Consider the following 144,179-nt stretch of genomic DNA (forward strand, 5'->3'; position numbering starts at 1 on the left):
ATATGCATACTTACACCACTCATGCAGATATTACACAAACACACACTGAGTGCACAGAGCTGGGGTCTCTGTGTGTGTGTGACATATTACATTCATGCACACACGTGTAGACCGAAACCTACATAGATATGGAGTGACAGGATGTCTCTCAGTGTCATCTTTCATTCATCCTGTCATCCTCGCCTCTTTTCAATCCATCTCTCCCTCCTCTTTCTCTATTTCTGTCTGCCCTGTCCTCCCTTGTCACTCTATTTCCTTTGGGCTCAGAGGGTGGGGAGGCCTGAGGCGACTGAAGCTGTTGTGTGGTAAGCGGGCACTTCTGCCGGCTGAGCCTGGCAAACGTGGCTCGGCCATGACGGGACGCGCTGCAGCTCGAGCACGACGGAGGGCTGCTTTCCGTGCCTGCTGAATGTCGCTCGTAGCCGTTCATGAGCATCAGGGGTAAAAATATAACTTGTGAGGTTGGTGTCACATAGACCGGGAGCAGAAATGAGAGCAGACATGAAATGAGGGTACTAAGGGCCAGACCGGATAAATAAATCAGCACCAATGAGAAAAGCAGCATGCCTCACTGGCTGACATGTGGGAGTGGAGACAAAAAAGGGTAAAGGAAAATCAATATCTCCAGTAAAACTTTATTTCATATTGATGACTGTTTACAACTGTTTCCTGCTTTTTTAAAATAAAACTTCTTTCACTGGGAGGATGCTGCAGGTCTGATTCAAAGCTCAGCTGGGAAGGCTTATCTAGGTCAGGGCTGATTTCTGCTCTGGCTTCACCTCTCTGAGCCTGGACAACTTCTGACCCTCGCTGTTGACGTCCGGGCTGGGTTTGACCTCACGTCCTCCTGCGCCTCTGCCACCTCAGTAGACAGATAAGGGTTAGACAGCTCTATTATCAAACCACCAGCTTATATCCATATGGCTGTCGCTATCTCCTCGCTGCCCTCCATACGGTGCTCCAACCAGACCTGAATTTACACTTCAAAGCGCTGAAATGTACTCTATGGCCCCCGCCCAGCTTCAAACAAACATCAGACACAGCAGAGTGCGATTATGATGCCGAGCCAAGGTGCCCATAAACAGTAAATCTGGGAGCCGGGCTTCTGTGGATAGAGGGGGGAATGTGCGTTTGGAAACTTAACTGTGAGCTTGTCCTCTGAGAGGAGCACAGCTGCTGGGTCAGCACATCCTTTAATAGTTACGGATGGTTCAGGACATTCCAATACAAGTCCCCGAGTCCGCACACATCACACACCTGAAGGGGAGTTTTCCACAGCACTTCAGGGTATCAACTTGCTCCACAAGAATGTTTCCAAATCCCAACACGAGCCGCAACATCCCAGATTGTTCTCAAAACACGAACCTGTATTTGAAAGCGCAATATGGTCGCTGTCGGGTGGAAACCTCGCATCGCCCCAGATGCCAGCTTTTTTGGGACCTTTCTCTTTTGAAGCTGCCGCGCCATTTTGTTCACTTTACCCCACAGAGTTCTGAGAGGGTTTCACCAGCACCGAGGGCTGTGGAGTTTTCGCAGCACAAATATAAAAATGTAATCACTCCACTGATGTTCAAAACTGGAGTTACAAGGTTTTCACACGACGACACTGATATCCTCCTTTATAAAGCATTCATGAGAAGCTCTGTGTTAAGCAGCGCTCCAGCTTTACTATTCCCATTAATCGGTACTTTACAATTACATGGGCTGTGAGCGTGTCCCATTTTACTATTTCAATGACTGTGTGGATTTTTCTCAGTTTTCTTCAGAGCAGCGGCTCACAGGCCCGCTGACCCACAGCTGAGTGACACAGAGGAGATAGTCATCTGGGATGAGACACCACTCATCACTCTCACGTCACAGCCCACACACACTGACAGGCCCCCTCCGACTCCACATAGCTCAGAGCTCGCAAGACGACCAAAACGGACATCTTGTGACCAGCGACACGGTTACCAAGGCAACAAGGAAATAAGCCATGTGCTAATGTCCTGGCTCAAATTAAAAGACACCTTTGCAGGATATAAAGCACACACGCGTGTAAACTACAGCACAGTGGCAGCGGCTGAGAGGTTTGTGTTAACCTCCACTGCACTCAGCTGCAAATTGTTTAAGAAAGCCCCACCTCAATCAATAAATCCCTCAGTCAGTCAGTGTCGGAGGGTGTGTGGTTCTTACACTTGTGCGTGCTTGTGTGTGTGGTGAGGTTTGATAAGTGGCTACAGGGCAGGGTTTTTCACAGTGATGACACAGAAAAAAATGTCTCATCTCATCCTCCAGCAGAAACAACATTGCAGTGACAAAAAATTCTCAGAGCGACCCGGGCATCTAAAAACTGGTGCCATCAAATCGGCCTTAGACCAGCGTGATGGTGATGAAACCAGCCCCTGACTGCCAAACATCCCACAGCAGAGGCACAGCAAACAGTGAGACAGGGCTGCTGCTGCTGGGTGGGGGGTGGGGGGGCCTCAGTGACACAGTGGCACACAAAACACTGCTGCACTTAACAGAATCACAGCAGCCATCATGTGAGGAGACAGGCTGCAACGTTTGGCTCCGCTCTCACAGTCGCTCTTGATGGCCGTGTGAAAACTAATAGCAATAACGATGCATATAAATTACAGCGGTTTGATGCTTGTGGCCTCTGCAACAGGGAGAAAATTAGCACTGGTGCCTTAGCACATGCATCATTGACACCATGTGTATCAATAATGCATTGAGCTCTGCTGTCGCTTCACTGCTATTTTTAAAAAGGGGGGGTGACAGAAAAGAAATTAAGCAGTGTGGAGCTCACACAGGGCTTGTAGCGCTAAGGTTAACATGTGTGCGACACCGCCCTCAGGGACCGGCGCAAGAGTGGTCACAATGATCAGCAGACTAAACCTGGATCCAGTGGTGCCACCATGAATGTTTCATGGAGGTGGCCACATGGGGCCACTGAAAATGCTGGGGTGGCACACCAAAACCAACACCTACAACTGCATTTCAGGAATTTATTAATGCTGTTTAAGTATATAGGCTCGTGAAAAACCAATGTCAATATTAGTACCACCAACATTTTGAGTTCCACAACAATCCTGATTTGATGTTTTATGTATCTATACACCCCATTCTCACAATTCATCAAATACCGCCACTTTGTAAGTGATCTGAGCTTTCTATACTGACACACAAAGGCACCTTTTGCGGTGATATAATGCGCACCAGGCGGCCGCAGTTGTTGACGCAGTAGCTACCAATTGAAGTCTAGCACTATGTCAGTGGTAGGGCTGTACCCAGATATTCGAATATTCGTTTCTATGGGTAGGTATTTGTTATGAAAATTTGGTATTCGATATTCGTTTTTTAATTTACTTTTTTTTTTTTTTTTTTTTTTTACATATTTTTTTGGTGCTTAATGTAGTCTTTTTGTTGTTGGTAAATGTAGGTTATCAATAAAAATCAAAACTTTTAAATTGCATTGTTAAAAATGTGAAAATATAGTATCGCCTACCAACTGAGCTTGTGCGCACAGCATGCTTGAGCGCATCCGTCTGAGGCTGTGGATCAATGCCAAGTTTTACTACTTTATCACTATTCCCTTTAACTTGTAGCTATTTTTTCGTTATCTTTTGAATTTAATATGAATTATGGAACCGTTTTTGTCAACGTTTGTTTCCCCCGTTTTGTACAATAAATTATTGTTTAAAGTTTCAACAAGTTTCTTTTGGAGTGCGTGACACAAGTGTGTTTTGAAAACGACCGCGGACTGTTACCTGCTCTACGCATCAGTACCTTCGGATGCCGTGACAGTAATAGCCAATAATGTCAAAATATCATTTACAGACCGATTTAACAGACGATCACTGCTGCCCAACTCTCAGGTCCATTTGCGGGTCCCGCGGGTTACGGTCGACCCGCGCATCACTACTCAGCTCAGTCTATAAGGCTGTACACAACAGTAAGGCTATAGACATTATATTCTATTCAGGCCGGCAGAACCAGCAGCGCATCGGCTCTACAGTGCACGGCACTGCTGATTAACCATTTTATTGCAGCACAGAGTGTCTGCCAGCAACCAATTACTTGCAGAGGCTTCCTACAACTTGTTTCAACTGTTCCGATTTAATCAGAAGACAAATTAAACAGGATGACTAGCCAATGTGAAAATCAAAAGAAAGCATAGAATAATGTAGTGAAGGAGACTGTTGTGCCATCACATTTTTTTGTGGTTTGAGAGCAAAAATCCGGTCGCTGCTGTGCAAAACTCCGCAATACAATTAGGTCCGAAACATTATATTCGCTAGGGGGGTCAGTGGGGTGGTCAGCATTTTTATTAAGGAGGGCCATGGCCTCCCCTTGGAGGCGCCACTGCCTGTATTGCTCTCACATATGTGCTAAAACAAACCATCACGCACCATAAGAGAGCAGCAGCAAATCATTTCATGTGCATCGTTATGATTATGACTAAAAGTCACATCACTGTCAAGGCGATTAACCATAAATACAGCCACTGAAAATGCACATTAAAAATCACTTAAGCTTCACCAACAGGTGTTATTCTCATATCGAGCTGAGCCAGGGCAAAACAATAAAAAACAAATGGCACAATTCAGAATGGGAACGCTAACCTTGATTAGCCAGCTGAGGGTGTGCGGTAATAGGAAGCCGCCACTAGACTTGACCCCTGACCCTCAATTTAGTGTGGCAGATTGACAAAGAGTTAAAGGAGGCTGGGGATGTTCTCTTGAAAGGAGAGGTTGAACAGACCTTTCATCAGTCAGGTTTATCCCAGTATGCAGAGAGAGAGGGAGAGAGAGAGAGAGAGAAAGGAGGGGGGAGCTGCTTAAGTGAGGGAGAAAAAATCCTGTTTTTACTTTAAGTGTCAGTGAGAGGATCATAAAAGTAGCCTGAAGCAGAGGGAGACAGACAGAGCTGGTTTAAACTGGGGATTTAAAATGGAGGTCTGACCGCCCCTCCTCCACCTTCCCCTCCTTACACAACCTAGCTAGCGTAAGCCCACCTGAACATGCACGCACAAGTGCACACACACACACACACACACACACACACACACTGAGCAGCATTGCATCAACAATGGTGTAACATCTTTTGCCATAAACAGCGTACGCTTCAAATGTCCTGATTTCTTTGCCTTACACAACACAGTACAACAGGCATTTCGTAATCCAGAGCTGCACACGCAAACACACACACACACACACACACACACACACACACACACACACACATTCTGGTGTTTTTCACCTATTCCCTGAATGGGTGAACGAGCGGGTCCCTTCCTGCACAGTAAACACAGCATTTCCATTAGAGTGTTGGGAGTGTGTTCAGTGCTCTGTGACTCAGACACTGCAGCAGTGTGACTGTGTGTCTCCGGCTCAACCGCTGCTCTCTCCACCACCGAGCCTCAATAACATGGCCTCTGGTTTGTGCCACTTCGCAGGAGCTATAGGGGCTACACAATGCTTTCCAAAGTGATGAGCTACTACAGGCGATAGGCAGGGCACACAGTATCTGAGGAATTAGGGGCAAATAGCTTTTGTAACAGTCCTTGCTTTCAGCCACTGATGTACACAAAACTGACACACACACACACACACACACACACACACCGCACTCATACCCACCAGCATGCCCACATGATAATTTCTTCGTTATTTGCACACACAGAGGCAGATGAATATGTAAATAACTTGTGAGGGGAATATGGATCCCTTGTGCTGGGGAAGAAATATGTTAATGACAAATGCAGGGTTTGAGTGTTAATCACAAGTGTAGGGTGCATAAATGCGTTTAGCAATGGTGTGGGGCCTATGCAAATTAAATGCATAGGGGATAGTTGTATGTAAATCGCATGATTCACTGACAGAAAGTCATTGGTGTGAGAAACATAGTTGCCAGTGTAAACAAATCAAAGACATTAACAGGGAAACAAGGAAAAAAAAATCTTTGAGATGGATGCACGTGCACAAATGGATGCAATTCTATACCGTCTGCTCCTGTCTGTTTAGCATTCGAAACCAAAATCAAGACACTGTGATAAGGGCTGTCGCAGCGGCAACAGTTGCCAGGGAAACCTGATGGCAGGATGCTGAGGGGTTGGAGGGGAGGAGGAGGGGGCGTTTTATGTGAGGACATGGGTACAATGCTCAGGTTGATTTGCTACCATTGAAGGAACACTGGTCGGCTCGTCAAGATATGGCACCTAAAAGGAACGTGACTGACAAGGGGCAACGGGGTGCCTTACGAGGCGCCGATGGTGACGCCGTTTGGCGCATTTGTCCGAGTGTGTAGTCATGGCAACGAGGTGTTGACATAGCGCAATCGCACTCGGAGCACTGTGATGGCGATGACATTCAGGAAAGCACAGAGCGAGTGTGAGTGAGCTTGTAAACCAGAGCAGGGCCTTTCCTGTCCCCCTGTGCAGAAAAAAAAGGACCCAGTGCTGACCATTTCACATTCGCTATGTCTCATCTCAAGCAGAGCCAAAGGGATACAAACAGTGATACCACAATTAAAGTTGATTAGAACAAAAAGGAGGAAAAAAAAATAGCCACCAAATTTCACAGACTTCAACTGCCATTTTATGTGCCAGGTTTTTTTAATTTTCAAAGTGACCTCTGCTAACAGAACATCTCTCATAATTATAACCAGTGTAATTAGCTAATTATAATAACAATAACAATATTACAATAAAGATATCACTTGATTTAAAAAAACAGAAAATAATCAAACTAGATAAAAACCCAAAATGAAAAACACTTATCATAATAATTTTGTTTTTTTAAAAGAGATCTATAAGGTTCTATATTTTTTCATTTAATTGTCCTTTTTCTTTAGAAAAAAATTCTCCCACCACTGTATACTCTGTCTGTATGTCACCTTCTTCACTGAACGAGCTTCGCTTACCTTTAAAAACGCTTGGCAATGCCTGTCGTCCATTTAGCTCCCTGCTGCCATGAAATCCACTCACACACGATAACACTGAGATACAGTTGTGAAATAATCCCCTGCAAAGGAGCAGTCTTCATCAAAGGTTCATGTCCTGTCTTTAATGCGTGATAACATGAGGGTTCCTGACTGCTTGAGACATCAGAGCAGACGAGTCAGTGAGGGGCTGGACTGAGGAAGCCATTTTGAGGGCCAGGTTATTTCCTGCTGATGCATGTGGAGTTCACTTAGTGACACGCTGAGTCCGTCCCACTGCCGTTCATTAGCCGGAGTCCAACAGGATCAGTCACAAAACAACTTCAGTGTCATATACAAATGAAAAAAGAAGTACTTCTCAGCTAGGCACAAGTAGTAATAATAATAGTCATATGAATGATAATAATGATAACATAATAACAATAATGTGTCATATCATCATTGTTATACAATACTGCTGAAATGTTAAGCAAATCTAGATTTTGTCTTTAGGGAGCATGCTAAACTAGCATGTGCAACATTTTACAATAAAATATTGTAACATATTGTTGATCATTTAATGTGCTCATCATTAAATGATCACTATGACAAATAAAGCTAAAGCTTGTTATCATTATTACCATTATGATCATTATTATTAATGCTATAGCTACACTGTATACCAAATAATGAAGAGCCGTAGTCGTATTTCATATTTTTGCAGTAGAGCGTAAAGATCTCCCGTCTCCAATGACCCTGTTTATGTGAATGCGACAGGAGAGGGAAAACACTTTGTGTGGCTACAAAAAAGTCGAGACCAAAATAAATTCACTCAAACACTTTGCCAGGTTTTTGTTTTAGCTCCCTCTAAACGGATGCCACTCTCCTACACGTGTCCTTATGTAGCACAGTCGGAGCGGCCATCTTGTTCCAAGTTCGGAAAAGTTGTAAGGGAGGGCCACTACAACAGCTGTGTGTACTTCTTTTTTTTTTTTTAATATATTCTTCAGACGTTGTAGTTTTCAGTCAGAAGCTTGATAAAGATTCTTTATAATTTATTTCTTTGAATGAAAATATATTTACGGTATATATAATATGTACTTTCGGTCCTTTTTATATCTCTCATTGTCCTTTATGCCACGGGATTTTTCCTTTTCCCATGATAACCCACTCAGTTTCTCTCCTCCTTCAAAGAAGACAGTAGCCAGTACGGTGTGAAAGGGAAAAAAAAGTGAGATAGTGAGAGTGAAACTGCTCTGGAAAAAAACAAAAAAACAATTGTTGTTGTTCTGGCTCCCTGCAAAGTACTACTCTGATACGTGTGTCCTGGACAGAGTCGCTGCACTGCTCTAATTTTGCTTTCTCTGTTTTGTTTTAGTGCTTCCTGGAAACCTGGGACCGTACCGCTCACCCAAACCATTGTTTGTTATTCAGTGTCTCTGCCAAACACTAATCTGACAACATGTTCAATGGCCAATATTATGTCTCCCTCTGAATATATACACTGAATGTGTCTGGAAATATACGAAGCAATCTGGAGAAAAACCTAGAGAGGCTCATGTGTTTTATTCATAGCTATCCACTGTGATTGTGGACGCAAATGAAAAGAGTTGGCATGATCTTGGACTTTGGCAAAGACTATAGCAGGCTGCACAGGAAACTGAATGATTATGATGTTCGTGGTTTCCATCGTATATGTCTGTGTCTGATTTAGTTGAACAGAATGTGCGGATGCTATTGGTGGGACTAGTGCTGATCAGATATCGTACTCTGTCTCCTTCAGTCTTCCTCTCTGCTTCTCTCTGTCAACAGATTGACAACACAAAGCAGCGACTATGTGAAATATAATCTTTTCTGGAATCTGTCCGTGAGGACAGTAGGCTACAATCAGTCTCATATACTCGGTCTCACAGGCTCTTTTTTGTCTCTACCAGCATCTTGTCTTTCTTACCTCTTACTTCCACTCTCACTTTTACTCAAATTTGAGTCTCTTGCACATTTTCCTTGGAGCCGCTCTTAAAAAGCAGGGGCTCATTCTGGCTTTTCCCCATAAGGCCTTTCAGAGAACTATGGAGACCCATCTGGGGCAGGGGCACAGGGGAGGGCAGGGTGCCACCTGTGGGTGTTCCTCCACTGGTTGGAACCTGGGAACAGGATTTGGATGTGTTCTGAGACTGAGAGCAAGGCGAGGGGTTGTTGTTGTTGTTGAGGCCCACACCAGTGCCAGTGCCCATTCCCAGGCCCATCATGTTGTTGTTGAAGTGAGGGGTTTTGTAGTAATGGTTGAGGTGCTCTGATCGGGCCAGGTTTGGCAGGTTGACTATCTCTGGGTGGTGCAGCCTGAGGCTCTGGCCTCCTCCTATTCCACTGCTTCCGCTCTGCGTCACGGTGGAGCCTCCTGAGATGCCACTGCCCCGCCCACTGGCCCCAGCCCCCAGCTCATCCTCCACATTGATGATCTCAATGGCACGAGAAGGGCCATGGTGTTTGTGCAGCTGATGCTGCTTCCTCAACTTATAGAACACCACCAGCATCACCGCTGCCATGAAGGTAATGGCTACGAAGCAGCCAATGATGATCTTGGTGGTCTTCATCACATCATCCAGGCCCGAGAAGCCTGGCTCAGTGAATGGCACAGTGAAGGTGGGTCGGGTGGCCCGAGGAGAGGAGGGGGACCAGCCTGCTGACAGAGAGGAGGCTGTGGTAGAAACACCCTCTGGCCACAGGTGTCCCGAGGGCGTGGGGCCAGGGTGAACACGAATAAATGTCTCATTAATGGCTACCAACGCAGACTCTTCTTCTCCTGGGGTCTCCACTGTTTCCACTGTGACTGTTGTAAAATAGGTGTAGTTGACGCTGGCATCAGCAGCGGTGACATTGAGGACAGCAGTCGCCGTGGTATTGCCAGCAGCATTGGTGACCATGCAGGTGTACTGGCCCGTGTCACGCAGGGTGACATTCGTGAAGTTGAGTGTGCCATCATGCAGGACGGATATCCGCACTCTGTAAGAGCCATGGGTCATTAGTGTGCCATTAGGGGTGATCCAGTTGACAGATGTTGTGGAGGTGCTTGTGCGACACTTGAGCTCAGCGGCCATACCCTCAGTGACATTGAGGTCTGTAGGTGGCTCCACGATGACCGGCGCATAGCAGGTGAAGTGGCTCTGGTCAAGCTCTCCAATGTACTTGCCCTTCAGGAATGGGGGAGCATGGCAGCGAGCACAGCAGGTGGTGTTGCTGGGCACCGTCTCTTTTAGCCACCAACTAAGCCAAAGCACATCACAGTTGCAGATCCAGGGGTTGTGGTTAAGGTGTACCCTCTCCAGCTGGTGAAGGGGTGTGAAGAGGTCATGGGGCAATGAGTGCAGGGAGTTATGGGATAGGTTGAGTTCTTCCAGGTTTTTCAAGTCATCGAAGGCATTGCGCTCGATGACGGACACCTGTGAGTGCATTAGCCACAGCTTGCGGAGGGACACCAGGCCCTGGAAGGAGCCGGGTCGGATGATCTCCAGTCGGTTTCCGGACAGCTCCAGCTCCTCCAAACGAACAAGGGCTGTCAGTTTGGGAATGTCCTTCAGCCCGCACATGCCCAGGTTCAGGTAGCGTAGATTGATGAGGCCCACAAAGGCTGCGTCAGAGATGAAATCCAACTTCTTGAGCTCACCCAGGTCCAGGCGACGTAGCGAGGGTACACGGTGGAAGGCATAGCCCGGCAGAGTCTCAATGGGGTTGTTGCGCAGCCACAGCTCCCGCAGCTTGCTGAGGTACTCAAAGGCATGTGATGGCACCAGTGTGAGGCGGTTGTCGAAGAGCTCCAGTGTGTTGAGGTTGGGGAGGCCATTGAATGCTCCGACTTCGATCTGACGGATCTGATTCTTGGAGAGCTGGAGGATCTCAAGGTGCCTCAAGTGCTTGAAAGTGTCTGACTTGATGACCTAGAGAGGAACAGATAATGATGACGTTATTGTACAACATGTAGAATGATTCATGTAGATTTAAAAACAGATGTGTAGGTCATCTATGCACATTTGGCTCTGGTTCTAATTTCCTTTTGAATTACAAAAACAAAACACAATTAAAACCATCATACGTTATTACTGTGAAGGATTTTTTTTTTTATCATAAAGAATGTTTGATTCTGTGTCTCATAGGAGTGTTTCATTTGTGCATGGACATGTAGTTGATCTAAGAAGCATCAGTGCCCTTCACAATTGGCATGTTTTATGTTGAGAGGCTCATGCCATAGGCGGATTATGACATAATGAGCCCTTGGGCCCAGATGTGTATGAGCCCCTACTGAATTGAGGGGCCCATCTCAGCTCATTTAAAATCCTAAGGATAAACTGAGGGGGTAAAAACACTCACTTAAAATGTATCATGGAGGTTTCTTTCTTGTGACATCTTCAGCATTAACATTTAAACTATTCCTTGAGTTTTTCTTTTTAGGACTTTTGGGGAGCTGTTATTGACATGATGACTAAGCCATTTGACAAGAAATGCAAAGTTAATAACATCAACTTCACACAGAGGCTCTGGCTTAGGGGCCCCTCGAGCCCTTGGGTCCCTGGGCCTGAGCCAAGTAGGCCTGTTTGGTAACGCACCCATGGCTCCTGTCTGTCTGGATGATAAGATGTCAACTTTGTTGAGGCTCCCGAGTGACACTCACACTTTGACTCTTGTCTGGTGACATGATGATACAAGGATCTGAATGACGTGGGACAGATACTGTATGAGGCTGAAATGATTGCTCTGTATTTAAGTGTTTGATATGTCCCTTTCCATGCATGTGTGCTGAGTCACAGGCTTCACTGATATCAGATTTGTGTTGTATTAAACATATTTGAGTAGAAACAGCTGAGGCTCATTGAATTTATTTTACTATTTATCAGTTTCTTAAGGATCACATACAGTATAAGCTTTCCCAAAAGTACAATTTAATTGATCATTAATATTTAATTTATGATAGCCATATCATTAGATATAGAAATTTAACAGATATGAAGTTGTAATACTGACATATTATTTTTATATTATTAAATTTAGAGATGGTGTGGATGAGCAAAACATTATAAAATCATGTAAAGAAAAAAAAAAGGTAGTCAATTAATGATTCACAGGCACAAACATGGCTAAACGCATGTTTAAATAAGCAAACCATGCAAATATAAATAATTCATTTCTCTGCTCATAGTGGTAACAGCTGAACTTTCCACTCCAGTGACTAATGCTGCTATCTGCAGGGGAAGGTGGGCTTTTCAGACAGACTCCCACTGACTGCTGACAGCAACACCAGCCACTTTTACTTGTGTGTCTCCCAGTCGATGTTCTGGCTCTGGGGGGGGGGGGGGGGGGGGGGGCACCCTGGCCTCCATATTGGAGCTTCCATGTTATTGATAAAACAATATATTTTGGGTGATGGACAGTAAAACCCAAAACCCTAACCCTAACCTGCTAACAAGCACAGTTGTCTTTTTTTGTTTTGAAGATTCCCTAAGCTCAGATTTAGTTTCACTGCCAAACTAAAGGACAAAAAATACTCAGGGCCTAATTCACAAAGAATGAACTGCAGCCACTGATAGCACCTTGAATTGCACTTCACTTGCACCCGTAGTGTGCTCCGTCCTCTTCACAAAGGATATTGCGCTAATGATATACCAGCGCAAACACGCCCACAAAGTTTGGCAGCTGAGTGCAGTTTGGCCCTGATTTGCCCCTGATTGAAATTAGCCACATGGCAAAGTATAAATACTGGCTTTGCGCCAAGAACACCGTGGCAGAACAATGGTTTGTTTCCCTCGTTTGGTAAAATAAATTATTGAAAGTTGCTTTTAAAGTGCGTGACAGAAGTGCGTTTTTAGAACGACCGCAGACTGTCACCTGTTCAATGCATCACTATCTTCGGATGCCATTAAAGTAATAATGATTATAATAATAATGTCAAAATATTATTTACAGACTGATTTAACAGACGATCACTGCTGCCACGATCACTGGAAAGTCTGGGCGAGAGGCTTCCACAGAGGAGCGCCCAGTTTGCACCAGCTTTCTAAAGGCTCATTTGCATAGAAAGGGGCAATTTTTGTGCCAAATATATGCATATTACCTCATTTAAATACGTGCAAATAACACTGGAACACCGAGACGCAATCTGCTTGGAAGTGCAGTTAATGGAGCATTTCACCCTCTGCGTGTGCTTTGTGAATTAGACGGTATCTGTTTGCTCCATTTTTACGGGTTTAGCGGCTGCAAAAGCCACGCAATCCTTTTGAGAATTCGGTCCTCAGTGGCAAAGGTAAGGCTCTCCAAACTCCACCCACAACCTGGTGTATAATCAGGTGCCACAGCAAGGCACACCATCTGTGGTACTGGTGGTGAAAAATGGTAGCCTGAGTGTCAGACTGAAGCTCCCAGAACCTTCAGTCTGACATCGCCTCCATTGAAGGCGATTTACAAGGGGAAGGGAATTTGATTTGTCCCTAACCAATCAGTAGAGATAAACGACTCACCCAGAATCTGACGTCATTAGTATCCATGCCTCGGGGGTGCCGAAAACAAGCGAGCATTGCCCGTTTAAAATGTCTCCGTCGTCGTGCACGCCCAGCTGCATCGCCGTTAAATCCAGTTTAGCAGCTTCCTTAATTTGGTCCTCCATTAACGCGAGTAGTGGCGAAATACCTCGATAGCATCGTTAATGTGGTCTGTAGGATCTGTAGCGGTCGCCATTGTTGCTATCCTCACCAGTTACCCACCGGCATACAGCTTGACATCAGCGTGGCGCTGATTGGCTAATCGCTAGACCCGCCCCCACCCCCGGCGTTCATTGGTCCGTCCAGCGTTTGGACGAGGTAAATCGCAAATTCATTGCAGTATGCCAGACCAGAGATGCAAGCCTACTCAGTTGAATGGGCGGGGTCTATGGTCTGGAACCAGGCTAGAAAAATGGCAAAAAACAAAGAAAAAATCGCACTTCATTTGTAGTTAAATGCTTATATTCAATAATCATGTGACAAAAAGGAGGCATTAAGCACTTTATCTCTAAGCACTTCACTAAACCTGGCGTAAACCCTGTCCTATTGCTAACCCTGACCTTATTTCAGTGCCTGCTCCAGGCACTAAAGTGCTTTTCACACTGTTGTTTCAGTGAGACTCAGGGGACCTTCTACTGACACATTATAATCCCTTGATAATTAGCTGATTATCAGAGTTGGACTATTCACATGAAGCGTCACCACAAATTGCCATGTAAGACAAAACTATGATAGTAAATGAACACATTTTCAAAACTGTCTTGGTGTATTTAACAAGACACTTTTCTTTAATCTGTTTTGCAAATGAACAACAAATAGAGATGTTTTTTTGCAAGAAGACATGATTCTGGAAATCATGGGCGCCATGGGCCCTGGACAGCACACACTAGCATCAGTGCGTCCCAACTGGAGCTTAGTTGGTGGGAAGTCAAAGACGCACAGCAAGTGAGCGCGACTAAAAGCCCCTTAAATCTCTGATTGTTTGAGATATGTGTGGCCAAAGCCCTGTGTGAGACACACGGAGACTCCTGGAGTCAGGCCACTGCTGCTTCTGTATGTAGAGCAGGAGTAGGGGGGGGACGATAGGCAAAGAAGGGGGGAGAGAGAAGGAGGGGAGGAGATATTAAGAGGGGGTGGGAGCTGTCAAGGCTTTACTCTCAGGGTACTCAGTGAAGGAAAAAATAAGCCAGAGAATCTAGGATGCCTTCAGGTGTTAAAACATTTTTAGATTTTTAATCATTTCAAGTGGGGCTGCAGGATACAACAAACCGAATCGGAATTTGTAGGCTAAAAACGAAATGCAACGAATATCGTTATTATTTCTTTAATATGTCTTCCATGTGAACAGCATCTCCGAAAAACCTCACATACTAAATCACGTGGCGTAATGTCCCCTTTATGCTCCGCTAACGTCACATAATGTTTAATAAGATGTTTTCTCAGAGGAATAGAGGACATCAGAGTGCTCCGTCCAGACGAACAGAGCAGTTTGGCGCGATGAGAGATGCACTGGACAATTTTAACAATGTATAGGAAACTCGTTGCTTTTCATTAGAGGAGATAAAATGGAGTGGAAATGACTTTAAAATCACAAAAGAACAAAGCACTGTCAGCAACATGAGGAGGGCTCCATTTACTTCAAATGCTGCTGCAAAGAGTAAAATCAACCCACTCTGTTTATAAATGTAGAGATTCATGTGCTTTGTATTGATGGTCTGTGGTTAAATGATCTTCCCTTGCAGCTGTAAAGCCACATAACGCTGTCTAGGGACTCTAGATAAATTGGTAATGCATACAAAAGGCAGCCCGGTGTCATGGAAATATGCCTTGCTTTCAATTCATAAAGTATTCCCTCAGTTCAGCAGAGGCTTAAGTGCCTTTTTCTACCATTATCACCGTTTACGTTTCTGTCTTTTCTCAGAAGTAAAGTTTCCAAGAGAAAACCTGTACCAACAAGTTAATCCTAACATCCACAACTGGCTGCAAAAGCGAATGTTCCCTCCGATAATAGGCAAAAGAAATGCATACGCAAGTGTTAAAGGCACATATACTGTATGTGTCTGTGCGGATTTAACTGTGTATTGTTTGTGCTCTTTGAATCTGCCACACAGGCTTCTCTCTTGATGATAATAAATGAGATCGCATTTAGATGTGTCATTAGGCTACGTGCTGAAAAGAAGCAGTGAAAACAAGGAACACTGAGGTGATCAAATGTGTGTTTTCTCTGTGTAATTTCAACCTGCTCTCATTCCCTAGTCATTAATTGTCGGCGCTTGGTGTCTGATACCAACACACAGGGCACCCTAAGGCATCTTTGTGAGATGCATCGAGCTTTCGGCTAACTCCAGTATAAATTCATCTGTGGCAATATTAGACACTTAGAGCAACTGATGTGGTATAAAGAGCGAAAAAGTCCGCATAGGAGGTCAGCGTTATTGAATGCATCAAACAAACACCGGGCTTCCACCCAAGATAGCACAGCTCATGTTCCTTGTGAAATCAAAGGTCAGTGCTGAGTTATTTTAACCATGTCACGTGACCACGTTATGCAGTTAACATACTCTAAGTTAAATAACTTAAAGAAGTATTTCACTGTTGGAAAGATGGCCCTCTCATAAAACAGGGCTGTCTATGCAGTAGAAAGATGCAAATACTTTTAAAATTTGTGCCACATGACTAAAGAAAACTGAGGAAAAGGGCTGTGGCATTCAGGTTTGCTCAAGAGGTAGAAAACCTACAATTACCAGAATGCTTTACACCGCATTGAACCCATAAACGCTTTTTCTGGTGGGTGACAAAAGGCTAGCTTGGCTGTTTTGACACAGGAAACAATATGGCTGTCAATGGATTTTGAATTACAGTTAAACTGTTAGCTAAAACATGTTGCTGAAAACATTTGAGGTGAGAAGTGGGCAACACAGTTACAGAATCTTAGTTCATAATTGATTTAAACTGTCTTACAGTTTGGTTTCAGTATTTCAGTAGCAGTATGGAGCCCACTTCCTGTTCACAAATTCTCGTATTACAGCCAAACAGTGCACTGAAATATGTTTCTGAAGACATTTAAGGCAAGAAATAGGCAATGCAGTAACAGAGTCATGGTTTCTATTTGATCAGCTGGAGCAACAGCAGAAATCAGCTGGTTGATGCGAAATGCGTCACCAAGCGATTTAAACTGAGAGATGAGCAGAGAGATCTGGCCGCTGGTAAGATGAAGGTAAGTTAACAATAGTTAATTTACACACAGGCCTACTACCCACATTGTTGTGATACAAAGCTGGTTTAAAATTGGCAGTTTCCCTTTAACAAACGTACTTATTTTAATCCAAACCATGATCTTTTCTTAAACTTAATCAAGCAGTTTTGGTTCCTAAACCCATCTGGAAGTTTATTTTAAAAAGACACTGTATGTAACACGCGTACACTGTAAGATTCCTGCAAACATGTAAAAAAAAAAATTGGAGACACTGTATGCATGTAACAGGCAGAAACTGACATCCAAAGCTGACACTGAAGCAGTGCGTCAGTTTTACATGTTGGGCCACTGACCAAGCTGTATTTGACAAGTTCTGAGTGAGAATCTGGTGGTCATTTACACCAGTGTTTCTCAACTGGGGGTACAAATACACCGTCAGGTCACTTTGGACTGCAGGGGGTACTGACAATTTTTCTTATATGTTAGTTAAAAAATATCAGCCATGTATATTTGCTTTTGAGAACTCATAGGAAGGTTTGTGGTATCGTAATATCTGTATGTCTCTTTGATAATTCTATACAGAACTTTTTGTCATGTGATATGTATTTTCATTATCATGTATGAAATGCGTGACATAAATCAACATTGACATGACATAATTTGACCGGATGAGCATCTCCCTTCAGCCAATATTTACCTGTATCGAGTTCTCCTGCAGGTTGAGGTATCGTGTGTTGACTGATATGCTTTCGGGCACCTCCTCCAGGTTTTGCCTGGTGCAGATGACTCGGCTGGCCTGGTTGGAGCAGGTGCAGAGGGAGGGGCAGGAGGAGGCGGCTCCCACCAACTCCGGCCCAGGGAGAAGGAGCCGCAATAGCAGCTGGGCCAATAGAAAGAGGAAGGGGGAAGGGCCGGGAAGGCAGGTCAGCGTGGCGATGCGCATGGCAACTGGGACATGACCCTGCTCTTTAATCCGAAGGTACAGGTGAGGTGACTCCACGCTGGTGGATCTGCGAGAAAAGGTTTATTGTCCCTTTGGTCCTCCAGTGGCAATTTGTTCTTTCTAATTCCGCATCCTCTGAGATGTTTTTTGTCCTCTGTCGATCTCTGTGTTTTTTCCTCTTGTTTTTTGAACATAGAAATATGCAGATAAACAGATGTTATTCCCTTTTTTTTCCCTCGTGTTGTCTGGGGATTTGAGGGAGGCTTTTTGTGAAGTGAGAAGAACCCAGGAGTTACTGTGAAGAAACAAAAGAGAGAGAGAGACAAAGAGAGAGAGCAGATATTAAAGGCAGAACACAGACTGCACTTCATGTTTTCACCAACAGTGAATGAATAGAACAAATAATAGGTAGACATCTACAGTATAGCTTATCATGGGAGGGATTGTCAAGAAATCTTTGAGAAGCATTAGAACTTCTGTGTCACTGCTCATATCAAATCCCACATAATCCCTGAGCAGACATTCTGTCAGAAATCAAATCCTCACACCCAGGGCAGGTGGAAGCCGATTTCTGTAATTAATGGTTCAAGGAGGCGGTGCGGAAATATGGAAACAATCAAAAGTAGGACAACATGGTATTTGTTTCTTTACAGCGCTGCATTTAGCATGTAAACATAAATTAATCAGAGAGGCATTAATTTTTGAAACACTGGTATAACTGTTGTAAACAAATGAGCACCATCACACACAATCATGCTGAAACAATGATGCAATTAATGGCTGCCTGAAATAGTAGTGGTAGAATTCTTTTCATTATCAAAAGTAATTGATTAATCATATAGTCAATAGAATGACTGCAGGACAAGTGATCTTTGCACCCATGTTCATCGAAGCGTTTTTTTCCCAGCTGAAAACGCCAGGCGCTTCCAAGGAAACTTCTTGCTTGGAGCACTTGAGAGCACTATGTAGACACAACATTTTTTCTGCTAAGAAGCTCTGGTTGCCTCTAGTTGCTATGTTGTGGAATATTCACAGAAGTAAAAATGTTGGTATTTGCTCTGGCCCTTACTCTGGATGAAGGAAGGGGCTGAAGCATGTAGTGCCATAGGATGGACCGGCTTGTCTATATGTGTTCATGAGATTATGTTGGCAAGGAAACATCTCAGCGAGTACCACTGTCTGGATCAAGAGCTGATGTTGAATGGAGCCGGGTTCAGGGAGTGCTTTCAGATAAGCAGGACACCATTTTAAGTGTTGCTCCAGAAAATTGGACCTTCTATATCAGGGGTGTCCAAACTTTTTTGAATGGGGGCCAGATAAAACAATGTGAAAATACCTGGGGGGCCAAGTGATTCTCGCATCAAATGGATTTTAAAAAAAATAAGAAACTAAAGTGAGACAAATGCAACCATTTTTATCTTTTGATGAAGTATTACTACGTGATGCCTGTCTACAAACTGCATGATAGTCCTATCATTGTGAGGTGAAGGGTAAAAATGCGAAGTGATCTTGCTCGATTAGCCATTATTGTGTAAAGGGGCACATATGGTATATTTTGAAAGTCAAGTTGAGGGCCGATTAAAATTGGTCTGCGGGCCACAATTGGCCCCTGGGCCAGACTTTGGACATGCCTGTTCTATATCAAGAAGTGACACAAATTACCGGGAGGCAGATACATGAGGGATTAAGTCATCTAAAAGTTCAAGTAACAAAAATTAGCTCAGATACAAATGCTAACTTCAATAACTAGCTACATACTTATGTAGTGTTGACAGTAAGCAGGAGCTGATTTTTGTTACCTGAGCCCCTTTCATGCATGCACTGCAAACCTGAAATTATCTTAACCCGGAGGAGCTGTATGTAAGGACGCATATGTCCGAATGGATTGGACATTTAAACAGACTTTGTCCTGCCAGCTCCCGAGTACAAGGTCTGTGTAAATGTCCTATTGAATACACGTGTGAACTAAGCAGGTAATTCTCTAGAGAATTCCCAGCGAGCGAGTGAACATGTTGACGACATTGCATGCAGACCATGCAAAACTGGACAAAAACAATCATTCAAGGGTCGTTCTAGGAGAGGGGTCATCTTCATGAAGGCGGCAATGAAAATGACAACGAAAGTGGAGAGACCGGAGATTTAGGAACCTCTGTCGGTGATAATGGAAGCTGAAATCATCAGGGAATGGCAAGAGACTCAGTTGCTTATGACCAAATTACGAACCAACTATGTGACCGCAGTGTATCTGCATCATGTGCTGCCTCCTGCACGCTTTACCGAGGTGCTACACTTTGTATTTCCAGTAGGTGAGAATGCTTCTAACACAATTTCCTGTTAAGTGTTACATGTATGAAAGGCAAACTTTGAACAATGTTCAGACCTGACTACACGGAAATTGCCCTGAGTTCATATGAGGAAACAGCTCTTGATTCAATAAAACCTCTAAAAAATAATGATGTTTGCCAGCAGAATTTACTTTAGTTGTAAAATAAATTTACATGGTATGAAAGAAGTACACAGCAAGGTCTCAGATTTGTGAAGCTTTGACTGTGTAACACTTGTACTTAAATTATTAAATCAAAATAGATGTAGAAGTTTTTATTGTTGAATAATAAGCTAATTGTTTCAGCACTAATTAGGTTTTAAAAAGATAAAAGAAGATGTATGTGATATACTTTGATCAACAGCATAATCGCCACATGCATTTATTATAAATAGGAAGATAAACAATCAAAGTCATGGTTGAGATAGAAGAAGGTATTTTCTGCATCAAACAAAAACTCTTGGGGATAGAAAACCACTAGTGAGGAAACCCATGGCTCCTATACGTGAGGGTTTTAATCACGTTTCCTTATTAACAAAGTGTTGAACGATGTTGGATTTTACGGGGAATCTACTGTTCTCCCAGTGCAAATGAATGGTTTCATGCAATGGTGGAAGGAGTGAAAGGAAAGAGAATGAAAAAGCTAGTGTGTGACAGGAAGCAACAGGGTTATGGGACATGTGGTCTTGATTTTGAGAACCATTAATAATACTCCTGGTGTGAGATAGAGGCTTCCAGTCGTCTCAGCAGTGGTCTCGTTTGTTCATGCTAATTATACCAAGGTATAACAATTAATACGACATTGATGAATTGACGTTTGAACATGCGATTCTAAGCACCTTTAAGTCAACTCATACTCATCAAAGCAAGCCCCAAACCTTGAAAACAGTAAGAGACTGAATCCAGTAAACACAGGCACTTTTTTTTCTTCTTTTTTTTTGCAGTAGCATAGACGCGGTGGTGGGACTAAAATGCTAATTCCACTCCTGTACGAGCACAGCATTGCATGCTCTAGGGGCTGGAGAATGGCAGCGAATGGTGCAGTCTACATTAACACTAATAGATGGCCAGCTCAAGTCAGGCTCCACCAGCCTGGAGAGGCAGAGAGCCTCTCTTCCCCTCTGCAGGTTATTTAGACCTGAATAACCTTAATAAGGGCATCCAGCAATCTAGATAGGGTTATTAATGATGATGGTTGTAATGATGGGACTTTGACACGCAAACTCATTTGACACGCTGAGCATCCTCACTTGGCACAGTAAGAAAGGAGACGGGGGGAAGAGGGAGAGACAGAGAATGAGAAGGGGAGAAGGATTATTAATCTGATAGATGACTGTATGGCTGCAGGCAGAGAAGGGAATTATCAACACTACAGTAATAGATGAATACTGAACAGCTGCAGAGAGCGGGCCGGAGAAAGAGAGAGGGAGAGGGAAAGAAAGAAATGGAGATGGAGACAGATGGAGGGAAGGTTGAGTGAAAGGGATGATGAGGGATAAAGACCCAGAGAGAGGTATAAATAGTGGGAAGAGCAGAGAAGAGATCAGTAGTAAAAGAAAGATATAAAAAAAGTGGAAGAGGGAAAATAGGGAGGGAGAGAAGAAGAGACACATTAATATTAATAATCTCTTGCTCAGTGAGAGAGAGAAAGAGAGAGAGAGAGAAAGAGGGGAGGATGGGAGGAGGGCTCAATAGAGAGATGAATATAAAACAGACAGAGACGGAGGGAGGGGAATGACAACACAGAGACGCATATAAAACAGAGAGCGACGGAGAGATGGAGGCAAAAGACAATACAGAGGGAGGAATATGAAACAGGTGGAGATGTAGAGGGAGAGAGGGAGAGGGAGGGAGGAGAGGTGAGGCTGGATGGGTGGGGGCGAGATTGATCAATAATGCGTATGCAGTGCTTCAATGACATTAAAACACACACAAGGACACTATGATAAATCATATCGGCAGCAGCATCTCTGATCAGACAGAACAGGACACCAGTGTAGTGGGACGGCAACCGCAACAACTGCAACACCAGGCAACGATGCAACAGTCAACACGGACAGCGGCTCGTGCTGCCCTGCAACTGCTCCTCATCTGTATCCCAACACACAGCGGTGGCAGCACCGACGGATAAAGAGGCACTCAAGTGTTATTTTTGGATCGACTCTCACCTTTTTATGTATTTTAATTTCCAGCCACCTTTTTTTCCGCTCTCGTTTTTTTTCCTTGCCAGCGAGAACTAAGTGCCAGAGCTATTTCAGGTAGACAGCATCTGAGCAGAGTCGAAAGGTGCAAAAAAAAAAAAAAAAAGCGAGCCGGTGGAGGCTGAGGTTAAGATGGTAGCTCAGATGTTGGGGTGAGGTGGTGAGTGAGAGTCCATGGAGGAGACTGAGACTAGTTGGAGCTGACAGCTGGTTAGAGGCTGGTTGATTGTATTCTGCCTCACTGCTGTCACTATCCACATGTTACAATCGTCTCTACCTGTAACTCTCCTTCCTTATCCGCTCTCTCTTCTTCCGTTCTCCATCTCCCTTGATATCTTCTCCCCTATCTCCCATCTCCTTCTATAAAAGTAGGAACAATCTCTTCCTCTCTCGACGAAGTCTTTTGCAAACTCATTCAGCCCCCCGCTCCTCCCCCTCCTCCCCTCCCAGCTGCCTTACACCTCCTTCCTCCCTACTACTACTTATTTCCTGGACCTCCATTCCCCCCCTTGTGAGGCGCACTGTAGTGTCCAGTGATGGGGGTAAATGCTGCACTGACCTCTCAGTTTGATGAAAGATTAACCTGCTACAATGATGCATATTAACCCTTAACCCCCCCCCCATTCTCCTTCCACCGCACACAAACACACTGCAGCTTCCTTTCCCCCTTTTGCTCTCTCTCTCTGCATTCAAATCTTAGCCAACAGAGTTACCATGGTTACCTATTCACCACAGTCTCCCACTCCGTCCAGCTGTATCCCACCAATTCCACATCCACCCCTCTCCTCCGCCTCCTCCTCCCTCATTAGCACCCTATACACGCTCATATACAAACGGCACAAACCAAACATGAGTGCGAATGACATCAACACTCCAAAAAACCATGAGGCTGCATTACAGCAGGCCGCATTACTGTTTTTAGCTCTGACAGTGATTATACTGTGATTTACAGTGAAGGTGAATACACTTTATTTTGTCCTGTGTGTCGCCACAAAATGACAAGCAACCACAAATCACCAGTGCAAAGTTCAGGGTCATCTCTCCAGTGAGTGATGATCCAGTGGCGAGATAAAAGGTAAGCAAACTGACATTGTAGTACGGAAATTAATATGTTTTTTATAGATTAAAGGACTATACCAGTGTGTTTGCGGCCCTGACAACCTATTTTCACAGTCAGCTTTTTACAACAAGTCCTTAAAATGAAACAACAAAATTCACTGTTTGTCCATGTCCCCTACAGCAACACATAGAAGCATTTTCTGCTCCTATAGGCAGGACAAGATCATCTGTCTGTGCCATCCAAAACTGTAACAAGTCACTGTTGATAAATAGGTTAGTTGTTTGATGTGACAAAGTTAAGGGTTAAAGGCGCTGAATAAGACAGGCAGAGCATTAATATAGCAGCAGACAAGCATTTGCTATGTAATGATACAGTGGAGTAATGGCGTCCTGAGCAGCAAATGAAGTCATGCTACCTCTGTGTGTGTTGTAATACCAGCTTCTCTGTTCTTTGTTGTGGTAAACAGTCCAGCTGCATGTCCATGTTAGTACATGTGAGTCCCTGTGTCTGTGCACCCACTGGCCGACTGCACTGCACTGCACTGCGCTCATATGGCTACGGTTGGTAGTACGAAAACATAACAACCACCCTCCAGGCCCCCCCAGGTTAACACCATTAGGTCTGTCAGCACTGTTGCAGTTGCTAGCACTGTTTGCACCATTGCATTGGTTGCACTGTTAACTGCCAGCAACCCAGCTCAGTCACATCCATGCTGAGAGCCATGTGCAGACAATCCTGCCTTAATCTCTGAATTATAGGTATGTTCTGAAACCCGTATACAGCCCCTTCAAGGTTATGTCAGGTGGCAGCACAAAACCACTTGGTTAGGTTTAGGGAATGATCCTGGTTTGGGTTAAAATAAATAATGTGGTACGTTTAAGGAAACATCATGGTTCAAGTAAAATGACAAGTTCATTATATCATTTAATAGATGTTTTAGCTTTAGGGCGACACGGTGGTGTAGAGGTTAGCACTGTCGCCTCACAGCAAGAGGGTTCCTGGTTTAATCTCTGTGCGGAGTTTGCATGTTCTCCCCATGTCAGTGTGGGTTTTCTCTGGGTACTCCAGCTTCCTCCTACAGTCCAAAGACATGCAGGTTAATTGGTGACTCTAAATTGCCCGTAGGTGTGAATGTGAGTGTGAGTAGTTGTCTGTCTCTTTGTGTCAGCCCTGTGATAGTCTGATGACTTGTCCAGGGTGTACCCCGCCTCTCGCCCAATGTCAGCTGGGATAGGCTCCAGCCCCCACGCAACCCTCAAGAGGATAAGTGGTCACGAAAATGGATGGATGTTTTGGCTTCACTGTGCAGAATAATTTACGGACAGGGTTTGACAGAAGAAACCTGCTTTAACATGTATTTGCTGAAATAAAAGGATTTTTTTTGGCCCACCTTTAATCTTAGTTTAAGAAGTATGCGTACAAACAACTAGTTTGAAAGCCAATTGTGGTCCAATATTTTCCATATTTATATGTAACCCACTGATGTGGAAATTCTGGTGTAACACTAAGTTACTTTTCAGTGACGGAGGCAACTTCTGTCCAGCAGGAGTTAAACTTTTAAAGGTAAATATATTTGCTTATTCATAGAGTCTAGACTTTGTCAATGAGGGAGTTGAATTGTGTAGATGTATAATTTAAGTAACAAAGTAATTGACTTTTTTGTGGAAAAGACATCACCAAGAGTTTTATTCTAAGCAGAGTGTTTTTATAATGTATGTCGTGCATGTCTGCTTGGGTCTTTGATTAAAAACGGGTGTGTTAATGGGCTTTAACTAGGCTAAAAAATGCACTTCACATTTTTGCAAACCATTTTCCAATGAACATCATGAAGTTCAAAATTTCAGATGACTTTTTTCCCCCACATCTCCAGGAAGCCATTAATTTTCATTAATTTCTATTCATGTTGAAAATCAAGCATTGCAAGACAACTTAATATGTGTACTACAGTTACATTATCAGTGGTATGTAATGTAATTCAGGCTCAGATTGTTTCAAATGCCTGCAGCACACTTCCTCACAACATTCATGTGAAACTGATGTTCAGTGTGATGGACAACATACAATGCAAGTTAATATTTTCCTATGGAAATAAATGGAAGCCACTGGATTCTTGAATTATTTAAACCCCAAAACAGCAACATGGCTTGCAGACTGATTAGATAGGATGTGAAGTCTGCTATGAAAGACTGGTATAGATGGCAGAGGTGCTTTTGGGGCTCCAGCCTTGAATGTTTTCTCAAATGCCTCAAATCTTTTAAGTTTTTCAAATATCTCTACCTTTGTTTCATTTTCCACCAGTCTCTCTGACTGGACTGGCAAATCAATGGAGTTAAAGTTCTATCACTGGGAAAATATTACCATCTATAGGTCCACTTTAACATTGTCATGAAGGGCTGTTTGTGAGTGTTTCATACAGTCGTGTAACCTTAGTGAGCAAGTTAGCTGTTAGCTAGCTAACTACCATAAAACTTAAATCAAAAGCCCAATCAAACACCCAGTCTCTTTTATTAGCCTGGTGTAGCTACACATTTTGACCAATAAAGGCCTGTCTCAATTAGACGCCTGCTCTGGTTGCCAAGCAGTTCATTTTAATAGAAGTTTTGGATGTATAACACCGGACTGTTGACTACCCACTTGAGCTAACATTATTTCCCAATTTAGATCGCGCATATAAATATAAATGTTTAAACTTTTGTCCATATGGAGAATGCACATTGTTAGCTCAGTTCATTTTATTTTACTGAAACCATGAGCACCAGAGAAGACTGTAAGTCATTCACATTTACCAGCATGACAAAAAAACAAGTGGTGACTCCCTTTCTTTGAAGCTGTCATAAAATCAGAATATGTGTCCATTCCTCGATTACTCTGTAAGTTATTATGTTCCTTTGATCCATAAGGGTCCACCAATCAAACGAATCAAAAGAGTTTTTCTAAAAAATTAATCCAAATTATGAAAGTTGTTTTAACAGGATAAAGTGGTGTTGTGTTAGTACACTGGGTTCCTTTATCCTCCGGTGCCGTGAAACAAGTGTCATTACATGACACAATTGATATGTTATTCGAGGCCTAGTTTTTATACAAGCAATATTCATACTGGTTCACTTTGTGTGTGTTTTGTGACTGGCCTAATATGGATTGCTGGCTAGCTCGCAAACACTAGCTGCAGTTAGCTCACTTGTTAACGTAATGGAGTAAATGTCGTCAGCCAAATATTTCATTTAGAGTAGGGCTGGGTAATTTATCAATATTATATTGATATTGTGATATGAGACTTGATGTTGTCTTATTTGTCTTTATTATATCATTATATCCACATCACTGAGGATTATTTAAGATAAGATAAGATACACCTTTATTGATCCCATAATTGAGAAATTCCAGAAAACATTTATCAAAAATCTCATTGTGTAAATATTTTGTGAAAGCACCAATAGGCAACCCTGCAATATCATCGCAATATTGACATCAAGGTATTTGGTCAAAAATATTCATAGTCATATTTAAACTTCCTCATATTGTCCAGCCTAAACGGCAATGCTTGTTGTGCAATTAGAGCAACCCAGCTTATTGTGGCATGTGTTTAAACGCAGCAGATTTGTCAATTAAACATTAATTCTGTACCCTCTACTCCAGCATAGTGTAACAAAATAGGTTTTCAGATTACTAATGCTGTTTACACCACATTCCTACCCTATCTATGTTATGTAACTTAAAATTAGCAACATCAGACAATTTTGCCTCATTTTAGGTGGCAGGTGTGAAAATTAGTCATCCTTAACATTTGTTATGGTTTCAGAGTGATGAAGACAGTTGAAGAAAAATTACATACAAAACAGGATGTAGGCTTTACAGGATGATTTTTCACTCCTTGGCAACTATCATGTTTTTCCCAGATGATGTACAGATATTTAGGCATTCCATTATCTCAACTGGCTTGAAAAATAGTGCGTATAGCTGCCGTAAATGGGAAAACATCTCCCAAGGGGGGCATGAATACAGAACCCCCTAGGTTTGGGCTGAGCCCCAAATGTTTACAACATCTGGTACCACCCTTGATAGATGGGATAAAACATACAAAGGGACTCTTAAAGTCCTTTAAATGTAATGACAGAGGAAAAATTAATTCTTGCATTTTCCCCCTTTAATCGTCGAACCAGAATGTTCCTAGTATTCCTCTTAAATTTTCCCTTGAGCTTCAAAGCGCAGCTTCAAAGTTGAATAAAACATTTTTTTCCCACACTGTTGGACAGCATTACATATACAGTATATTCTCTGTTCTTTAAAATATTAAAATTCAAGACCGTTTTTAAAACTGTATGACTCCATCAAATGAAAAATTCTAGATGCCCCGTGCATCACTTTACACATACGGGACTTCAGTGTAATTCAGTCTGACATATTTGATATCTCTGGGATCTTGACAGGAATTTAAAATCAAGTTTTGTACGTCTGTGCTTGGTTGCCCGGTATGCTTGACTTGCCAAAGGCTCCGTAGGGTTGAAGAGGTTAAAAGACCCCTATCTTCATGTTTTTGATCCTAGCTGGGATGATATATCCTGTTAAATTTATTTCATAAAGTTTTATGTCAGCCTCTAAAGGTTGGGTATATGAGTTTGGATAATTTTACCCTCCAGTACGTCTCTACCTGTGATCACAGCACCATAATAGAAAGAGTGGAGGGTTGGAAAAAAGAAGCAGAATAAGCAGCACAGGATTTGCTTCTTTTTTCCCACCATTCTGACCATGAATGAACTGTGCAGCAGATGGTTCGATGGAAACTTCTCCAACAGATACAAAGAGTAAGAGACGGTCACAGAGATAACCAGAGAGATGTGCTGACTGTCGAACAAGCGGCGAGTCGAACAGACAGGAGTACGGTCCTTCTCTCCAGTGTCCTGTCTGCACGTCAGCGTGGAGGCACATCAATAATGACTCGACACACACCAAGATGGCAGCTCATGCAGCCAATGCGAAAAAAAAAAAACAGAAGAGGAGAAAAGCTCATCATGTCGGTTGTGTGCGGTGGGAATAGAGCCATGACCTTTCCTGATCGCGGTGACATCTCGGCAATCAGGGTTGTGCCTGTGAGGCTTTAAGACAGTGGAAAATCTGCTCTCACACACCCCAATTTCTGAGACAAGGAAGTAATTTAAAATAATAACCAAGGACAGATTTTCTCCCAAACAGCAGATAGCAAATATACCTACTGTAGCACAGCTGCTGATACTTCTGTCATGTCAGGGATGGTATGTTTCGTGGCAGCTGCTGGTTTAGTCAATTTATCAGATCAATTAAATCAATTTACTTTTTATTAAAATTCAGCTAGCGGTGATCCATGTCTGATAGGATGGACAATATCAATATTGATCAGCAACACCATCTGAGTCACTTAAGCTGGGCTCAATTTGATGATCAGATTCCACAGAAAGCGGTTAGACTTTTGTTATTATCTTGTGTTTCGGCGCAGACTTTTAGTGCCCCATGTTCTCCTGTAACTGCGGTTTCAGAGACTTTAACACTCCGAGAAAAATAAAATTCCAAGGGAAATTGGCTCCTTCGATCTAAACAGCATCAATATCGGCCTTAACAGCCCACATAACAGATACCAATAAAAAACGATTCAGAAACAATCTTGCAGAATTTGCAGCACACAGGACGTCTGTAAATAGGAACAATGCTTGTGGTCTAATTGGTTACGACTGGCAGTGAGTTAGTGTAGTGGGGGTGATGAAGAGGGCAAGAGTAAGAACCCAGATCCACCTCCTGCCTTGTTCCCTCCAACCCTTCTGTTTCCCTCTTCAGTATGAATGCCAACAGCGACGAGTGGATGTCTCCTCACAAACTGACACAGTCTTGGCACCTTGAGGCATCGCTAGGGGGCGAAGTCTCAGGGGAAAAGTGTATTCCTTGTGTCGAACAGAGGATCATCCCCTCTCTCCTATCTTTGTGGAGATTCTTTTGAACTCCATTTTTAGGACTACAACACATTTTTTGGAGCTTATCCAAATGGTCAATTCACTGCGCCCCTAGCCAGTCCAGTTTTATGCACTATGTGAGTGACAGTAAGTGAGTAAAATCTGTATTGATTTTAAACAAATCAAGCAATTTATCAAATGTGATTAAAAAAATATACATATTTTCAGTGTGAATCTGCACCAACAGGAATGGAGGATTGTCTTCTCACTTTGTATAACCTCAAAAGCTTACTTTCCCTCAACATACAGTGGCCCAGTAAACTTTCAACAAACTGACTTTTTCATTATTTGGGAGCAGTGGAAACAAGCTGTAAACACAACATAGACTTATCACCATTTTAGTTGATTTATAAAACGAATCAGTCCTTGATTACGATTGGCTGTGCCGCGTTCAAAGCCACTGTAAAATACTCTATAAACACACAGCTGTGACCGCATTACAATATCAGTATAACTGCGCCAATTAGTCACCTAGTTGTTAAATGGGACGCAGAGCTAAAGAGGACAACTGCCAACTGAAGCCCCAATCATTTATCATCGGCCAGGACAAGAACAGTCAGCGTTTGCAACCCTGTCATTCAATGAATGCACAAATAAAAAAAAGAAAAGAAAAGAGAAAGAGCCACTACTATTTGTAGCCTATCCGGGCCTGTGTCCACATAGCGTTTTTTTCTCAGCACCAGCGTCTTTTTACAATTGTTCTCAATGAGGAGCAAGCGTATATGACCACCTGGAGAGAAAGCACCCAAAGTCTTTTCCAAGCGCTCTGCCTTTTTTTGTTCGGCTGCTCCGTTTTCAGGAAGGCGCCAGTGACGTTGCTGCGGCTTCTTTAGCTAGGCTTCTCACTACTGTCACAACAGAGGCAGAAAAGCGTATTCTTTGGGAACAGAACAGCGGGCAGACACTCGATGTTGCTGGTGATCATTGTGCTTTTATCAGTGTTTGCTTTGTATTAGTAGTAGTAGTAGTATATGGTCATAAATATCCCAAAGCAAATCTAGAAATCATGCAAAATGTGTTCCCTGAATTACTAATCTGAAAGTTGAGATGTCACTAGTATCACATGATAGGCTACACTTTGCCGTATGCAGCTAGTTAGTGGTGGGAATTTCTAAGGAGCAAGTAAAGGTAGCAAGCGCTAGCAGTTTGCTTATCCGCAAATGCGTGGGGGTAGCCACTGTGGTCCGCCATGCTAAAGGGAAAAATATCAAGACAACAAAAAGGCTTCCTGACAGACTGCCTTTGTCTTGCCTGCCGTAACCAGGCCAGATAACATTACCAGCATACCATCGATATAGCTGTGAGACAACCTTGTCCGAGGCTCAACCAATCCATTAACACATCCAGCTATCTGTCTACCTATTTTAAACTAGTTAAATAAAGTAATAGAAATCAGGTTAAGATTTACAGAAACATTTTGAAAATTTATTGGTAAAATGTATGGCAAACCTGTACATTGCTTGAAGTAAGACTGATGATTTGTTATCAATACATTTTTTGTAGCTGTGTATTTATTTTATGAAGCACTGCCAGGATTATGTAGTAACCATTTTTTAAAAGCAATAAGCCACTTGCAGTGGCGATTGCTCTAAGACTGCAAGGGAAGCTCAGCTTCCCCTAAAATGTCAAAAAATAAGTGGTCAAATATGTACTGTTGTGTTTACCTTTCATTGACTAAATATGCGCTAGAACGCGTTCAACTTTTGTTCAGAATCAGCTACTTATCACAGGTCACTGACGCGACTTTCTTCTCATTCATTCCCGAAGCGTCACAGTGCATTAAACAGTGGAAGCTCAGTGTCCAAAGACTTCAACGGGGAAGCATAGAGTGGGTTGTTCCACTGCAGCGAAACTAGACAGTCATTGGATAAATGCTCGGTTTTGTCCCGCCCATCGGACGCTCAGCGTCTCTGGGGGTCTATGGGGCAGTGGGCTGGCCTCGGCTGGCCTGGACGCTGGGCTTCTGCATGATGATTGGATGATCTGTCTGAGGCTGAATCCCTTTTTGATTGACAGCGAAATGAGCGAATCAGCGATCTTGAAATATAAACCACCACCGGAGCATTTTTCAAGTTTCATTCCGTTGTTCCGAGTTGATCTGGAGACTTTTCCAATCCTCTTAGTGACTTTTTCTTTGTTAAAAACGACTAGCGACAAATCTAGCATCTTTTTCTGGTGTTATTGGAGACTGTACTCGTGTTTGGAGACTCTGACTTCTGTCACTCTGTAGTTACTGTCCCCAACGAGCAGCGGGTGATGCTGTGAGCCCCTCAACCGTCCCAAAGCACTCACAGGCGGTCACACTAGCCTTGCGCAGCAGCCCCAGCTAGCGAGCGAGTTAGCAAGCTGCACATAATGGCAGACAATTTGAATATTGTCGACCGGATTTTGGCAAAGCCATTTGATAGTCTTCCTTACGAGGAGAAACTTAGAGTTAAACAGCAGGGCTGATCAACACCTCAGGTTGATTTGGTGCAAAGGATGGGGGAAAGTAACAGGTCTTTTCACCCATCTGAAAATCTTTGAGGTGTGTTTTGCTGTGGTTCTATGGCATGAGTGTGGTTGAAAAACAGTTTCAATTAAATGCTCCTTTTATAAGTTACTGCCTCGCTACAATATGACAACTTTTATGATGTAAACTTAAAGTGAGCTTCCCCTTTTTGAAAGACCAGCAGCCGTCACTGGCCACTTGAAGCTGTGGTTTACTGTGATTTTTGAACAGCTAAGGGATTTTAGGAACTCTTCTCTGTGTCATGCCTAACAACGACCCCTACGGTAGCTGTAGACCACATAAAGAACATAAACCACATCTGTAAACCATGGCTTCCTGCGGCTTTTTGCTTTAGTAACTTGTTGGCAACAGATGCTTTTTATACAGTAGATACGGAGGGACATTTTCATTCATTTGGAGTCATGTTTGTGGCCACCTGACAAAAGTCCAAGGTTTACTCTACTTGTAGCTCTATTTTTGGTCTCCACCAACTCCTGAGGGGAAAAAATAGCTGGCTCTTTAGCTGAAAATGCTCCACTATGTTCGTCAGCTAGTCACTTAGTGTGTCTTAAAGCGAGACATGTAGCTTTTGCTGAACTGAAATGCTTAGTGAATTTAACTGTAGTTTAAAGTTAGCAAACTGAAGAGCATTACAGTAATATTTACCTGGAGTTAGCTAACATTAGCAACCTTTAACTACTGGTCATACCAAAGCAAGTGTATTGAATTGGAGTGAGTGTTTTGAATTGATCAGTGGAGTGTTTTATTCCATATAAGTTACATTTTTAATTTGTAAATTGATGCTAAAGGCATACTTTCTGTCAAAATACAGTAGTAAATGCTGAAGTGTTAGCATGCAACATCAAACAGTCTTCCAGGGAGACGTGGACATTTTCAGATTTTTCATCATTTAAAAGTCATTTGACCAGCAGACAAATGTCCTCTAAATACCACATCAGCTCAATCATAATTTCTTAAAGTGATTCAGATTTCCAAAGAGGCTGGCCCCTCCAGTGAACTGCATTTGAACACAAAGCGCCAAACCAAATCAGTCTCATCTCACTGCTTCTTATTAGAAGGGAATATGACGGACCACAATACAATCAAGTAAGAGGCTGCAGTGAGGTCTTTCACTTTCCCAGACGTTAATTTCTCCAGGCCTTCCCAGGCCGAGGCGGAGCCGCTCTATCACAAGTGTGATCTCCATGCTGCACAGCTCATAAGAAGCAGACAAATTTAGGATATGATAAATCATCGCTAATATGATACCCTCAGTGTCTGCTAGTTAACATAAAACAACCACTAAATTTTCATTTGGCAGGCGCTCCTAGCTCAGCCTGCAGTATCTGGTTTGTCCCAACCAGGGGAAAAAAAGCAGCCCAGGCAGAATAACATACAGTACGCAGCAGCCAAACTAAATATAAACTCTGCCACCTAAGCTAAAAAATATTTAATAATTTAAATAATATAATGAAACATATTCCATTTGTTTCAGCATCCTTCTATAGTCATGTCAGATAGTAATCCTGCCATATGAGACAGTTTCACCATAATCAGCCCATTATAATCCCATCCAGACCTTCCACAGTCTGCCACCAACCAGCATTAATTTTTAGCCCAGTCTGCTCATCTAGCCTCATTTTTCCTTCACACTCAGCCCCGTCCTGGTCCCAGGGTAGTCTATCACACTTTAAGCTTACACTCTTCACAGGCACTTATAAACATTTAAAGCATTTGACTAACCGCCAGGCAAAATTGACTTTGGGATGAAAGACCAGGGGGCTTTTAAAAAATGAAAAGGGAAATTCTGCATCAGGACACAGAAGCCCTGATTTAATGGAAAACAAACAACAGAAAAAAAAAGAAGCAGTTTTATTCTGCAGAAGTAGCCGAGTCACGCAGAGGGTTTTCTCTTTTTAATGATCACAGAGGGGGATGGGGTGGGAATACGGGGCTATGACAGAAGGTGCTTGTGAGTACTTTTTAAATGGGGAGGCGTTGGTGGTGGCGGTGGTGGTGGAGGGATACGCCGCTGGGTGGTATTGTGCTGGATGGGAGAGAAGAAGCCCTGCACTCCCCCACTTCCTTCCCTCTGTCTCCGCTGCCGGCCTCCTCCGCTGTGTTTACCCTCCCACCCCATGGCACTGAAAGAAAGCTGGATGAGCACTGGCCTTGCTGGTGAATGAAGCCCTGACGTCACTTACCCACGCACACACACACACACACACACACACACTGTAAGCAGTGTGACTAATAGCGTACTAACGTTCTTTGTGTTGCATCAGTTATACCTGATTCATGTCTGGCTCTCAGGGGAAGGAGCCCCCCAGGTTATTGAAATATTCAGACGTTAGATGTTAGTACAGGTGAATCAATGATGCCAGTCGATAACTCCCCCCCCTCAACAGGGATTTAAGGACAGGGGTGTGCGATGCCAGCGTGCTACCAGATTCAAGTGAAAACACAACTATTGTACTTGGTATTGATTTTTTTCCTATTGCACACAGTGATTTCCCCACAAGCACAGCTTTACGTAGAAACATATCTGAGTCTGCCTACCCATTGACTCCATCTGTGTTTGATAGCTGATATCATTAAGTGGCTCGTACGTTGTCACGGGACAAACTGGGGAATGGCAGTGGGGGATTTGGTTTGAAGTGTGGTTTCTTATTATTACTGATGAAACAAGCCTACAGTACAAAGACCTGAAGCGCGCTGAAGGAAAGATAGGTATCTGCGAGGATGTAATGTTACACTGACAAACATGGCACCGCATTTATCTGCATCCTGAGATATGTTTTACTGTAAGACACAGAGTCCTGTGTACAGATATGCAATCTTATGAATCCGTCTAAAGTGTATGGAACACTTTAAAGTCACAATCAAATCATTTTTCACCTTGCTGGAGAATAATGCTGTATTTCAATTTAACCACTCAACAGGCTGCTGGCAGTATACAAGCCTGTTTCTTTATATAGGCTCTGAAAGCACAATCACTAATTTTCTAACAGGAGTGCAAACAAATAACAACAACAACAACAATAATAATAATAATAATATAAAGATAGACGCAAAAGGTTGAGAAAAAAAATACATGTTTAACTAAGATGCAGTCTATGTAAATTTGATTAAAGGAATACATCACCCACAAAATGACCATTTGTACATCAATTTGTCATGCTGTGTTAACATTGATTGGGGACCACATTTAACGATGGTAAAACTATATCAAACCATCCAAACTCTCACACAACTCGTCCAGTAACATCCAAGTCTCATTTATCCACTCATATGCTCAGTACACACACACGTGCATTTTTGCTAAAAACAATAACATTCAAAACTGAACTGAAAGTGAAACTTATGCTTTCTTCAAAGCCAGAGTCCAACACTGGGATTCTTTTTTAGTGAAACTACATGAACTGAGCATATGACTGGATAAATGTGATGTGTATTACACTGCCAGAGTTTGTAAATGGCTGTTTTTATATAGTTTTGCTGTTAAACATGGTCCCCAACCAATCAATAAAACATTATTTTCTGTGGAATCATGCAAGAAAAACAAAGATTTTTTTTCACATATTCAAGGTAAATCTGCATGACTAATTGATTTACCAATGGTTATTTTGTTGTTGACGTAATCCTATAATTTCAGTTTCAGTTTATTCACAAAACAGTTAGAATATAAGGACAATCATAAGACAAAATGGAGATATGTGGAATGAGACACCCTGATAAGCAATCTGAGGCTTGAGAATATGGGCCAAGACACTAAGCATGAGTATTTAGAATATATGTTCACTAACATGTCTAGATATGAAAAAGTACATGTATTATACAATAATATTTGCAACCTACTTTACACCTAAGACTATTCAGTGACCTTACCAACTAACTACCCTAACTACTAAATGGTCCCAAGACATTTATTCCAGACCTAGTCTACAACTAAATGTAGCTTTTACTATGTGTTTTGTCCTTCCGTATATTGGGTCACTGAAAATGGGCCTTTTGCAAAACTCCGTTGAGGTTGAAGATTTTCAGACATTCCGTTTTGAGTATTGATGTGTAGACTGAGTTTTGAGCTTGTGACGTCAGTGTGTGCACCATGATCTCCTTTGTGAGGCGTCACGAATGAGGCGTCAGAATGTGCAACTAAAGTCCCTGCTCCATAATCCAGCTCTCCTACGACGCAGACTTCCCCGCCAACGTCACTGGCTCTGGACGAGAACCAGTCAGTTAAATCGCTGCCCTGCTTGGCATGCACTTAACAGCACTTCAGTTGTCTTTTTGCGTTTTAATTTCAACAGAATTTTTTTTAAAACTGTGTGAACATGTGGGCCTGATTGTTAACAATAAATTAAATCAGAACCTGGATATTTGTCTGTTTGTTATGTGGATGAATTTGAAGCTATACAAATTGGCAAATGCTAAGGAAGACGTGATTGTGTTTTGATGCAGATCCTGAAATTCTTCCACATTTTTTACATTTTCGAACATTTAAGTTAATTACTTATGAACAAACCGACTTATCTTAACAAAGAAAAAATCACATATAGTATATTGCACAACTGTGTGTATTTTGCTACATACCTGGATCAAAGAGCAGATTGAAAATTTTTGGGCTAAAAAACATTTAATAGCTTTTTATCATTCACTTTCAATCACATACATTTATTAACATTCAGTTTTAGATGGAAATGTGTCAAATTATGGAAACAAGATGCTCTCAGAGTCCCATTTACTTGAAGTAACTTGCATTAAATTGCATTATAATGGATTACAAGAAGATTATATGCTCATCAATATTTCCTTAAAACAAAATCATCATTATCATGAGCTTCAGGAGACTACACTGATTTCTCACGTAATGCCACATAGTGTAGAGCACAGCAAGTTATTTTTCCTCTCGCTGGTTTCATTATATCATGTTCCTGTTGTCATAAATATAACATAGTAAATGCAGTTTTGATGTCTTATAATGCCTTGTTACCAGTTGAGCTAATCTGTCATTTTGTACTCCTCAGCTAAATATACAGAAGGTCAATTGAGCTTATGATTGTGTGATAAACTATTAATTAGACACAAACTCCTCCTCATTTCCTCCCTGTTTACTTATTAAGCTTCTTAATGTCATCTTATGACAGGACATCCAGCCTCGGATGCTGTTAAGACTCTCACGCATTTTATTATGTGCTACAACAAACTGCTCAGTTTGGTTATTGGAGCAATATTACAATACATGCTTATTTTTAGAAAACAGCACAACAGCCTGATGAGGTTTCTTAAACCGGAGCGTTCAGCGTTCCACATTTTAATCACCACTCATCCTTGTCAAATAGGATATACTGCAGCCCCCTCTGCACTGTATCTGTCTCCTACCTCGTCCTCCCACTCAAAATGTCCAAAGACGCGCCGTTGCTCTCATTAGGATGCAGGATGCAGAGAGAAGCCCTGATCTATTCAGAATTGCTCCTACAGGAGCGGGGACCTCCTCCCCTTCAGAGGGGGCCAAGAGCTGCAGATTAAAAGTCACTGTGTTCATCACCCTGCTAAAGCACTCCCATTAACAGACATTACATTACCTACCCCACATGTTCAAATCCCTAACTGGGGGTTTCATACCACTTGTCATTACATGCTGGGATAAAAGTCTTTTTAATGTTAACATCTTCACATTCACTACACCAGCTCTCAACTTCAAATAAAATCCACTTATTACTGTCCGTTCTGTGGCACTGCCTGGTCGGGACGCCGATTTTGTGAACAATTAATCCGTATTTAAGGTTGTTAAGTGTGTTGATACACTCAATTCTTGTGCGCTGAGGGGGAAGCCAAAGCCAGCAGCTAATCAAAATGTCTCTCAGCCATTTACAGAGCAGTGTAAACTGCACAATTTTTGGGTTGCTCTAAAACCTTTTCCCAGTGTTTCTGAGCTGAGCGTTTGTTGCTCCCAGCTGTTTTGGAGAGGAGGACTTGGTTCAGCATTTCTGTGTTTCATGCTGCCCTCGCTTTCCTTTTTTTTCCACTCAGGAGAAAGCACGAGTGTGTGTGGGTTCTTTCTTTCAGGAGGTCAAACTGTGGCGTGTCATCTCTGGCTCCATGTGATTGTTTGTGTGTGTGTTTGGTGACATTTTTGTGATAGGGTCAGCCTATGCTGCATTCAGTGTGTGTATCTCATGATAAAAAGTTATATGTGTGAGAGTACAAGCTACAGAGTTCTGTGTTTAAGTGCATGTACCACGTCTATGAGCAGTGGTGGGTTGCTTTAAAAATGTGCTTCTTTACAAACAGGAGCACAAACCAAGAAAATGACAACTTCCTCCTCCCAGAATACATTCAGGTTCAAAGATAAAGGTAAGAAAAAAATTATATCAGATTTGCTTACAAACATAAATTTGTCATCAGTTATCTTGAATTATCTTGTGAAATTCTCACTTCATTAGTGTAATCCATTGATTTTTCCACGTGTATCCCTTTGCTCTGCTGCTAACACAACAGGATGCATTTGTTGAGACAGAAAAACTATTTTGGATAAAACTGGAGATAGGTGTTTTTCCTTCACTGACACTCCTTGGATTATTGATGCTTTGAAGTGATTTTCTACAATCACTTATGATAATACTTAAGTTTATTAGTAGCATAACAATAGTTGGCTGTCAGGTTCACATTCTACTTTTAACTAAGTATATATTTGCTTCTCCTGGGTTGGATTTTCTGACGAACTGCTGCTGCTTGTGTGCTGTTTGGCAGCTAACTATCAAATCTCACATTTCGGAGCATCTCATTAGCACGTGAAAGCATCATCAAGTCAACGATAAGTGTTCCAAAGGACTTTGCACTTAAAACTGAATTGCCATAAAACAATAACGTGGCATTCATAAACATGAAAAAAAGATATATTCACTGTGATGAATTAGTTTTGGTACAACAGGGAAATCTTTTTACATCATACTGAAATCAAACTAATGCATAGAGAATGTTTTGCAGCCACACACACAGAATATGGGGCTGGGTAATTACAGCAATTACAAATACTCCTACACAGACATTGAAAAATACAAATATTTGACTAAAACACATTGTTTGTGCTGTGCTGAATTTAATATTCAGCGTCATTTTAGACAGAGAGTGTCTCTAGAGGAGCATTTAAAGATTCTGAACCTTAAGAGTCACATTCTGCCTTTTTGCTCATTTATTTGTGTTTAATGCACTGCTGAGGGGGATTTATAGTGTGCACTGTTTAGGTGGTGCAGTGCAACAGAGTGTGCACTCTTATTATTAAGTATAAATCTAACAGTTGGAGGCTGGTGTGCTGCACATCCACATACCAGGACACAGCTCGCTGATTCTCTAATTGGAGCGGGGAACTCGCTTAGTTTCGACAACGCTGTGCAACAGCAACACTTTGAGTTAACAGGTGCAGTTTTTTAAGTTTAACACAAAGTCTCACTTCCATCACAAACACATACTCAAACAAACCGCTCCATCTAAACACCGTAACAGTGCAAACACACCTGTTTGTAATCACGATATCATTACAAGTATTACTTTACTCCCCAAGGTCAAGGTCAAGGTCATCAGTATAGGACTGAGTTGTGGCTTCGCCTCATGCTCCACATTTAAGTTAAAGAGATGAAAGGAAAGGCGTGAAATGTTGAAAACAACAACAATAAGAATTTTTTTTTTTTAAAAACAACATAAACTATAAAATTCAAGGACAAGCAAGCAATTCTGTAAAATACGTATTAGAAAACACTATACTATATACTGAATACAAATATGGCAAGTGCCATAGCTGTATATTTCAAGGGGGGAGGGGCGCAGGGGACACATGTCCTTCAATATTTAGAACATGAGCAATTGTCTCCCCTGATAAAAACATGTGAGCAGCAGAGGATTTTTATTTTGACCCAATTAAAGACATTTACACCACACATTGATGCAAAAGAGCCACATATCAGTGCATAACAATTCACCAAAATGCATTAAATTAGCAGGATTGGCAGACACCAAACCTTCCGTTTCATATGTCTCCCCAACACTGAAACTACGCCCATGAGAAGTGCAAAGACTGTGAGAACACAATACAAATATGGCATGAAAGTCTTATGGTATTGTCATGTTGCTGTACATTGTGGCATGCTGCACTGATTGGATGAGATTAAAGATATGCAAAAGAAGAAAGAGTTGTGCAACATCAGCAGTGCTCTGCAGCAACAGATCTTACACTGCAACTGGGCTCTGTGTTTAATTAGGACTTCAGAGGTGAAAAAAGGGAGAATAAACATTCAGACAGTGTGGTGCAACATGTGGAGCAGAGGTGGATGTACGCTTTAATTAAATGTCCATCTGTCTGTGCATCTCCAGCTCCATGACTGTACACAGCACCTTACAGTTTTATGTAGAAATGGCTGTCTTTTTACAAACAAACAAACAAACAAGCGTGTGCATGCATGCGTGATAAGCAACACTCTCTTGGCCCCCATCCATTCAGGCCTCGCCCCAGCCTTCTCTATGAGTGACACACTGACTAATACACAGACAGATAAACACTCAGACTGACAAACACGATAAGGCTTTGCCCACGAAACACTGACACGGACTGACTGATGGACGTCTCCATGGAGACCAGTCACCAAGACTGACACAATGTCTCTCGCAGCCGAGCGCCGTGCCAGCTAAATCGGAGAGGTGAGGGAGAGAAACGAAAAAGAAAGGGAGAGAAAAGGAAGAGATAAAGAGTGGAAACGCACTGTGCAGCACCAGAATGATCACAAAGCAGCGCTGAAATATTCCAGCGTCTGCGTGGATGCAGTGCAGATGTGGTCTAACGGGCCACGTGATCGTCTTCCCTGCCCTTCGATCTGCTCCTCTCACACCTCAGTCTCACCCCATCACTCACACCTCTCCATCACTTTTTCCTCCTTTTCACTCCTCTCCCCTTCGCCTCATCCCCGCGTTCTCCTCCGCGTCTGCTCCTCTCTTCGCCTTCCCCTTTCCTTTCCTACACCTAAGGCTTGTTTATTTCCACACCTCACCTCCTCTGCTGATTTCTCCACCCTTCTCCTCTCTGCGGGTTCTTCTCTCCACCCCTCTCTCTCTCTCTCTCTCCCTCTCTCCCACGCTGTGCGAAATGGAAGCTCTCACAGAGACCTGAGGTTGCCATAGTAACCTGCCATAGTAACCACTCACCATCTTGCGTGTCTCCGTCACGTCGGCGGGGGCTCGGGGCGTCCGCGGCCCTGCTCTGCAGCTCCCAAAGCGGGGCGTCAGTTCAGTAAACCCTGCAGTGTGATGGAAAAGTCCCTGCATCCAATCTGCTTTTGCCTCACAAAACTTCCAAATGACAACGTTTCTGAGGGACGCAGTGACTGATAACTGACAAAACAACCGTTACCTGCAGGTCAGTTTGATGTATTATTAGACGCAGGTCACCACAGGCACACAGCACAGAGGAAAACTGGCTCTGATTGCTCCAAATAAGCCTCTCTCCATTTAAATAGAAGGATGTAATTAGGACTCACTTTGACTTCAGGTGTGGCAAATAGTACGCCATACCACACCAATTAACAGCCATTGTTTCAATAGTCCACACAGGGAAATCTGAGCCTGAAGGCCTCACCGCTGCACCACCCAACCCAAAGCTACCACAAGAGAAAAGTGCAAGAGGGGCAAAATATATAAATAAACTAGTACAACTGAGTCAACATTCTACATATACCGCGGAGAGTCCAGGGACTGGGAAAACAAACAGTGAAAGCATGTATGGGTTCACGTGATGGCACCGAGAGTAATCGTCCTAACCATGCGGCCGAATCTGTGATTTATCACAGCGATGGCGCGTAGCTTCGCTAACTACCTCCTCTGTGGCTCTTAGCGGCCTCCAGGGACGACTGCTGGCATGTCTCATCGCCCTCTTCTGGAGCCACCATCTCACCGTGACATCAGCGCCACACCCCCTCACCCCCCTCCTCCACTGCTGCCCCTAAAAATACGACAACCTCCAACCAGATCCAAAAAGGACGTTTGATTACATGTCATCTTGTGCGACAGTGCGCCCACGCTTCTCTCCAGGTGTCTCATCGTGATCTCTCAGAGCGCCGTGGAAACCAAACCTGTCTGTGTCAGGCTTGAATCACAAGGAGTGAAAAAAAACAACAACAAGAAGGCAAAAAAAAAAAAAACCTGTTAAGCATCACACTTTGGTCATCAGGGTTATAATTTCATGTTTACTGCTCTCATGCACTATCTGTTTCTTGCCATCTACATCATCAATATTTATACTGTCATCATCATCAGCATCAGTATGCCACTACAGCCTCCAGCCAGCGCAGCCAGTCAGTGAGGCAGACAGAGGAAAGGCCCCAGCCTGACTCTGCAATGCTGTATTGAGCTCTTATGCCATCACTGACCCGAAACAAACTCCCTCAAGACTCTGTGCCTAGATGCAGCCAAGCCGGCAGTGGCTGCAAAGCATGGTGATGGTCACTGAGGCCTGACCGCCTTCATTACCCAATCACATTTACTAATACTTAATCTAACCAGGAGACGATAATATCTCTTCTCTTTGCCAAACTCAATATCAGACACGCAGGGCTGACCGCTCTCTCTGGCCAGCTCATTTCAAACAGCATAAAGTCTCCTGACTGTTTCCGTCTCTCCAGTTTCAGCAATGCCTCGTGAGCAAGGAGCTACTTTCGACCATCTTCACAAACACACGATCGGATATTTGGTCGAGCACCGCCGGACAGCGCAATCACAAACTCATGAGGAGGGAAGGGAAAGGGATCGCCTCAGTCCATTTTTCAGGCATCCCTCTCCACTTTAGGTCATGATGAGAATATATTCCCCAGGGGAAATCTCACCATTTCTAATTATGTCAATTCAATGGATTATGGCATTCATTTTGTGTCATTAACCATTGCCTTTCTTCCAACTATTATTCAATAATTAATGCCCGGACAGTCATCATGATCCCCCAAGGGCCAACACCCAGGCCTGGACGGGAGACTCAATCAAACCAATCACGGCTAATTATATCCACCCCGCCATCATAGGCGGCTTAGCATTTCTGCTGGGTCAGTGCTCATGCACTCTCAGCCCCCTGGTTACTGAGATTCAAATTGTGCCATATCATGCGCAAAAACAGAATCTCAGATCTCCGTCCTGGGGTTCATGCCTGGCGCAAGCACGTGGGGTCTGGCAGGGGCATTTGTGATATGATCCCAGCGTCTCAGATGGGGGGGCTCGTCATCGTGCTGCATTATTAAGGGACAGCCGGAGGTTGTTCCCACAATTTTCAGCCTCTCATGGCTGATCAGCGACTCTCCCTTCACCCTTCAACCTGTGTACATCAGCAAGTCGTGCAGCCATCAATCAACAGCACCCTCGCCCTGTGAAGAGATCAGCGACCAGCTTGCCCTGATTAGAGCAGTTTTAGTGTCATCTATAATCTCCGTCTCTCTCTCTCTCTTGCGCTGCCATACACAGAAATGCGTGTATGTGCATAAACACATAAGCATGCACAAACAGACGCTCACACAGACACCAAATTTAGGGCAACAGTTACTCTCTTTGCATCCTAATGTAGCAGCAGAGACGTCCCTCGGAATTAATGCAGTCCTTTGTCCTTTTAGGTACAGTAAGGGGACGAGGAAAGGCAAACTACTTTAACCAGATTGAAAGCATCCTGGCTCCATTTGATGCACAAATCACTGACATTGGGCAATATTTTAGGGGGTAATCGTTTATATGCTGGACTCCGCTCGTGCCCTTTCCCACCTCGTGTGTTTGTTTTTGGGAGGATTTGCTTTGACTTTTTCACATCTCCTCTGGAAATAATCCGCAATGGCTCCACAATTCCAACAGCGCTGGAGCAGTGGGGGGGCTGAGCATTATCTCAAAGTCACACCTTCCCTCTAGGCCAGGTGTGCAGGTGTAATTTACCATGTCCCTGTTAACCTGCTTGCTTGTTTTCATCAAGCTCATCGGCCATGCATAAGTGGTGTGCCTCGGAAATTAAAGAGCAGCCTGGCCTGATTCCTCAAATGACTGGAATCGCTCAGCCGGGGCTTAATTTGCGACACAGGAAGGAGTCAGCACTCGATTTTGTGGGACACATGTGACTTATGTGTTCAAATTGACGGTTGACAGTTAAAATTAGTAAGATGGCCGGATGTTTTCTTTGCTGTTTTTGGAAGTGTTTAAATTGGTGGAAAAGTTCAAGATTCTTTGTGTCTTCCACAGTAGCTCAGCTGCTAAGGAATTAAAAGTGGATCTATTGTATACGTAACTGTTAAAAGGATGCTGGATGATTTCAGCTTTCTCACATTCAGACATATTAGAATTATAGACCACAACAAAGAGCTTGAAGCCACCAGTGGAACAGTCTGTTACAGGTGCACAATCCTTACAGGAGGAATAAACTGAATAAAACATTCCTCCAGCATCCCATTAACTAATCTCTGTTAACCTTTCCTTGTGAATCATGACATTGTTCAATTTTAATAATATGCATATTAGGTCAAGAGGTGTCATGACTTTGATCCTTCAGGACTTAAAAGGAAATATGACAGAAGTTGTGCAATACTTTCCCTCCACTTCCAGGCCTTTACTAATTCAGTACATCTGAATTTCTCTGCCACCAAATTCCCAAGAACAAGACTTGTAGGACTTCACATCCGTCTGTCCCTAAAACAACATCACAAATGCTGAATAGACCATTTTCTTGTTTTCCTTTGAGTGGCTGCATTCTCATAAATGGCTGCCTTTTAGCAGCCTGGCCCACTCTGAATTCGTTTTCGGCTTAGGTAAGGCTTCCGTCGGGGGAGTGGGAGGAGGGCAGCGACAAAGTTCAAGACGAACAAATTTCACTGACATTTCGTCCTCGCTTTTGCAGCAGTGAGACGTCTTGATATTTTGAAGCACTGCCCTGAGCTGGAGGACCTTGCCTTTAAATGTGATGTCATGTGACAAGCCTCTCATGAAGCCGGGGCCTTGCAGTGACTGGTGCTGTTGCACACAGTCCATGATCAGCTGGGCGAGAAGAGCTTTACTTCCTTGCTATTGGACATAAAGCCCACAATAGGAGCGGGATAAAATACAAGCGGCATAAAAACTTACCATCCTCTTAAAGTTTTACTCCTGTGGGCCTATTTTGGATCTAATGGAAAGAATATGCTGTGAAGCGAGGGCCCATAAATGGTATGTGTCATGGTCATTCAATTGACGGTTGAGCTTACGATGGTGTGGAGGTTTACAGGTACTGTAACAAGCATTAAATGTAATACCGGCGCATGAATAAAAATCACAGGACATAAAGTGCACCAGCAAAACAGTGGTGATTAATCATCCTGGGGGGGTAACAAAGAATTGAAAATGACACCAGCCGTGTGACAGTGATGTGTCGAATAAAAATGGCTTACAGCATCCTTCTTCCTTCCTCACATGCAAATCTGCTCTCAGTGTTGGAGGGGTCTCTGAGTGCATTACCCCCCTCATCCCTCCTTGTTAGGGCCCATACACACAGCTCAACACTCACCCCCACCCCTCTCTTGTCTAATCCTGCCCCAGTGCCCCACTTCACCTTCCAACACCCCATTAATAACTTATTCTCTCTATCATAAAACTCAGGAGATCATCCAGCTGGTCCACAGCACACACACTGCCAGCAATCTCCTCCCGCCAGTCCCAGCCCGTTCGGATTTCTCTGAAACACTGCACATTAGCATTCAAATCCTCTCATAACCGTATCATTGTGTTGCAGATAGAGGCAGTAGATCTTCATTCATCAGTCCTAATCTATCTGCTCCTTGTTCTCAGCCGGAGGGGCCCCAGGCTCTGACTCAGAGCTTAACCCACCGCGCATAAGCCGCAAGGTGCCTGCGCATTTTTTCCTCCGAATCTGGGGTCATCAGCGGGGGCCAGCGAGGGTAAATGAACCCAAACGCGCAAATTAACACCGCAAACGGGTCCGATTAGGGCGCTTTAATTGAGTATATTTGAGTGAAAGCCGCGTGTTAAACCGGATCAAATAGTAAGCCCTGTCAACAGCTTGTGCTCCGGTGGATGCTCCTCTTATCGCCAAGGTTAGATTAACTTGTATTGACATACAAAGATAAAAAAAAAAGGCTAAACAAAAGATGGGAATGTTAAAAAAGTTTGAATTGTGCATACATCAGAAATCATTCCCTCAGTTTTCTCTTTCTGTCTCTCTCTCTCACACACACACACACACACGTCTGCCTCGTCATACATGTAATTCCTGGATATCAGCCATGCAGTCAGTGAGGAGGCCCTGCACCGGATCACACACGAGGACACTTCACACATCACATCAGGTCAATGAATGCGGATTTCCATCCCAACGCATTTTACTAGTTTGTTGCGCGTGGAGCCAAATGCACAAAACTGTCCGGACGCGCGCGTGCACACACACGCCAGACACAAACAACAAGAATCAGAGCTCGTGAATCTGCATCTGAGAGGATGTCATCGATAGAAACAGTCAGTGATGACAGACTTACCTTGATGGGGTGTGTTTTTTTTAAGGATGTTGCGGTCAAGTCCTGAAACACATCATGCTCAACACGCGCTGGTCGGGTACTCCGAGAGCTCTCACCTTCCCTCAAATAACAGCGTATTCCACTGCAGAGCAGCCGCCGACGCTGTCTTCTTCTCCTCTCCTCTCCCTCCCCTCTCTCTCTCTCTCTCTCCCTCCTCTGTCTCCCTCACTGTTTCTCCCCTCTCTCTCTCTCTCTCTCTTTCTCTCTCTCAGATTGATTCACCCTTTCCAAGTGCTGCGCTGCCACCGCTGGTAATGAGAATTGTCTCAGAAATCTTCAGGTGGATGGAACCACTGGCCGACAGTGAGGGGACGTTACACTGCTGCTGCTGCTGCTGCTGCTGCTGTAGGGACACTGAATATGGAACTTTATTTATTCACTCAATATTTTTACATGCAAAAAAATATTACAATGATGCAGACACATCACCATGGACGTTTCACACATACCCAGACAGCAGCCCATGGCACAAGCCTTAATATCAACAGCCCCAAATAACGTGACACCCTAAACAAATGCATCTAATATAATCATTACCACAATCTTCACAACTGTTATTACTATAATTAGTCAGATGAGCCCACGCTTCCCCTATACAGTCACACAGAGTTGCATCTCAACTGCACATTTCCTTTCTTCAGTTATTTTTGTATTATGTTCCTCACTTACACTCACACACATGTGTCCATATGGTCATATAATCTCTATAATATGATGATGGTGGTGTTTACAGCTTGTTACAGGGAACATTTGCTGCTTGGCCCGTTCCCTTGGCAACGCTCAAGCACACACAGTGCTGAGCCCCACCTGTACAGCACTGCCTCATTGGACTGGGGTCCTGCCTGCCATTGCAGCTCCCCAACATATATAGGGTAGCATATACAGCACAGGTGTGGTGATTGACATGCTGGGACGGAGGGGGATAAGTCAAAGAAGTGAGGATCCAGATTTTTTCCTTAAAGACAAATTATGGGATTGATCTCAAGTGGGAGTTGAGCAGAGGTTCCCCATGGGATGAGAGAAGGAGGGGGTGCATCATTGACGGGGGAGCGAGGTGAGGTTTAAGGTCAGGTTAAGGTTACAGGTGTGATCAGGGTTGAGTTGTCAATCACCTCAGCAGGATATTAACATGAGGATGTAGAGTGGGTGGGTGGTGGAGTGTCCATCAGATAGCAGAGGGGAAGGGGGAGGGAGGGAAGGAGGGAGAAAGAAGTGTGTGTGTGTGTGTGTGTGTGTGTGTGTGTGTGAGTTGGGGGGTGGAGGGTTGGGGGGGGGGGGGGGTTGTTCAGACGGGTGATTAGTGCTGGATTGATAACGTTCTATATCTAGACTCAGAGGATCGCTCTTTCTCACATCCTTGCACCTCAACGCCAGCTCTCCATCACAGGCACGTGTTCTCACACACACTCCTCACACACGTGTCTTCTTTCCAGCTCTGCCATATCACACAAACACACACACTGAGAAGCATGATTTAGATGGGGAACAAGGTAATGACTGACCCCTACATATTCAGTCTGGATGCAGCAACAGGGTGGCCAACCTGTATCTCTCTTATTAAACATTGCACACTGTACACTCTGCATGGCCTTGCCCGCCCTTTTCCACTTTATGCACAATATGTTCTCGCTCACTTGACCCCCCCACAGCCCCCACGCTCTGCAGTGAGGGTCTAGCAGCGTCCACAGCCTGTCCCAGTCCTCTGTAATTCCAACAACAACGGCTCTCGCTCAGTGCTTTTGCATTGCGTCGCTCCTTCCTCTCTTTCTCTCCTCTCTCTCCTCTCCCCTCCCCTGCTGCCTTCCTGCCTCCCTCCCTCTCTCTCTCTATTAAATTTCCAGTCACACAACAGTGCAGTGGATATCCCTCCCTCTCTCTAACTCTCACACACTCTCCTCCGCCACATCCCCTCCCTCCTTCCCTCTCTTGCACATACATACCTCTGTAGTCTGTGGAGGTGTTGTCGTCGTCCTGGATCTCTCCCTATCGCTTGCTCTTGATATTGACTGTTCTCTCCCTCCTTTACTTTGAACCTCTCAATCTCGTTCACTCTTGATACAAGGCTGCTCTCTTTTCACCTCCAGTTGTCTCATCTCCCTCCCCCTGTCTCTCCCTTTTCTCCTCTCCCCCTCTTGCCTCATTATTTAAAAGAGCCCCCTCACATTTCCTCCTCTTCCTCCCCAACCCACTCTGTTTGTATCTCTGTACTGCAGTGTCTGCTCAGGCTATATGGTGAGGAGTATAACCTCCCCTCCCTCCCCTTCCTCACTGTGGTGGGTGTGCAGGGCTCGCTCCATCAGGCCAGCCTTTAACTGACTGATTGAGTGGACACCACAGGCCGATGAATGAATAAAGATGGGAGCCACTGTGAGGATTAATGCGCCTCATATGAAGACAGAAAGCTTGCCATCTAGTATTTCTGCCTCTGCCCTGTGGACGAGGCTGCTCTCTCCTCCTGCGCTCTGTCTTGTGTTGCTGTGCGTTATGCTGTGCTGGCATATTGGTTGAGAGACATGCAGGCGCTCTCTTTTGCCCTGGGTTATGTTCAGGTCCCGGGGCCTCAGTGGCAGTTGCTGCGCTAGGGTGAAACCTCTGCCATCTCCGTGCTGTGCTGGAATGGCATGGCGAGAGGAAGTGGGGCAGATACGCCGGTGGTGTTGAGAAGACGCCGCCTGCCTTTCTCCTCCTGCCGTTTCTGCATCTCCCCCCCTCCTTCCGCACACGCTATCTCAAGACTGAACTCTCCACAGCCTCCGAGGCCCTAACTGAGCCCTGATCCGTATCTGATGGTGAAACAGCACGCCACCGGCTGCAGAGATTCCAACCTGTGTGATACCAAATTGAACACTCGGGCTGTCGTGACTAGCAAGCAAGGGTTGAACGCTCTAACGCTTGTGCCTGTGTACACCCTGAAACACTGTGTTTTCACCCACAGAGAAAGAAGCTCTTTTAAACACAGAGTTAACCAAGCTTGTATCTCCACCACTAAAGCCAATACTCCTCCCTTATCACAAACAGCCCTATCTGGCAACCGCATCCATTAGGCCCCGATAGTACCATTGATCTTCCCACACCCAAGCCAAGTGGACCTCAACCACCAGCCCCTGAAGACAAATCCAATTTTAGGTGTTATATGCTCCTCCGACCCGCACCCTCCTCTTAATCTCTCCATGTGCAGGCTAAACTCATCTACCGCCACCACCATCACAACACATTCACTCTCTGTGTGGCGAGGCTTAATAATAAGACTGTCTCTCCTGCTCCTCCGTCGCTCGCTCCTGTCAACACCTCCTCCGGCAGGGCGTAAAACAAACTCTGCCCCCAGGCCTATAAACCCCATTATGCTGAGCAGCACTTCTGCCACCAGGCTGTATAATCTTCATCTCTAGCCCACAGCCTTCCCTAACTGGCCCTCGAACTGGTCCACTGCTTCCTTCCTCATAGTGACAACAGGCGGGGACAACAACCAAGATGCACCACGACCAACACGTAGCAAACCACCCTGGCCCAAACCGCTCTGCGGCAAGAGAGCAAAGAGCAGTCACAGCTCAGACTTTGGTCATATGTGAGGACGTGTTCAGGGAAGTAATGGGCAAGGTTAAGTGCACTTAAAGTATTTAATCACATTGTTAATGCAAATGTCATAAATCTATATGAGTCAAATACATTAAAGGAAATTTCCATACCCAGAAGCTTTGTATTGAGATGTTTAATGCATGACAGGAGTTATTTTGTCCTACCTGCTTATTTTACATCTTTTTCAGTTCGTGATTTCCATCCCTGTGTCCTGACTGCATATTGTATACTAATACTTTAAAGTATAGATTTTGTACAACTGATTTTGGCGATTAGAATACGTAGAAATCAGGGTCTTTTTTATGTATTGGAGCCAACAGTCTTCAATCAAACTTTGGTGCACTTTTTCAAAATTTCAATCAGAGCTTCAGTGTGTAGGATTTAGGGAGACATATTGGAAGAAATATAATATAGGCTAATATAAAATAATATAATATAATAAGTATGTTTTCTTTAGTGTATAATAACCTGAAAATACCAATTATGTTTTTGTTACCTTAGAGTGGGCCATTTTTTATCAAAATAGGAAGCAGGTCTTCATCTACGGAGATTCCCATGTTGCACTGCCATGTTTCTACAGTAGCCCAGAATGGACAAACTCAACACTGGTTCTAGATGGCGCCATTCATGTTTTTGCGTCAGCCACTGTAGTTAGCAGCCCCTACGCATCAACATCGTCTGAATAATACCGATTTTTTTAAATGTGAAAATGCTTTTTTCAGTGATTTTCCTGGTTTTAAATCACTGGGTCCGTTTGTTTTAGAGAGGAGGAGACCTCTGTGAGTAATTCTGCTCCCGATAAAACCCTCCATATAGTGATGTACACATCGACCCACAGCCCACTGGTCCTGTGAGCTGTGGGCGAGTTAGCCTACGGGTCCTACGGGGTCAGCAGGTTGGGTACGGGTGTTAGAAAATAGTGCAGGTTTCAAGCGGGCGGGTCATGGAGTCACAAAGCAGCGTTCTTAATAAGTTATTAATAGCCTAAGTTACAGAAACATTGTGTAATAATCCAACTTCCACATTTTCCTCCATTCATAAGCCTCACCGCTAGACGCCACAAAATCTCCCTAAATCTTACGCACTGAACCTTTGAATGTTTTTAATGGGATTTTTTTTCTTAAGCTATCACCAGTGCCTGCACCCCGTTGTTCACAGTATATTCCATTTATTAGTAGGTCATCATTTCCTGTGTGGGATAGTTCTATCAACACCACAAATCAACCAACTTTTGTATGCATGCCTGGATTGTTAAGAATACTTGAATTAGCCATTTGTCCGGTTTAAAATGTGGTTCAAATATTAAAACATTCAGAGCACCAGGCTTTGTTTCAGAAGAGCCTGCCTGAACTTGTTGCATTATGGAGTGCAGGTGTATGTGAAGTGACTATAGAAATGGATAGTTACAGCAGCAGAATGAGTGTTGCTGCATTGCATTTTGGTCTACAGAGATGAAAACATCAGGCTCTGGGGGTAAAATTGGTCACCATGGGGAAAACATTTGTCATAAATATTTCAACCTTACAGTGCAGATGCAGACAGAACGAGCTTTGGTGTAGAAGGCACACTGGTTTCAACTTCGTTTTATTGGCTATTTTTTCGTGCTACGCAAATAGAGTTCTAGAAATTAGATCAATTGCTACTAAGCAGAGTGCATTTATATGTCTTGAGTTTGTAACTTATTGACTTGACTACACGAATTTGCTCCTGATGATGGTGAAGTTTGCCTCGATTATAAGATAAAATAATTGCTGATTATGAGAAATGTATAGCCCTGGAACCAGACGAATCTGTGAGCTTGTATTATTTGCTCTGTTAGATTCATAATTCATATTTGTGATTTGGTCTGGTAATGTCAGGTTAAGAAATTGTTATAGTAGTATCCGAAACCTGTGAGATTTTTCTGAAACAAAACTTTGAATGTGCCCATTCCAAAGGTCATGCCATGGAAAGTAATACACTTTTGTGAGTCTTTTAACATTTGTGGCACAGTTAACATAGTAGGTTGTGAAATATCTTAAGTTGTTACTAAGTTACTTCAATTTGAAAATTATTATTTTGTAATTGTTTCACTTTGTGTCATTCGACCCTGAATTATGAAACTGTGGAGTTTTCTCTTACGTCTATCACAAAAAAACCCAAAAAGCAGAAAAGGTAGCACTTGCAGCTCAAGAGCTTTTTCACTCTTAACATTACAATGATGCTCTTCTTCTAGATCAGATTTTTAGCATTCATTTTGAAATAAAGGACTGATATTTGTGAGAGAATACTTCATGTTGGCAAAGCCCGCTACCCACAGAGAACATGCTATGGCTCCGTCTCTGGGTATATGAGGCCCAGATGGCTTTGATGGCTCATATCAACAGCCCTGCATCCCCATATTCCCACAGTACCCCCCACATGACACCCTGGGGGACACGATCTCCAAGACCACAAAGCACATGTGGACAGCTGCCTCCACAATGGAGGCTTTGAACATTGCGCAGTCAAGTTTCAATTTCTCAAGCTTCTCCTACAACAAAGGAAAAATCCCTCTGAAAACAATCAGTGAGGCCAGCCAGGCATTCCCAGTTCACCCTCACTACAAGTTTGGGTTTGCCAGGTCTGTCTATCAGACCTGATCAAACTCGGGATTACATACCCAACTGGTGTGGGAACTCCTCTGGATCCCTTAGGAGAAGGTGGAGGGCATGAGGTACATTGTTTCACATGTTCAGAGCCACTGTGACATAAATCCTGATGAGTGGAAGTTCTCATATTTTCAAGAACCTTATCTCAAAATCGTGATATTTTCATAGTTCATACATTATTGCCAGGCCATAATTTTAAGATTTAAAGTCACTGTTAAGAGGCAAGAGCCCTTAGAAATATCAATGTGATTGATTTCACAAGGAAAGATAACTAACTGCTGGTGGAGACATTATTTCATCCAGATGTAGTGTCTCCTCGCAGCCCTACGAGTGTCCAGGGCTGATCAGAGATGGCAGCAATGTCAAGATGTCACATAAAGGGATGGTTTACCGCACAATTACATTTTTGACTCTTACCTGTAGAGCTATTTATCAGTCTAGATTGTTTTGGTGTGTTGGATATATCGGCCGTAGAGATGTCTGCCTTGTCTCCGATATAATGGAACTAGATGGCACTCGGCTTGAGGTGCTCAAAGCGCCAAAAGAAACATTTGAAAAGTTCAACCGCAATGTCCCTCTCCAGAAATCATGACCTTATTACTCAAGATAATCCACAAACCTTGTTGTGAGCAGTTTTATGTAGGAACTATTTTCTTTCTACCAAAGTACACGTGCCAACTGAATCACTGCACAGAAGGAAGAGTGCATCTACTCATGGATGAGAGGCTCGTGCTTGTGACAGAAAGAGATGTAAACATTTATGTCGTCTTCTTTGGCTGAGCTGTAACTTTAGCTAGCTTAGTGGTGCTAGGTGAGCTAGCTGTCGATGCACGCTTCCTTCTGCATGGTAATATGGTTGGCAGGTGTAGTTCGGTGGACAGAAAATAGTTCCTACATGAAACTGCTCACAACAAGGTCTGTGGATTATCTTCAGTAACTAGGTTATGATACCTGGAAAGAGACATTGCTGTTGAGTTTTTCAAATGTGTTTTTTTTGGCGTATTGAACACCCATCCCAGAATGGCCATTCCAGGACTTGGCGTCACCCTGGTCCCCTCCACATGCACACAGCCAATGGTATTTTTCCATTGGATTTTGGATTATTGCAAACAATAAGCTCTGTCACAAGCCAAAGTTTATGATACATGTATTGTTCAGCAAGATAATCTTCACAAATTAAATCCACTTTTATGATTTTTGAAGTGTAAATGCAATCACCAGAAGTAAAAAGCTAACGTTAGACTATAAACAAACTACACCGCGGTCACATGACTTCAAGGTCGCCACAACAAGGCTGGAAAGCTGTGTATGAGGTAATGATGTTCTATAGTCTCATTCAGCCACTTGTTAGCAACCACCTTTTTTAAGGCATGTAACAGCTTCTAAATTCACAAGTGGGGTATTTACCGACGAATTTTATGTTGTGGAACAAAACATGAAAGTCTTCTAACCACAGACCTTGTTTCTGGCATCAAGTACAAAACCTATTCAGAACACCCATCGACTTTCAGGCAAGAGACCAGACGAGCTAAAATGTTAACTCATTTCTGGGTTTTTGGACTCATTCCTACAGCACTGTGTTCAAGAAAAGGCAGACATCTCTACGGCCATTGTCTCCAACACTCGGCAACTCTCAGCAAAACAATATTGATTCATAAAAAGCACTACAGGTAAGAGAAAAAATATGTGTTTTGAGTTTGGGAATCAACTGTCCCTTTAAGCCAAGAACTGAGTATTCTGCTGTTCATTTCTTCACTTGTCATGTTTCACTGGACTTTGTATTTCAATATATCAAGGATTTCTTTTAGTTTTGAGAAAGCTCATTGTTCTTTTCTCCAGGAAGGCCCTTAAAAACCTCATCGGATGATGGTTCTTTGATAGAACCACAAGCTACTTGTTTCTAAGGAGTGCAGTTACTGTATATGAACATACTGTACACACGATCAGTATCACCATGATGACATACTGACACCGTGAGCCAGTGGTCTCCTTAAAGAGTGTCTTATAAAACGCATTAAATTGATGAAGCTTATAGGAGGCTATGAAGGTTTAAAGGGAAACATAAAAATAATGCTATTCTTATAATGTGATACGTTAACTATTGATTTTTTTAAAAAAATGGGTGATGTTTGCTGAACGACCGTCATGATCGGAGGTCAGTTTAGTCATCATTTTATTTACCACTACAGTTCATCACACGGACCTGTGAACATTGCTGTTAATAAAAGAGATACTGAAAAACTTATGAGCTCAGACAGGCGCTAATAGCTCGATAGTGAGATAGAGGCAGATAGATGGAGATGGAGAGAGTGAGAGAGAGGGAGGAAGATAAAGTGAAGCTAAGCCGGGCTCCGAGGGCCGGCCAGTGATTAAGGGATGGGAGGGATGAACACCATCCACTGAGGGACTAGTGTCTATCTGTGTGAGTCCATGTGAAAGCGGGGCTGAGGAAAAGCTCAGAAACAAGAACCCACTGTCACGGTATCTTAGCAACCGTCTCTGTCTCCCAGGTGACAGGGACTGACATCACTTCCTGTTGGTGAGTGTGTATGTGTGTGTACACAGTGTCCAAGTGTGAAAAAAAAACAAATAAAAAATGCACAAACTGATGCGTGAACGTGTCATGACCGTACGTGTGAGGTTGAGCAAAGTTCATGTGTGTTTCTCTCCCCGTGCGCGGCCGGTGGCTGGATCTGCAGCTTCAGCACCCGTGTCACCATCAGGTACATGACAGGATAGTGTTTGCTGGTGTGCATGATTTAACTCGGATGTATCGTGTGTGTGCATGCGAGAGCACGTTTCGAAAGCAGACTGTTGGCATATATGTGGAGTTGCTGCCATGTGCGCATGCGGTCAGCCTGATTGTACGTTATGCCAAGGGAAACATGGCCAACTGATGCCATCTGGTAGGACTACTTGGCACAAGGGGACTCTCTATGGTTCCACGACATATTGGAGTAGTTAAAATTAACACTGTGACACTATTTGGCAGAAAAAGACACTGAACTATCTATTACTGTGTCTATTTCAGTCTCTCTCTCACCTTAAGGGTCCAAGCTGCATTCACATGGGGAGGCAGGACTGTGGAGACTCTGGCTGGCCACCACGAACACAACATGTGCAAAAACCTCTTCACAATGATGACGACTTCCTCAGTGGTCTATACTCCATAGTTTTATTTATTCTCATAAAAACAACTTTATCAATAATAATAAAAAAAGAAATCTAACAGAAAAAAGTTAAATCTTAATTAAAAAGGAAAAAAATAACACTATTTCAGATTTTCATGATAAAATTCTAAACAAAACATGAATAGAAAAGTAGAGTCTCCATAAGCATAACATAATTGACTGTTTCCACTGGTTTGGCTTCGTCCTGTGAGTAGCATGGAGGATTAGCATGCTGTCGGTTTGACCATTTACCTGAAAAACTAATGCTCGCATTGTCTGCCCCTAATTAACTTCAGCTGCTCAGTCCCATTAAGAAAGAAAAAAAAAAAAAAAACTATTCATGATTTGTTCCTTAATTATGTTGAACATTTGTAGCAATAAAGCAACCGAGCGGATGCATGTGTCCAAACTGCCAAATGGCTGCTGAGATTCAACTAAAGATCCTGTTTCTGACTCCGTGACGGTCAATCAGATAAGGTCCATAAGGATTTCATCCTCCATGACACTGGAGACTTGGGGCATCCCGGGCTGCGGTACAGCACCTCTCTGACCTCCAGACATCAGCATCTGACCTGCACACAGGGTTGGGTTGTTTGGGAGGGGATGGAGAGAGAGGAAGAGAGATTGAAATGAAGGATTCTCTTTACTTTTTCGGAATTTATACTTTCTATATAAAACACTTTATAGTACTTGTAGGTGTTCTCCTTAATTAAACATACAGTAAGTACAACAGACTCTGGAGTTTGAATGACAATTACAGTTTAAAGTCCCCACATCTGGATACATTATTTATATCACTACACACTGTTTTCCAAATCATACTGGACTTTTCTTCAAGCCTGTTTTTCCCTCCCATGCAGCCATCTGTTTCCATTCATTTTGTTAGGAAGGTCAGCTTAGAGGCACTCGAGATTTGATTGACATGGGTAAACATCAAGGTACTTTACTGTTGTGTACAGTGATTTGAAATGTTTACGTCGTGCATAAATCTACTGCCTCAAAGCTCAGACGTCAGGGACTTCTAAGTCAACACTGTGACTAGATGTATTCCTGTACAGTTTTATCAAAAAATCAAACCCGAACAACAAACGATGAGCAAATATGGACAGGGATAATGTGGAGTGGAAGTGGCTTTTCTTTTTTTTTGAAAAAAAAACAAAACAAAAAAAACTTAGGCTCCATTCGCACGTTTTGCTTAAAGGGGACCTATTATGCTCATTTTTAGGTTCATACTTGCATTTTGGGTTTCTCCTAGAACATGTTGACATGCTTTGATGGTCAAAAAAAAAAAAAAACACTTTATTTTCCTCATACTGTCTGTGCCAATAAATGCAAATGAACATGTGTCATAGTAAAAAGATCCCACTGGTGGTGTTGGGGCAGGGGTGATCACAAAGATGTGCTCTAAAAGCGAGGTGAAAAAGATTTATAATACAGTATTTTGAGGAAATGCACTGCCAATCATCTCCCAAAACACAAAGGGGAACCAATGACTGACATGGGGCCTGAGAAAACCAATCTGCGCTCTTGCTGGTTGTAACTCATCATCAGTGCACAGGACCATGCTTCACAACAAAAGGCCATCAAAGGGAAATTAATCTTTTAGCAGTGGAAATCTTTAAAGTTGGAGCTTCAAATCAATATATAAATGCACCAGAAGTTCTCCAAACTTTTTCAACTAAGGTGCACATAAATCGAAGATATTACGCTGGATTTTCCTGAAAACAATGTATAGATTCATACAGAAGTATTCCCTCTCTATCATCACTTATGACCCACTCTCCTGGAGAGACTCAGCCCTCTGCCTGTATTTCTTTTTATCGTCTCTGTTTGGGACATTTGTGGGTGCTTACCCCCCACAGCGCTCAGGTGAGGTAGGGGCTTAATAAAAAGGTAGCAACCAGGTACCAGACCGTGAGCAGCCCACAGCTCAGAGACAGTGCCAAAAAAAAAAAAAGAAAAAAAAAGAAGAAGAAGCAAATATAGTGAGGCGAAACTCTAAACGAGAGTGAGTCTGGGGCTGGCCGGCTTTTACATCCACTTAAGCTGGTGAGTGTGTTAACAAACAGTAATTGATGATTCTTCATAGTATACGTTTAAGTGAGTAAAATATAAATTTGGGCAGCATGTACAAGGGATGGAATATCTAACTCAAGCAAATCTTTGCAAGCTGATTTTTGTTAGATACAGATGGCTGCATGTGGTATTGAAAAAAAACCCACTGTTCTGTAAAAGTCTGTAGAAAGTAATGTATGCTGTCTGTAGTAATGTAAAGTCGTCATGAAGTGCAGTAAAGGGGATAAAAAGAGCTAAAATTGCTCTTTAAGGTCTTTATTTAACTTTGGACGTCTACTGCAGTTGTGTTGAACCAATAACAATTTGTCTCCTAGAACTTGGTCAGTTTCAAGCAACATGAGTTTCTTGAAGTGGTTTTGGATGTCAACCTTATTACCCTTCAGAGAGTACATTTTCAGACCTATATTCAAAAATTTCATATCAAGTTGAGTCACATGTTTCTGAACTCTCTCCACCTCTGTGCAGGATGCTTGCTGACCTGCCAAGGGCTGCCTCCACTGGCCCTGCATTTGAGCCCCCCCTCCTGGCGCCGGATGGACCAACTGCTGTCCTAAACCCTGGTGAGACATCATGCCTGGCATGTGAGACACCCCACCTTGCTGCAAGGACACAGAGACGGATAAGCCACGTTAACCTCTACAGAATCTCCAGAGGAGCAGTTACTGTATGAGACATTTACTACAGATTCACTCAGCCGTTTGTTGCACTCTTACGGGCTGCTGTTGGCTGAGGAGAAGACTGCGAAGCTGTGGATTGGCTCCTGGGTTTGACAGGCGGAGTATGGGACCTTGGGGCTGGGCTTGCCCGCTTTGTGCGACCTGGTTGGGTGGAGCGCCGCTGACCGGCGGCTGCTGGTTTGTTGGTCCGGTTGCTCTCATCGCCATCTGAGGGAAAGGTTAAGATGTCGTAAACTGCATTCATGTCATATCAGAAAACTCTTTTTTTGACTCATAATTTAAAAAAGAGAAAGAGAACATCCAGATGCCAGGATTAAAAATTCCTTTAGATTTCAGTGACTCATAATCATTTTTTTCCACACGTCACAAGGTCAAAAATTCTAGCAAGTGGTTGCATCCTGTCAGGGGAATTTTATAAGTGATTATTACAAGAAGACTTAAATATGTAGAAAATAATTGTTTATAGGTTTTATATGGAAGACAGGAGTGTTTACTGTTTACTAAGACTGGTAACTGAGGCTATTGTCTGCAATGTTTAGACGACATTATTGAGGCCAGTGGTGTGTACACAAGTACATTCACTCAAGTATTCTACTTAAGTACTGTACAAATTTGATGTACTTTTACCTCATTTGAGGTGAATGCCACTTTCTACTTATCCTCCACAAAAGTCACAGAGATATATTGTACTATTTACTCCGGTACAATTATTTATTAATTATTAGTTACTTCAAAAATCAAGGTTTCTTTTTCACAGAACCTATACTGTATATATACAGTTGCAGTTGAGACAATTAGTTGATTGATTAGAAAATTACCTGGCAACAATTTTGATAATAATTTTAGTTATTTTTCATACAAACATATTTCATGCTTCCAGCTTCTCAAATATGGGGACTTGCTGCTTTTCTTTTTAATAATTTTAATTATTTTTGATTTATTAAGATGAGACACCTAAGTGAAAACATGATTTTGAAATTTGGGGAGCTATTTTGCTTTCATGACATATCTTCTTTCAGACAAAGGAAAACATCCAAAACACACATTTAGGTTAATTTTAGTTCAGATTTCTATTCTGGAAATGTCTGCACAAAAAGTGCATATTTAGTTAAATAATGCATTATTTGCATGTTTAAACATAACATTTCAGAAAGGTTTCAGGGTGATATCTATTAATTAAAGTTTTTACCCTATTCACCTGTAGTGTCTTATTTTTTGTCTAAAATGTAGAAAATTTTACAATACCTTTAAAGGCAATTTTCTCAAAATGAGTTTTTCCTCATACTCTGAGCCAAAAATCTGAACTTCAGTAGCTCTTACATACACCAAACTTTTCAGTTTTATTCCTAACTATATATTTAGCTTTGTTTTTTTGTTTCTGTATCCATCACCTGATTTATAGAACATTTTATTCCTAAAAACATGGTGAAGATGGATTTTTCATGGCTGTTGACAATATTTTCAGATTTATGGAGTGATACAAAGAGTTATCTGCAATTCGTTCTCTAAAAATCTTTGACCCTTGTGTCAACAAAATGAAACAAGAATTTTGAACCTGGCTTCATGCAGGGTTCGGAATTGATGTTCTGTAAATGTAAGCAAATCAGTGAATATTTCATTAGATAATGCCTCAGTAGCATATCCAAACAAAATGATTTCAGAAAACCATAATAATAACAAAAATAATCATCTTCATGTTAGTAATCAGCTGGGAAAGTTTCATGGTAATATACTGTATATTGGTTAAAAATTTTAGCTAGTTCACCTGGAGTGTCTCCGCTTAATTTGATTACAATGTTTCTTCATTGAGTGCTTTATTTTTAGCACTTAAATATATGATCCTGGTTGTACTTCCATACTTTTACTTAAGTACCATTTTTATTCAGAGTTTGTAGTAATGTATAATTTGAAGGATCTGAATACTATCAAAACACCACTGAATGCAGCGTCGGAGGAAAAATAGGAAAGATGACAGTGATTCAGGGGTGGATGTAAACCATCATGTTAAGACAGTTCTATCTACTGTTGGTTTTGTGCTTGTCACCTCATGCACAATGCAAAGACTTCCTATTTAATAAAATATACAAACATACGCATGCATGTTATCAATGATATATGCGTTTTTCCCCTGTGGCATGCTACAAGAGGAACATTCATCAGGGGCTGGGAAAGTCAACACATGCTGAAAGGAAATTAACTGTGCACCAGCCTGATGCTGAGCAGTGGGGTGAGTGTGACAGTTTGTTTGTACCTGTATAACACTGGATTCCTAACAACATAAAACAACAGGATGTCCACAAAGACTGGAATTGAGTTTGATATCATCCAAAATAAGAAAAAAAGGCAGCTCACTCCTCAGTGATGGTTATTTGTGACACTATATATGAGCAACATAAACCCAAGGACAGATAAAGGACACTGTGTTGGAAAATGTGCATCGTACTGATAAATGGGTTGTGTGCTTATCCGTGTAGTTCAATAAAATGTGTCATTTGAACATAGGATTAAAGATAAAAACCTAGAACTGAATGATGATATAATATTTTACAGCCCCTAAAATTTCAATTAAATTCCTGAGGACACTCTGAACACATGTTGCTTGTGTGTTGAGAGGCTACCGCAGGTCTCACCATGTTGTTCTGCCTCTGCTGCTCCTCCATCATAGAGACCTGACTAACAGGGGGCATGCCCACCACCACAGACTGGACACAGGACAGATCAGAGAGAAGGAGGAAGGGGGGGAGAGTGTGGAAGTGTGAAAAAAAAGGAGGACAGTGGAGGAAAGGGTTACCAGCAAGGCATGCAGAAACCAGCGGGCCCCGGGGCAGTAAAGGTGTCAACAACAGGCAGTGTGAAAGGGGAAACTGGTGTGGAACCACAGGCACACATGCCAGCACAGAGTGGCTTCACTTACCTGCTGCTGGACGTTGCCGTGGGAGACGGGAATGGGGCCAGGGGGCCTGTTGAGGAAGTTCTGGTTGGGGGCGACCTGGCTTGGCTGCATGGGACCGGCACCGCCCAGCTGCTGCATGGAAACAGAGAAAAAGTGAAGTAGCAGAAAATATATTTTTCCCACAGTGTCATGCTCTTATCACCTTTATTTATTGACTCAGTGTGCAGGCTCCTCACTCTCACCTCTGCTTCACCTCGATACTCATTAACACCTTAAAGTTGCGCAGAACAAATACATTGTGTTTCCTGATTAGGTTGAGGACTGCAGGGGACTGTGGCAACTGCACCACAACAGTCAAAGTAGGGAAGATCGTCAATGTCACTGCGATCTGTTAGTGTTCACATCCATAATCAAGTTCTGTGTATGTAATTTGTATATTCATGTTAATACTGTATGTCTGTTTGAAAATTTTGATCGCAATGAGACTGTTAAAAAAGATTTAAATACATAAATACTCACAAGCCCATAAGTGCATTAAAAGCTTTACTGTTCACTGTAAATGCTCTTTCTCATATTGGCTCCAAAGAGATCCCTTCTTAAAGCAATTTCAATGTGAGTGATGGGGAGACAAAATCCTCAGTCCTCTATTTGTGCGAAAACATATTCTGGAATTCAGCTGAAGCAAAATATAAGACTTCAGTATAAGACTCCGAATTACACACATCAAATGAGTATTTTCCAAGGTTAAAGTTTTCTTCGTACCAAATTTGCTTTGAATTTTTGCACGAAATGAGGACTGTGGATTTTGTCCCGTCACTTAATGTTTCAATAGGTCAGTTTGAATATCAGCTACTATTGTTACCTTAAATTCGTGATGAAAACTCTGGATTTCTTGCATGCCTCCATGGTGAAGGAAGAAAAGCCAGACATTCTCCATGAATTGATGTATACGAACTAGTCATTGTAAAACTATATCAAAATGTGTGCTCAAAAAAATTTCCACTTTTTTAAGATGCCTCTTTGACTATGTAAGTCTATGGGTAAGTCTACTTTTTGGGCCCGATGGCATCACCTGACCAATGTAACTCCACTTTTTGGCCCCTACAAAAATTGGCTTCAAAGCCTGCCGCACTTCCTGGGGTCCAGGATGGAGCTCTGCTCGAGCAGAGTTCAAACACAAGCATGTGCCCAAACACGCTGCTCGTGAATGCAAGACTGTACTGCCGTGTTTTAAATGGTAATGTTTCAGCAAAATGCACGTGTTTGTGAAGTACTGAGCAAACGACTGGATAAACGAGACCTGGGTTAAACAGTATGAGTTGTGTGAGAGTTTGTAAATGGATATTTTGATATAGTTTTACTGTTGTTAAAGAGGACCCTGATTATTTCATTACACGAAGAATGTTCACATTTTTGGATTCTGCATTCAACATGGAGGCATGAGAGAAATACAAAGTTTTCTTCACAAATTCAATGAGTAATTAATATATAAATGGTAATTTTTCCAGGTGACATATTCCTTTAAGAGAGATTTAAAAAAAATGTAAAAGTCTAAGTCTAATATTTTGATATTTATGCATTGCCATAATCAATCCATAATCTGCATTTTCAGTCAACATATTTTCCGCGTGTAATGGGTGTTTACTGTCTTAAGAACCTTGAAAGTGTTGGGCTGAAACCCAATATTCACTTTGCACACGAGTGTGCAGATGGGAAGTAAAAACAAACATGGATACGATGATACACCAGTGGAGGTTTTACTTCAAGCACCACCTGGTGAGGTGTTTGCTGTTTTGGATTTCACAGTTAAAAACAAACTGAACGCTTGATGACTAAAGCTGATTGCAAAGTCTGGAGTGGGAAAAGTCATATGCAATATCCATCCGGAGTTAAACGTCGAGTAAAAAAAAGGGAGCAACCTGTTGCTGCTGCTTTACCTGCCAAAATTTTCTGCAAACACACCTGCAAACTAGGTTCTGATTATTCAGAAACATATCACTGAGAACTCTAAAGATACACTCAATGAGCCCATTTCACATTTTATTTGCCTGGTTCTGTACTTAAAGTGGTATTACTGTTGGCGCCGCTGTTGCAAAGACAACTGGATCACTTTCCATTTTCCTCAGAGCCTCGCAACTGCCACATTTTCCAATTACTTGGTCGTTCCACTATCCGCCATTTCTGCTACTGGTAATAGTAACTGCAAAGAACTTATTGATACACTTTGGTAACTGGTGATAGCTACCAATAGCTAATGGAGAAAACAGAAGCGCTACTTAATTCCCGTTTCAGTTGCGCAATGGCTGACACTTCATTTGTGCCTTACATGAAGCCTTAACTTTCCTGGGAGATTGTACCCACTGGTGGACAGACCTGCATAGTGAAAACGAGGCTTACAGGCCAGCTCCTACAGGATGTTGTGACATCGCAATCGCAACACTTCACACAAATTTAACCAATCCCAGTGAATTCTGCGCAATTCTCTTTAACCTTTCCACAAATTTGACCAATCATGGCAGTTTCCTATGAGTTTCTTAATTTTTCTAAGCAGTCTCCGGCACAATGTTACAAAACTCACCTTGTCTCCGGTTGTGGAGATTCAGACATGTGCGACACAAACGTCTCACATTCACCAACAAAAAGTACTGCTAAAGACCAGGCAAGGCTATGCCCCGATGTTCTGCACGAAGGCGAAGGTAAATTTGTTTTGCACCGCGTGAAACATTGTGGGGGAACACAATGAAAGGCATCTATTGACAAACACTTTTCTACAGCGTTGAAACACTTTAACAGACAAGACAAATCACCTCAACAGAGACTGTTGCATCCAGATATACTGCAAGTGCTGAAAGAATCAAGGTGAGTTAAGTGGTAACGTTGGTGTTGTATAGATCACAAATTCAAAACAGTGAGGTTTTACTCTCACTAGAACAAGTTGCCCTTGATATTTAATGAATTATGTGAAAAATAAAATGAAAAAATTGTTTTGCAATTTTCACTTGCTCCTGCAATTTCATTGAAAAAAATGCCTAAAAACATTGTACATGGACTGCAATGTTTTACAAAAGTTGTGGTGAAATCAGAATATTTAGACTGCAAAAATCCCAAAAAAGCCAGAAATCCTGGAGGGACTCCAGGGAACAGGTAGCCAAACTAAGTGCAGAAGGTGTCGCTATTTTATAGCCAGTGAATTGTGCAAAACAAAAAAAATGTCTATTTCCACTTTAAAAATCACAATATGAGACTCGAAAACTTTAAAAAAGGCAACATAATAAAGTGTCAGCGGCGCCCCTGAGTTAGCTGTGCTCTGCAGGTACTGTGGTGACTTATGTGTTTTTACTCTGAGGGAGAGACGAGGAGGAATGTGGTGCGTTTCAGCCCTTCTCTAAGCACAAATTATTAACAACAGAGAAAAAAATGCAATGGAAAAACACCCTCACCTATCCATCTTGCTGAATCTGAACAAATCACCCTGGGATTGCACTAATGCATGTTGTGTTTTCTGACCAACAGTAACAGTGCAACACACAGCTTTAGGTCTTATGAGGGAACTAACAAAACGGCTGCCTCTTCCTCTCTTCTTCTGTCTGTGATTTATCTCCTGTCTTTAACCCAGTAACCTGTAAAATCCCGGATCACGATTTAGGGCCCACATCGCTTTTTGGAGAGAAATATTCAATTTAGTCTCGCTGTACACAGAACAAACTGCAATCTGGTTCCTGAAGAATGCCACTCCAGGGCTCTGCTCAGAGAAACCTTAACTACTGGTCCAAATTGAAATTTTAATTACGTTAAGATTGCTGTAGCGCTTCCCTATTAGCAATGCAGCACTGAATATGTGATGATACACAAGAGCCAGGAAAAAAAAAAAATCTTCATTACAATTTCATGTCTTCTGCCTTCTCTAAATGGCCCGATGCTCCCACACACACGGCTTCAACTTACATATAGGGCTGACGTGCTTTTGCGAAGACATAAAATTAGCAGGGTGAGTAAACAAGCGTTATCACCGCTGATGAGAGCAGACTGCGAGGAGAAATGTAATCTAACTCATGTAAACCCGACAACAGGCTTCATTTTTAAATGGAGACTCGCTGGTTCTCTGTGACTGGATGCTGCATTGTTTCAGAGCGATGCAACATCCCTCTGCGCTGGATGCAATAAGCTGGAGTGGAGCCCTGTGATGGAAAAGACAGCTAATCCAGAGGACACATTTTAAATCACCCTGTCTCCAGGGATGAAGATGAGCAGAGAGGGAAAGTGAAATTTCCATGTCATGTGGACATGGCAGCAGCATTTGTAACCTGTAATGAACTCGGAGACAAGAAGTGCTCTACCTTTACTACAGAGGCTGGAGGGAGGGGCCTTGTCTCTGCATTTCCTTATCCTGTCCCTAAAGATTGGCACAAACCACTGCTACTCCATCACTTCTCCTACACGAGTCTCATGTAATGTTAATATCTGGGTAGCCTCAAGTAAAACATTTATATCTAGCTGTGCTGTGCTTTGTTTAAAGCCAAATCTACAACTTTTCACATATTCTGCTTTAATGAAGTTCTCTCACCTTGTTGGTACACAGTGAAATGTCACCAACTCACGAGGTAACATGAATTTATTTTGTGACAGCTGGGATCACATTACACAGCAGGAGTACTGTAAAATAGGACAGGGGCTGCAACTAACAATTATTTTCATTATGGATTAATCTGCTGATTATTTTTCCAATTAATGAAATTTGTAAAAAAAACTAAAAAAACGCCAATCACAATTTTCCAGAGCCCAAGGCGACATATTCAAATCACCTGTTTTTCTTTTTTAGACAAACAACCTAAAATTACCAAAGATATTTGGTTCACTATCACAGAAGACTAAAGAAACTACCAGATCTCATGTTTAAGAAGCTGTAACCAGCAAATCTGAGGTATTCTGGGGGCAATGACCTCAACAATTAATTGCCTACCAAATTTTTTTTTCTGATAAATTTGTATCTCTCTCGATTAATCAACTAATCATTTCAGCTCTAAATATGACAAACCCACCAACAGCATGGAAAGCAGAGCTGCAACAGCTTCATTTTTAGGGCCGAGCCAAATGCTTCAAAGCTATAATCACTGCCATGGTATTCAACATCCAAGTTAAGTATTTGAATACTTTCTTTGTGTTTTTTTTCCACCTGTAAACTGGTGGATAGAAACTGAAAGGAGGTGGCAAGCATCAGACACGAATAAGGCCAGTGTCTTCAGCGCAGTCATTGAAGCAATTAAATTGACTGTCTGACGAGGAAACGGAACAGGTGAGACAAATTGTGGATGGTTATCCGACGCTGGCAACTGTAGTGAAGCGCTTGCATTGCATTTAGCGAGCGCTCAAACTCGAGGTGTTCGAAGTTATGGTTTTCAGGTGGTTGATTATCAGGTATGAATATGATTGATTACCACTATCCCCCGGTCCCATCTCATCCAAGCTTGGATATTTGCGGGTGACTGCCACTGAAGTTTCAAAGCCCCAAAATGGTACTTGAGGCGACCCCGCTAATTTTTTAACAAAAAAGCATTTGCTGGTTTTGTGTTTTTTAAATGTCTTTGTCAAACACGATAATAAACTTAACAGCATTGAAATTTTTGGACTATTGGTCATATAAAAAAAGGACAGTATGAAGACGTCACCTTGGGCTCTGGGAAATTACACAAGCCATGTTTCACTGTTTTCTGACATCCAATCAAGGAAAAAATGGGCAGATTAGTCAATAATGAAAACAATAACAGTTGCAGGCTGGGTGCAAAATTAACTTTTTTGCCCACTGATGGCTAGTGAATATTCAAATTTTACGAGCCACTCAATAAATGAGCATTGTTTTTTGGTTGATGAGTGGAGCAAATCTACCTGCGTATTTGATCAGCATTTGGTGTTTCACCACATTCCACCATAAAGATGGGTGTGATAATTATACTAATTAGAAACAATGACAAATTTGAGCTTTAACATTTGTTTTAGGTTTGTAATTGCACACTTGCCATTTAATTGCACAGGTGTCACTAATAAAGTGGACACTGTATAAACACTACAAACACTGTGTACTGTATAATGACGAGCTTAAAAGCCATTAAGCCTTGAATACTTGTTAACACGGTGTATTTACCGTAAATAATAACCTAACACAACACACAATGTTAAGGAGGCAATTTTGTTGATGCTGCAACCAAATCAAACATAAAGAGCGCATATGTATTGCACCTATATTTCCCTCACTTAAGAAGAGATAATGAGGTGGGAGTGCAACAGTCAGCTAATGCTGCAGTAGGAATTTAGCTAATGCTAGCCCCATTAGCCTTTGCTAGAGTGAGAGACGTTAGCGGCTGCTGTGAAGATACTGGGTGCACTAAATGAAATGTCAATAACAATGCACCTTAATGCTGTAAACAATGCACCTCAATTCCCCGGTGCTCCTCTATAATGCCTGCTCATTATCACCTCCTTTTGGTATCCCCATTCCACACTGAAACCTTCCTCTCCTCCCCACCGGCCCCGCTCCCTCCTCCTATCACTGCTCACCGCTCTGTGCTGCTGGACCTGCTTGTGGTTGGTGATGACTTGCCGGATGCCGTTGACGAAGCCGCTCTGGTCGTTGGGGATGAGGCCCATGAATATTCTCTTCTTGGAGGAGTAGAGAAGCATCAGCACTCGCACTTCACACGGCGAAGTCGTGTGGGGGAAGTGGACGCAGCCGGCCTGCGGGGAGGGTCACAGGGCAGATTAAGACCTTGACATGAGACCCTGCTGTAGTTATGGAATGGGCTCGGGCTTAGGGAAAATAACCTACTCCTCAGCTCCTTTGCCCAACCAAACATCAGTTTTATAAATTGAATGCAAATGGTTATTAACTTAATTCATACTGTGCTTTCCCTGGGCTGTAAATCAAATTCAGGCAAAGAGGCAGAGCTCAGCTGGACTGAATACTATTAATGCCTGTGCTATTTCTCAATGGTATTACCTGATTAACAATACAACACACTGACAAAACCCTCATCATTATTCTCGCCTTCTGGAACTGACACAAAACTAAACAATTAAAGGTTTTTGTCTGAACTGATGGCAAAGCATGTTTAACATCATACTGTCTGGCTTGACTAAATGTATGGCCTGGAACCCCCTCTAGAGTCTTCACCACAACACTGCAACACAGCCTCATGTTCAGTCCAACTACTGGACGGAGGTGGGACCTGCACTCAGTTGCCACTCATGGAAAATGTATTTAGGCATACTGAATGATGGATAAGTTTGGGGACATGGAGGGAACACACATTTTAATCTCAGGAAATAGAGTGCTTGAAAACTCACAAAGCCATTGGCCATAATGCGGTACAGGCCTTTCAACGACTCCATGTCTTTGTTGGTGAAGAGAAACTGAACCATTCGAGAGTTTCTGAAGAGGTGACCTAAGGTTGTCTGCAGAAAGAGAAGGCGAAAGAGAACTTAGTTATGCATCATTCATAAACGAACAACACTTTCACAAACTAAAACAAAAGCTGAAGAGCGGTCTCACCAGTAGCTGCTGTGGAATCAGCTGCATGATGAGTTTCTGAGGCCACTGGTCTGTGTTTCTGTTTAGAGACACAACAGCTGCAGTAAACTGTGTGCACAAAACAACCCCATCTGTACTACAGATAAAGTACACAGTGTTTGACTGGCTACTCACAGATTTTCCCCTTGGTTAACGTGCACTTGACATGGCAGAGAACGTGTCAGTTTGGTGGTTGAATCCATAGAAGAGGCTTTAGGCTTCTGCGGGAAAAGGGAGAGGGTGAGGGGATACACAAAGAGAAGAGCAAAATTAGACAGTGAGTCTGAGGAACACCTCAAGGAGCACATGGCAAACTTCTTAAAATCCCACAATACCTGTAATCGATAAAATACTGACCCAATAATCAAACCGAAATAAAAAAAAAAGAACAACAAAGCTGTCAGAAACACCATACTTTCAATTCAACAAGGTAATCAAAGTTTTAAAACGCTATAAGCAGAGCAAGTACAAGGAGTACAGAAAATGAAACACATATCCTGATCATGCTGAAAGATATACTGTGCAGGATTTTCCTAAAAAAAAAGTATAGACATATATCCTACTAGCAGTGAGTGGTGTTGTATTTCTTCTCAGAGACTCTGCTCTCTGCCTGTATTTTATTCTTATTTTGCTGCGTTCAAGATGTTCCATGGCACAGCACTAGGGTGAGGTTGGAATTTTATACAAAGGAAGCAACCATGTGCCAGACCATAAGCAGCACACATCCAAAAGGGAAGCTACAAAACTTGCGGACATAGCGCGGAAAAACAGAAATATAGTGAGGAGAAACGGCAAGCGACAAAGCTGGGTCTGGCTTTCACTTTTGCTGCCGATACCGTTTATAGACAGTAGCAGACAATTCCTGCTTCATACATTTTTACTATAAAAAATTATGATGGTAAGAAAAAATATGTTTGCTTGTAGGGGTGTGCCATATCATCTTGCTCACAATAATACCGGTATAATTTTTAATGTTATGTGAAAAATTCATATTGTGATACTCGCGATATTGACGTACTGTTACCTACGGCAACAACAAGCATGACTGAAAGCAAAATTATACCGCCTGGGTGTTCTTACTGTTTTATGAACACCCACGGACTGTTTAGACTCTTTTAGCAAGTTACCGCTCAGAGGGAACTGATTCAGTGGCTTCTCCGGCAGCAGCGAAGCGTCTCTCCCTCTCCTCTCTCACCATGTGCTCACGGGAGTCAGTGTTGTCGAGTGATTTTGTCATAAACCTTTGATTATGACAAATATGCGAGCCGACAAACTGCCAACTTTATGCATTATAGTAGCACAAGTTACAGGACTGAGGACTTAGCACTGCGGTGCTCTTAATGTTTGTGGAAGGTGGACTATTGCATGCAATGTTTCTGTAGGCCTCAGTATGTATAACTTTCTCAGAAGGCTACTTTGTCACTTTTTGACCCATCTGCCAAAATTAGTGATATTTATTTAAAGTTACCAGTAAATTTAAAAATACACATCGATATTGATATAGATATTGATCAGCAGCACTGCCAAATCTTCAAGATAGGGGCGACAAACTTGGTTGCTTAAAGGGCTATCGCTCTGCCCATGTGGCAGTTCGATAAATCAGAACTGTACCTTTTTAGGCATACAATGAATGCCATTAATGCCACTAGAAACCTGCATCTTGGTTTAAACAGAGTGGTGGGGGGGCTTAAATCACGATGTCGGCCTCAGTGGTCGATGACTGGCATGGCACTGTCCCTCAGCCCAACCCTATTTGACATTATTCTGTTGATCTAAAGGTGGCAGTACGGGGCCCCTTTAAGTTTAGAGTGGACATGTGGCTTGAGGAAACAAATTACTGCAAGGTGAAAAAACAAATTAGTGCTTTTAACACACTTTTAGATAATTCACACCTCCGTATTTTTTACTTTGAAAGGGGACTGGATGATGTGTTCTAACTGTCTTAGAATCACAACTCTTACTGTCCCTGAGAAAGTCTACGCCAACGTGCTGGAAAGGAGACTCCAAATGTCCACCCTCAGATTCAGGAGTTATTGTGGTCAGTTATTATCTTTCATAGCTAATTATATCGACATGGGAATTATCTACTTTTACACTTTTTTTTTTTTTTTTTTTTAAATCTGGCAAAAGCTTAAACTGCAGACGCATTGCCCACTGCTCAGTTATGGTGGAGCATGGGTTGTTGCTGTGATACATTGAAAGCCATTACTCCTGTGGTGAGCTAAGGACGTCTACAAACTGTCTCTCTCTGGTGGTGCTGTGGGAACAAACGACTGCTGTGGACACCAAGGAAGACCCAGGACATGCTGGGGGTATTACACCTTCAAACTGGCTTTGAAGCAGCGGGAGGAAATTGCTGAGAAAAGCACACGTGAGCTGCCCTGCTCACCCTTTTGCCACCGTGACCCCAATCAGGACAAGCAATTAAAAAACAGACGGATGGATGGACTTTTAAAGAGCTGCAGATAACCTGTTCCTTAGTAAAATGTCAAGAATGAAAGAAAAAAAACGAACTGCTTTCCGAGTGCATCAATGCTGCAATCCCACAGAGAAAACCGCCAGCATGCTTCATCTTCAGGGCCTCAATGCAGGATCAATGATCAATCAATCACATATTAGTCAGGCCCACTGTAGTCCCTGTACTGTCCATTACAAATGTATTGTGCTGGGCTTTCTCTGCAGACAAATGGGTTATATATTTCCAGGGATCGCTAAGGCAGGAATGAAAGAAAGCCTGAGATGTGAAGAGCAACAAAACAATCCTTTTCAAAACCACATTTACCTTAAATTAGTGGCAAATTAAAAAAATAATGTTCTGAAAAGTTACCCCACATTTTAGGCAACAAAAGCTTTCAGGAATTAACAGATTGAAATCCAGCCAAAGCAGAACAAACCATATTGATAACACTGTACTCGGAGCAAGCTCCAGCCAAGTGTGCTGGCATCCCCTTGTGAGAGTTTTTTTTTTTTATCAACAACCATTTCTTCAAACGAGTTTTAGTGTCTGTGGTGTAATTCTCCTCAACATTACAGATTACTCCATAGGAGAATCACTTACAGAGCTGAAAACCTAACGAATGAGCTGGAGGAGGAAATAACAGATTAAGGGCAATATTTCATGTTCCTAATCTGTCCACTCAGGTTGTTTGTGGCTGTGCATGCTCACAGAAAAGATTTAGAGTTTCCCGAGCTTCCCACTCTTATTCCTGTCCATTTAACTGACTTAGATAATTTTGACAAACACAAGAGGGAGGATGAGACTATTGTCGATAGAGGCCATTGATCCGAGTCCGTCCACAAACACAAACACTTGAAGGCCTCATGAGTGTCGCATAAAAGCCATTAACATCCATTTTCCTGGCTCAGCATAGCAACTGCAAACTAAATCGATTTGACCTTGAGCTGAAGCAATAGTGGTAGGCAGTAAAATGATGTGCAATTAATCACACTGTACAACAATCAATGACAGGTGGTTATTAAGACTTACACAACTGATAGGTCCAAGACAGTGATGATGAGAGCAGAATGTGGCTCCCAACTCAAACTCTCACAGTTTACAGCTGAGCTCTCAGGCCGGCAAAGTTAACTAAAACAATAGTTTGACATCTGGGGAACTACGCTTCTTGCTAAAAGTTAGATGAGAGGATCAATAGCACACTCAAATCTGTCAAGTAAATATAAGGCTGGAGCCAGCAGCCGGTAAGATTAGCTTAGCACATAAAGTGTAATAAGGGGTAAACAGCTAGCCTGGCTCTGTCCGAAAGTAACAAAATCCACCCTGCAGCACCCTATAGCTCACTGATTAAAACATTATATCTTGTTCCTGAAGTCCTGTCGTCACAGTGACATTGCCAGGCAACCAGCAGAGACTCTGGGAAGTTGGGGCTCTCTAAAAACACAGGGTTTTATCCAGGGGTGGTTCCTTGTGTCCCACATCCAACAGAGCGTAGTGTGCCTAATGCGCATTCTCAACCGCTTGCATTGGGTCATCTCCTCACCTGTTGGATAAGCTGGCAAAACCGTCACCAAAACGTTGTTTGTTACCCTTATCTTTACTTCAACCCCAAGATTAAACCTCACGCCTAACTGTAACTTCAAACAGAGATGATTTTATTTTTTTTGGGATCATAAATTTACGTAGATACACTTAGAGTTTTGCTCCCTGTACTGCTGACACGGCTGCAACCGCAACTTACGTTAGACTTTCCTGCAGATGTTCAAATTATTTTTACCTGACTGCTAATAAAGTCTCAAATTGACCATCATCACAATGGTATGCTAGAAATTATGTATAACTAAATAGCCCTAAAATACACTGACATTTAGATTAAAAAAAATTGTGTCCAACAACAAATATCTTCTCCGATGGGGGGGGGGGGGTTCTGTATTCTGATATTAATGTAGTATCTTGCATCATTAACATTAGATGTCCTGCTGAGACAGGTTAATGAGGCAGACCATCAGTTTGCACATAGCCTATAGGTGTAAGACCAAAGATACAATATCATAGGTAGACATGAACAGTACATTCTGTAAGCCTTTATACTAGTTTGCCTAACTTTAAAAGTTTTAGAAATAATACTAGTTCATACTATGCCACTCTGTCCACCTTCTAATTTTCAAAACGTGCACACAGGTTACCATATAAAGTATTATCACGCACTCGCAGCACAGGCTGAGATGACACAGTCACGAAGCCAGGTGAAACCCCTTGTCTACCAACAAGCTCCCATTAAACCACAACTTGTTTTTACAACTTCCAGATTAAATAAAATATGCCTATTTAACCCTTTCAGATCATATACTCAGCCATATTGTGCACTTATTTAACAAATATGCCAAAAAAAGAAATAATAATTTAATGTAAAAATGCATTTGTGTTCTTATATAAAAAACTAAATTGTTTTCTTCCTGTAAAGCAAAATATGACATGAGCTTACGACCAGTTTTAACCAGTACTAGCAATAACATCCACCCATCAATCAACTTTCAGCCACACAAAGCTCAGATTAAGTTAGCAAACAAAAGCCTGGTAACATTATGTCAGCGTGTCTTTGTTGCCCAAAATATTGGGGTTACTAGCCCTCTCCAATTTATTCACTTTGAGGAAAGGTGTATCTGTGACAGCTCCTAGTTGTGCACAAGACATGTTACAGTGGACTGCTTCAGCAACTAACATTACACTGAGCATATGATGGGCTCTGTCTTTCTCTCCCTCTCTCTATATACTACTACCCCATCAAAGTACACTGTCGGGCGCTCGCTGCCCACTTTCCAACAATCCAATAAAATTCTTAACATTCAGTTGTCAATACCGTAAGTGATCCTAATTAAACTGTAGGGACACATTGCTTTACTTGACAGTTTTATTTTCAACCATTCAAACTCAGATTTTTTTTATTAGGTATTACCTCTTGCCATTCCAGTACACCGGTCCATGCTACAATCTTATTGGCCACACCTTGCTGCTGTCCAATTGGATTTGCAGCGCCTTGAGCTCCAGACACACCAGGCTGTCAAGAAAACAGAAGAGAAGGGGGTAAAGTAATATATAAATATTTCTTATATTCTTATAAAAATAAATAAACTTGTCAATTCAAAGTAAAAAACATAGTCCAATAGATGAGTCAGTAATATAAAGCATTTTATTCTGTAAGGCTGATTAAACTGGAACATTAAATATTAGATATGGCAAATTTAAGACAATTTAATCTATACCAACAAGTATGTTATACTACCAGAAAGATGAATTAATGAATGAATTAGAAAACAGAAAAAACACTGACTGTACCCACACTGATTTTCTAGGGAAAAGGGAACATCTTCTGATTTTGATCTGATAGTAGTACTTACATTTAAAATTCATTTTGATATTAGACTTCAGACAGTGTGTTAGTCTGCAATCTCAGCTCTAGGCTACCAGCAGCACGGCATCACAGACTAAAGTCTTGGCTCTCTGATATCTAACTTGAGCAGTGGTACTACATTTGAAAATATCAATATGATTTAAACATTGATAGTTGGGGTGTAACGGTACACAGAAGTCAGGGCTCAGTGCAAGTTCAACACAGACTGAAAAAGTGCAAAAGGATATGTTTTTTCATTTATTTTGAACAAACAGCGCAAGTTTCGAAGACAGACAAAATCATCTTGCCGGACTGAGGTAACATTTTGCACACTGGCAACTTTGGTAAACTATTTTCATTATAAAAATGTGGAACATTGCAAACACTTTTGTATTAAACTGTACCGTCATGTCTAATGTGGAGAAAATCTTTGTGTTAGGAGCCTTTGTTTTTAAGGAAGGCCACATGAGTACAGGGCCCAACCTGTTCCAGACCTTTAGTGAACTTGAGACCATGAGAGCAGATCCTGCCAACAACGCTAGGAATTTTTGTTGTAGAATAACAGTCTTGAGAAGGTCTTCTGTCCATCAACATTTTTTTAATTCAGCAAATGGTCTGCAGAGCACGATAACTGAACTTTTACATTAGCTTTTATATTTTTCTCCTGCCCTTGGGTTGAAGGGCTGTGCCCAGATAGACAACTGTCTCTATCAATGATCTTACTACTTCTGCGCACAGTGCATCTCCCTTTTTCATGCGGTGGCCTATCAATCAACTGTACTGTATTCTTTTTCACAATGGTGGGGAGGGCTGTGTTTTGTTAAAAGTACATCAATAGGATACAGTCATTAGTTATGTTCAACAGCCATAGCACAATAACAGGTAGAATCATTAGTCACATTTGACAGCTTAATGGCAGTTCTGCGCTTCATGTCAGTAGTGTATGACTGGATGCATGTGCTGTTAGGTTCTCATCAAAGGATACAAAGTTCACTAAAGGTCTGGGACAGGTTGGGGCCTGTCCTCACATGGCCTTCCTTATAAGACAAAAGCTCTTAACAAGAACAGTGATCACTTTACCAAAAGGCAACAGCCTGTAAAAGCATCTCTTATTGATTAATCAATCAATTAGTTAAGCTTGTGAATCTTAGCACACTCCTGTCAAGCCCTTTCATTTTAAACATTTATACTGCACATAGTATAATTTCATATTTTTATTCTAATTTTCTTTTCTATGCACCAAAACACCAAAGCAAATTCCTTGTATGGTAAAACCTACATGGATTCTGCTATGGAATTGGAAAACACAAAATAAAAAGAATAAAAAATAAAACTTGTGCATTAGGTGGAGTGTTTCAATTAATTCCACCGTTGCTACATGCCAGTGTAGATGCTGCTTGTGTCAATAATTGTTTTATCCCATTCTGCTTATGCGTCTCAATGCTGCGGGGGAGTTGGGCTCTGGTTTGTTTTTTCCTTGACCTGGTGATCAACACATCTGGGAGATGTCGTCCAATGTACATTAGCACTTCGGATGTGTTTCCATTCAATAACCCTACAACGGTGAAGCAACACCAACACACCGTCCTTGTCCTCTAAACGACTCTATCGCTGTTGCTGTCGTAGCTGATCAGACACCAGTTGGCAGCTCTTCCGACTCCTGCGTTTCATTTGATCTCACCATAATGTGACTCACATGCCAATCTGTTTGTGGGCTAAATGCGTACAGCTTCAAGTTTACAGGCGGAACTTGCACTTGTGAACATAAGTTCAGCATAAGGTGCATCAGTCTGCATACTGTGTATCCTGCATGCAGCTGCATGCACTGAACCCTTGACAATTCAGCACAAATTCACAAACCTTTACTGCCCTAAGTGATAGTATTTATTTGAAATATTACATTTCATCTCAAAATGTTGGTGGACATCCCTTTCAACCTGACTAAAGTTTGGTTGATGGGATAAATGGTGCAGTTACCTATAGTAGGGCTCAGTAAATAAATTATTGAAATTTCAGTATGGTGTTACTTGATGGACCTACAGGTAAATATTTAGAGCAAGACAAGCTGAATAAGTCCATTATATGTGATCTAATTTGAATTTACAGCAAAAGAGATGGTACACTTCTCCAGCAGCTTGTTTTCCACTACAGAATGTTAATGGCCCTGTAATCTGCGGCTTCGCCTAACCTGAATTTATATGAACCACTAAGGTTCTCGTGTTCTCACTGTGTTTAACAAACAAGGCAGCATAGCATGCATGTCGGATATTTTGAATCAGAACATTACTTACATTATATTAAAAAATTAATTCATTGCATTTTTAAAGGAACAATCAGAATAGTGTTATGAGAAGACTGGCACCACTCACATATGTTTCCATTAAACATGAAGCTACAGCCTGTTAGCTTAGCACAAAGGCTAGGAGCAGGGGGAAACAGCTATGCTGGCTCAGTCCAAAAGGTAACAAAATCAACCTAACAGCACCTATAAAGCTCACTGATCATCATGTAATATCTCAAGTGTCAACGGTTAAACTTTAAATTACAGGTCATTAAGCTCCTATGGTGAAAAACTTCCATAAAAAACAACAACAGATGATATGGGTATTATTGGTTTTATCTTGATTATCATCACTTACCATGTTGGGCTGCGCTGAAGCCACTGTGGCCTGATTCACGGTGGGTTGCTGTTGAGGTTGTGCCTGCTGCTGCTGATTGGGCACGGGCTGCCCTTGGGGTGGGACTGGCTGCTGCTGATTGGGAGCAACTTGTTGTTGTGGCATCATGGGCTGCGTTGCTGTGGTGACGGTTGTAAGGCTGGGCTGATTGATCTTCACCCCAGCGACTGATGGGATGGTTGGCTGACTGGTGAACGGAGGACCTTGATTGACCATTCCTGGGACTGGAGGAGGCAGAGGGAACACGACAAAAGTCAGAACACATACCATGTTTAAAAACATACAATGTAGATTACGTCCACTGCTAAAAAATATATTCTGTCCATTACTATTTTTTGGTCACTTTTCATTCATTCATGAGTCTAAAGATCCCGAAATTATAGGTCACTCTGGGTGAGAGCATCTTTAAAAATCCAAACATGTAAAAAAGAAAAAGAAAAAAGGATAGCAACATCATCTTTACTGTAAGCAAGACAGTAACAAATACAGTATGCAGACAGAGACACCACAACTAAAAGCTTGGCTAACATAAATTGTTCACAAAAGGCCCACAGAGTCCACTGGTAACTCACAGCGACTCTTCTGGTTGTTGGCTGCGTCCACGGCCATCTGTGCAGCCACCTGAGCAGCAGTCATGGGGGCCGGATTCTGTCAGCGAACAGATTAAAGGAAGACAATGCTGGGTAAAACGTTTTAGGGAAGGAACATAAACACCACTGTCTGAAACGGAGCCAAAAGCAGGCAGCAGGAATTAGTCTCCAGGCAGCCTTACGCTGTGTGGCTCCTTGCCCATTACCTGATAAGGGTGGGTTGTGTTAATGGGTGGAGGGGGCTGTGAAGCTCCACCAAGAGGCTGACTGACAGGCAGCGGCTGAGGAGGGATGACAGGTTTGAGCGGCCCAGGTCCTCCACCTGAGGAAACTGGAGACAGACAGTGGGATGAGCTTAGAGTTTGTACTCAGTTTTGAGATGTAAACTTCACACTGACTCACAGAAAGGTATAGGAGTCACCATTTGGAATAGCTCACACTGTCTTTATTTACAACTGCTGATGCTACCAGCAACTAAACAATGATTTCACATGATTAACCACATCATCTTACAGTGGAATTTTGAACTTTTGAAAATCTCCTTCAGCAGTTCATACATGTGAAATTAGCAACAGTATTAGTCAGGATGTAATTATAGAAAACAGGCCAAAATGAAATTTCATCAAAATCAGACTGGAGCTTGGAGGAAAGTCTGCTGCTGGTAGAGGAAGGACCTCCGAGAGAAAACGAAGACTAAAAGGGCAATTTAGCACCACACTGAAAAGCACAGACAAAAAAGATGCATGGAAGGAGAACAAACAACACTAACGCCAGCTTTACTCTTGTCAGTCGCAGCCCTGAGGAATGCAAAAAATAAAAAGTGGTGTAGCATCCTATCAACAGTGTGTCTGGAGAGAAGAAGCTTACAAGAATGCAGTTGCAGAAACTATAAACTACAATATTCTGCATGCTGCTGCAGATAACATATAGGTAATTATGAACAATGTTATACTGCACAGGCACTCCAAAACTCCTCTTCCTCTTTCAGAACGTGTTTGCTTGTCTCTGAAGGTAAGATTTATTGAAAGAGTACTTTCAAAACAAAAGTTACAAAATGCTTCACAATACATTTTTGAATTCCATGTATTGTAGCTATCTGGGATGAGAACTGGCTGCACCAAACAATCTTAAGGTAGACTATGCAGGACTGTCAGTTCCTGTACGTAAAGACGCTCATCAGCAAAGGTAAAAGGAAAAGCTGCCCCCAGATTCACGCTTGATGCCATTTCACCTCACTATATTTGCATTTTTTCGGAGCTGTGTCTCTTGGATGCCTGTCACTTATGGTTGGGCAAAGGAAGTCAAAGGAATAAAGTCAGTAACTTCCATTATTTAAGCTGCACTGGTTGACTGCTTTGGTCACTTGTGGGCAGACGAGTTCCACAACCAGCTGACAGACACACAGCATTCACAAAGTGCTAGGAGTGTGGCAATTTCAATTCTAAATCTAAAATTGATCAAAATAAGCTTTCGATTTTGATTACTAAAATCAGAAGCAGGATCGGCGATTCTGGTAACCTGCAGCTGCACTTTTCCAGACACCATGGTCACTGCCGGAGTCAGAGATAACAGAGAAACAACAGAACTGGAAAATCCTCCTGTTGCACTGACAGAAAAACTATAATTTACAGGCTAAGCTACACGTGGGTACCAAACACCACCTATGGTAACACAACCAATATGGCAGGACATAATCGCATCATAAACAACCGTAAAAAAAACAAATCTACTAGAATCTGGGGACTTTTTGCGGGTGAGAAAACTGTTGTTGTAAAGTAACCTTCTGCCATCTAGTGGCTCTGCTTTTTGTTTTTGTGTTACACAGTTTGTTCCCAATACACTGGTGAAATAAGTCTGTTTTTACATTTCAAATAAATAATTTAAATTTGACTATAGGGCCATAGTGTTGTACTTTTCAATGTAACAACAGTTATATCACATCTTTTCAAAGAAACATTTGAAAATGTAAATGACAGTTGTCAGGGTGTACATTCAATGATCTGTTGCGTTTTACACATTAAGACTTAATAATCAGCAATCACATCGCCTTCACTGCTGAAAAAACTGGAAAATCAAACTGAAAAGTCTCTTTATCTGCCAGATATTTGACTTTCTGCACCAGCTAGTTGCTGACTTTGTCTGATGCTGAGTGCTTGCTGGGTAGCATACAGTAAAAACAACTACAACAGGGGCATTCCCTAAAGATTAGTAAAGCTGGAACAATGCCTATGTGAGTGACAGTTATTTAAGTGCATAAGTTCTGGGTTGTGAAGCAGCTATCCACTGCCACCTGTAGGGTTACATGATAGTAATTATCCTTAATGCTGTAATGAAGGAATTAACTGCTTTATCTGTAAACCACAAACAAAATTGCTTATTCAAAGATACTGATTACAGCTGGAAGGCCAATAAAAAATACTTCAACTATACCCCCATACAGTCTGATGCAATTCTATTTTTTTTCAGAAGACATTTAAATGATCTGGACAGCGCAGGTCTGAGCGCAGTGGCCCCCACACAAACAAGGATTTAAATGATGTTTCTCACCAGGAAGCGAGATGCCTCTGACCAGGACCATGTGGAAGGGGTCCTGACTGTAGTCTGGATGGGGTTCAACCGCACCTCCTACTGGAGATGCTCGCTCAAACAAAGCCCTTAGGGCAGGAAGTTTCCGTGGGGCCACCACAGAGAAGTGAATTCCTCTCTAAGAAATATGAAAATTAAATACCTTTAATGAAATACATTTTGCATTTTAACCATCAAAAAAAAGTAAATAAAATACAAATATAATCCACCCACTCTTGACAATTGGGAAAAATCATATCCTAGCAAAAAATAAAAATAAAATTATAACTTATCAACATTGATATGATTTCTGAGGTGAAACATTCTTTTTTTAAGTATTTTTGAAATAATGAAATAAATGATTTATAAAATATTTCGATCTGCTTTTATATTTTAACTTCCAAACTTGCCCTGTGCCAGAAAACATCCTTATCCTAGACAAGAATTCACAATTCCAAACAATTGAAAAATGTAATAAAAGACTTCAAAATCTAAAACTAACAGTATGCACTGATAAAATCTGTGTAAAATGTACTTCTATATTTGTTTTGTTTTATTTTCTTTTTGTAAAAATTTGGGCCCTTTAAAGTTGTGTCCAAGATTTTTGTCAACTCCTTTAGATTTCTACAAAAACATAATTTAATTTGACATACAAGGGGTTAGCTACATCCTAAGGACATTACTTCCTGGTTTCCAAAAAGGCGGGGATGCTGCTCAAGTACCTGTGAGCTTTCTGTGTAATAATATTGCTATCAGGTGTGTTTCAACGATAACATGTCAAAATCACAGCCCTTTAAAATCAAAACCAAATGAGAATTATGGTATAAAAATTAATATTTTGATTAACATTAAGTGAACTCTTGGCAACTTTGAAAAATAAAATGGCTACTCACTATGACTGCAGTGAAATTAAAAAATATAAAACTTTTTTTAACTCCAGAAGACTTCATCTCCATCAGACTTGACCCCTGACATCCATTATGTATGCTTTTCAAAAACTAGAAGTACTAGAATTACCGCCCTACGGTTGTATGCACACCAGTCAAGTTTCTCTTACAATTTACATGCATGTCGGTGAAAACATGGATGCTTCACACCCATTGCCCCCCGACAAAACAGAAGATTGACCCGAATGTTTCCCCTTCTGTTCCTGAGATATGACGTTGAATAATGGCCAGAAAGTGTTTTATGCAGAATATTACGATGTCACAGTGAAGCTGACCTTTGACCTTTTGGATATAAAATGTCATCACTCCATTGTCTTATCCTATTAGACATTCGTGTGAAGTTTTGTCATAATAAGCATATGAATTCTTGAGTTATAGCCAAAAACATATTTTGTGAGGTCACACTGACCTTGACCTTTGACCCCACAAAATTCTAATAAGTTTATTCTCCAGTCCAAGTGGACATTTGTGTCAATATATATATATTCCCTTGAGGTGTTCTAGAGATATTGTGTTCACAAAAACGAGACAGACGAATGGTAATTATTGAATATTACTAAAAAACTATTACAGAGAGAGTCCTTTTGGATTTTCACTCTCAACAGTATGGAACCTCATGGACTTAATGAAACACTGGATGTAAGTTCATTCCTTTAGAGTTATGTGCAGATGTGATTTTGTTGTTCTTGAGGCTTAAAGTGATGATAATCATTGTTATAGTTGAGATATTGCTGTTCTTGTAAGTCTGATATTATCTTGTGACTGTAATGATGTTATTCTTAATATTCAGAAATGATCTTTTTTCATGCTGTTCTTAAAAAGCTGAGATCACCTTACCTCTGACATGATGTGCTGTCATTGTCTCTCTTGCAGTAGTGATGTTGACTTAACTTTGCATTACTATTTGAATGTATGTGACTTTGTAAAGTTTTTCCATATTTTATATGGTGTATTGGTATTTCTGCCATTGAAACAGTGTATATATGATATATATTTTTGTTGCTCAATTATATATGTAAATGCTTAGAGTGCTGTTTCCTATTTAAACCACCGCCTTCCTGTGCTCAGTATGAGCCTGATGAAGCTGTAAGCAAAACGCGTTTCTCTATTAAATTGTGTGCGGTACGTAGCCACAATTTATGTGGTTTTTTCTTTAGACGTATGGTCACATTGACCTTGAACTTTTGACCACCGAAATGTAATCAGTTCATCCTTGAGACTAAGTGAATATTTTTGCCAAATTTGAAAAAACATCCTGAAGCTGTTTTTGAGATATTGCATCCACAAGAATGAGATGGATGCATGTTGTGTTAAAAGAGGACAAATATTTACTGAAAATCTTGTTAGCAGCTTGTAAAAAAGCAATCGTGAGAAAGTGGTATAAGCCAGATCCACCAACACAAGACGACTGGTTGAAAATTATGAACGAAATATATGTTATGGAACAGTTGACTCATAAGATAAGGACTCAAGAAGATCAATGCTGAGAAAAATGAGAGAAATGGACTATCTACTCACCAACGACGGGATAAGGACTACCACACTGATAATATAGAAACAAACTGTAAAGACATGGCAATCCAACGTGTTCTTTTTGTAATGTTTGTGTTTATTTGTCTCCTCTTTTGGGAGATCTATGTTACGTTTTCAAAAATGCAATAAAGAAAAAGTATCAAAAAAAAGAATGAGATGGATGCAAGGTCACAGTGACCATGACCTTTGACCACCAAAGTCTAATCTATTCATCGTTGAGTCCAAGTAGCTGTGCTTAAATTTTAAGAAATTCTCTCTTTTCTCTCTATTTTTGAATCATCGCATTCACCACAATGAGATGGATGCAAGGTCATGGCCAGCTTGACCTTTGAACCTTTGAACCTTGACCACCAAAATCTAATCAGTTCATACTGAGTCCAAGTGAACGTTTGAACCAAATTTGAAAAAATTTCCTCAAGGCATTCTCATGATATCATGACCTTGGCTTTTGACCTATGACCACCAAAAACTAATCCGTTCATTGTTGGGTTCAAGTGGATAACTGAGCCAACTTTGAATAAATTCCCTAAAGGTGTTCTCGAGATATCGGGTTCACAAGGATGGGACGGATGGACGAACGGACATTCCAAAAAAATAAAGCCTCAAGCCATGGCTATCGCTGGTGTGGAGGCATAAAAAAAAACCTCAATCACTGAGAGGTTGACCCATTACAAGGTTTAACAGTCAAGACTGATCTTTTAAAATACATTTTCCCAGCATATTTGAAGAATACATTTTTTTTTCTCAAAATAAGATTTTGTCCCAGTTCTCAAGAGTGACTGAATGACACAATTAGGTTTGTCATCCCCAGCTGTATTTGCTGAAGACAAAATGCAAGTGATGACTCACGTCTCTGATGATTTTGACCAAGTTGTCTGCCGTGCAGCCGGTGTAGCTGACACTCTCCACGGCAGGGAGCAGGTATGGAGGAGAGTTACACAGCAGCACACACACCTTGTGGGTTTGACCTCTGGCAGAAAGAGAGAAAGCAAAAGGCAAGGATTTTCAACTTACTGGGATTTTTTAAGACTTGAATTTGATGTAAAAATTTGAAGGATTTCCGCACAGACTTTAAGACAGTCAGAGTTTATTAAGGCCGTCTCATTTTCATTTTAAGGCTGCATTTTAAAATGAAAATTATCTCTATACAGATTTTATTACTCTATATTGACCAAACAGGACAAACTTGGTGCAATAGGCTGAGTGTTAAAACATTACAAGAAGCATTATATTGTAGTAATGGAGGGATAACTGTAAGCCCTCCACTGGTGGGCAGTAACTGTACTTTAAAAATGTACAAACTGTTCCAAGGATTTAGAGAGCAGTGTGAAACAAAAAGACTGCCTTACATTTGCTCCCTCATCTTCTTAAAGTCATCAAAGAGCTGCAAGGCCACAGAGAGTCCCTCTGCAATTAGACTACAGCTTTCCGCTCCACCTCCCATGAACCTGTGCAGAGAAACGGGGTCATATTTAATATTTGCAAAATCGTAAAGTTACATTTGTCTCTGTTGCGATGAAATAAAGTAGTATGAAACCACAAGAATGTCAACGTCGTAATAATCAAGTAGACTGTTTTTCAAGTTACTGGATGCTGTCGATCCACGAGACAAACTCAAAGGCAGAGCTGGTTGGGGCGTGACACTGGACGTATGACTCGGGAGCACAGTCCACTGTGTTGAACACCACAAGACCGTACTGTGTCCCTCCATACTAGAAGGACAATAGAAACAAAGGAATATTTACATTCACAACATCAAAAAAATGCTTCTCTGTGCAATCATCTGAAATCATTGACAAAAAAAATAAATAAAAAACTTAGGGTAAACACTCACATCTCCACCAAAATCTGTTTCTGCTGGAGGCCCTCCATTGAAATATCTATTTTTAATGAAATAAAAAAATAAAACAGATGCATTTAGACATGGCAGCATGAATAATAAAGGAATAATAACAGGCAGTGTTTTAATACTCTTACTCTATAGCTGGCAGTATATAATTCTTTCTTAAAGATTCAAAGTAAGGTCCAAGATTTGCCGTCCCTTCGATGACAAACACCACATCAGCCACCTGGTTGTTCCCAGGCTTAGTGGACGGCTCCATGAGTGCCGAACCTGCCACCATATATTTGGACAAAAAGAGGGGACAGATTTTACATTTTTGAGCAATGAGCGACGAAAATTAATCATATGGGCATTTCCACTGCAGGAACTTTATCTGCATTTCAACTGGAAGAATTGGGACAACATTTATTTCCTGAATTTAACTCAAGTGCAAAATAACAACAAACAAGAGAGATGCACTGCTTTACAAGCATCCAAGCTTCCCAATATCCGTTACTACTGACTGCATTGAAAATCTGCAATTAAATAACTAGGGATCATTCATCTGTAACACAGAGAAAGAAACAACTGCTTTTGTCCCCTTCAGAGGTTGTTTTTTTTTTTTAACTTTCCTCTATACAAAGCATCACTCATGTCAATAAAGATTAATCTTAACAACTAGATCACCTCTGATAGATGCAGTCTTCATCCACACATTACACTGAGGGAAAACAGCGAAAATGAACCCCTTTAAAAGCTGTAGATGTATTAAAATAACATGTTTGTTGCTTTAAGTTCTGCTGAACCCAGGAGAGACAGAGAGGAGTCAGGCAGCTTAAGTTACTGAGCACTGGCTAACAAGATAATATTACCCAGCCTAACTTACGTTTCTGCTAAAACGACTCCTCCCTGGCTAATGCTACGAGCCCATCTCAGCGCCCTGCTGAGTCAGAAAACGAAAGTAAAAGCAGTCTGCTCGGCCAAAACAACCCGAACAGCACAGAGCATTTAATTCAATGTAAGCTAACGTTTGGCAGTTAAACGTCAGTCAGCATTTTGAGCTAAAATAGCCTCAACTAACCCGCTATCTGGCCCGAAAGTGATGTGGACTGACCTGGTGGTGTACAGCTGCCAGTCGAATCGCGGTATTTCTTAGCTAGACACAAATAAAACTTAAAATCTGGTTGCTTTATTTCTCATCGCACAGCATGCTAGCATTACTTCATTTGTTGTATTTTGACGGAAGTGACCAAACGGCCCGCCCAGAAAATGTGACGTAGCGAAAATCTTCTTCGTCTTTTATTTTTGTGCATACAAGACGCTGTGTGGCGGGGTGCTGCCACCCACAGTTCAAAACATTGAATGAAGCTTAAATCTTTTAACGTCGATTAGTAGCGTTATCCCATTGAGAACTAGTCTTCTTCACGAGCTCATGTTTGTAATGAGCAAGTCAGGTAAGTCAATTTGTACAGCAGCTTGTGTATTTCATATTTTTACTTCTATTTTTAGTTGTAAGCTGGGTACCTCTTCTTTTATTTATTCTTACTATTCAATGTCTCTGTTTATCTTTACTTAGGTACTGTTCGTTACTTATGAGGGGGGAGGGGTGGTGCAAAAAAGGGGAGACATGTCAAATATTTTTTAAGCACTGAGGAAGGACATATGTTTTTTATTTTGGCTTAGGGGAGGGACATACATATTTAAATGGTTGTATTTTGCATTTATTTATCCACATATTTCTAAAGTAAACATGCCTAAATTACACCATTTATCATAGCCAGAAAGTGTAAAAACAGAAATTATTGTTGGACTTTCAAATTTCTGACGGTCCTTGGACGCATCGCGTGTGACAAACATAATTCTAAGCTTAAAAATACTGATGTTTCATTAAAAGCAATTTAGGTCTCATTTAAAATTTGGCCAAAAATAAACTGTTCGCACTAACTAACCAGCATGCACACAAGGGAGGGAGAAAAACAGAGGCTTTTTTCAACCTCAGAATTTCATCTTCAACACTAACTTTTTACTTTCAAACATCAAAGGGTAGGTTTAAAAAATCTAATAACTAATTTATAGTAGAGGAAGGGTCATGCATTTCCCCCCAGTCACACAGAGAGGCTCAAGGACTAATATTTGTAGCTTTGTGGAAGGTCAAAAAAAAAAAAAAGAAAAAGTCACACCCCAGCCATCCCCTTCATCTGACGATTAAAGGACAGTCCTTATTTCTTTCTTGTGCTGCAGCAACACCCGAATTTGCCCTTTTGTGAGAGGCTTATCCTGAGTGGTGTAGTGAAGGGTTTACACTATACACCTCTTTTTCTGGATATTTACAGTATACCCACATATCAAACAAAAAGCCATGGGACAGTCAACCCTCCTCCCCCTCCTTAGTAACCAACCCATCTACCTAATACACCCAACATCAACTACCATTACACCACTGCTTATCTCATTTTACCTTTAAATGCTAAGGCAAATCCAAGTGCTTCACATGAAATATATCTCAAAGACATCACATCATAAAATATTGAGGAAACAATATAATAGGACAAAAATGATTTAAAGAGAAGGGAGTAAAGAGAACATTTGGACACTGGCACATAAATTACCACCGTGCAGTGTAAAATAACCTATGAATGAACGGCCCAAAATGAAGATAATGGCAAACAGGAATGCTAAACCTTCACTTCAAAGAAGTGAGAGTTGGAGCAGGTTTCAAGATCCCTGAGAGAATGTACCAGATGAGAGGTGCATCTTCACTGTGTTAGGTTATGTCTCTGGGGAGTAAGCGCACCTGGTGTCCCAGATGACCATATGTGTGGACGGCTCATAACATTACAGCATTTATAAATGTAGTTTGGCCCTAAACCATTCAATCCTCTATAAAGCATTTAGTAAAAGCATAGTAAATTCATTCTTTGACACACAGGAAGCCAGAGAAATGGACTGATGTGTTGCAGTGATGTTGTTCTTGAATAGGCTTGTTGTCTGATTGCCCTGTCTGATTGACTTTTTAGAGACACCTATAAAGACAAATTATGAATGTGCAGCCCAACTGTACCTAACCGAGATGATGGCTGACTAATATTGTTCAGATAAACTGTCAGTTTATTATTTATTCTTGTGCATCCAGTTCAGATCCAAGCTCGGTTTATTCCATTTCCGTGGCTGTATTTCTATGGAGCTAGCTGCTTCCTCTAAAACAAAGGCACTTAATAGATGCCCACAGTGAGCGTAAATGAAGCTTGGAGGCATGAGGTCATCACTGAATGTTATCTTAGCTTAAACCTCTTAACCTCACTCTTTGAAAGTGCTCCGCCAGTGGCATTAGTCATGAGAAAGGTCATCTGTTATCACATCTGCCTCAAATCCATCTAATGGCCATCCTGAGGCAGACGGAGCAGGGGTCTTTTTTAAAGAGTAAAACTGAGACTCGACACAAGACCTTTAAAATCCCGAGTGGCAATGAACAAACATTTCATTTCACACTGACTGACTTTTACAGGTTACAATGACAGAAACATGATCAACAGTTTTGGTCTATTGATCAGCTAAAGATGTTCAGATTTGTCTGATAAAAACAAACATGTTGAATTTAACAGTGGAGCCAAGACTTGTCTGATGCTCAGTCTGGAGGGAATTTCAATCATAAACATGAACATATTTCTGACATTATGTGGACAGCAGCAAAATCAATGATGCCATGGCCCTGCTAGGCCCCAGCCCTCGCTGAATACTGACCTTCAGCGTTTTTCTTGCTGTGAGGTGACATCTGAAACATGCACCATTCAAGAATCAGCCCATTATAGATAATTCCTCTGGAGCATGTTACAGTTTGGCAGGGACCATTAGAAAATCATGCAAGATGTGTGCATTTGATACGGAAGCCGAGAACAGCCATGCTTGCAATAGTTTTTTCAATGCCATTATCTCGAGATCACAAGTTAATTATTTCATCATCTCAAGATAACAGAGCTCGTTTCTCGAAATGATGAGAAAATTTGCCACAAGAAAACAAATTCTGTTTCTCTAGATCGAAAATGAGTGTCTGGTTCATTTGATCACACTTGATTTTAGCCTGTAAGATCACTGTCATGACTGTCAGGGAGGATTCATACCTGTGAAGTCGCAGCTGGGCTAGTTTTTTCCATAAAATGACATTAACTGATCTGAATGCTATTTCTATCAGTGAGACACAATGCAGTTTCTGCCCGTGTTAGACCTTGATGGCAGTACAGTCTGATGTGTTGATCAATAACGGGTACTCCTTGATCTGACATTTTCAGCTTAAATCAGTTGCTACAGTTGCCAGGACAGCATCTATGCATCCGGACATGGCACTCCCGGTCTCTGATATACATTATAAGTAGCTAATTAGAGAAAATAACCTTTTGTTTTCTTGTGATAACGGGCTGATTATCTTGTTTTCTCAAGATAACGAAATAATTAACTTGTGATCTTGAGATAACAGCCTTGGAAAAATAATTGCGAGCACGGCTGTTCTCAGCTTCCATAATTCGATGAAGGCAAAAGTTCAGTACAGACTTCTTATAGACACAAAGAAATAGAAGTATCGACCGATCATATAAGCCTTTCAGTATGGAATATTCTCTGTTGCTGATGACAAATCAGTCCTAGACTTTATAGATGTATCAGATTGGTTTCAGACTACACTGTCCTACAACATAGGAAATTATCTAGTGTTGTGTCCTTTAATGTTTTAAGTGTTGTTGAACCAGATCTCCAGAAGATGTCAGCAAATATCTACAGTAAGTACAGTAGATGCCTGGTCTTTATCAGGGAGTCAAGGTTACTGATTGTAACTTTAAGGGCCTTGAGGTGATGTATATATAGAATGTATGTGTTCAGACTGAGTGAAGTTACAAAGATAAAAAGCTCCAGGGAAAGTAGTCATGATGTATTGTAGTCTCTTTTCTTGAAATTCATTTCTTCTGAACAATATCTTAATGTTGTCAAAGTGAACATAAAATGTTGGTGATTTGATACTTGAAACACTGGACCTAGTTGTCAGCTTTAGCTGGCTTGCATGTCTTCCCTATTCTAGCTTTTTCATGTAATCTTTCCTCCTCAGCACATGCCCATCCCCTCCAAATCCTCAGAGCTGAAAACAGAATCACAGCAAAATTACAACAGTAGCAATCAGCATGCTAACCTGCTGTCAGATCAGCACAATGCACCAGCGGCTAACCTGTAGTTGTAACACATCATCGCACTGTTTTTGTGGGTCCAACAATAGCATGTAGTCCCCTGTGGCACTGCCAGCCAGTCAGCTCAGCACAGCGTTCAGCAAAGAGCTTCAGAACTCATCAAACTCAAAACCTCCCACAGAAACAATGCTCCGTATCAATTTAACCCAAATTCTAGGGAGGGCAACAAGCTGTGGGCTCAAGCAGCTTTTCCATTTGGGCGTCAGTAACAGGGCTGCTTCAAGCGACCTAAGAAAAGTTCATCTGAGGGAAGGTTTACGCCCAAGGCTACCCCATGGATGCAACAATTAAACTCCACACAGAGATTTTTTTATTGTGACTGAGCTACGTGGCCAAATTAAACTGACAGAATGGTTCGTGAATGTGTGTGTGTGTGTGTGTATGTATGTGTGTGAATGTGCATGCGTAGGCACCCTTTTACTTTGCAACTCTGATGCTTTCTGCCGCTCTGAGGGATATACTGTGTGTCTCGCTGCTTTGAACTTCAACACACACAGTGCCAGCAGTTGCCAAGCAATTACAGAAAGCCTGCTCTCCGGGAGTGCCTTTTGGAAAAACCAGACAATGTTTTGTTTTTTTCCTCCCTGTTTGTTTTTTTGTATGGTCAGAGAATGACATAATAAAATATGAATGAGAAATATGGTTGGTGCCTTGGCGCTCCATGTCTGCGAGGTCCAGGTGGTGTGGTAAAGACAATCCGTCTCCTGACCGTGGTACCCAGCTGGGATGCTGAGGGCCAGATGGTCTGCTCACAACAGGTAATCACAGCCAGCATGCTGATACACTGACATCCACACAAATGGGTTACCAGAACTACCCAGAGCATTTGGGATGCTGTGATAGTACCCTCCCCTGCCAGTCTCTGGGGCTTTTTCTATAGAGTCTGGCACCGCTGCTGTGCCAATGACGTAGTGAGTAATGAAAAAGGGGCTCAAATATGGATTTTTTCCTGCCATTCCCTAAATGGCAAGATTATTTTATTCATTTTATAAAGAAATCTACATTCACAAATTCCTTTTTAGCATTCCGCATGTGAGGCCATGCAGTGATATAATGTCAAATGATGTTTCACATAAGTTTCTGTTTGTTAGGTGAATATCATTAAATTCTCCCGTGAAAGCAATTCATAGAGAAGGTCAGGTCCTGGGGCCCAGCTCCTGTATTAAAACACTGTTCCCCCTGCAGAGGCAAGCTACTTTAATACTCCTACGTGGTTGAGGTTTCCACTTGCATGCATTCATTGAATTCATTATTTTGAAAGGTTTGGGGTATTATTTATAGTGTTGGAATAAAATGTTAAAAACTGTATACGCGGCATAATAAGCGGCCTTATATAAAGGTCGAAGTCCCTTTGCAGAGTGCTTTCAAGATCAGAAAACAAAAGTTTGGAGTCCCAGTCACGAAAGGTTTTCGGCATGTAGGTGGTGCAGGTAATGTCACGGTATCAAGTGAATTTTGACATGTCACATAAATGTGTGCGTGCGAATGGCAGATATCAAGAAAATTGTAACACCAAAGTATCACCCAAAGCTGTTGCATTCATCTTTAATGATGCAAGGGAATGCATTATCATCATGGATAATAATCAGATGTATTAGCAATATGAGCTAACGCCTGGCTGTCAGCTTACTTTAGATAAATCCCTCTAGTGTGATACAAACAGCTCTATATTGCACACACACCTCCCCCAGTCTCTAACGTGCTCCCCCTCCCTCTCTGCCTCTTTCAGCTCACTGAACTGAGTGAAATGTCTTTCCGACTAAATGATTTTTTTTTTTTTTGGCACGGTGGGAACGTTGCCATGGAGACAGCAGTACCCCCCCCCCCCCCCTTCAGCCCCTCCTTCCACTTTTCTCTCTCAACAGTCTACAGCGTTAAAGCTGTGCTAACTGGTGCGTTGTCACGTGTGTATGTGCACGCGTGATCAGGGTGTGTGTGTGTGTGTGTGTGTGTGTGTGTGTGTGTGTGCTTCGCTCTTCTTCAACTGTTAACACTGTCAGTATGCTGCAGGTGCCCCATGATGAGTGTGTCTATATATACACCTCCTGTCTCCACTTCTACACACATTTACACACATCCTGCATGCAGCTATCCCCATCTCTTCTCCAGGTTCTCCCATTTGTGTCCTCCTCCTCCTCCTCCTCCTCCTCCTCCTCCTCCTCCACTCTGGCATTCTCCCACTCGTCATCCTCCTTCATTTGTTTAATCCTCTCCTACTCCTCCTCTGTCACTCCTCTGCACATCTGAGCTCTTCCTCCTCTCCCTGCCGAAGCGCTGGAGTTGCAGATTGCTGCTGGTGTGCATCTTCGCTTCAACAAGAGATAATAACCACATGGCAAAGAATATGAGTGTTTTAAAAATAAAAGGGGACCAAATCGGAGTAGGGAGGCCAGATGGAGCAGAGCACACAGGGCAGGCAGCCGTGCTCCATTTTGCATTTAGGCAAAATGCGGCCACAATAAAGAATTCATGACAAAGTGGCTGAATAATTACACACGACTTAATGCACAGCAGAAAGTCAGAGAGCTTGGTGATAAAAAAAAGTTGGGTCCAGGCCTCTGCTGTCCAGGTAGAGTGTCTTACCTCCCAAGCCTGAGTCAAATATAGACTGTGTACATGTGAAATGCCCAGGGCCTTGCATATTATATATAGCACACTGCCTGGGATGTGTGACAGTAGCTCCACCACCTCCTGTACCTCTCCACCCAGAGGATTAAAAGAAGTCAGAAACACGAAGCTGGATGATACATTTCCTTTATTTCCATTATCATTTGCTTCAGCCACACTGTTACTTACACATTCACCAATATCCTGCGACCTGGTACAGCTGTCCTGACTGAACCCCTCACTCAAATTCTCAGCTTTAACCAATAAAAAAGTAAACCTCTTGAATAAATTATATATATATAAAAAAACAATTGAAAATAAAAAAAAGAATACCAATTTCGAGATAAATACAGCATAAACAATGTTATTTCATCATCGTTGTTTTTGACCACAGAGATAAACAATTGCTAGGTCTCCATTTAGTCGTCATTAGTAGTATTAGTATCAAGTTCATTGTCAGATTTTGCTTAAAGCATCACTTATATAATTTTTCATTGCATCAAGTTGACATCATTCATGTTAATATAAGCATGCAAACATGTTTCCCCATGACCATTCAGAACTGCACTAACACGAGAAGACAGCGAGAGAGAATAGAGAGGAGGGAAGAAGGGGCAGAGGAGGGGGGGGGTGTCGTACACAGAAAGAAAGAGGGCAAGATGGAGGGATGCGAGATAGCGGAGGGAGCTGGAAGGTGGTGGGGTGGGGAGAAAAATAGAGCGAGGAATGGATAGGTGGAGGTGGAGGTGGAGGAGTGGAGCGGGAGGAAAGGTAAGGAATGCTGGAGGAGAGAATGAGTAATCAGACAGTAATCAGACAGACAGAAACAGAAAGAGAAGGGGGGGAGGGTGGCGGACAGAGGGAGGAAGAGAATACGGGAATGTGCTGGTTCCACTATGAGTTTTGTAATCTATCACCAGGCAGTAACACAAGGGCTAAATAGGGTAGACACAAGCAGAGAGAGAGAGAGAGGCTGGGAAAGAGAGAATTATGGGGCCTCGAGACCGATGGATCAATACCATATCTACTTATACAAGCTGGTCGATAATCCACCAGCTGACAACCCACACAGCATACTTGCAGGTATGATGCAGGATGTGTTGCCTCCCGTATACCCGATCAAGCACGCCAGTTTGTCTTACTGCACTCGCACGGACCAGAGGTAAAGAGAAAGAAACTAGATCCCTGTACCCTGAAACACGCACACACTCCTCCATAAAAGTGTGTGTGCGAGAGGATGAGAGAGAAATGGCAACGATTGCAATACAAGTAGCTGTAGTGAGGTGTTGTACTGTTGTTTTGCTGAGGTTACAGTAGTAGTCGTAGTAGCGGTGACAGACATGGCTTTATAAGTCTGTATCGGTTTACAAAGGAAGTGCAGAAATTCCAGGCGCTTGTTTTCTCACAACACCTCCTCCCTGTTGTCTCGCTCTAAGGGGATGTAAATTTGTCATGATCTGTAGGCCGTAACAAATGAGCCTCGGATGTTTGTTTCTTTTTTTTTTCTCCTTTTTTTTTGTGTTCCTTCTCGTAAATTTAATCAAAAACACACCCAACAATTCAATTTTCAATCACTGTGCCATCTGGTTTTTCCCTCGGACATACAGTACACAAATTACTGAAAGAAGTACACAATCAACACAGTTACTTACATCAGGCAAAGGGTTAGAGAGGAGAGGAGGGTTGAATGATTGGCAGCTGATTTCAGAGACGACATAGACAATACAAACTAATGTCTATGAAAGACAGTGTTTCCCCACCTAGTGCAATGAGGCACGTATAGTACACACATTCTCAAACACACACTCACACACACACATACACGCACACACACAAAATGGCTCCTTGTTAAGACACAGGACAGAAGACACGTTTGGCTCCGAGACAAGCGTTTCAGTCTGTGGATGCCGGGATTTCAGGGAGTGGGGTGGGGGCTTCGGGGTGGGGGCAGAGACAGAAAAAAGGACGAGGGAGGGGGTGAGCACGGAAACGTGTCACACACAAGGTCACAGTGACACACAGGCATACACACACACACGGACGCGCACAAATACAAAACAAACACGCCCACAAACACGGAAACACACACTAATAAAAGCAACACGGACGTGTGTGTCCTCCTAAAGTCTTGTCAGAGACATGATGTGGACTTGAAGATAACAATTTTCTCAGTTGAAGCTGGACAATGACTTCTTGAGAAAAGAAAAAGAACAGAAAAAAGTCCTGGAATGATAGAAAAATAAGATAGAGTGGTGATATCCTTCCCCGTGGGATACATCCTCTGGTGAGTGCACTCCAAACAGATGCTGGTCCAATCCTAAACGCAGGTTTCATCCAACCTGTGTAGTCCTACATTAGGAAAAGTCTGCCAGTTTGGCCAGAAAGCAGAGGACGATCAAACAGTCCATGTCTCTCAGAAGCTCACTCCATCGCATCCTCAGTGGACTGTAAAAAAATGGCATGAATAAACTCCTTACCTGATGGTTATATGTGTACTGTATCAAACAAACAACAGAGGAAAAAAAAGATACCGATGAGCACCATGAGGATGGTGACAAAAAGCTTGAGGAAGAGGGACACATTTCAAGGTTGCGTAACATGCTTAAACCAATGAGTCTGTCCTTATTTTTTTCGCTCCTCTGACATCAATAAAGACCACTGGACGCTTTGTCGTCTTTCCTCTGGGGAAAAATAAGCGAGTTAAGTCTGAAACAAGACGATGCTGAGCCTGAAGAAGGCGTCCAAAATGGCCCTGGAGAATCCACCTCGTATTTTTTGTCCTGCTAAGTACTACGTGAGATGTTTTTTTTCCCATACAGTACGGCACATACTGTACACCAATATTGCAAAGAAAAATATCGACATAGTGATTTTCTTCTTTTATAGTCTGTACAAGGGCATGAACCTTTGGTCCTGGTTGAAATGACCATTCTAGGATGGCTTTCTTTTTTTCTTTTTTTTCTTTTTGTTTTCAAGAGAGAAAAGTCACATCACACTCCCTCCTAGATGAAATACTACACTACTCTGAAGCACACATGAACTACGCACATACTACAAACTCTGTGTGTATTCGTGTGTGTGTGTGTGTGTATGTGTGTGTGAGTTATGTGTGTTTGCTCCCTTGCTAGATCCCAAATTTACACCTGAAACCAGTCCTACTGTACCATTTAGTGTCTGCATGTGTTTGTAAATGTGTAGTCTGATGCTCAAAGTGTAGCTTGTGATGGATGTAGTTTTTTTTTTAACCCCCTGGCTTGGTAACGACAGCACAGGACTTGGAGGATTCATTAGCAGGAGCAAAACAGCACTAGCAGTTGGACACTAGCAGTGTCTCCGCGTCTCTCGTTCTTTGATGGAGAGAATTATTCACAGATGAGAGGAAAGAAAGGAAAGTCTGGAGCTGGATAGATGATAATGACCTGAGGAAAGAGGGGATAAGGGAGAGGAGGCAGATTAAGCAAGAGAGAGACAGTAGAAGGGGGGGAAGAATATATAAACAGTATGCAGTACTGTAAGTTTGGAGGGAGGAGGGGGAGATGCATTACATAACCCATAACATCTAGATTATACAGATGCTTCTGCCTTAGAGCTCCTACATCTGACAGCACCACAGCTTCCACTTTATCACACACTCACAGTTAGGTCATGCCTTTAAAGATTCTACCAGTTTTCCTGTGTAAATCTCACTTGAGAGCATCTGCTGCACAGTACGTGGATGTACTTTAAGATTCCAGTACAGTGGTAAGAAATCAAAAAGGTTTTGAATTGTATGTGGAATGGTGACACAAATTTAAATACACTGTTGCCTAGAAAATAATGCTACAGTATGTGTGCGAGCATGCTGATAAGAAAATACATATATATGTCTGATAAAATAGGAGAGGCTTACAGGTTTAATCAGAGTGAGGACTGTCCACCACGATGTGCGGCTTTGGGGAGGATGTGGTACCAGTCTTCGACACGAATGTACCAATTGCTTTTTCCTGCGGGGAAATAGAGATTTTGCTTCTGTTAATTCTTCATGACAAAAATAACCATGCATTCAGATGAAATGAATGAATTTTAATGCGCTATTTTAAGGAGCTGTATGTGACATTCAGAACATAACATGGCAGCACATGGATATTTGCTATGTAAAGACATAGTGGAGTAATGGCATCCTGACCAGAGGATGAAGTCACACTCCCTCTGTGTTTGTTGTGATCTGAGCTTCTCTGTTTTTTGTTGTGTTAAACTGGTCCAGCAGCGCATTCATGTCAGTGCATGGGAGTCCCTTTGTGTGTATCCTATTGGCTAGCTACTGCACTGCACTCATCCTGTGGTTACCGCTGACAATGCCGCATAGCATCATTGAGGAGGCATAGGTCCAACCTTCCATTTCTCCCAAAGGTAGACACCATTAGCTGCTAGCCACCTGCTCAGCCATCTTCATGTTGACAACCGTGTGGACACGACCTGAATTGGACTCTGAATTATAGATATGCTCTAAATGTTGTGTAGAGTTCCTTTAATGTTGCTGTTATGCTAGAGTACCACTGCTACATGTAGCCTACCACGACCATTATTACCACTGAACATAGCGTTGAAAAACAAGTCAGTACATTTACTGATGTCCTGTACTTAAAGGAATAGTTTGACATTTTGGGAAATGTGCTTATTTTCACTATCTTGCCGAAAGTTGGATGGAAAGATTGATACCAATCTTATTTGTTATGCTAAATATTAAACTACAGGCAGCAGCCAGTTAGCTTAGCACAGCGCAAAGACTGGAAACAGTGGCAAACAGCTCACTTGACTCAGTCCAAAGGTAACAAAATTTACCTACCAGCACCTTTAAAGGTTATATAATTAACATACTATCTCATTTGTTTAATCCGCACAAAAAAAAAGTGTAAAAAAAGAAATGTTGTGGTTTATCTAGGCAAAAGCACCGTTCAGCCTTGCTACCAATTTCCCCAGCGTCGACATGCAGTATTGCAGCAAAAAATCATATAGATGTGTAATCCATAGACCGCCACTGTAAAAGAGACGCCTCCAAAACTGCTGCTGTTGACCGCAAACTGCAAATAAGGTCAATTATGAGTTTCTCTATTATGAATTTTTGATCCATATAAGTTTTTTATTTTTTAAACTTTTCTTGAGCTGAGGAAAGTGATTTAAAAATCATCACAATGAGCAGAGCGGGAACTCACCAGCAGGAGAAACACTACTGTCTCTACCACAGAAGTAAACCTGAAAGCCAGAAACTTTTTTTTTGCCATACACCAGGCAAGCAGCTCCACTGACTGAAAAGGCGCCATCTTGAAATCCAGTATCTAGTTATTATTATACATCCGTGGGTTTAACAGTGGATTAACTAAGCTAAGTACCTGCTGCTGGTAACTTCATATTTACTACACAGATATGAGAGTGGTATCAATTTTATCATCTATCTCTCAAACAAAAGCAAATGAGCACTATTTCCATATTATGCCATAAAATTTCAGAGGAAAATATTGCATTTAAAACTCTTCTGCAGCTATAATTAATAATCACTTTTCTTTTGACCCGAGTATAACATGAAAAACAGCTAATTTGCTTTTAAAATATGATTTATTGTTACAGATTAATTACCCAACAATACAGTAATTAAAATTTGTTCCACATAATGGCCCATTTTGCTTATTGGGTGCATTTAATTTTGAAAATATAGTGGGCTGTTTTTTCTACTTATAAACTTTCATGTGAATGTGAGACTTGTAATTAAGTATTTTTAAATATTGGTACTGCTTCTTCATCTTAAGTAAAACACCTGAATAATTATTTTATCACCTTTATTTTTATGTAACTATACCAGTGCTACTATCACTACTATTGTTATGCTTTAAGTCACTACTACTTCTAATGATAACGATAATCATCATATGATAAAATAATTTTAGTTATCAGGCCCTGGACCAACAGAACCTAACATATGTGGTATGAGATCATATTCAGGACACATGAATGCACACACACACACACACACACACACACACACACACACACACACACACAGTCACGCTCACACACACATGAACACACATGATCATATGCTCATTACCTCCACAAGCTGATGCCAGTGTTCTATTGGTTTGCGTGGATTGGCCAGCATGGCTGTCCAGTGCTCCCTCCCTGGACCGTCAGCTTCACTGCCCACATGACACATCCCTATAACCTCGTTATGACCGATACTGACATGCAGCAAGGGATAGCAGCAAGGACAGGAGAGACAGAGACAGAGAGAGGGAGAGAGAGAGAGAGAGAGAGAGAACAAGGCGGAGAGGGAGGGGCACACAAAGGGAATGAGCGAGGATATAAAAAAGCAGAGAGGGAGAGAGAGGGAGACAGGGCTTGTAAGAAACAGGCAGAGAGAGTCTCATTTATCAACCTTGAGTACTGGGAAAACAGTACAGTGGCTGAGGAAGGATATTGAATAGCAGCTCACAAATGCACACAGCCCTGCATAAAAGCTTGATGTCAGTAGGGGAGCAGGCACGAGCACAAACATACAAAAGCACACACCTATGGAGATGCCAAATGGAGGGCAGACTACATAATAGGAAGGCGGTGCATCTATACACAAACACATCAACCAGCCAAGTGTTGCTGCCAGCGTCAGACAGACAAACACTGGCAGGGTTACACTTCTTCCCTCACCATTAGCATAAATCATGCTTATTCATGAGGCGCCCGTCTATGTAAAACAGGGAACGTCCACCAGGAGGCTGACTCATGAGGGGGGCCCTCAGCGTGTTCAACACAGCCGCAACACCATGGAAATGTGACGACCCAAAAGCAACAGCACACATCACACCGCATGTGCAAACACACATTCAATGAGCAGCACGCTTCACAGTAATGATCAGTTTCATGTTAAAGCCCCCGGGGCATGCTACGATATAATAGCACCTCAGCTTGCTCACCAGTCATAGTCCATCACGGCAAAGATGATGGATACACTCTCTATATTTTCATTGGGAATGTCAAACACCAGCGCCTCGTTATACGTAGGGTTCAGTGTGTTCTTCTTAATGGAAGTCTTCCTCTTTTTTAGCCTCCGCCCGTCACAGATCAAAGAGGCCTTCACATACGGGTCTAAAGGAGAGACAGGCGAGAGGGAGGGAGGGGAAGACAAGGAAGATGGGAGACATGAAAAAAGAGACAGGTAGTGGGAGAGAAAAAAAGCGAAGGGATGGGGATGAGAAGCAGCGAAGAAGAAAGACAACGGGGGGAGACAGAAAAAGAGGGGGAGGAAGCAGAGAGAAAAAGATAAGGAGGGGACTCCTGCAAAGGCTGTTAGGTATTATGCTCACAGGTATCCGCATCTGTAACACATAAAAAGCATGAAAATCAAGTCACCTTGGCAAAGCTGGATTAAGAACACAAAGGGAGAAAAGCAGCACAGGTTGAATCACTTCAGTTATCCATTCAACATGTGCAGCTCGGTGACAGCAGCCAGGGAAAACACACACACCCACGACTCCATTTTTATGCAGCATTTGTAAGCATCTTAAAGGCACTGCAATCACCTCGGGATCACTGTGGCAATAATTACGGCATGTGGTCATTACCATCGGAGATCTCATTTAATCTGAGAGGGCATTGCCATTGCAATCATCAGGTCTTAAACTGAAGTATAACAAAAGAATAAAACCTCATCATAATGCCTTTGTTCATTCAATATTAGCATTAGCGATCACATTGCTTTACATCAGTCTCACAGGTAAAACATCGTTGGTGCCACACCTGCCGCTGCTTTTTCTTGCAACAAAACATGTTGTAACCATTTTTTACTCACTGTTGTGTTTGTAAGTAATAAACTTTCTACCTCCGGGTAATATATTCATAATGTATAACCTCAGCCTCTACTTCTTGAAGGAAAAATCTGAACTCTCCTCTCTAACATGGTTAGAAACGATCTATCTCACGATGCCCGATGCACTTCAGAAATTATTTAGCAAAGATGTATGGTAATTTACTTTTTTGCACTTTCTCTTAACATGCTTCATCTCCTTCTACTTCACTTGTTCGGTTTACTCAGTTCTGACAAATTTCATACTGTTAATTTTTTTCTTTTTTTTTGCAAAAGCTTGTTGGTTTAACCTGCAGGAGGAGGGAACTGTAATGATAATAAAAGTAAAAGCAAGAGAGGGTTACAACAAAAGAGAGGTTGCATCTCTCAGTCAAAATGCAACATGCTGTATCTTGCAGCTGCATTGCATTTTGGTCCATTGAGGCTGCCGTTGGTGGGGAAAACTCTGCCTCTTCGTTTGGTGTTAAATACCATAAGTCAGAGGCAGGACCAAGTCATTGTCAGAGGCAGAGGCAGGACCAAGTCATTGTTTTACAAGTCCCAAGTCAAGATGGACAAGTCCCAAGTCCTTAACTTTGAGTTTCGCAGCCTGAAGAAGCAATAATACACTCTCCACCAAATGTAATGTCACTTTAACGACTGAACAGTAATATAACACATTTGCAGAAATCATGATTGCTTTTTGTATTTGTTAAAAAATGTTAATTGGAAGTTTTTGTATCTCCGCATGTCATTTTCAACCAAGATGTTTTACATACTGCAATTTGGTTTTTGTTAACCACTGAAAAGTTTTTGTATGCAAATGAAATGGCAACTGGCAGGTAACGTAACATTAGTTCTTCATGGTTCTTTTCTTCAATTTGATTGGATGTTATTGGATTGGTTCAAATGAAGGAGATCTGGGGAATTAATTCTGGTAATGATGGGAAATAAATTAATTCCTGGCACATTTTTTAAATGAGATACGTTTTAATCTTTGAGGCGGGGGAAAGGTATCAAGTATTTTCAAGTCGAAAGGCTTACTGTGAAAGTACTAGTCGATTTGTAAGTGCTTTTGATTTTGTCATTTTAAGTCATCAAATTTGTGACTCAAGTCTGACTCGAGTCCACAACCCGAATAACAGTTGCTCTTTTTGTCCAAGAAACTGGCACCATGCGTATTTTATTTATCTATTTATTTGACCAGAAAAGTCAATTGAGAACAAGATCTCATATACACTCAGTGACTCATATACACTTGTGACGTTTACATATGAAATATGCCTCTGCCTCTGAATGTGTGGCCAGTTATTAATCAGAATAAGACATAAACCTAAAAGAACTCAAGGAATCATCATGCGTCACCAGTGGCTGTTTTTTTTCCCAGACAGTGTTAAAGCTGTTCTCTGTCATATTTTTCCTTTTAATGAGTTTCCTGTCAGACGACTTGCTGGAGGTGTCGCAGCAGCATGATGTGTGTGTGTGTGTGTGTGTGTGTGTGTGTGTGTGTGTGTGTGTGTGTGTGTGTGTGCATGTGTGTGCGTGCGTGTGTGTGTGTGTGTGTGTGTGTTAATCCTATACCTGAGAAGCCAGTCAGGTCCATGGCTTTGAGGTTGGTGGCCTTGATGACTGTAGCAGTGAGCCTGCCTGCAGTGGGCAGGTAACACAGCGAGAAATTAAGCTCCCCGAGATCAGCCTTCTCCTGTAGGTCACCACACACACATACAGACAGGGATCAGAAATGGAACAGGGGCACTGTGATCGCACACACACACACACACACGGCCAGATAGGAAAAACACTAACAGGCAGACATCCTTTGATTGTCTATGGCCAGATGAGAACTACATCTGTGACTGACGGTGGCCGACAGCCGGCGTCTTAATGCAGACAGGCAGAGTGTTTAGGCAGAGGGGAAATGCCGTCACTGTAAATGAATCATATGCCAATCTGTCGATGTCCCCGAGTGAAGGAAAGTGTTAAGTAGAGGTGACGATTCTTCAGGCTTTTTATATCTCTCCCTCCCCTCCCATCTACTGATCTTCTCTCTGCCTGTGGTCTCAGTGGCACCACAGTAATGACACCAGTGGTATTCAGGTCACACTGTGGCATGATGACTCCTTAGTGGCTTTGAGCCTCACTAATCAATACTTCCCCAAGTGAAACACTGAAATGCGCTGAGAGGCTGATGCTTTGAACTTATTTAATAAATGAAACATCCATGCCAAAAAAAAATTAAGACTTTGCTCTGTCTAATTTGCTAATAGCCTTCTATGAATATTTCATATAAATCTACTTGGACGCCTCATGATAAAAAGTTTGGATGTGGCCAGCGGTGCCTTTCCAGTAATCTATCTGGACTCTCCTGAGCTGTGTTTTTACATTACCAGACTCCAAATGAATCTATACTGCAGACAGTTTCCAGTCTGCACTATTTCTGCACGTCGTCTCTTTACAGTATGATCTTCAGACAAAGAAATGCGCATGCTTCTTTGAGTCATATGAAAGCAAAGACAGGCTGTAATCATTTGAATCCCACAAGGAGCTGAACACTTCACCACTAAAAGATATAAATACCACTGAATTGATGGCATTTGTTTTATTTTGTGAACCATCTGTCCAGATTTAAGAGGTTTGAATTCTTTTTTTCTGTAATTTCCAGACAGTCATATTAAGTTTTGCAATTAAAAAAACAGAGATTTTCCATTTGATCACCTTAATTTCTTTTCTTGTCATGTCATTATAACCCCACAGGACAGCAGTCCTGTATGAGCAGCCTATCTGACATTAACAAATGGGTGATTAATCTTTAATAAATATTTCAGAGAGCAGGCAGAGTGATTTTTTTAAGTTTTACATCACTTGTTTATAAGCAAAATAAAGCATCTCATATACACAATATCATGTGCTAGTTGTGCTAGACATTAAAACATAACATCCTCATAACTAGTATCTAATTATAACTATTAATTCAACATTAATTGACATTTAAGCAGTGAACAAAACCAAAAAAGTAGCTGATAATTGCAAACTAGCCTCAGCAATCAAAGCACTGGTGGCAGTCTTGGGAGACCAGATCAATGACCGCTTGGACAGTAAGTCTTGCTTCTACAACCTCAGTCACTAAAATGGCAGCTCAGGTAACTTTATAGTCTCAAGACCCACCCAGCGACTTTTTCAGTTAACTGGAATTTGATGGTTTTGAAGTTGTTAAAATTGAGGTTATTTTGTAACATTGCAGGTGCTTGTGTTGGCAGGCGCAGATCTCATGACAGTCGCCTATGACTTCTGTCCCTTATGTGCACCATATATGATCATGCCTGTGCTGTTTTACTCTTTCACTGTTTGAGGATTCCCCCATGACACTTTAAAGACCAACAGGTGCCTGTCTTAGTAGGAGCTTGGCAAAAGTGGTGGGAATGCAATCAGTTCTTGTGACATTGTCAGGGTCCATCCTGAACTCTGCAACTGCTGTCCCATAAAAAATACACTAAAAAATTCCCTAAAAATGTTTTTCTTAACTTGACCCACACAGGTGGATCTTAAATCCATTTAAATGTACAAAGATTTGTAGCACCTGTACAAAGGTGTAACAATTTGGGTCATCTTTGGAGAAGTCATCAAATTTCAGGCTAAACAGCATTTGCTGTGTTTTTCTGCTGTCAGATGCCACAGCGGCTCGGCTGATTATCCTCAGTAGCCTGAATGTTCTACTTTGAAGTTTTCATTTCAAATTTTGGTGTCTTAATTGCACCAATCCAATCTGGGTATCCTGCTATTTTGACTTGCCTTGATCCAACACAATTATCCGATCCAGCTGAATGCAACCTGTTGAATACTGAAGTTTGTGCACCCTAAAAATTACTTAGTATTACTAAACTTTTAAACTTTCAAAGAGGGGAATACAAATCACATAAATGCAGATAGATGTTTTTCAAAATTAAATGTGTTATGAATTCAGTGGTATTTAAATTTGACCGTACAATATTATGTTGTGGTGAAATTTAAAAGTTATTCATTCAGTTTCTTATGAGATTCAAATTGTGGCCTTCCCCTGCTTCTGTAGAGTCTCTGTTCCTGTGATAGTATGAGGTGATCTGACATCTTAAAGTACCCTTTACATCTGTAAATTGCATATAATTTATGATATGAATCATACATGACACATGTATGTGTTGACATATGTCCTACAGGGTACATTATGCACATTGTGTAAACAACAGCATGTCTGAGTATTTGTTTTATATTTTCACTTGTACTTACGCAGAAATCTCATTGTATTTATATTTAGCTTTCGGCTTCATTCTGCAATAAGATATTTGGACATTTGTATCTTTATTTATCATTTATTTTCTCTTTCTTCTAAGCTGTGATTCAGATTCATTTTCACACCATGAATGCATGCATTTCTACTTGAAGTCTAGAATTGAAACTGTCACTAGTGTCATGTTTGATACGCTCCATTCCTCGTTCTATTCTATTTACCACCGCTCAGGCCCATAATTTGCAGCTGCAACGGCCCGATATCACCACAATGCTCATTCAAATCTAATCTAATCTAATCTAACGTGGGCATCTCCTCCTAATGAATGTGACTGTTTTGCTGGGGTTTTTGGAAGCAGAGCTTTGTCCTTACCGCGGTGCCCTCCACAATGTCCCTCCAGACAGGTTTGTCCCCGCTGCCCTCGCTGAAGTCCAGCAGGTTGTCTACCACTACCTGGCCAATCAGGTCGTGTCTGGAGAAGCGGTCGAAGTCGTACACAGAGAAATGCAGCTTCCTGGAATGTAGCTCATTCAGCGGCACGCCGAACTGAAACGTCTCATTGAACACTGGGTTTAAGGTCTTTCTGTGGACCTGAGGAGGACAGACAGATAGACGTAGGATTTACAGTAACAATTTGCAATAGAGCCCACAGATTAGAGTGCCATTATTCTGTTCCTACAGGGTACCAATAGGTAAGTATAAGGAAATTAGTACAAGAAATGAGAGGGGTAAAAAACATTAATTTAAACCTGCAACGACACAGTGAAAAGGGGGTTAGCATGGGACTTCCTTTCCTTTATACAGCTCATATACCCCAGACTGCGACAAAGGGGGCTCTCCCTGACACGTTCCACTCTTTGTCTTGTTTGCTAAGTACTAAAAGTAATGGCCATTACCTCACCCGGAATCACTAAACATGGAGAAAATAACATTTCATTTGTTCAATATATAAATAACTCGCCACAACATCCCTACGCTAAACACTGTCCAATAAACTAAAAGGTTTGTGAGTGAAAGCATTTGTATCCGGCTCCCTAATTGTTCATGACTCATTGATAGGACAGCACATTAGAGCTGGTTCAGGTTTTTCTTGTAACATCAGTTTTGAGTATCAGATAGATGCTAAAACACTGGAACCCAAAACTGTGTTACTGTTCCTCTGTTTTTTATCATTGTGTTAAAAAAACATTTACATTACTGTTTTAGAGTAATTAGCCTATTGTTTTGTTCCCCAGTAACAAAAATAATGTATACTTTAATAATAATAAATACTCAATACTTAAAATCTGTTTACACTGTATTGACCTACAGTATATTTTGTAAATACGTCATAATGTTAAAGTTCCTCTCTGGGCACTGATTAAACCACTAAAAACTCATCTCTGCTCATGAAAATTAAATCTTTAGAATTTGTTTCCATGACAGAAATCCCTTCTTGCTTTAAAATGGCTTAGATGTGACTCTACACCTTTGTCACATTTACTACGAGCGGATCTAAGAATATGCAAATTACTCCCACCCCTCAGCCACTCGCCTGCAGCTCGTGCGTACCTGCTCTTCAAACACACAAACCTCTGCTTGTTTTCTCTGTGCTACTGTACGCTACACACTGGTACATGGTAATGTAGGAGTAACTCAGGCATATATGTTTTAACAGGAAACTGATTCCACAGAAGAAAAACAAGAGCAGACTGTACAGGGTTGCTTGCAAGAGGGTGTATCGCTCTCTACTATATTAGGATTATTGGTAATAGATAACACGATCCTTCGGCTTGCCAGCTCTTGAAGTGAAAGTAAAACCTAACTTGCGAAAAACTGATACGTAGCTACACGTGTCTATTCCTCTGATTGCCCTCATTTCATTGTAGTGTTATGAAATGCCCCACCTTGACACATGGACGGGACTGGTTACTTAGGTTTGTGATGTAACAAACCCAGGCTGTCTGAATCTGTGTTTCCACCACCAGTGGTACCACTGCAGTTCCATGGGGGAAATACTCAGCCATGGTGTTGACTGCTTACTTCACTCATGATGTGTCTTGTATTCCATAACCTCATATGCACATGTTAACAAGGTTAAAAACTTGATTTTTTTCTTTAAATAAATGAAACCGTAAATATTTAGTTGTCCTAATTTCTCCTTGTTACACAGTAAATCCTTTATTCCCTCTTGTCCTCTTCCCTTATTTTTGTCTCTATAGGTACCCAATAAGTATATTTTTAATACTCTGTACACGCTGAATAATTACATGGTAATTTGTGCACTGTAATCTTAAGTGTCTGTGAATTCATTTTCTGGCCTAGCCCCAGTTTGTGCCTTCCATCTAACCATCATTTTGCATTAATGACTGCATTCCAGTCGCAGGCTTGAGTCGAGATTTCCTCAAAGATAAACTCAAGACAGATTTTAAAGAAACCCAGCAGGTAGTCTGACAATATTTAATGCTGTTTCGAAGATGCGTCCAGAATCCTCAAAGACTTTTGTTTTTTGCTGGTATGAAAAATACTCCATGTGCTGCCCAGTAAAGTACATGTTTTACACGGTGCAACTCGATGTCTTCAACCAAACAAACTGGATATTTCAGCAGAATAAGGGAGTCACTGAGGATTCTGGACATGCCTTCAAAAACACAGTAAGTGCTGTCAAACGACCCGCTGGATTTTTCAAAGTGTGTCTTTTTGCTTTTATCTGCGTCTCCAATGTAACCATCAATGCAATAGTCTCATACTTTAAAAACCCGACTTATCTAAGTGGCATAAAACTGGAGCTATATTTGGTCAAAATCCTTTTCTCTGAAAGCAGCAGTCGACAAGATCCTCCTCTCTTTTCCTTTTTCGCTTAAATCTTTGGCACTGAGTTCTCTTTGCTGTGGTGGTGAATCTTTTTCCTTAGATTTGATGAGTTTAAGTCAGCAAATGGTGTATTTTTTTTCCTGTTTTCTCCTCCTGCACACTACCAAGTTTTTCCAAAACAAATTGGAAACATAAAAAGCATTACTCACTATGAACCATAAGGTTTTTTCCCCTCACAGAAGAGCTACTACAGACTTGTTGTAAATATAAAAGCTTTGATTAAACACCTGACGGATGAATCACATTGAGCTGAAAGCAGCAAAACATACCTCACAGCATGCAAATGTCATGAATCAACATTATTTTAAATTGACCTGCATTCCTACAAAACAAGAAATATCAGGACAAAGAATATTCCAGAGGGGTCTGATTTGCCAGCCCTGCCGAAATGACCTTCAGCAATATAATTAACCTCGACCACACAGACTGACCTTGCCTCTCAGCCAGAGGGAGAAAAGTGAATTTCACCTTTCCTTCAGGGATGAAGAATCAAATCAAACCAGCTGGAATTAAATAAAAAGACCTAAAACTAAGTTTCAAACTTTATATTTTGTTTCCCAACATGTGTAGGTGCAGGATTTCTTCCTTTTAAACGTTCACAACCCATTTCCTATTGTTAACTATATTTTTTGCAGGTTATTATCGCCTCTATTTCGAGCGCCTGTTGTGTTTTTCTGCCTTTTCCATCTGTCACCTCTATAACACATCAAATAAGACGGAGCATTTTGAATGCAGCCTGATGGAAAGCAAGCGGCTGTAATTTCCTGCTCATCATGTTTTAACACATCGCAGACGACATTTAAATTTGTCTTCAATCTCATTCAATCTCCGACACGATTTTTCCTTCTTTTTTTTTCTTTTTTTTTTTTACTATTTGTTGATTTACTGGGGGGATTTATTTGCCATGAAAGCATTTGATATGAATGCTGTCATGCAATAAGGCTGGTGATAATTAAAATGTGACACACACTCGTTTCGTCTCGAAATCCAACTTTTGTCACTGCATGAGTGGGTCTGTCACTCCGGCTTATTAGCACTTGATGATTACTTGTTAGCTTTGGATTAAACGTGCAGCCGATGGAGACGCTGTGCCTTTAGAAACCAGGAACACAAAGCTCTGGCGTCTACTCGTAGGTGATGTCTGCTCCTCTTTTGAAATTAGTTGGGGGGATAAAAGCGTGGCAAAATATGAGCGGTGTAAAAATTCCATGTTAATGAGGGAGAGATTGAAATGAAACAATCATCTGCACTCTAAACAAAAGAGGAGCAGTATTATGCAAATGACTGAAGCATTGACTCTTTTCAATGGCTGAAGGGGCTTTTGTGATATACAGGAGACAGATGCACAAAAGGGGGAAACCAAAAGAGAGAAATTTCAAACTGCTACAGCTTCATTGTCACTGAAAGCATACTTTTCACACTTTCCCAGCTCTGCACTCAATTCTGACCCTTCCCAGCTTCAGAATGTCTCCCTGTTTTATCCAAACACTGTACAGAAGCACTGGTGATATTTATGGATAGAAAATGGAGAACCACAACTCACATTTGTGAGGCTACAGAGCTCATAAGTCTCAAGCCTCTCCTCTGAGAATAAATTAGAAGAGAGGAGGATATTTCGGGGGTTAAGGGTACATTTCCTGGTACAGAACGTCCCGAAATGTACTCAAATATTGACTCTACTGTCCTCAAATACCAGAATAACACACAGGAGTTGAGTAGCAGTGCCCAGTAATAGTCTGAAGCGCATTATCTTGAATAAATTATGCCCCAGATTAGATTAGATTACATTAGTGAAGCTGTAATGATTCCCCATGAGGAGGCTGCGGTCATCAGAGCAGCAGGAAACAGACGGGGGGGAAACAGCAAGTCAGACCTGATGATGGTTAAATGTTGAGGGAATTTTTTTGTTCCTGTGTTTCCACTGAGGATACAGGTGTGTGTGTTGGGAGTGGAAGTGGGAGTCACCTTGGTCTGGTATTTCTTCTTCCTGTCTGGCAGTAGGTAGATCTTCACGTATGGGTCAGAGAAGCCGTTGGCGTCCTTCGCCGGCAGGTCCAGAGCTTTCAGGATCTTCACCACCAACTGCTCCGTACTGAGACACACACAAGCAGCGAGCTCCATTAGACATTCACATGCTCATAAAAAAGGAATAAAAGCCAGGGGTCGCACAAATTTACACAAATAATCTATGAGGCCCAGACAGGATCAACCCACACACAAACAAAAACACACACCTGTACAGGCTTTATACACGCACAATGGTGTGGGAGGTTCTGTGTCTCTGAAGCTAGGAATAACCAAAATAGCATGCGTGTGTGTTTGTGTGTCATCCCTGCAGCTGTATCATGTTGCACTATCAGCGATGTGAAATGTAAGCACAGTAAGCACAGATGTACAGCCAGTGAGAGTCTGGCCAAAGCTGAGCTCATTAATAATCCTTAACACACTACACTTTAGTCTATACTCACTCTGGGCCATATATATACAGAGTTCTTAAAGGTATACTATGCAGGATTTGCCTTAAAAAAAAAGGCTCATATAAACGTAATCCCTCTACATCATCATTTAGGACCCACTAGAAGTGTGTGGCCGTGTATTAATCTGCAGAGACTTTGCCCTCTGCCTCTTTTTTCTTATTTTGCCATGTTTGGGGGGACTGCCCATTGCTCTGACAGCCCAAAATTTCGAGGCCCTGTTGGTCCGAAAAGCATCCCACTGGGCCGAAAGCTCATTTCTCCGACAGCCCACTACACCAAAAACAAACACTGATTGCTCTGAAGTCCCGTTTTCCCAAACATACATACTCCCTGTGGTTCAAACACCCAGTTGCAACAAAAATGTCCACATTGTACGTTTCTGTAACAACAGACTGTGAGTGTGTGGTTAAGTTTAGCCACAAAAAACACTTGGTTATGGTTAGGAAAAAATACACCCACCAAAAAAATAAATAAATAAATAAAAAAACTGCAGGGAGTGTGTATTTTCTGGAAAAAAAGGACTTTGGAGCAATGAGGGTTTGGAGATCAGTCCACTGGGCCATTTTTCAGACTAACAGGGTTTCAGAATTTTGACATGGCACCATGTTTAAGATGTTTCTGAATTGCAACCTTTTAAATCCAAACTTAACCGTCATAGAAAATGATACAAACAAAAAACTGCGACACAAAATCATGTTTATTTGGAGGGATTTTTAAGTGTTTTTTTCCCTGGATAATAAAAATATATATATATATATTAATCATTAAAAATCAATAATCAATCAACCAATAATCAATAAAATCATTTTCAAATAAAAATAATCTGTAACCTGCTAAGAGGGTTCACATCTATAGACATAGCTTTACATCACAAGCAACCACTGGTCTAAAGGAAGCACTTGCATGAACAGATTAGAACGTAGCATTTTTATTTAATTTCATTAAAGTATTTTACATATAATGTGTTTAATGTGCCTCTTATTCTTGTTTATTTATTGATTTAAATCTTTAATCCAGCTATGAACAAAGGTTTAGGCCCAACATCAAAATCTAAAATAAATGTGGTCAATCTGCTAATTATTATCTGCTTATTATTTTACAGATGAATTGTTTGGACTTTAAAATACTAGCAGGCCAAAACCAAAACATAATCAGAGTCATTTTGTATAAAAATGTGAAGCAAATATTTAAATGTGGAGCTGGGATCTGTGCAATTTTATTTTTATTTACTTATTCATTTATTTATTTGTGTTTGCAAGTCTCAGCAAAAATCTTAATAAGCAATCTTTTAGTCAGAAACCCTCTGCATGGCATGAACAGGAAGCAAGTGAGTGCAGCATTATGAGAGGTTTTAAAATATATCACTTGATTAAATTACTCAAACAATTAATCAATTATCAAAATAGTTTTTTGTTTGTTTGTTTGTTTGTTTGTTTGTTTGTTTGTTTGTTTGGCCAACCAACTGGTCAATTAATCACCTGATTGTTTCGGCACTACAAGAATCATTAGTCAAACTCATTCATTGTGTATGTAAATATTCATTATGATATGTGTCCAAAAAATAACAGATTTGAGCTTTTAGAGGAGTTTTAGTGTCTCCAGCTCAAAGTGTTATTTCACTGACAGGAATAAAATATCCAGAATACTTCATTTTACCCTTGTGCTGTATTTTCTGTGATATTTTAAATGATTAAAGGTAACAAATGCAGGTAAATAAATTTAGACATTTAGCAGCTTTGCTCCAAAAATAGCATCATTTGTTGTCATATCAACAAACCAAACATATAATCACTCTCAAATGCACTGTAGCAGGAATGAAGTCGTTCTTTGTTACTCACACAGTCATGAAAGCATAAACACACATGTGAGCACACAAAACACACAAATCTTTACATTGAAATGCTCCATGCAGAGTCATGGCTGCGTCTCACGCACCATTTGTTATGTATTTAATTACCAGATGAAGATGAGGACAGCTCGGAGGCCTTTAATTAGACCTCGTTAGGCTGTGTCTCCCCGTGTTAACCAGTGTGTCAGCACTTCATTAGCTGCTTTAGGAGAGCAGCGTGAACTTTGGGGCTGAAGAATGATCAGCAGGGCAAATGCCAACGGTGACCCTGGCAGTTATAACGTCCTCTGTCCATGTGTACCAATCACAAATAAGACACGCTTGTTGACAATACAACCATGGCCAACGCGGACACGTGTTTACCTCTGAATCACATCCAATTAAGGCAATCGGATAAACATGCCCACTCTGCAATCACATCAAATCAGGGAGATGATATACAGGGCAAATTGCTGGAGGAAATTACATTCCCAGCTCAGCCAGATAAATATTTTAACGAGAAAACCCTGACCATTTCAAATATGTATCTCACGATATTTAGTCCTGTATGGTTTCGAGACATGTTGGTGGCAGACTGATTAACCAGTGTGGTTCAAGGCAATGCTCAGATGTACAATAATTGGAAACGACAGGAAGCTTGTGTACAAAAAAAAAAGCACCCCTCATGAATTTTCCTGCATTTGTTGTTTGTTACAAAGGCACACTCGCACATTTCCCTCCACTCACGTGTCTTATTACAGAACAAGACGTGAGCTTGAACCCAAACCAAGGTTTTTACACAATCCACGAGGCACGCTGCAGAGAGTACACCTATTACTGCTTGAGCACAGAGGGAAATTCACGGCCTGATTCCTGGCAGACAATGCCCGAAAGCTAGCTGTTATTCCCACAGTGGAAATGTGTCAGCTTTTAATGGGATTGTCAATAGAAATGCCTTTCCCAGAGGATCTGAGGAAGATTGACATTGTTGTTCTGACTGTTACACTCCAAACAACTGGGTCTCACACACTGACACACCAATTTTATTACAGCTCCAGTGTGAACACACCTCTACATGTGTGTTACCTACAGATATGCCCTCACATCTCTAACCTGTTCTTTACTCCCTCTCTTCTACTCCTTCCGCTAAAACAATTTGCCTCCAGTGTAATGCCAGGCAACTACAACACCACATAAATTATCTTGTGACTTTATAAATGGGGAAAAGGGACACATGAATAGTTTTCATCATTAACCTCCCTGTCCATATAACTCCCTTGCTAATTCTCTATCTGTAACTCCCGCTATAACGCAGTCTGGTGTTATTATGTGTTGACAGGGGCTGCTGTTTAAAGTGGCTCGCCATATATAATTCATGACTGAAACGGCCTCTCGCTCCCTTTCTTTTCTGACCATCAGCACTTTCGCCCGTTGTAATGTTTCTACATGTCGGGGCAGGCAGAAATGGGGGACTGCCAGCTGAGCCGCAGACAGACCTGGCAAGGGAGCTGCACACTCCTCCCCACAACCCACAGCCAACGAGGCTGAGCACACACACACACACACACACATACACACACACACACACACACACATACACACACTCTCCCATCAGCCAGTCCTCACAGCATGGCACCCCCCAATTACTTAGACCCAAATTCTCCAGCAGAGAATATTCAACGGAGAACCGTCAGAGGGGCAAAATGAAAGTAACTACAGAAATCTGTGCCACACAGTACATAAAAGCCGCCGATGCTGCTTTGTCACTTACATTTAATGGTACCACTTTCTTATTTTTAAATATTTTAGCATGATTATCATAAACAAAAGCGACCACAGTCGAGACAACAACTAGTCGCTTCTCACATCTCATGCTCGTGGTGCGTTAGCTGGTGTTTTTCCCATAAAACCCTCACTGTCGCAAACTCAATTTTCTACTTGAGTTGAAGGTTTTCTTTTTGTGTCTACTGAAGGGGATAAACACGCTGAAAGATATTTTCCCAAGAAGCACCCGCTCTCTCTGTTCTGTGGCATAAAGAAATTCAGCAAACCGGTGTCTGTTTGCAGCCCTCTGACTTAGTGTTTGAAGAACTGCACACCCACCGCTACGATCAAAGTGGTGCAAAAACAGACATATCAACATTCACCGGAGACAAGCGAAACTACAATACGGTAGTTTTACTCAATGTTGGATTTATCAAACAAAGTTCAGGTCTCATTTCAAGGATAAAAGGGACAGTTCACCCCAAAATCAAAAATACAGATTTTTCCTTTTACCTGTAGTGCAATTCATCACTAGATTTTTTGGTGTGAGATAATGGTTGTGGAGATGTCTGCCTTCTCTCCAATGTAATAGACCTAGACGGCACTCGGCTTGTGGTGCTTGAAGCCCCAAAAATACATTTAAAAACCTCAACAGCAATGTCTCTTTCCAGTAATCATGACTCAGCTACTCAAAATAATCCATAGACCTTGTTGTGAGCAGTTTCATGTAGGAACTATTTTCTTCCTACTGAACTACACCCGCCAACTGTATCACTGCATATAAGGATGTGTGTATCTACTCGTGGACAAGAGGCTCGTGCTTGTGACAGCGAGAGATGTAAACATTTATGGCTTCTTCCTTGGTTAAGCTGTAACGTTAGCTAGTTCAGCAGTACTAGATGAGCTAGCAGAAGATGTAATAACTGTGATACGGTTGGTAGGTGTAGTTTGGTAGAAAGAAACTAGTTCCTACATAAAACTGCTCACAACAAGGTCTGTGGATTATCTTGAGTAACCGGGTGATGATTTTGGAAAGAGACATTGCTGTTGAGTTTTTCAAATATATTCTTTTGGCACTTTGAGCACCACAAGCTGAGTGCCATCTAGTTTCATTACACTGGAGAGAAAGCAGACATCGAAAGTCGATATCTCCAACACTCCGCACCTCACACCAAAACAATGTATACTGATAAATAGCTCTACAGGTCAGAGGTAAAAAAAAAAAAAGCGATTTTAATTGTGCGGAAAAACCATTTGGTATTTTCAGCTGAACTTTGTGTTTAATACTAACTAGGCATGGAAGAGAGGAACCATGGAAAAGTTTCATGTTTTGCACTATTTTGATCAAAGCAGGAGGTGTGCAGTTTTCCAGACAGAAAGTCAATGGGTGCTCCGCACAGACGCTGATGCAGCATCTTCAGGCTAACCTGGGGGTGATGTAATGGCTTCATTGTTTACAGTTAAACTTTATATCTTGAAATTTTTGTGGCGATGATTTATTAATGTTAAAAGTCTACACTTTTTACATAGGAGGACACTGACAGAGCGAGTAGGCTGTTTCAGATGGAAGCTCACTGACTTACTTGAAGGCGTAGCGCAGGAGGAAGCTGATCTTGCCGCAGTTGTCGCCTGGTTTGCCTTCACCCTGGTCGCCCTTGGGCCTGTAGAGCTCTGGTTTGATCTGCCCAATGCTGGTTACCTGCTCCTTCTCCTCCCCGTGGAAATCAGGGCTGGAGAGCTGGTGAGTCATGGGCTTGGGCCTAAACAGACACATAAGAGCTTAGAGGGTGAATATTAAGTGAAGAGCACAGCACACAACACACACACACACACACACACACACACACACATGCAGAGCCAAAAAAAAAAAAAAAAAAACGATTCTATGCAACAGCGTGATTCAGTAGCTTAATCAGACATGCAGTGGCGGTAAACCACCTAAATGGAGTTTACCTACTGTTTTTTTTTTTTTTTGCATAAGAGTTTGCACACCTTTTTTTTTTACACATGCATGCATCATAGAATGTGTTATTAAATCAAAGCTAGTTGTGTGATGCAAGATAGTAAAAACAAATTACTATCTGTAAAAATAGTCAGAGGTTCTCTGTGGGTGTTTTCTATTTTTGTAGAATTTATACCTGCCGCTGTGATTGAAAAAAATATCAGTTAATATCAGCACCAGTTTAAAAAGTTGTTTTTCCCAGATGAAACTATGGAGAGGTTCAAAACAAAGTCCAAGATGATTTACAGACCTCAAAAGCTTTCATTAGAGGCGAGCAAGATTAAAGCCAACATCAACCAGTGTGCTCACAAAAACATCATTTTACCAGGTAAAGCCCTCCTTTTCTTAAATTTCAATCATGTGTTTTCCAGTCAATTTTCCTTTAATGATGACTCGCTGGAGGTTAAGGTTCATTCCTGTTTTTATTTACCACAACATCTTTGAGTTTATTAAGTAAAAACACACAACCAGCGACTACCACACTTGAAAAATGTACAAAACACACACTGTTAAACCCACACACATGCCCAGGACAGTCATACACTGAGTACTGACCGGGAGGTGACCTGCTGCTGGGAGTGAGCATTGGGCAGGTCTTTATGGGGCTGGGCTCCAACCTCTGAGTTGGGGACATCTGGAGATGTCTGACTCAGCTTCAGAGTTCCTAACAGTGAGAAAATGGACAAAACAATCCTCGATGACTCACATGTCTCTTCCCTTAGCACTACCGTGGCCTGAGTCATTACAGCGGCTAGCAGTGATGTCTTTCTTTTGTAATGCAGGGGCGGCATCATTGATCGCATTGATTGTATTACATTGATTTAACAGAGAGTGATTTAACAGCAGAGAGGAGGGAAGGAATGAGCAGACATGTTTACAATAGCAGAGCATGAGCCAGCATGAAAGGCATAGAACACAGAGATGTGAAAGAAAGCACATCCAACTGCAATAAAGGCAGCCAGCAAACATTTGACTGTGAATAATAATACACAACCCGCACCAGTGTTGACAGCCAGAATAAATACAACAGCAGAGGGAAAACGCATAGCTGTCACCTAAGCTGTTTCATCAAATCAGGTCCTAAACATTGCTCTGACATCAGTTTATAACAGTTTCTATCTTATGTTGTTAAAACTGCTTCTTGTTCTAATGGCTGCTTATTTACTACGAGCCGATTCAAACCACCTCACCATCACGTGCTTTTTGGGAAGGATCTCTTAAAGCTATGTTCATGTGCATTTGTGTAAAGGCTGCAATGAATGATACTTTAAATCTTAACAATCTGGTCAATTAAACATCAGACAAAATGGAAAAATGCCAGTGAATGCAAGTCAAAAACTAATCTGATTAATAATTTTCTGTCTTTCAACTAATCGACTGGTTGTTGCAGCTCTAATCTGTGTATTTTTTTTTTTTTATACTTGAAGATTAAATCAAAAGACTGTGTGTATGGTGAGAGGTTTGCTTGTAGTAACAAACCACAGAATGATGAGCCAACTCAGCAGCTCTTGCAAGCTTTTGAGCTCATTGTTTTTGTTTCATGGCACATTTACTGTTTGGTTCATTTTCACTGCTGACATGAACTTTGTGTTTAAGGGTGTCAGGCAGCTGTTTTCTGCAAACAAACTCTGATAAAACTAGCTGGTAAAGAAATGTAAACATTTAGCAGCTAAATAGGGAGATTTTCTCAGGGGGTCAAAACAGAGCTAAAAGGCAAGTGAACATATGAGTGATGATACTCTCTGGACCAACTGTGTATTACAGGCAATATCTGGCAGAAGATTTTAAAAATCAAACCATAATTTCCTGCCTTCTGGTAAATTTTCATGTGCCAACTGGTGCCTTTTCTGCATCAATTTATGATGTAAATGTGTATTTAAAAAAAAAAAAAAAAGTCCTCTGCTATTTTCCTGTTATTATTATTTTGAGTTTCTCCTAGAACATGCTTCTAAACCAAAAGATTCACCACTGGACATGTTCCAGCGGGAGAATGATACAAGTTCGGCCAGAGAGTTTCAACATCAACATGTTTCCCTGAAGTTAGCATGTAGCTACATTTAGCAGTGTAGGCTAGGTAATGAAAACAGTTGCGGTAACATGCCTGGAGCAGATGACCATATGAAATCTATCATAAACTGATGTAAGCTTGTCTCGAAAGCAGACCAGAAAAATGTTGGAGACAGTATTCCAACCAGGATGAAGCCTGAGGAATTACTTTTACACACGTTCACTTCATTATTTGAAATTTCAACAATGTAACATTATAAAAATTATGGATAAGGAAAATAAGGAAAAGTGTAATAGATCCCCTTTAAAAGCCGATCTGCACATTATGCTGCTTTGAGAAATAAACAAATGGACCCCTTAATGAAAATATGGTTGTGGTTGTGGTAACTGAATTTTCATCTGAAAGTCACAGACTACCTCTTTCCTAATGTTCCTCCTGTATAACTTAGTGTGTGCAGTAAGAGACTAGGCCAGTAACATGAAAAAGTAATATTCCTCGAATGTAGCACCACTAAAAGAAAAGCCATTTATATAACCAATAATGGTCAGCATTCATCACACTGTTGCAGCACAGATAAATTATTTTTTACTGTATGTAGGTAAATGTATTAAATTCAGTACCCTGTGAGTGTATTAAAATAAGAAGTTATTGACCGCAGCATTACATTACTCATACAGTCAGACTGGGATTAAGAGATGTCTGTGAGCTTGCTCTTCTCTCACCAGCATTGTTGGGGTAGGAGTCCATGTCCAGGTAGGAGGACTCCTGGGTGTCCTGTGGCCCCCCAACCACACCTCCGACCTCCCCCCTCTCCAGCCCCACCAGGTCAGAGAAATGAGGGTGGTGCCCACCCTGCTGGCCCAGGGTGGGGTAGAGTGAGGACGAGGAGTGGCCCTCCTTCCTCTGCAGCAGGGGGGGTAAGAGTGATGAGCCGCCGGCACCTCCAAGGCTTCCTACACCAGCGCTTCCGGGCAGCAACCCTGACGTCAGGCTCAAGCCTCCGCCCTCCTTGTCCCTCCATGGCAGCCAGCAGAGCTTCCAGGAGACGAAGAGGGAGACGGAGAGGAGGACGATGCCACAGAATGTCACGATGACCGACAGCAGACTGACAGAGATTTCTGCAGAGGAAGACATGGAGGGGAGGATGAAGAGGGTAAAGAGATTTAAAACTAACAGAAGATTCAACACTCTGAAGGGAGCTATAACTTTGTCATATCATTATAAAGTCTGTCTTTATACAGAAAGAAAGAAATCTCACGTATAAGAAGTGTGAGGAGAATGGAGTTTTAACAGAGACACTAGCTGCTCTGTGAAGCTGTACTCAGGCACAGCAGTGCATTAAGCTAAATGCTATCACCAGTATGCTAACATGCTCACAATGACAACACTAACTTAATAATGTTAAGCTGGGTCATTTTTTACAATGACGGCCAGCTGACCAATTAGCACCTGTTAGCATGCTAACATCTGTCAATTAGCACTAATCACAGACTACAGCTAGGTCTGATGGGAATGTCATTTTTAGAGGCATCAAAGATACTCTATAACAGAAGATACCCCACTACAAGCTGCACTAGTGGAACAAAATGACATACACTTCTGGCCTCTAAGTGGGCGTGACCATCTCTCCACCAAATCCCCCACTTCCTTTGGATGTATTGCAAACGTTGTGTGGTGAATGAAATCAGACTAAAATCAACACAACACTATATATAGAACAAATTTAATGTTTGTCCCTTATTTTGCTGCTGATTTTTATCTGCTTGCTTAATGTCTGATATCATCTGAGTGTAAGATCACGTCGGTTGTCACCAGATCTCGCAAGAGTATGTTGCTAAAACAGAGACAAATCTCAAACAAAGTTAATTTTCTCCTGATTGTGTGTCTGAAAAAATGCCGTTTCCATATCAAAAATGTTTAGAAGGGTTGGAGCTCGTGAAAAATGGGGGATGTAAATGGGGATTTACATCACTGACTATGGGGTGATTGAACGGTCATAATGTGTACTCATGTTCACTTTTCCCATTGGAATGAATGGACTCAGGGCTGTCGCTAGTCTCCTGAAGGGGCAGGCAGTGGCTAAATCCACAACACAGATACAGGAAATGAAACTAAAGTGGGCCATCTCGGTTTATCACTGGTCTCTACTGGTATTTGGTCATAAACCGGAATGTCTAATGTCAACAAATTTGACCTGATGATGATGCTAGATGAAAAAAAAGGGGATCACCAAAGTTATTACAGTTCATCCTGTGGGGGGCGTGAACAGCAACCCATAGAATGTGAACCTCATGGTAGTGGTGGACAGACAAACGGACCTACACTGCCATCCACTGAGCAGTGTTGCATGACTGGGTAAAAACAACAACCACACCACATGAGTGCACATCCTGTATTTATTTATTAACACATTATGCCTTACAAATCAACAGTAAGCCACTTCATGATCAACAATCCATACACCCCCTTCACGAACACACATCACGACAATGTCTGAAAAATCACAAATCACGGAGCAGCAGAAGGAACCCGCTGTAGGCGTAAATTGATGCAACCATCCCCTGAAGCTCATATCCCACATTTGAATCCTGAGCTTAAAATGGGGGAAAACGTTGGCAGAGTGGATATTCTTAGGGGAGGAGAGGAGGCGAGGTGGGGGCGGTGTGGGGGGCAAACAATTAAAAAAAAAAAACACACACACACACACTAGCATCCACAGTGATGTCTCTATGCAATGTCATCCTGCATTTCCTCATGCTTATGAGCTTTTTAATCTGTGACGGTTCAAGGATTGTGTTTGAGGGGTGGATGGGATTGGGGGGGGGGGGTATGGGGCGGTAAAGGATGTGTGTTGGGGAGGGGGGAGTATGACTCATCCGGATGAAAAAGTGTACAGAATAAAAGAAAAGCGCAGTTTCAGCACCAGTCTGCCGGACAGTTCCAGCACCGGCCCCTGTCAAAGAGAGCAGAAATGAAAGAGAGTCGAGATCAGCTTCAGAGCTGGGGAACTTTTGTAGTTCTGTTTATGGCTTAGAACTGCACATGTCGGAGTCTATGATACGTAAATTCATGAATTCATAAATTTGTAAATACCCTCTAAATATTCCATGAATATTTATAAATAAATAGACTAAATATACAATGAATATTTATAATTATCCTGAGCCATTTGAAGTCTCTTTATAAATAGCATGTTTGGGGTCTGATGACTGTCTTGACAAAAGAACCAATCAGAGCCCACAATGAACTGTAGGCCCAGAGCCCTGAACATGAATATTCATAGGTTGTAAGTAGACCAAGAAGACTCATTACGATACAGTGTGCAGATTTCGCAAACCAAGTATGCTTCCCCACCTTGCAGCGTCTAACTGGAATTTTTGCCTCTCACCATGTTGGGCTCCGTCCAGACGAGGGCCACCAATTAACAATCCTTCCTGTCTGCGGGCAGGCCAATCATCACCTTTGTGTAGAACAGCAGTGTCTTACCGTCAGAGGAAAATGTTTCTTAAGCCCCCCCATCAGACCGACAACGAGGCCTCCTTTTCTTTAACCCCCTTTTCCTCCAATTTACTTCAATTCAGTGTCTTTATAGGCATGACAAAGACATAAACACTGTTAAATCACACAAAAGAGAATGGAATTTTATCTGTAACAGGCTGACAACAAGACTGAGAGCAAATGAGTGAAAACAAGACAACAGCAGCCAATCCTCAAGCCCTGGGGTACATCTTCTGGAATTCGGTTCGCCTTCTGTCTCTCCCCGCCCTCCCTCTCTCTTTCTCTTTCACTCACTCCTCTATATAATCCCCTCAAACACCCCTCATTCCTCGCTGTCATTTCTTTTCCCATGCTGTCTGCCTCTGCACGCTCTGACTTTATTCCTCTCCTCAGCGACTGTCTCTTTGTTCGTCACCCCTACCTTCCCTCTGTCCTCCCCCCCCTCCTCCCTCTCTTCCTCTCCTTCCTCGCTCACTCTTTGGTGAATTATTCATCAGTCTGTGTATGTCATTAATCAGCACTTGTTCAAAAGATATGATTGGGGGGCCGCAGAGGTGGGGGATGGGCGAGGGGACATCGATCTGTCGCGGTGGTGAACAAGACTGGGTGGGAAATGAGAAACAAGGGGTAAAAAAAGGAAGCGAGAGCAAGGCAAGAGAGAATGTGACGATGGAGATCAGGAGACTGGAGGAGGGTAGAGTGAGGGAGCGGGAGGACAGGAAAAGAGGGCAAAGGAAGGATGAGGTAGAAATCATAAAGAAAAGACAGTAGTGATGAAGGGGAATGGAGTGAAAGGAAAAATGATCCCAACCACAGAATGGCCAGCAGGGCCGGGAAAGACAGGGAGAGGGGTGAAAACAGATTGGTGCACATGTTGAAACAGACATATAAGCTGACTGGGTCTATTCTCCCTTTCTGTTTCCTCAGAGGAGGTGGGGGCGTAGGGATGATAAAGTCGATGCAACTACCACGCCATGTGTGAAAGAGTGGAAACCAAACAGGCAATGGTGGAGAGAAAGAAAGGAAGTCCAGGAACGGAGCGATGGAGGAAAACAACCTGACAATGATTTAGAGCGAAACCTAAAGAGGGGAGGGGTTTAAGGATGAAAAAGGTTAATGTATTGATCTGGAAGGGGAAAAACAAAGCGAGGAAGAAGAGGAGTAGGTTGTGTGTGGTTGGCAGATCAGGGAGCGCTGATAAGACACGGCTGTGATCAAACGTGCAAGGGGACTGTCGGGGGCCAAACCACTCTCCTCCATTTGTCTCTCTTTAGGGCAGTCGCTGTACCTTCACGAGCGCTGATCCTGCCAAAGATCCATCGCTAATCCACAAAGCATAAAAAGAGAGTCGGCGGGTGGGTAGGTGGGTGGGTAGGAGGCCTCTGAAGTGCACCGTGAAGAGGGACTGAGACTCCCTGTCAATCAGTGACTGATGCAAGCCCACTGGGAGTCGTACATTGCTCCACATCAAACACATCCCCGCTGCTTACACAAGACATTCGCTGACAGCTTTCGGCGGTCGCCGTCCTCCGAGGGTTCGGGGACTTCCGTCAGCAAACACCGAAAAAGCACAGCTGGTAAGCGAGGAGGCCAACGCCTAAAACCATGGTGTGACATTTCTTCACAGAGCCATCCAAATCTCCAGCGGCAACATGCAGCCAATCCAGGCTAATCTACACTGAGCCACAGATATCCACGCTAATCTGCATAACAGCGCATTGCTCTTCCAAATGCTTTAATGAGAACCCACACACAATACTCTGCACACAATACACTCAATGGTGCAGCATCATGCACCTACTCAGTTTGGTTAAAAAAAAAAAAAGAAGAAGAAATAATAAACAAATATAAATATATTTGTAATCCAGCCCTGTGATAACAATCGCAAAATTGTACTGAGACTCTTTTGGGGCTCATAAAAGAAATGGGATGGACTTTTACCCTTTTATCGTTACCATTTCAATCTAGCAGATGAATATTTCATGGTTTGTTGTTGTGAGTGCACACTACCTCTAACAATCTCTAACCATGAGCACTCTTAACATTTGCCTTCTCATACCTTTTAATCCAACATATGTCATGCTGCTGTACATATCCGCAGCTGTCGAGGCAATGCTAAAATGCTCCTGCTGAAGGTTTTTGAAGTCAATATTCTGGATGTTACCACTTTTATGACAAAACATAACATATTTTAAGTATCAGCAGTCTTTTTTGTTCTTGTCAGGGTGTAAAAGCCTGATTCAGACCATAAGGGGTACTAAAAATCTTCAATGGAGCCCATATTAACAGAATTCCTTTTGAGTGGGTGATCAGATCCTTAAAGCTTTTCCCAAAATCTTTCAATATCAAAGACTCGCCTGCTGTAGGCTTGAAAGGTGTCCCATAGATTCAACGTTTCCTTCTTCACAGAATACAGCAGCTGTGGTCTGCTTGGATACATTAAATAAAAAAAATCTGCATCAGTTGTAAATGATGGAAAATATTCAGCATATGGACAGATGGAGCTGTTAATTCTGCAGGAGATGTTTGAGAAGTTTCTGCAGATGTTTGCCACGATTTCCACTGCAAAAGCACATTATCATTGGTGTACATTTGAAGGGACATGAATCAAGCTGACCACAGCCTCTCTGCTCTGTGTGAAGGAGATGACTACCCACCTGTACAAGCCACCTTTCAAATGTACAGAGCGTCTTTGATACAGCAAGGGTGGATGAAATATTGCTTTTAAGGCAGGGTGAAGCAAATTTCACTGTGCAGCATGGCTCTAGGGATGGCAATGCTGGTCTGTCTATTAGATGGATTGCTATGAAATTTTGTACAGACATTCATGCCTCCCTTAGGATTAACTGTAATCACATTGGCGGTCCCCTGACTTCTCAGCTAGCACCATTATCAGGTCAAAATTTTTAATTATGACTAAATACCTGCTAACTAATGACGTTTACATCAGCCTGTTTGTGTTTAGTGCTAATTAGCAAGTGCACACGGACACAATAAACAAGGATGGTGAACCTGGTAAATATCACTCCTGCTAAACATCAGCATGATAGCGTTGTCATTGTGAACATGTTAGCATGTTGACAGTAGCCTCTAGGTCAACGCACTGTTGTGCCTCAGATTATAGCCTCACAGACCTGCTAGCAGGGCTGTAGATTTGTTGCCACATTTCCAATATATGGTGCGACCTTAGACTGTAAAAATAATGGATGTAGCTCCCATGACGTCACCCATTGGTTTGTGGACTCCCATTTTGGTTTTTTGGAGCCAGCAGGGATCATATTTGGGCGTCTAATAGAGGTTGGTGCTGTGAAGGAGCGAAGGGTGGATCTGACTGAGAAGCTGAGGACACCTTCAGCAGACAGCCTGTCAGGCAAAATAGTCTGCCCTTAATGATGCATAACTTTAACCCTTAATAAAATGTTAATGGCTGAGTTATAAAAAAAAAAAAATCCCTTGGTTTTTTTGCACCAGGCTGTAAACATGTTTATTTTCTACAACCAAGGTGGGCATTTAAATATAGGGAGTCTATGGGGATTAACTCGTTGTGGCCATTCAAAGAGTTGCAGTTTTTGGCATTTCCCATGCTGGCTTCATTTTTCAGCCCCAGGGGATACCACTTGGGTACGACACAGCTCCGTTAAACTCAGCTCACTCTTTTTTGGTTTGTCATTCAAACTTGTGGATCATATCTGAAGCTTATTTGGAACCACCTTGGTCAAAGTTCCAAGCAAGGTTAGTCGATACTAGAAGGCGGAGTTAAAACACTGCAGACCATTCACTGGTCAAAGACGACCATCCCTAGTGCAGCACAGGCCATCCTCCACTTTAAATAGCCAACCTACCATCAGTAGCGACTGTGATTTTTTTATTCTCTCAACCCAGATTTTAAAAAATGGCGGCTCACAACACTATGCTGGTACGCTACCTACATTACGCCTTACACCTGAAAAAGTGCAGACGTTCCTCTGTTTGGCTGCCAATTAAAGAATCCAGCAAGTCTCGCATTGGAGATGATGTCACTGCAGTTTCCCGCAGTGTCGCTATATCTGTTGCTAATTCTGTTGCTAATTCTGCCTACACTGACAGGATGATATCCACAGTGGAAAAAAAATGGAGGAAAGGACATGGTACCAAAAGTGAACTGCATCGAATCGAAATGCAGTGGAAATGAGGCATTAGTCTTGCTACAAACTATTGAATCCTGTGAGAGCAAACAGGGAAAAAGCTTTCTTCATACTCATAATATTGGGACAAAGAGTCAGTCTTGACAAATGCATACGCTGTAAAAAGATTTATGAGAAGCTTCAGGTGTGTCAGTTACCTGTGTCCAGCTGTCTGTTGCGACCTCTCAGCAGGTAGCTGAACTCCTGGCAGCGTTCACTCTGGCTGTAACCTCTCGGGGAGTTGAAACACAGCTCCTCCACCAACACCAGCGCCTTCTTACACAGGTCTTCATCCCAGTCCCCCGACATCCTCCAATCCGCATCGCACTCTCACCAGCAGTCAGCCAATGACAGTGCAGCCCTCGCCGCCCTCACCTATCGGACGGCGCTTGGGTAAGTAGATTGTTGGCCCGTCCACCTTTTACAAGGTGCGAACTGAGAAAGAGGAGGCAGAGGAAGCTGAAGGGGCAGCGGCAATAAGGCAAGAACACGAGGGGCTCTGCGGGGTGCCTTGGTCTGGATCACAGAGACCAGACTGACGTGCCCATGTGTGACTGAGCGACACCCACCCCTCTCACTTTCCCTGGAAGAGATAAAGGGAGAGAAACTGGCAACGTAAGTGTAAGGACATAAAAGTGTACAAATCAAGTTTTTGGCAGATTGGTCACCTTACCCATTAAGTGAGAGCACTGATGCCAAAACCATCAGTGTGTCCCTGATAGATCATTGGCTCCTGTTCTACATAATATCACTTTAGCGTACACTATGAAGAGTAATGCTAGACAACTGGCATCATGTAAGAGGAGAGAAAACTTGTTGCAAGTCCAGCTAAATGTTAAAGTCTGGTAGATTTCTGTTGACATTGGCAAAAGTTTTATTAAAAGTTCTCCCATATTATGAAAAAACATATTCAGAGCTTATCAGGCTAAGAGACACACTGCCACCACCACAAACCAAAAGCCTTACTATTGCTTTTATGTTTGTTTGTTTGTTTTTTTAGTTTGGTAGATAATATTTCCAGAGAAAATACTGTCAAGGAGATCTGTGGATTATCCTCATTTACCAAGGCACCATTTCTGCATGGTTGCATTTTTTAAACATTACATTTTAAATGCTTTGAGGACCCCAAATTAATTTCCATTTACCTCCATTGTAAAGGAATGGCAACAGAGGGCTCCTGGGCAAATAAAATCAACATACGGTCTATGTGTGGCCAGAAGAACTATACCAGTTAGTTAATGAGCCTTAACCTACCCTTGAGGTACGAATAAAGTATTTTGAATTGAATTAAAAAGCAGCTAAAAGCTACTATGTTCAGAGGTGTTGATTCTTAGTGGGTTCGGCACTACGAGCAAACCTTTTCACATTAAATTTAATCTAATTCCATATTAATATCATCTAATGCAAGTTTAAATATACATGAAATAAATGAACCCAGTTTTGAATAAGGAAAGAGTACATTTTATATTTTCTAGGCTTGGGTGGTATCTATTTTTTTATTCCTTCATAGCTTCCTAACATTTCACCGGAGTATATGGAATATTACAGTATTCATGTATTTAAAAAATAAATTTAAAAAAGTAATGGAAAAAAAAAGTCCTAACTAATAAAAACTAATAAAATGTTTCCATTTAAAACAGAGAAATACAAATGCACACCTTCATTCAAGTTTCTCTCTTTCACTGAACTACAACTACCCCCTTGCCTTGTTGACTCATCATAAAACATGTTTCACTCAAACTTGACAGTAACAAAAATAAAACTCATCAAACACCATCATCCATTGATCCAACAATTACTCGGGTGTGGTCAAAATAAACCCTTAATACACACAGTTAGATGTGAAAATATGCTGTCTCCACACGCTGTTTTTCCCCACTATCTCTCTCTGACATTGCTGCTGGCATTTTTTATAGTCCTGTAACGTTATCCCCACCACTCACAGTCGCCATCTTTCTCAGCTCAGCTGTCTGTTCCACCAGTGCAGACTGAACTCTGGTGGCAAGTGTTGTGCACTACAATACTTCACCTAAATACAGCATCTCCGTATCAGTTTAATAGAAAGAGAAGCATCTGTATTTTTGACTGCATTGAAAACCATACCCTTTTTTAATACACAGGTACCATAATACCAGGATACCCCCCAAGCCCAATATTTATCTCCTACTTTGGGAAGCAAAGGTGGTGAATGATGGGTAACTTTGTACTAAAGCTATAACTGTGTACTTTATTGTGTGCCAAAAACAAACCTTGCTACTGTGACTTACTGAGTTGCTGTCTTACTTTCAGAGTGTATCAATGGACAAACGATGTAGTAAAAGTCTAACTTTCAATTTGCCTAAATGTCAATCTTCTTACTTTGAATAATGCCAGATGCTTCAGTTCTCACTCAACATGGTACATACTTAATTAAAAGGAGCCCTACTGTCAATGATCTCCTGGAGATTCAGTCATCATTTTTGGTGTCTCGAATTGACCGTTGGGTCAGTCATCCTGAAACTTCATGTAATATTTCAAAGCAAAACACTCTTTACTGTAATTACAGAGTAATTTAGATAATTATGAGCTGTCTTGTGTTATGTCCCTAAAACACAAATATGCTGATGGAACTACAAACACTGTGAGAGTAAGGGAGACTGAGTAAAGGTACATTTTTAAAAAATCTATTCAACATATTCAGTGTATTGCCTTGAAAAACCACCACCTTTAGCTTCACATTTTGCTATATAGGTCCACTGTTCTGAAGAAACCAAATGAAAGCATTTCATCAGCTTTTATAATGTCATAAAGCCAGGGTTTGTGTGTTTTACCTTTATTGAACTCGACTGTTGCAGATCTGGGCCATGTTGAATTTGCAAGCCAGAGCGGAGACACTCTTCATGTAAAATTTTCTTAGCAAATAGATTTGGCCGAGGAATGCGGAGTTATGCCTGCAGTGCATGCATAACCTTTAGCGTGTTATTTTCCTAATGTTTCCAAGACCAGAAACAGCAGCCTGCAGACAAGTGGCTTTTTTTTTCTTAACTTCAAAATGGGAACAGAGTTGAGCTCTTAGTCATCTAGTTCCAACTGGAGTCGGTGGAACACATCAGTTTTCAGGGTCTCTCCAACACATCAGCATGGATTTGAACCCACTGTCGGATAGGTGGAGACTCATTTGAAGCTCTCCAACATCACCTGAAAAACAATAAAATCAAACAGTCATTTGGGTGAAGCGACACAATAAGACAGACACTAAAAAACTGCAAAACCATACCAAGGGACAAAATCTCCTAAAACTACAGATGGAGGTATAATTAGATGTATTAAGTCTGGCTGCCTTATGTGTGTGCTCCTTGTCCTTTCATCCAAGAGGAACTAGACTTCTTTAGCATACTGTCTTTATTTTTGAACTCATTCTGTCTAAATAAAAGCAGGTCAATGCCCAAACTCCAGTTTCTCACAGTCTGTGAGCCTCCTGGGACTCTGACTGAAAAGAAGGTATGCAAAGTTGTGTCTAATAATACAGATCCGTTGCAGAAACCCCTGCTATTGAATATATTTCACCAAAAAACAATCTTGTACAAGCTGTGGTCTGGTTGAAAAATAAATCACTGGCAAAACAATGTTCATGGCGAGAGGTCAGCTCACTTTTCCACTGAGCTGATTTGTCCTTGCGAAGCAGCGGACCTATTTCTCAAGCAAGGTGCTTCGTCGGACAGGGCAAGGACTATTGATCATTTGATGTATGTTGTTCTGTTAAATGTCAGTGTCAGTCTTTGTGCATTGAGTGGCACCTCCCTAGGAAAGCACTCCTTACGTGTCCATCCGTCTTGCACCCATCAATCAATCACGGCATTAGGCAAAGACATATCTCACTCTGAACAAGTTCCAAAACAAGAAACGCTTCCACTCCCTTTCTAGTTTTCTCCGTCTCCTCTTGAAGACAGAAACACCCTTTTCCTCTCTTGTTCGCCCTCTGTCCCTGTCTCTTTTGAGAAGCCGATTGTCACATTAGGATAGTCTGTCAGTCTAAAAGTGACTCAGATAATGCAGAGTCTATTTATCTGTCCATCTCAGCTCAGCCTATTGCAGGAATGAATCAGAAATTAGAGAATCAAAACGCCATCCAGACCTTACATCCTACACCAGCCCTCCTCTCGCCCCCCCAACACCACTCTCTCCCATTAAGATAGTAAATCTGTCTGAGTGACTTTAAAACCTAGGATATCTCAATCTGAGGAATGGCTGTCTGGCACAAAACTGGCCGCCTCAAATGCCAGTGAGAGCATCAGGAGGGAGGGAGAGGCAAAGAAGAAATGGAGGAGACAGACAGACGGAAAGAACGATTGTGTAGCAAGACAAAGAAAGAGGGAGACGGAGAGAGAGAAAGAGGGATATAAGAGATGCTGACATTAAATTGGAGGCGAGACAGATAAAGAGGGAGGGGGAAAAAAACTGGAGCAGAGAAGGGCAGGAAAAAAACATAGGAAGCTGGCGGCGAGGGGTGACACAGCAACAATGGTAATCAAGGGTTCGGGGATGCAATTTACAACAAGCAAAATATTTACAGAGGCTGGTTATTCACGGATAAATGTGCCTTCAGAAGCATGTTGACGAATCATTCCACTCAGATAGTGCCATGCCCAGAAACGCACATTTCTCCTGTAGTGAACAGAGCAACACTAAACCTCCCACAGACACTCCATTGACTGCTGTTCTGCCTGGGATCAATACTCTCAGGGAATGAACACACCACAACAGTCGTCCAGTGAGGTCACTGTCCGACTGGGCAGAGGAGACATGATGGCACGCAAGGTCACAATCTAATCACACTACTGAGAAAGGAGAATCAGTATACAGAGGCTCTGTCCAATCACATAACTGAGACGAGAAGGAAACTGAAGGAGGTCAGTGCCCAGTTATTGGAGAAGCTGGCCAATAAGATCATGAGCTAAATCTGTGGGTAAAAGGCCAGAGAGAACCAGAAAGAAGGACCAGACACCCAGTAAGCATAAACACATAGAAATCCAAATTCAAGGGTATATCAGTGGGAAAGATACTGCACCCTGCACAGGTGTCCTTTAGTAAGACACTGAGCCCCTGGCTGGCCCTTCCTGTTAATCACTAAGGATAAGAGCATCAGCTAAATGTCTCATTTTTAATGGCTCAGTCCAGCCGTTACATCCTCAATCTAGCTTATAGGCGATGAAGCAGATGAGGCGTTTATATTTGTATCCCCTCATAATGAAGGGATCATTCTTGTATTTGCTCTGGAAGGACAGATTTGGAGTCGCCCTCAGGTGCACAGAGAGCTGAGAAAGAAAAATCCAACAAATTCGAAATGAGGAAGCACATCCGGAATGTGAGGAAAAAAAACAACTCAACACAGTACTGCCATTTCTTATTGCTGGGGCATACACCAATAAATATTTATCTAATATCGAGTGCACCCCCCTCGCTCTTTTTGAGTAGTTGTATTGGATTTCTTATTTTTTGGCTCAGCACTCCCTCCACCTAGAATTCCAGCGGTTTTTCTCTGTTGCTCAGAAATTCCACCAAAAAACAGCTACAAACAAACAAGAATGCTCGAGTAGGGCAAATGTGAATTTGATAAAACCCAGGGGGCAGGTTTTTCAGTAACAAGGATCATGTTAGAGAGTGCGACTGAAATCTGAAATCTGTATGTGCAATCTGTCTCTGAGGGATGAATCACACACCTCAGCTGGGTTTGGGAATTACAGTGATAAGGCATTTGAAACGCAGCTGTCTGCTGAATAAGAAGTGGGAGACATTCAGATGCTTACCACAAACCTGTGATCTATTGCAACCCCCATATCATCATAACAGAATTCATTTTCTAGTCAAATTATATGTTTGCCTTTGTAATGAATGACACACGTGAAATGTGAGTCTGCTGCAGTTTTAGATTTTCCAGTTCAGAGGCAACGGGATCGATTTTATTAGTTGAAGCAGTGGAAAGAGTTGTAGTATTACACTGAGGTTCTTCTGAATTTAATTTCGCCTAACAATCAGGCAAGTTTAAGATCATATCCTTAGTCATTCAATAAAAGTCTCTTTCAGTCTCACGTCCTCTCTCTAATAGGAATTACCTTTGATTGCTTAAATGTCTAACTGTTTTTATGGGCAGAAACGGAACGCCTTCATAATTGCAAAATTCAACTGAGAACAGTCAGACCCTTTTTTGTGTGAGAACAAAATGCTTCTGTAGACAAAGGGGACTAATCCATTGGATATACCTAATAGGATGTTTCAGTCGGATCTCATTGAACCTGCTTTCAAGTCCTCCTATCTGCCGCCACACTCTTTCTTTTGTTTTCATCTCCACCTGGAAGTCATCTTTTATTGAAACTCTCATCCTTGCCCTGTATGCTTTTGTTGTTGTTGTGTTTTTGTTTTTAAGTCCGCAAATTACTCAAGTGTTTAAGCGAATTTCACACTTCCCATGTCCACGCTTCCACGCCAATTTTAGCATCAACAGTATTTCCTTTAATAACGTCTCACTTCCAGTCCGCTGTACTCCACAGACAGGCGACTTGGCCCTGTGACCCGCTCCTCTCTGTTCCAGACTTTGATGCTGTCTGCGCTGCTGTACCCTGCTGGGCCGTATCATGTTGTGTACCATCTCAAATCGATGTACTTGTGTAGCCTTAGATCATCCGCCATTCGTCAGGACTCTCCCTGATTCATAGAGGTCGTGACCTCTCTTCACCAGCACTGGCACATCCTCCTTTTTGCTTTGCATCACTTCCTTTCGGGGCCACAGCGATGTCTGTCTGAGACAATGCTATCATCGCTCCTCTCTGCTCATTCGGCTGTGACAGATTGATGCACAGGGGTAAACAGATACGGCTACTACAACACATCTTTTTGGTTACTCCAGTGGAGCGGCACTCTGTTTCGCCGGGACAGAGACGGCGCCGTATAAGGCCAAGATTGAGCGTGGGGATATTAATGTCTATTGACTAGAGGTAATAGCTTTGCCGAGCCTCAGCCTCGAGGTTGTTCCTATAATAGCTCCTGGACACCCTTTCAGCTCCTGAACACCCTTTCAGCAAATAAATAACGTGAGGGGGGGAGTGAGCACGCCTTAATATCTGCTTAAGACCATATATCTCTATAAGCATGCAATCAAACACCCGCTCACATCCAAGCAGACACGGCCTCCTTTTTATCTCTACCTATTTCTATCCCACATTCACACATATCAAAGGTTGCTGTTCAGGCTCTCACACCTTTTCCACCACTCTGGGCCTGTTGGAGTTGCAAGTGTCTTAACAGTCTATAACATGGGACAGGAAATAGAGAGCAAGTGGCCAGCCAGGAACCCTGGGATACTGGTGCTGCTCTTCCTGTCTCTTGCACAGCCAGTGGAGCTGCAGAGCGGGACCTATTTACAGACAGGGAGTGTAATCACACACACACACACACACACACACACACACACAGACAGCGGGCCGCCCTCACTTCATTTTTCACCTACCGCTATGTCAGAGTCGGTGAGTCAGTGTGTCTCAGTGGTTGGGGTTTTTTGTCCATTTGCATAAATATGGTTCTCTGTGGTGGGAAGCCAAAGCAACTGTGCCTTTGATGGTTGGGGGGAGTGAGGTGGTGGTGGGGGTGTGGGTGGGGTGGAGGGGGAATTACGCACGTCTTACGCACGTCAACCTGTCTTCTGTGTGTTTTCTGCGTGCTCGTGCGCGCACCCCTCTGTCTGATCATCTTATATGTAATAGCGTTTGAGAAAAAAAAGTTAAATCATCAGTGAGGATAGCTGCCATTGATACAGTTGTAATACAGATACGAGCCTGTTATCTGTTGTATAGGCTAGTACGTAGCCCGAGCAGGCTGCCTCCACACAACATGCATCCCACTATATGCTCGGAACACATACCTACCAACGGCAGAATGCAATATGGAAGAGCCTGGGTGATGCACAAATAATATACATTAAATATTAATGGAAAACAGACACATGCTGCTAGATTTAGGGCATATTCAGCAGAGCCCAGTGCGGGATGCAGGATCAAAGGAGAGATGATGCGAAGAACGCACACATCGCAGATATCACAGAGCCGAATGCATGCTGGTTAAAGGAGTAACAAAGGGAATATCTTCCTACCTTGGCGTTGCAGAAACCACTGTCTCCCTCTGTCCAATTTCCGATTTACGAGCTTCTCCGCTGTTTTAGTCAGATGCGACGCTTGTAAAGGGGCATTCCGCCCTCTTTCGCTCTGTCCACCCCCTCCTCTTCCTCTCTGTCTTCTCTCGAAGACGCACCGAGCAGTAAGCCCCGCAACCGGGATGGCAGACAGAGAGAGAGAGAAATGAACAATATGATATCTCTTCCCTCCCCGCGTTTCCCTCCCGTTTCCTGTGTTCTCCTCTTATATTCCCCCCACCTCCTTGTGTTTTTTCCTCCTCTCTATTTCACTATCCCCTCCCTCTCACTCTCTCACTTGGGTGCTCGCTCGCTCCCTCTCCTTTTTCCTCCCTGTGCTCTGAATACTAATACTCTGTCTCTCCTCTCACTGCCTGTACAGCCCGGCCAGTGCTAAAGACATACTGATGTATGTGGGGCGTGAGAGAAAGCCAGAGAGGGAGAGGTGGTGTGTATGTGTGTGTGAGCTGGTGGGGGGGGGGGTGATGGCCACTCTCTGCCTGGAGGGCACATGGGTGGGTTAGAAGGGCCCAGGATCTTGTTTGGTCCTATTAGAGCTGTGATTAGATAATAATACCTGCAGATGCCCCTGGAGAGATGGTGGTGCTGGTGGTGCTGGTTGGTGGGAGGATTGGGGGGGGGCTCATAAAATGTTACTCCTTTTTATGGTAGCATCCCTGGGATGAGAGGAGGAGGAGGTGGAAAGTGGAGGTGGGGATGGGGGAGTGTGAGGAGGAGGTGTTGCTTGGATGTCAGGTGGTGGAGAGCAGAGATGGAATGGAGGGCCAATGTTGTTCGGCTCTGAGCCAAAAAAAGGACATGGCTCGTAGCCTGTTTGTATGTGTGCGGGTGATGGTGTGTGTGTTTTTGTGTGTGCACACACCATGGAAACCTCAACGAGAAGAGCAGCTGAAGTATACAGAGACCATGATCTAGTTAGAATGAAACACAGTCTTATTGGAGTCATGATTAGATTATGATATTCCGGCAGGCCTCATATAAGGAGAGAGGGGGCACATAAAAATGTTTCTGTGTTTTATGGTAACATCACTGGCAGGATAATGAGGACCCTCCACGGTCGATTGGGAATAGGTTTAGAAATTGCCTCAAAGTGGTTGTTTTTATAGTGGTGTTCCTCAGGGCGCCCTTTTGGGTCCTTGACTTATTCCCAGAGGGGAATCACCTAACAAAATGAGGAACACTGTAATTCACTTATAATTGAATTTGTACATCAAGCAGTGGGAGAATGTAATAGGGACGTAGTTTTGATATCCAGATGTCCAATTCTCTATCGAGTCACATCCATCAACAGAAATATCATCAAATCTATGAGACAAAATAATTAGAAGACGGCCTGTGTGTAATCCTTCGGGTTAATGAGCTGAAAACATGTGTGAACCCCTGCATTAGGGTTTCTACTCTGCTTGCCGCTGAGACAGTGCCAACTTTAGCAGTTATGTAAGGCAAGTCATCCCTCTGCCCCTCAAGATGTTCATTGCATATGGGCCTGCTGCCATAATAAATGTGCATGGTGAACAGAGTGTGCTTTTGATTCTTGTTCTCTGTGTGATGTATAGCTGTGTTTTCCAAAATCACCAATCACTGATTGCATTCCCTAATTTCTTCAAACTACTGCATGTCTTGTTGTTTTTTTAACTGCAAAGGGAAAAAAAGTCAGTGGTTATATGTGGCCGAATGGGAAGCTTGTACATTAATCATTTCTGGGCAAAAGGAAAGTCCTCCTACTGTGAGTCCTGTTGTCAAGATAGAGGTAGGCACCTTCATATTTAAAGACAGCACACTGATGAATTAATCATTCTCACAGACTGTCCTCAAACAACACCTAATGGGTCACACAGCACAGAGAACATCCAGGTCTTATTCTAAACTTTGGTACGGAAATTTTACACGCATTTGCCTCAAAAATGATTGTAAATTCATGCTTTCTTTAGAAAATGCTGTGATTAATCTGTTATTTATTCATAAAAATGCTAATTACAGGCATCAGATGGGTTTGGCAAATGAGTGTGGAGGGGCACTTGAATTACCTTAGCTTAAGTGAATCCAAATTTGATCTTGTGCTTGTTATTATGATAATGGAGCGCAAAGATCAAGACAAAGATTTAGAAAAACGTTTGGATTCCACGTCTAAAAAGGGTTACATTAAGAGAGCATTCAGAACGAATGTTCCTGTGCAGCATTTGGTGATCTACATCACAGCTTTTATCACGCTGACAAAATAATAAAATCCTGTCACTCCTTATATCTGACAATTTAAAAGGACAAAATAATATCTTGAGAGTCCCTTAATGATTTATTACAATGACCACATAATAATCTATTCTCAGTCCTATTACAAATAACTTGTCACACTGACAAAAAAATAATATCATGTCAGTCATCACATATTTGCCTGAAAAATGGCAGAAATGATATTAAATTAAAAAAATATCCCACATAGTGTAATGAATTACCACCCCGTAATTATTTGTCATTGTCTTCATCATTGTTCTGGAAGCAGTGGTGGTAAAAGACGGATGGAGGATGGAAAAATAGCTGTGTTTGGAACCCCGCAGCTGGCGATGATTGACTGATAAATGAGAGTAAACAGTGACCTCTGTTAACTGTCACAGCAGAGCACAGAGAGAGGCTGAGACACACAACAGAAGAGGACAGGGACGCATAGCGAGGGAATCAGGATACAAACAGAGGGGGAGAGGAGAGGAGAGGAGAGGAGAGGAGAGGAGAGGAGAGGAGAGGAGAGGAGAGGAGAGGAGAGGATTGAGAGAAAAGAGGACTAAAGGCTTGGCTGACGGCAGCAGATACTGTCAGACCAGAGACCTTGTTTCCTCTAAAGCAGGCACTGGCATGACAATATTTCTTATACATGGGGCAAATTATCCACTGTTGCAAGTGCACACATAACACACTGAGGCGCTTGCTTTCTCACATGCATACTATACACAGCACTTTGAGTGCATGAATCTAAACAACACACATATTAAAGAAAGTAGACTAAGCAATGCTGGAGGGGAGAGGAGCCCACAGAGTGATTCAGAGTGACTAACGCCATGGGTATTAACTCCATACAGCAAAATGCGTCCAAATTTTAATGTAGTGTTTTGAGGAATGATATTAAGAGCAAAGTCACACAATTTGTCACAAGTTTATCTGCCAAGTGTAAAAGAAAAAATGTGCTAAAGGAAGCTAGTGTTTCCTCCGGTGTTTTTTCCAAGTGTCGTACCTAAAAATATATCACACTGACCACAGAATGAGTCATTTTCCATTTTGTCCCCAGAAATTTAGTCGATGAAAGCAGGTGTGACAGTTTCTGGTTCCAAGTGATATTAGATGTTTTGTTGAATTTTATCTGCCATTGAGGGGTGTTACAGTGTGAGCCTCATGCTGGCATCGATTAAGGACCTCAAGCAGGCCCTGAAGTGGGACGTAGGAAGGCACCTGTCACTGTTTCAGGGCTTCTTGTGTCCTGAACTTACTCTTACACCAAAATACAAAGGACAGACCACGATTATTGTTAAAGTAACAGTGGTCAACAACCTGAAACTGTGTCACAACCCTGGCGTGATGCTGTCACTTAATGTTTGTTCCACCTTCTTCCAAAGATGCTATTCTACCTTGAGACTGCCCATTTCATACCCCTCCACTGAGTTTGTGAGTTGCGGAACGATATCAGGGGAAGTGACTTTTGTTCTCAAAGTTAATCCTTAAAAAGTTGCCGCTCCCTTGACTCTGTGTTGTTTAGGGCAATATTTTCATTGGAGAGAGTCTTGGACTGCTACAACCGGCAAGATCACTGATCTATCACTGCTGAGCTAATCTGCTAGCATGCTTACTGCAGTGCCAGCGTACCACATCTGACTGTGCATCTGTTACACTGTTACCTAAGTATCCACACTGACAGTGGGCTTTGCAATGATGTTTTTTAGCTACTATTTGAGAATATGGTCAGATGGATACATTTCAGCCAGAACTGGTCTTTGAAATTTACATGGCTTTGGGCTCTTCATTACTTGATATTTCTTAAGGCATTGTATCCATAGGACCAGAGCTGATGGGCGTCTTTTGCTTTGCAACACATTAGACATTAAAGAATGAAGAAAAGTTTGTGTTAATAAAGCTGTCATACAAACACTGAAAAGTGGCTCTTTTTGAAGGGATCAAAAAATGTGTTTTTCAAAATCTGATTAACTGGAAGTAAGTTTGCATGAATATTCATAATGGATATAATGTCATATTTTGGAGTGAGGTTAGTTTGGTACAAGTCTGTAATTTGCTTTTCTCCTAATGCATTGCATTGTTCAAATTGCAATTCATCAAAACTAAACAGACGTGACAGGATAAAGAAACATGGCAGGTTGATTTACAACCTTGTGCATTTTTCCATTTGCCATAAAAAAGATTTACTAATTCTCCATTTGCATGGCCTGATAGATGCACTGGCTTAAAGGCTAAAGTCAAGGTACAAAAGTCTCATATACACTGTAAACACCAACACCTCCGCTGGTCTCTGCTGTGACTCATCTCAGGCACGATGCCTCTGAGTTTTTAGAGGTGTAATCCGCAATGACAACGATTGGTGTCTATTAGTTTTTTTAGTTTAGTCACTCTAGTTTTCTGCGAGCATAAAGATCCTTGGCAGCTCAAGCAGATATTTGTTGTATCCCAAAAGGAGCTGGTTTCTGGTTTTCTTTTGCAGTATAAGTAGGGTGAATGATGCATCTCCGTTGACAAAGGTTCAGACATTATGATGGCTAACTCTCTAAATCAAAACTCAGCTGAAATCACCATTTCCATACATCATATGTGTTGGGTGACATCAGCCCAGGGACTCCTTGTGGTTTATTATCCCCGTTATAACTCACCTTAGCAGAGTCGGTGAGGACAGGTTCTCTGTGCAGAATTTGTAGAATGAGCTTCTCCCCTATAGGCCTGTGTGCACTGGAACATGGCTCTTCTCTCTCTCCTCTTACTCCCTTTCCCTTCCAGCTCTGCTGTTGAGCAGTATAGACCCTGCACAGAGATCCATGACAACCCGTTGTAACATAGGTTTACTGCAGCCAAGATGAGTCCAGGCTTAAAAAAACAAAAGATGTTTATTATCTCAGCTCCAGCTGGTATTGGTTTACCTAATTAGCTCTCCAAAGTCCTCACATTTTGAGTGGCTAACACCTCAACAACCCAACACAAGTCAGGATTTCCCCTTTTTATACATTAATAGCCTCTTGTACTTTGAAACCTGCTTTATGTTCTCCAGTCATTGGCAATACAGACAGATAATCATTCCGCTCATCCTCTTTTCTGACTTTACTCTCTTGCAGGTTTTTCACCTGTTAGCGTCTTTTGGAGCTGCCAATCAATCAGTCAATCAGTCAATCAATCATATATTTGTTACATGGAATTTTACAAGGTACAATTCCTTTGAAATGAGATCCCATCAGCTCCTTTGACTTGTGCACTGTGATTTAGTCCAAGAGTTTTTGGTTGTGGAATTGATTTTATGTCCACACATCCTGACCGTAACAAGACAACCACGCACGGTCGCTCCTCCCTAAAAACGGGCAATGCCACTCTGCAGCTGGCTCTGAAAGGCATATAGCAGTGATCCGCAGCAGAAAAATGACAACACCTCTCATTCCCACTGCCACCCCAGTCCTTATTTACATGGTAAGTCACTTGGTGCCATTTTCTCCATTTTTCCTTGATGTTTACTGATGCTTACATGTGAAAACCTCAACCTGGCTAGCTGACAGCTTGCTATCAGAACTCTGCTAAAAGCCAGTCAATCCACTCAACCAGTTGCCTCGGTTGGTTGGGTACATTTCCATACCTTTTTGCACTGTGGTTTTTACCAATAAGTCAGCCATGCTCCTACACCCAAGACTATGTCTCTCACCAGGAGAAGAGGGGAGTTGTCCCTTTTGGCAAGGCAAGACAGAGGAAATAGACACACATATTACTTATAAAGCAGTGTCTCTGTCTGTCTGCTCTGTCTTGTCTTGCCAATGGGGACATTCAAAGTTGCCCATAGCTCACTACGTTTTATTTTCTGGGCAGCACCAACACAACAGAACATAGGTAGAATTTACCTTCTGCCAAACAAAGTCCTGTGGCAAAACAATAGGACAAGGTGCTGTCCAACAAAGAGTTAAGGGCAAGCAACAATTTATAACAACAGCTGAATTTTACTTTTGTTACTCTGGACATTTTTTTCTATCAGTTATTACAACTTACCAAAGTTTTTGCTGATGTTTTAGAGCCAGGCAACATCACTATAAAAAGGGTCCAACGGAGCAAGAAACACAGACGGTCGGACAAGCAAGGGTTTAAACAAGCTGCCAGAATAGCTGCCTCGCTGATTTGGTTGTGGCAAGAAATGACATCCTTGTCCCATGTGCCCCTCCTTCTTTTACAAGTGTGGGTAGAGGGTTTGGCTTTTGGGAGAAGTTTGCCTTGAGGACTTTGTGCCAGGAAGGGATTTCTTGGTAAGGTTAGGGGAAAAAATTGTGGTTTGGATTGAAATGTATAGATTCAGATAAGGAATACAGATAAGGAATCTTCCATAGTCATTTTCCCTTCTCCCAGGTTTGTCTTATGACAAGACTTACAGGAAGTTAATGCATCTCGCTCTGTAGTTCATGAAATAAATGTGGAATGAATTTTGGTGTGATTGCGCAATGACAAGTGGGACTGCAAGGGACTGAGCTGGAAAGCATTAGGAGTAACAGGTGCAACTTCCCAAAGAGGGTCTCATTTGCCCAGATGTGATGCAACAATTAACAAAATATGCCTCAAAGTTCTGGGCCAATAAAAGAGGTGTACTAAGTAAAACTTATGAGTAACTTGAAAACAAAAAACAGTGTGTAGGATTTAGTGGCATCTGGCGGAGAGGATTGCTGAAACTTCTCCCGGTTAGATTTCATTCAGTGTTTATTGTTCAGGAAGTTTTTACTGGAAGCTAAATTATCGACAGAGGTCTCTTCCTCTCCAAAAAATGGACCAGGTGAAAACCAGTTAAAACACAGAATAAAGCATTTTCACCTCAAGTGTTCCCTCTACATTGTTTGGCACGTCATTTGGCAGGGGGTTGCTAACTAAGGTGGCTGACATGATCCCAATGTAGATATAAACCGCTCATTCTAAGGTGACAAAAACCAGACAATTCTTATTTTCAGGTATTAATATACTAAGGACAACACACACTCACACACATTTCTGCCAATTAATCTCCCTAAATACTACACACTGGACCTTAAAACTACCCTGGAAATCCAGAGTTCTCGCGAGAGCACAATTTGAATTTGCTCAGCGAGTCACTCTGGCAATCAGTAATGATGCTCATTACCTATGCCCATGAAACCGAGCTGCACCGATCACATCGGTGTATCTGATATAGGTGGGCCAGAGGCGAGCTAAACAGATGACGACAGCGCTGCGACGACGAAGTCCGGAATCAGTTAGTAAACAGTGCAAGATGGCTACGGATGAACACCAGTTGTTTGAAACTGCTTTGGCCGCTACAATGAACAAGTTAGACTTGGCTTTTTCTCTAAAAGAGGAACAGAAGACGGCGCTCGAACCTTTCCTTTGCAAGAAGGACGTTTTTGCTGTTTTGCTGACCGGATACAGCAAGAGTCTAATCTACCAGTTAGCTCCGCTGGTAGCTAAGCTCTGGATACGTCACCTCGTGTATTGTTCTGATTGATCGTAGTGTTATCCAATTGCGTGCAGTGATATTTACAAATGCATTCTTGGTGCCGCCCCTCGAGTTGGGCCATTTTCATTACTCATGGCCAGACCCTAAATCTTTCTAGATTTGGGTCTGGATTTCCAGGCTACCTTGAAACTAATTAGTCTATCAGTATAGAAATTTTAGCCATCAAATAAACCACAACCCAATATAATCTAAGGAAATGATCAAAATCTCTGAACTAGGTATCCATATCCAACCTATGATATGGCGGCACTTGGTACATTCTGATTGGCGTCTTCCTGCATTTAAGAGCTCTGCTTTCGTGAGCCCATGTTTTGCTCTGGCCTGGCAATATGTCTCTCCAGCAGCTCTTGGTATATCTAAGAATTAGAAAGAAGAATGACTCAAGGCAAACTTACTGTAAATGTATTTGTTTGCTTCTGTGGAATGTGCTTTAGGTCAGACAGTCAACAAACTCAAAAAGCAGTGGTGTAGTGGAGATTATACGCAATGTTGATGCGGGTGTTTAAAGTACAATCACCTATCAGTCCAAAAGCCATTGGAATATATGGGAGAGTAAACCCACTTCCTTGAGAAAGCTACCCATCTCGTACACTCACCTCACCAACTACCACTATACCACTGTCAATAAGAGGAAAATGAATAATTAGAAAACTAAAGTGGGTGCAGGAGGGTTACTGACATTTAAATAGGCTGTGTGCCAGCAGGTGCGACCATCAGAGGGACACTGAAAACCAGGGTTCAGAAAGACATTCTGCTCACCCTATGAACGCAACATGCAATCTGTACCTCTAACATCTGATTGGACCTGCAGTCGTTTAATTTTGCAATAAAGAGTAGCATAAAGAACCCACTTAATTAATGAAAATTATTTAATGTAACAATTTTTCCCATGAGAGGTGATTTGCTGTACTTCAGCTTAATCCAATGTAAATTAAATGGTGATTTGTTAAATCTAAAGTTTAAAGCCGAACTGTAAAACTAAACTTTTGATTTAGTTTCCATCACACGTTGCCAACCCTGACGTAATACTCTCCTGTACTGGCATTTCATGGCTAATGTAATTATGTATCTTCTGTATGTATTTGCACTTTCTTTCCAAAAGTCTTCTCTGATCATTCTCAACCTCATCATGATCACTTGTTACCATGACAACTCTCTCATAGGACCAATCGCCCACCTCTCTCTCTAGCTGTCTCTCTCTCTCTTTCTTCTACTGCTCTTCATTGTCTTTGTCGTGACTCCCCCTCACCCATCAGCCACTGCCATCACCCACTTTAATTTCTCATCAGAGGATTCCATTTGCTCCTTTTACCTAATTTATTACTTTTCCTTTTTTTGGTTCTTTCTTTCATCGGATACCTTCAGTGGAGGAAGACTCAGTTGACTGTCTCCTCTTTGTTGCATCACCAGCCAGCACAGTCACAGCATCTGGCAAAGAACCCCTCCAGCAAACTTAGCAAGGTCAGTCTCTTTGGGGGGTTTTCCAGCCTCCTTGCCCTTAGCCTGGAGCAGTTTGGACAGGCCCCGTATGCAGTATGTGTTAAGGTCAGGAACCTCAAAGTCCCCCGGTGAACCCCAGCGGCAGGAGCTAGTGGCTGGGGTTTTCACAAGAGTCTTACACACGCTACTACTTCTGAGGTCAAGGGGGCTGCAGTGTGGAGGAAAGTGCATGGAGCTACCAACTGCCTCCTGGCATGGCTGGGTCTGAGGCAGCGTGCTCTTTCTGAGAACTGTCAAAATCTGTTGCCCGTGTGTTTTTACAACGTGATTTTTGAGCACTGGATGTTCTGTGTGATGGGTATAGAGACAGACTTGCATTGTTGTGCAATTTTGTGTCCAAGTTGGATGGACATTTACAAGAACAACATTTGGTGAGGCAGCACTGAGCTCCGAAAAATGTTGGAAGAGCCTCAGAGAGGATCTGAAGGGAGCTGAAAATCTGGACATAAAACTTCCAATTTACCTTTTATCCTGAAATTTTAAGCATTCATATAATTTGTTTGTACAATCACTTTTGTATTTCGCAACCCAATTTGTTTATGATTCCCAATTATTTCTGCATATTACCTTTTAAAGAAGCAGCTTAAACAGTGTTTATGTGAAAGGGGTCACTCATAGAGACTGCTGATAAACCCACGGTACGCTACCTGCCCAGCACCAAACAGCAAACAGACAAAGTTACAGACAAGCTGAGATAACACAGTGGAGCATTTAGCAGCTGAGGAGCCAAATATTTCCCTCAGGATTTAGTGGAGGGAAAAAAGAGCTTAAAAGAGAGTGACTTACATTTGCTAGGTGGCCAGGAATACACTCCAAATAATTATGGGGTGGGGGGGGAAGAACGATACAGCATAGTATTGTGATATTTTTGCATGGCAGTATCATATCAATACACGGCCACCGAGTATCGATTTTTTACCAGATAAATTATTAATATTACCAATACAAATGAAACTTTTGCTAGTGTACTGGAACAATTAACTCAACAGATACAATTTGCTGCAATAAAATGATTGACGTGAGACAGACGGACTGAAAACTTTCGGCTTTCTTCTTCAGGCTCCATGCGCGTTCCCATAAAACAAATTGGGTCAATGATGCATTCAAAGTGTCATTTGACCTGCTTCTTCTACTGCACAAAATAAATCGATCTTGTGCCGCCTACTTCCACCTTTGAAGAATATTTAAAAAGTATTGCAGCACAAAGCAACACTGTTGTTTCAATAAAGGTTAGCAAGGAATGCTGGCAGAAAATTACTAATCAGGTGACTTCACAAATTAATGTATTTATTTTACTGCTCCATTTATTACTAACGTGACAGCTGCATGTTCTGCCACTCTTAAACTTTAAACTTGCAACAGACTCAGACAGTTATATTCAAGAACTGCATTTGTGTATACTGACATTGTCCCATAAAGAAGGAAACTTGGAAAACACTAGTTTTAGGCACCAAGATAAAATGAGTTTTATTTATTGAAAATTATCTGCAGTAAATACCAATAGACTAAGCAATTTTCTAATAGG

At 41.9% G+C, this 144,179-nt stretch overlaps 3 protein-coding genes across 13 annotated transcripts; all 3 read right to left on the reverse strand.

Moving 5' to 3' along the window:
- Positions 1–6,598: 6,598 nt before the first annotated feature.
- lrrc4ba (leucine rich repeat containing 4Ba) lies at positions 6,599–46,325 on the reverse strand. Of its 2 annotated transcripts, none has more exons than XM_050070146.1 (3): positions 46,151–46,325; positions 17,324–17,864; positions 6,599–10,838 (listed from the first exon to the last, which is right to left on the reverse strand). In XM_050070146.1, exons 2-3 carry the CDS (start codon positions 17,567–17,569, stop codon positions 8,880–8,882), a joined length of 2,205 nt encoding a protein of 734 aa, XP_049926103.1. In that variant the 5' UTR covers positions 17,570–17,864; positions 46,151–46,325; the 3' UTR covers positions 6,599–8,879. The 2 variants fall into 2 exon arrangements, with proteins under 2 accessions (XP_049926103.1, XP_049926104.1); XM_050070147.1 differs by lacking the exon at positions 46,151–46,325 and adding an exon at positions 22,061–22,161.
- Positions 46,326–55,556: 9,231 nt separating this feature from the next.
- Positions 55,557–86,008, reverse strand: med25 (mediator complex subunit 25). Of its 9 annotated transcripts, none has more exons than XM_050069615.1 (21): positions 85,868–86,007; positions 85,640–85,693; positions 84,909–85,044; positions 84,766–84,811; positions 84,519–84,643; positions 84,281–84,379; positions 83,781–83,901; positions 80,434–80,590; positions 78,093–78,217; positions 77,869–77,944; positions 77,258–77,520; positions 74,184–74,285; positions 68,908–68,993; positions 68,755–68,812; positions 68,550–68,657; positions 67,764–67,940; positions 61,233–61,343; positions 60,949–61,020; positions 58,355–58,525; positions 58,120–58,240; positions 55,557–56,137 (listed from the first exon to the last, which is right to left on the reverse strand). In XM_050069615.1, exons 3-21 carry the CDS (start codon positions 85,031–85,033, stop codon positions 56,034–56,036), a joined length of 2,247 nt encoding a protein of 748 aa, XP_049925572.1. In that variant the 5' UTR covers positions 85,034–85,044; positions 85,640–85,693; positions 85,868–86,007; the 3' UTR covers positions 55,557–56,033. The 9 variants fall into 9 exon arrangements, with proteins under 9 accessions (XP_049925572.1, XP_049925573.1, XP_049925571.1 ...); XM_050069616.1 differs by having other exon boundaries at positions 85,640–85,696; XM_050069614.1 differs by lacking the exon at positions 85,640–85,693 and having other exon boundaries at positions 85,868–86,008.
- A 6,718-nt stretch (positions 86,009–92,726) lies between these two features.
- syt3 (synaptotagmin III) lies at positions 92,727–133,757 on the reverse strand. 2 transcript variants are annotated; one of them, XM_050069847.1, is made up of 13 exons: positions 133,381–133,757; positions 128,069–128,435; positions 125,417–125,841; positions 118,320–118,715; positions 116,145–116,253; positions 115,171–115,347; positions 109,484–109,610; positions 105,038–105,256; positions 101,983–102,103; positions 99,533–99,704; positions 98,671–98,800; positions 96,478–96,571; positions 92,727–95,033 (listed from the first exon to the last, which is right to left on the reverse strand). In XM_050069847.1, exons 3-12 carry the CDS (start codon positions 125,565–125,567, stop codon positions 96,482–96,484), a joined length of 1,692 nt encoding a protein of 563 aa, XP_049925804.1. In that variant the 5' UTR covers positions 125,568–125,841; positions 128,069–128,435; positions 133,381–133,757; the 3' UTR covers positions 92,727–95,033; positions 96,478–96,481. The 2 variants fall into 2 exon arrangements, with proteins under 2 accessions (XP_049925804.1, XP_049925803.1); XM_050069846.1 differs by lacking the exon at positions 92,727–95,033 and adding an exon at positions 95,301–96,007.
- Between the last annotated feature and the right edge of the window lie 10,422 nt (positions 133,758–144,179).

The sequence above is a fragment of the Epinephelus moara genome, chromosome 18 (assembly GCF_006386435.1).
Source record: "Epinephelus moara isolate mb chromosome 18, YSFRI_EMoa_1.0, whole genome shotgun sequence".
NCBI classification, from domain to species: domain Eukaryota; kingdom Metazoa; phylum Chordata; class Actinopteri; order Perciformes; family Serranidae; genus Epinephelus; species Epinephelus moara.

Coding starts and splice junctions, on each gene's coding strand:
- med25 (XM_050069611.1), bottom strand. CDS start 85,462: ATGAAGACTGCATCTATCAGAG. Junction 61,344..67,763: donor AGGTCCAGCAGCACAGAGCG/GTGAGCAGTGAT, acceptor GTTTCCATGCAG/CAGCTGGGCGGTGCCGGTCC. Junction 58,241..58,354: donor TCCTCAGCCAACAGCAGCCC/GTAAGAGTGCAA, acceptor GTGTCCTTGCAG/CAAGGTGGGGTGTCTCACAT.
- syt3 (XM_050069847.1), bottom strand. CDS start 125,567: ATGTCGGGGGACTGGGATGAAGACCTGTGTAAGAAGGCGCTGGTGTTG. Junction 118,716..125,416: donor CAACAGACAGCTGGACACAG/GTAACTGACACA, acceptor CTTCCTCTGCAG/AAATCTCTGTCAGTCTGCTG. Junction 99,705..101,982: donor GGACCTGACTGGCTTCTCAG/GTATAGGATTAA, acceptor TCTCTCCTTTAG/ACCCGTATGTGAAGGCCTCT.
- lrrc4ba (XM_050070146.1), bottom strand. CDS start 17,569: ATGCGCATCGCCACGCTGACCTGCCTTCCCGGCCCTTCCCCCTTCCTC. Junction 10,839..17,323: donor TGCAGGAGAACTCGATACAG/GTAAATATTGGC, acceptor GTTCCTCTCTAG/GTCATCAAGTCAGACACTTT.